At 40.8% G+C, this 144,179-nt stretch overlaps 1 protein-coding gene across 1 annotated transcript; it reads right to left on the reverse strand.

Annotated features, from left to right (window-relative positions):
• Window positions 1-32,849: 32,849 nt before the first annotated feature.
• On the reverse strand, window positions 32,850-117,197 carry IBTK (inhibitor of Bruton tyrosine kinase). Its single transcript, XM_084622578.1, has 28 exons — window positions 116,695-117,197; window positions 114,532-114,628; window positions 111,290-111,414; window positions 110,618-110,728; window positions 108,489-108,659; window positions 106,659-106,776; window positions 103,184-103,364; window positions 99,601-99,724; window positions 94,048-94,225; window positions 92,036-92,210; window positions 90,198-90,803; window positions 88,829-88,915; window positions 84,476-84,558; window positions 84,345-84,382; window positions 82,521-82,617; window positions 81,757-81,858; window positions 80,633-80,750; window positions 78,959-79,019; window positions 77,210-77,337; window positions 68,811-68,923; window positions 67,926-68,074; window positions 66,940-67,103; window positions 62,457-62,549; window positions 57,765-57,923; window positions 51,725-51,877; window positions 35,743-35,799; window positions 35,493-35,625; window positions 32,850-34,254 (listed from the first exon to the last, which is right to left on the reverse strand). The coding sequence occupies exons 1-28, from the start codon at window positions 117,016-117,018 to the stop codon at window positions 34,129-34,131; spliced, it is 4,071 nt and encodes a 1,356-aa protein (XP_084478704.1). The 5' UTR covers window positions 117,019-117,197; the 3' UTR covers window positions 32,850-34,128.
• Window positions 117,198-144,179: the final 26,982 nt, after the last annotated feature.

The following is a 144,179-nucleotide window of genomic DNA, read 5'->3' on the forward strand; positions in this document are numbered from 1 at the left end:
TCATTGCATTGGAAAGTGTAATTAGGTCTGTCATTAGAAACACAAAAGGATTTTATGTTGCCTTTACCATCTGTTTAATCTATTTGAAGCCCCTTACACAAAGAAGTCATAAACTTTTACACCATTAAAATGCATGTTACTATTTCTGAAAAGAACTTCTAAAGGAAATTCAAAAGAAATGTGTCTGGTTCCTCAAATGGTATGGTTTTACTGGGTTTGGCTTGGCAGGTGCTAATAGACAAATGTACAAATGCTGTTACTGCAAGAGAATTTTGAGAGATTTAAAGTGACTCAGTTCCCCAAGACAACAAAACACAGTTTACCAATTGTAATGGATAATGAGTAGTTCGCTTTGCCTGCCCAGCTGTGTTATATGTCCTTGCCAAAGCGGTGGGCTAGAAGTCTCAAGTGATCAGTTTGTTCCAACTCAACACTCTATAAAGTTCTAGGAATCCTCTCTGGAAGCCCCTCTTCACAAGCAGACATTTCAACAGAAAATGAAAGATCATTAGGAATTTCCTTCGCCAACACAATTACAAAGTCTCTTTATTCTGTCGTTATCTTGGCCTGCTTTCCTATTGGTTGTGTGGAAGGAGGGTGAGAAAACACAAAGGATTACAGATAAGCTTCAGTTTTCCCTTTGATTAAACAATACTTGACATTCTTTTTTTATCTGAAGCCAAACAAATTGGAGCTGGGATCTACTGAACCCATGTTGGCAGAGCTCGCTCATTTACTCCCATTATCTCTTTCAAAAATAAGACACTGGTGGCATAAATTAATGGCATCATTGACATTCTCAGAAGTGAACTGGAAACTAACTGCAGCTTCCCCCTTATTAAGTGGACAATATTCAGTTCTGCCCTCTTTAATCTTGCTAAGGATTAATAATTTCTCTGTATTTTTCCCTGCTGCAATTTTCTTAGTATATTTTAAACCTACATAGGTCATTATTATTAATGCTTTATTGGGATGCTAAGACTGTCCTCTGCCCCTTCCCCACAAACAAGATACAGGTAAACACCATCCTGTGTTGAGACCAGCTCAGTAACAGGAAAGATGCCTTCTCTGAATGCTCCATTAGTCTAGCCCGACGTATAGATCAAGCAGCTACCTCTAACTACATGATAATTGTGGTTGTGACAGGATCTATTCTACCAGATGACTGGGCATCAGCAGTGCTCAGAGAAGGAAGAAATAAGTGAGGGGATCTGCTGTAATACTGCAGTGTAGACATGGGCTGGGGACCCTTAGCACGTAAGCACTGTAGAGCAAGTCCAGTAAGATCTTCTTGTTAACTATTCACTTCTCTCAGGTTTTATTTCATTTTAACATACTGGCTTTGTCCACATGACAAAATTGCACTGATTTGAATATCTGTTTTATGTGCTTATATGGCCCCTGTTACCCTGTTTTCTTTATGATGTATAAAAATAGCCCTGAAAAGTTTGTTTACTTGCTTCTTTTAAAGCAGGGTGAGGGTGGGGGGAATGGTTGCTTGTTTTTTACCTTAGGGCTCATCTACACTGATATAGTTAAAGTGGTACAACCCTCAGCTGTGGATGCAATTATACTGGTATGCTTATTCCCATAAGTGACCTAAGCACCTTTATACTGGTATATCTGTGTCCATGCTAAGGGACTGCATTACTTTAATAGTTTTTAAACCCATATTGTTATAGAGGTACAAACACTGTGTAGACCAGCTTTCAGTAATATCCTGAATGTCAGTTTTGTGGTATCTTCTCCTTGGTATCTTAGAGAGATCTTTTGTGTATTTTCACATCTTACTTGAAAGAGCCAGGCTGATGAATCTTCAACAAAGTCATCCTCTCTTCAAAGAATTAATTAGTCCTTGGCATTAAATAGGTGCTGTTAACAAAATCAACATGGGGAATAGATGGCCAGCCCTCTGTGGAGAAAGAGGTGGTTAGGGACTATTTAGAAAAGCTGGACGTGCACAAGACCATGGGGCCGGACGAGTTGCATCCGAGAGTGCTAAAGGAATTGGCGGCTGTCATTGCAGAGCCATTGGCCATTATCTTTGAAAACTCGTGGCGAACGGGGGAAGTCCCGGATGACTGGAAAAAGGCTAATGTAGTGCCAATCTTTAAAAAAGGGAAGAAGGAGGATCCTGGGAACTACAGGCCAGTCAGCCTCACCTCATTCCCCGGAAAAATCATGGAGCAGGTCCTCAAAGAATCAATCCTGAAGCACTTACATGAGAGGAAAGTGATCAGGAACAGTCAGCATGGATTCACCAAGGGAAGGTCATGCCTGACTAATCTAATCGCCTTCTATGATGAGATTACTGGTTCTGTGGATGAAGGGAAAGCAGTGGATGTATTGTTTCTTGACTTTAGCAAAGCTTTTGACACGGTCTCCCACAGTATTCTTGTCAGCAAGTTAAAGAAGTATGGGCTGGATGAATGCACTATAAGGTGGGTAGAAAGTTGGCTAGATTGTCGGGCTCAATGGGTAGTGATCAATGGCTCCATGTCTAGTTGGCAGCTGGTGTCAAGTGGAGTGCCCCAGGGGTCGGTCCTGGGGCCGGTTTTGTTCAATAACTTCATAAATGATCTGGAGGATGGTGTGGATTGCACTCTCAGCAAATTTGCGGATGATACTAAACTGGGAGGAGTGGTAGATACGCTGGAGGGCAGGGATAGGATACAGAGGGACCTAGACAAATTGGAGGATTGGGCCAAAAGAAATCTGATGAGGTTCAGTAAGGATAAGTGCAGGGTCCTGCACTTAGGACGGAAGAACCCAATGCACAGCTACAGACTAGGGACCGAATGGCTAGGCAGCAGTTCTGCGGAAAAGGACCTGGGGTGACAGTGGACGAGAAGCTGGATATGAGTCAGCAGTGTGCCCTTGTTGCCAAGAAGGCCAATGGCATTTTGGGATGTATAAGTAGGGGCATAGCGAGCAGATCGAGGGACGTGATCGTTCCCCTCTATTCGACATTGGTGAGGCCTCATCTGGAGTACTGTGTCCAGTTTTGGGCCCCACACTACAAGAAGGATGTGGATAAATTGGAGAGAGTCCAGCGAAGGGCAACAAAAATGATTAGGGATCTGGAACACATGACTTATGAGGAGAGGCTGAGGGAACTGGGATTGTTTAGTCTGCAGAAGAGAAGAATGAGGGGGGATTTGATAGCTGCTTTCAACTACTTGAAGGGGGGTTCCAGAGAGGATGGTTCTAGACTATTCTCAGTGGTAGAAGAGGACAGGACAAGGAGTAATGGTCTCAAGTTGCAGTGTGGGAGGTATAGGTTGGATATTAGGAAAAACTTTTTCACTAGGAGGGTGGTGAAACACTGGAATGTGTTACCTAGGGAGGTGGTAGAATCTCCTTCCTTAGAATTTTTTAAGGTCAGGCTTGACAAAGCCCTGGCTGGGATGATTTAGTTGGGGATTGGTCCTGCTTTGAGCAGGGGGTTGGACTAGATGACCTCCTGAGTTCCCTTCCAACCCTGATATTCTATGATTCTATGATTCTAAATCAAATAGCAACCAAAAAGTTTTAAACAATCCTATTGCATACCCTCACCACTTTCAATTGCTCAGGCCTGCTCTACACTGCAGAGTTAGGTCGACACAAGGCAGCTTACATTGACATAAGAACATAAGAACGGCCATACTGGGTCAGACCAAAGGTCCATCAAGCCCAGTATCCTGTCCTCTGACAGTGGCCAATGGCAGGTGCCCCAAAGGGAATGAACAGACAGGTTATCATAAAGTGATCCATTCCCTGTCACCCAACCCCAGCTTCTGGCAAACAGAGGCTAGGAATACCATTCCTGCCCATCCTGGCTAATAGCCATTGATGGACCTATTTTCCATGAATCAACCGAGCTCCCTTTTGAAACCCCATTATAGTACTGGCCTTCACAACACCCTCTGGCAAGGTTCCAAAGGTTGACAGTGCTTCGTGTGAAAAAATACTTTCTTGTGTTCGTTTTAAACCTGCTACCTATTAATTTCATTTAGTGGTCCCTTGTTTTTGTGTTATGAGCAGGAGTAAATAACACTTCCTTATTTACTTTCTCTATACCACTCATGATTTTATAGACCTCTATCATATCCCCCCTTATTCGCCTCTTTCCAAGCTGAAAAGTCCCAGTCTTATTAATTTCTCCTCATACGGAAGCTGTTCCATAGGCCTAATAATTTTTGTTGCCCTTTTCTGAACCTTTTCCAATTCGAATATATCTTTTTTGAGATGGGGCGACCACATCTGCACGCAGCATTCACCCGCTACACTGACTTAATAACTTCACCTCCACAAGAAATATAGAATTTAGGTCGACGTAGTTAGATTGACACAGTGTCAGTGTAGGCACTGTGTTACTTACATTGACTTTAATGGTCTCCAGGAGGTGTCCCACAAAGCCGCACCTTGACCCTTCACAAGTTATTTTCCCTTTATATTAAGTTTTATTCAGTTATAAATGTGTCTGTTTGCTCCCCCCAAAACATTCCTCCATGCTCGGCCCCCCCAGGGCAGCACGCCCCGCTTTTTCAGCAAAACTGATTATTTATCCTGTTTGCTCTTGTCAAAGACCATGTGGCAATAAGAAGGATCTGGTGAGGGTCTGGCCTGCACCGCCCTTTATGCCCTTGATTCAGAGCACAAGGAGAACTGCGCATGTGTGGACCAACACACACAGCTCACTAAAAATCTCCAGACTCAGGTGCATGGTGTGTATGCGTACCCATGTGTGGAATACATACAGGGACCATCACTTGAAGAACTTCTTGATTCCTAGCCTATGCACTATTTGACTGGCATCTTTTAAAAACATTTCTTGCTGCCCACACATTGATGCAGCACCAGTAACAAGAATTTCTACCTTCTCCTAAAAGCCAACTTCTCTGATATGATAAACTTTTGAGCACCTAAAAACCCCTGGTTGTCTGAAATATACATCTTTATAGACTTTATATCTGTATGAACCATAGGTCACTTATGATTTACTGTCTCCTGAGCTCTTGTTATCCCATTTTTCTATTTATTAGGATCTGTCTACAATTCAACTATTGACATAGGCCCCAATCCAGCAAAATCTATGGCAAAAAGTCACTATGTAGGCACAGCTGTAGACCCATGTTCAGTGAACTACAGTATTGGAGCCCCAGTGAATGATCAGTGAGAGAATTGGTTCTGAATGTGATTGCACACAACATGGCTAATATTCAGCTAATAATCATGACAGCTAACAGTGTTCTACTCTGCCAGGAGCCAAGGTATGATCGTCTTCATGAAATACGATTGTCGTCCTGTTTATTTGCAAAGTAGACAAGATACTCCCTCCCCCACAACTCTGCCTGCATAAGCAAGCTTGGCTGGTCCTCCTTCCTCTCTACTCTGTGAATTAAACAAAGACTAGTTACTTACCCTACAGTAACTGAAAAGGGATGGGCAAGGAGATGGGCAAGGAGTGGGAAGGGACTGGACCATGTGTCATCTAATCCCTCACTAGGGTCTATAATTTCTCTGCACAAAACTTGACATGGAGATAAGATGACTCTTGGACCACATAACACTAGGCCTGGCACAGATGTTTGAAGTAACCCAAGAGCCATGTGTAGTGCAGAGAAATTATAGAAGCAGATAACACAATGAAGATTATCCTAAAATGCTCTTATTTGGATGGGCATTTACCTGAGATAATATTTGTTTATTTGTGTTCTGATTCGTGATGCTAAAGCAAGGCTGGGATCCCAAATGAGGAAGTTTTGAGCTCACATAATGAGCACACTTATTACACTAATCAGACTTTTTTTCTCATGCAGGTGCATAATAAAATCCACACATCATTAAGCTCTCTTTATGAGTTTTCTCTTTAAGAAGCCAAAACCCTCTGCTAGCACAATATAGAGTGTTTGATAGTTTGGTACTGTGTGCTGTAACTGCAATGAGATTAATATAACCTCAAATAGAAAACTGTACCGGGCACACAGAGAATTGCTCTTTAGTTTGCCTGAACATCAGCCTGTAATTCTACATTGTGTCAAAAATAGTACTGACAAAACATTCAAAATAAACGTCAGTGATTAAGACCAACTAAAATGCCACTTATGAATGTTACCTTCATTAGTGGATATGACTCATTGTTTTGCTGTTTTCAGAAGTGTAAAGCTGCATTAAAGCCCACAGAGATGACTGGTAGCATAACATCTTGCTAGTGTAACTAGCAGAGCTAGATTAGCAACTCAAGCACTGAAAATCAGAGAAACAATGAGGAGTCCTTGTGGCATCTTAGAGACTAACAAACGTATTTGGGCATAAGCTTTAGTGGGCTATGACCCACTGCACCTGATGAAGTGGGTTATAGTCCACAAAAGCTTATGCCCAAATAAATTTGTTAGTCTCTAAGGTGCCACGAGGACTCCTCGTTGTTTTTGCTGATACAGACTAACACGGCTACCCCTCTGAAACCTGAAAATCAGAGGTAAGTCTGAGTCAAAACCTTGGTTCTGATCACCTCAGTCCCTGGGGAGATTGGATCCAGATCTGAACTTCAGTAGGTCTGTTCTGTGGGATGTGTCCTGAGATCTTTACTCTGTTAAATTCCCATTGGCTTCCGTTGGATTTGGTCCGCTGAACTTTGCTGCTCCTTTCCAAGGCTAGTAAAGATGATGCATTCATCCCGTAGGACACGACAGTCACACTAAATACAAACCCAGCCATTCTTAAAAACCTTCCCTTTTTATTCCATGTATGTGAGGCAACGTTCAGGTCAGCTTTGGAGAAGAAGCTGTCTGCCATCATTTCTCAGCTGCAGAAGAACCGATGCAAAGATAAACAAAAAATGTTATTGAAATTGTCAATAAAAACTAAAATGGGAAAGCTCATCACCCAGAAATGCTGACTCTCCCCCTGCATGACTGTATGGTAAGCCAAGCAGTTTCAAGTTCTAACCAATCAGCCAGACAGAAAATAGGTGAGACAAAAGGTGGTTTCTCAATGCAACGTAAACCTGAGCTGCCAGCATATTCTACACCCAGACTTGGAAGTCCTGTTGGACAGATTTCCACCAATCACATATTATGTCAAATAGAATCTTTTTACAACCATTTGAGTGGCTTGCAGAAGACAAAGCACATTGTTCCACACCTACTACCATTCAATCCCTACAAATGCAATAAAAATTGCTAGAATCCCAGGCACTCCAATTGCCTGCTCCAGCCTCACTAAAGATGCTTTCATTTTGCCAAATAAGCTCGAGAGTTGTAAATGTGCTTGCACAGAGAGGGGGGGAGGCAGTAGGGGGCGGGCAGCAGAGAGAAACGAGAAGAGGCATTTGAAACTGATAGCATGTTCACTGAAAAGCAAGTTTTTCAAAGTTGTGCCCTGGTTTTTATATCTCCATATAAGAATTTAAAGCATTTTATGAAACAGGGAGGGATGGCAGTTTGGTATGAAAGCTGAGATAAGAAATGAGGATTAGGATAAAGACATAGAACAGGAAAGAAAGAGAGGTAAAGGAGACAAGAGGATAGGGCAGAGCAGGAGCCCAGCTTGCAAGAGATCATAAAGTGTTTATATTTCTGGGGTTATACTCATGTTCAGGGGAAAATGAAAAGACAGACTCAGGATATTTATTTGTTGTCTCTGTCTCATTCACAACAGCCAAATCTCCACTAGCTTGTTTTCTAACTCCAATGGACCTTCACCAAGGGTAACAGCATTTGGAGCGCTAGCGTATACAAGGCACCATGCCTGATTGTGTCTTAACCACTCTGTTGTCTAGATCAGCCATGAGCAAGGTTAGAAAACATTGATATCTAAATTGCCGGTGAACATCAACACTATGTCTGCACTAGTATTCCCACCAATGCACTGACGTTAACAAAGGTAGGAAATAATAGGGACAAACAGCCAGCATAAAACACAGTGAGCCAAATCCTGAAGCCCTTATTCAGGGCCAGACTGAGGCTGAACCACCCTCTATGTCAGTTGTTGCCAAACTGTGGACCACTGATGCTCCACAGAGTTCTTGCTCGTAGACTGAAGGTAGCCAGCTGATCAGAGGGTGCTGGTTCTCCTCCTTCTTTCCAGCTGCTAAATTGTGTGAAAAGTTGCCACAGGAACGTTGTGTGATCATGAATGGTAGAGATAGCCTGCACCACTGTGAATCAGAGGGCCAGAGGTCAAGAAGGATCCTTAGTTAAGGTTCTGATCCACCCTATGAAGCTCTTTGAGAATTTCTGCTTTATTTTATCCCTCCAAGTCAGCATGCAGGCCAACTGAGAAGGAATTGTGGACAAAGTTGCACTCCCACTGCCTATACGGCACCCTTTCTTTAGAGAAATCGAGGACTTCAGTTTCCAGGGCTGTGGTACACGTCTCACAAAAGAAGAAAAGAGCACCACGGAGGGCTCCAGGACAAGTTGCCTTGAGTCCTTTTGAATGGGAAGGGTGGTGGCTTTGATTAAACTAAAGGCGGTGAAGGTGACTAAAGTAAAAAAATGGCAGAGTAGTCATAAGTACTTCTCAGGGAGATGGGTGATGTCCTACCCTTCAGAGAGAGAGAGCATTTTGTATGAAAGGTTCTATCTCTAAATCTAATCTGCTTTATTTTGCACGTGTTATTTAGCCAACATTGTAAATCCAGTCAAAACTTGTATTCTCCTATGCTATTTCAGCATTTTCTCTTAACCTCTTTCTTTTTTGATCTTGAAATTCACCTGTATCAGCTTCATGTAATATTGTTAAATGTTCTTTTCTTACTGTGCAGTAATTATTCCCTCCCCCTTCTAGCTTTCCTCTTTGAAATTAAGTACTAACTGGTCAAATAATTTTGGATTAAAACATATATTGTACAGTCTAACAGCTGATCCCATGCCACTAACTGCAAGTGCTGCTGGTTGGTTCTGTATTGAAATAGTGTTTTAGCATTGTTCTCACTTTTCTCATCACATGGAAATGTAATCCTTTACTTAGGATTCATTCGTAATGTCTGTAATAACATCCAGAAGAAGATCATGCAACTATAGGTCTGTTTGTACTAACCGTAAATGCTAACAGTTAAAGTTAGAAAAAGCTTCGGGTAACCATCACCACAAGCACTATGGTTAAACTAAAAATATCACAATACAATTGGATGGGTGTTGATCACTGTGGTTTAGACAAGGTTTTTTCCTTTCTTGCTGGGTTTAAGGCAAAGGTCACTACAAAGTCAACTATTATTATGCCAAGTGAAGTCTAAACTCTACAAGGCCTCATGCTTTCTTACAAAAAACAAGTTCTAATTACCTTCGTTCTAATTACCTGGGGAAAGTTTATTCAATCCCAAGTCAAATAATTGACTAATGGGTTTTATTATTAACTATTACGACAACATATTATAAGGTTATTTATTATTATTTATTATTATTATTATTAAAACATTAGGGCATTACAGGGCATATTTCATGCTGTAGTCTTAATATGTCTCCGGAATATTATTCAGCACAAGTCCAAGTGTCTTAGTTAAGAAGGTATCTGTTAACTGAGCAATAACAGATGTGATGTGGGAGAATTGGCTGGCTGTTTCCGAGCATCTGGAGGAGTTGGGAGGGCGGGAGAGCTCATTTAGCTATTATAATCCACGTGAAACAGAGAACAGATATATAAAGTAATTGTTTTATCCTGTGTTTCTTCTTCCTGCGTATGCTGCATCTGGGTGGCACTGCTGTGTATTTTCATTCATAAGGACCAACTTTTTGTTTGAATCTAAAATTGTGAAACTTGAATGCCTGAAGATGGGCACCGAAAATCCATATTTATGCTGCAGATGTGCCAACCACCTGCTTCTGCTAAACTTGAGGCACCAAAGTTTCAGAATCTTGGTCATTGCTTTTAAGAGCTCAATATGTTTTTTAAATGTATATATTTTACATATACATGCACACGCATACACACGGAGTATAGAATCTGTGTCTTAGTGTCACTCAAACAATTCAAGGCTCTTGAAGCTTTAAAGAGCATTTAGAGTGGAGATGCATATGAGAAACAACTTGTTGATAAAATAAGATCAAAATCATTTCTGGTCATACTTTAAGCCAAGGTAACTTTAGAGCAGTGAAAATTGATAGTCTGCTCAAAACTTACTAGTCAACCATGCTGCACTAGATTTATGTTTTGGTGTCTATTAGTTCTTTAATTATTTTCACTTCAAGAATTGATGTGTGGAGATTTGATAGCTCTCTTGGGTTTTATAAATCACTCTAAAAGAATTTCTCCTCACAAATTTGTCAGTGTTCTTAATAAGTCACAAGCCTGAGTGCTTAGCTACATGATTCATGAATATTAACTGTTATTAAGAACTTACCACAACAAATATTAAAAGTTCAGTGTAGTAATCACAGCCTTTTATGCAGAAGCTTTGTTCATAATAACTGCCTTTGAAAAGGTCCCTGCTTCAGGTTAATGTCAGTGTTGACAGCGGGTGTTTCATTGCAGGCTGCTGATAATAACTTTTGACTAACCTCTAAGTAGCAGGGTATCTGTTTGAGGCATATCACAGTTAAGGTTACAAGAACTGCCAAATCCACCATCTTTTACTGAAACACATTTAACTCCAGGGAGGAAGTTGTTAGCATTTTCAAAAGAACCTAAGTGATCTAGGATCACAAATATCATCTGGGTGCAAGCAAACAATGTGTATTTTGATATGGCCGAATGTAAGGTCACATATCTAGGAACAAATACTGTAGACCATATGTACAGGATGGGAAGCAGGATGATCAACTGAACATGAGCTCCCAGTGACATGCTATGGCCAAAAGGGCTAATGGAATATTTGGATGCATAAACGGGAGAGTATAGAATAGCAGTAGGGAGGTTATATTGCCTTTGTATTTGGCAGTGTTGCAGCTGCTGCTGGACTACTGTCTCCAGTTCTGGTGTCCACAATTCAAGAAGGATGTTGATGAATTGCAGAGGGTTCAAAGAAGAGCCACGAGAATGATTAAAGGATTAGACAACATGCCTTATAGTGATAGACTCAAAGAGCTCAATCTGTTTAGCTTATTAATGAGAAGAATAAAGGGCAATTAGATCACAGCCCACAAGAATCTACATGGGGAACAGTAATGTCACATTGGAGGCCTCTTCAATCTAGCAGACAAAGGTGTAACTACATCCAATAGCTAGAAGTTGAAGCTAGACAAATTCAGACTAGAAATAAGGAGCAAATTTTTAACAATGAGGGTAATTAGCCATTGAAACAATTTACCAAGGCTTGTGGTGGACTCTCCATCACTGGAAAATTTTTTTTAAAAGTTGAGATTTTTTTCTAAAGGATATGCTCTAGTGAAAGCACATCTATTGTAGGAGGTCAAACTAAATGATCATCCTGGACTTAAAATCTAAGAATCTATTCCAAATTTTGGGTAGAAGGGTGATCGTGTGAGGAAAAAGTCATGCGGCCTTCCTGGTTCAGAAACTTCATGATACTTATCTGAAGCAATGCTGAGCCGCTTGGGGTTAGGAGTAATCCACTATTCACTGCTCTGTTATTCTTCTTCAAGAATGTTTTTGATGGAGCGTTTTGCTGAGTTGTTCATTCAGCATATCAGAGGGAAGGAAAAGTCTAAAGATGCACCTTGCACTGAAAGTACCATTTATGTTTTCACAATAAGGAGCTCTGCAGAATTCTTGCTTACCACAAGTGATGGGGGGAAAATAAATGTCTGAGATGCTTGCTGTCCATCTTAACTGTAATTATGTCTCAGCAGCAGAAAGGGGGGGGGGGCACAAGCAGGGACGGGAAAGGCAGATCACAGAGTAAGAGTTGACCCCAGCCTTTACGCAAAGCATGAAGAGAGCTCAAACAGGAGCTTTTCTGAAGTGGAAACAAGTTTGGTTGATGCTTGTTTACTCTTTGTGTTTTGGGACCACTGTGCTTCTTGCTTCCTTCTGGGGCCAAGAGTGCTCAAATACCCACAAAAAAGGCTGCCTTTCTCACCCAGTCAGAGAGCAGAAGGATCACAGTAATCTTGTGCGGAAGTCTCTTCTACAGCACAGTCTCACAGGCCCAAAAGGAAAAGACAGTTCAAATAAGAACTGAAAAATTTAGCGGAGTCCCCTCTGCTCCAGTCATTTCTAATGCCACTACTGTTCCTGCACTATAGCAAGAGACTATTCTGGGGTGGGAGGAAATCCGGGCTACCGTTGCTGCTTCTTTTCTCCACGTATTACTTCCAGGTAGCCCTTGAGAAAACCTAGATTCCCTGTGCAACTAGTGTTGTTGTATCTCCTGCAGGGGGAATCAGTGAGGTAGTGGGAAATAACAGGAGCTGCAAATGCCAGGGACCAGGGCTTAGATTCTATGCTGATACTCTACTTCTGGAAGGAGATGAAATATTGTTTTATGTTCCATATCCGGTAGTTCTCGTATATTGATGTATCTTTGCTCTTACTTAGCACTTCTTGGTTTCTCCTAATTAAATAGCTATAAAGTTAAATTAAGATTATTTCCTAAACAGACAACCACCCCTGAAAAATTAAAAGCACCAGCACAAACTGCTGGAAACTTATTTGTGGTCTAGAACAAAAGTGGTTTAGGAAAGGGAGCTATCAGTGGGGTATTTTCCTTGGGCAGCTTTGTACACACCAACGTGCAGGGCAACATAATTAGCAAAGATCGTTGTGAATGAAAATTGTTTCCAGAGGACTGTCTAAATTTGAAACAGTAGGTATATACTGAGCTTGAAGCCTTTGCTCCAGTTTCTAAATTAGTCTCTAAAGAATAAGAGATGGGTTAAGCAAGAGATGTTTTTATCTAGGTCTAATAAAACTAGGGCCCGGCATTCTGGTTTCAGGCGGAACCATTGCTACAATTCAGGTCTGGATTCAATGGCCCTGAAATGAGACATGAAATCAGAAACAAAGAATGTAGCTAAATTAAAAAAAAAATCCCCATAAAGAGGAAACAATAATCATGGCGGCATAGCAGATTCCTGTCCCTGAGCAGATGGCTATGAAAGGGAATGTGTTTAGCTAATGGACATTCTTTAGCTCATAATCGGAAAACTATGACATTGCAACAGGACTGGATAAAAAGGAAAATAAATAAGGGAAGCTCCACTGTTAACTGTAGTGGGCAAAAGTTGCTACACGCTTCTATAACATCTGGATATGCTACCAGCAATGCTCCCTCTAATTTTTTTACGTCCACGTGCGGAATGAATTTTATTATGTGCACCAACATGGAGGTGATGTGTGGCGGGGATGAGGCCAACTAGTTCAGCATGTGGGAGGGGGCTCAGGGCTGGGGCGTAGGGTTGGAGTGTGGGGTGGTGAGGGCTCCAGCTGGGGGTGTGGGCTCTGGGGTGGGGCCAGGGATGAGGGGTTTGGAGTGCAGGCTGCTCCGGGGCTGTGACGGGAAGAGAGGACTCCCCTGAGCCCTCTCTCCGCTCTGCAGTCTGGGGTTGGGGGAGAGGCACCTCTCCCCGACCGCAGCAGCTCCGGGGCTCAGGCTGGGGGAGAAGAGCCTCTCCTCGCCTGCGTGGCCCTTGATAGCCTGCCGCACAGCTTAGAGGGAATTTAGGTAACCAGCAGACTCAAAGATCCATGTAAAATCCTGACAGCACTCCAAAAGCATTTTCAACCCACAAAATATGTTCTATACAAAAGATACGTTTTGAGCAAGTGTAATCAAGAAAATGCTGCTAATGTACAAAATGCCTGACGCATGACTATCAAATTTTAAAAGATTAACTAATTTGTGATAGATTAGTAATAGAGACAAAAGATGCAGGAATTCAAAGGAAAATGCTCAGAGAACCCACACTCTACCAAGACCTATAGAGGTGCAAATCTGGTGAGCAAGCTCACATCCAAATGCAGAGCGTAAGAGGGGCAGTCAGAGATAATTCATTAAGTTGCACAGGCAAAGCATGGAAATACAAGCAAAAAAACCCACACCAATATTTATGCAAAAGCAAAGGCATGAACACAAAGCAGAGGAAAATCTAAAAGGAAGACCTCTGGAGTGGAAAATATTCTGTATATAGGGCCATATGCAATGATTATGGCAAGAAAAGTTATTATGCCGAACTTTCTACACAAGAAAAGCAAGAGAAAAATAGCACCATATTGAGGAAGCAAGCAACAACTCAGCGGATGAGATTTTTCACAGATATGACAATGCGCGGACAAACAACAAAAATAAATTGTTTGCAAAGCTCAGATTAGCACCTGGTGCAAAGAGAAGGCCACAGCACGCAAGCACAAAGAAGAAATTGAATGCCTAATAGAGAGGCCGTATCAGTGAACATGGTGGGCTCCAACGATTCCTTCAGCATTATGCAAGAGAAGAAAATAAAATGGCAACCCAACAAAGCCAAATTAAAATTATATGATGGCTGGATCATGTCACCACTGGGACTCTGTAAAATGATAAGCAAAATACCCCTCAAAAGTATACAGGTTGAAATTTCAGGTAGTGCAAACAACAGTGAAGTCACTGCTTGCTGCTTAACAAGTGAATGGATGAGAACCTACTGATACTAAACCTGGGGAAAAAGATTCATACAAGGAATGCACAAGCAAAACAAAAAGACGTCCCAAGAACAGATAACGTATTATGGCATCCCTGCTGCTAAAAGGTTACCAAGATGTTTTTGAAGGGCTGGGATGTTTCCCAGGCATGTTACAACTGGAAATAGATAAAATGATGCAGCCAAACCAGCAGCTGCCTTGCAGAGTACCCATTGCATAAGAAGAAAAAATAATGGGAACAATAAAGCATATGGTCAAATAAGGCATCAGTGTGAAAGTCACAGAAGCCCATGAGTTGGATAAGTAGCAGGGCAGCTATTGAGAAGCCAGGCAAGCTGCACATTTGCATAGAGCCACGTAATTTAAACAACACACTACCAAGTGCCCAAAACTGAAGAAAAATTACCTGACTTAGCAAAAGCAAAAATATTCTGAGTCAGTACTTAATGCCAAAGATGGATATTGACAAGTGCTACTGGCTAAGGAAAGCAGCCATCTCACCACATTTTGGACATCAGCAGGTAGACACAGATGGTTGGGAATGCCGTTCAGGATCAAACCCACAGAACAGTATCAATGCTGCCAGCAAAAGGGATTCCTGAGGAGCGGCATCACAACTGATAATATTCTGGTATACAGATACGGAGAAAGCATAGTAAAAAGCTGTGGTACATCACAACCACAATCTCATCTGTTTTCCAGAAAGAGCTAGGGAAGAAAATTTAAAGTTAAATAAAAACAAGATGAAATTGTGATTGACTGCAGTCCCATACATGGGACAGTTGCTGGCCTCTCAAAGGCTGTGCCCTGAACCTGAAAAAGTAAAAGCAACACAGCAGATGTCCACACCTAAAGATATTAAATCAGTTCAGATACTTTTGGGGTCTGCCAAAATTTCTTCCAAGCCTCTCAGCTGCATGTGAACCCCGGAGATGAGTACTGGACAAAGATGCAGCATGGACAGAATATCCACGTGAACACTGATGTTCAGCTGATTGCTGTCACTAGTGACCATGATTGTCTCGGTCAGTGGCACAACTACGTGCCACTCAAGTATGACAAGGATGGGTTCTGGTCTGACACTGTTATCTTACCAGCAGATTCCAAAATAGAGCGGAAGTTCATGTTGGTGGAGAATGGGAAGGTCACACATTGGGAAGAATGTAACAACAGAACCTTAATGACAGAACAGGGAGATGGACTGGCCCATCAGTGGTGGGGATATCATTGAACAGGATCTCAGTGGAAGCTACTGACCTAGCAAAGAAAATGCTAAGACTAAGCACGGGGGCCTCTAAACGAGGTTTTTACAGCCCGGCTTGACAAAGCCCTGGCTAGGATGATTTAGTTGGGGTTGGTCCTGCTTTGAGCAGGGGGTTGGACTAGATGACCTCCTGAGGTCCCTTCCATAATCTTCTATGAGCCTATGACAGGATTATCTCAACACAATGCAGCCATCACATGGAACAAGGAGCAGGTGACCAACTATCCCTTTCTGAATTAGTACAATGAGAATGAAGAGGCAGGCCAAGCAGTGAGATGAGGATTTGGGCACTATACCTACAAAAAGGGCAGCTGATTGAGACTGTGACATGAAGGCTATCATCAATGGAAAAGAGAGACGCTTAAATTGAAAAAAGAATGTCTTGTACTAGTGTTTGCAGGTGAAAAGTTTCACCAGTATGTTCAAAGACGAGCAACCATTGGAGTAGAAAGTGAGCCTAAACTACTAGAGAGCATTTTTTAAAGCCCTTGCTTGCAGCCCCAAAACACTTCCAATGCATGCTACTGACACTGCAATGCTACAACTTAGATATCTGCTACATGAAACAGACTGAGATGTGCACAGCTGACTTCTTATCCAGAGCAGCCTTGCAGCATGAAAATCTGGCAGTTGAACAAGAATGAGTTCCTTAACCTAAGAGAAAGCAACAACCAAGCCAGTACTGGGCCAGTTTCAAAGCAGGGGCTAGAAAGAATCCAAGAACAAACTATACAAGACAAAGATTTACAAGTGCCCCGGTCGGTCTGTCAGAATGTCCAGATGCCAGGGGTGAGGCCGCACCTGCCTCTCAAGAACCCTGAAACTACTGATGTGAGCTGAGTGTACAAGACAGCATCATGCACAAGGGCAATCAAATAATAATACCCAGATCACTGAGAAGAGAAACTCTCTCAAGAATACGTCAGAACCACTGTGAAACCAGAATGACAGAGATGCCGAAACCTAGCCAAAAATGACCAAAGATATCAGAGACCTGGTGAGCAGTTGCGATACATGTGGAGAAATGCAAGCCAAGCAGCAAAGAGAGACAGTGAAAATACCCAGCATTCCCAATAAAGTAGGGATGAACTTTTTACTGCAAACCACACAAACTCTCTCACTTACTGTAGACTACTATTCAGATTTGTGGGAACTAAACTAACTGTCAGATGCTACCGCAGAACCCCATCATGGACAAAGCAGTAAAGTATTTCAGCAGATGTGTTATCCCAGACTGTGTGATTTCAGACAACGGACCTAAGTTCACTTGCAATAAGTTGTGCAATTTATCTGGAAATGGGAATTCAGTCATATCACCTCATCACCATATCACAGCCAGTCAAATGGGAAAGCCAAATTGGCAGTTAAAATTGCTAAGACCCTATTAAATAAAGTTACCAAAAGCAAATAAGATATATGTCAAGCCATTCTTGAATGGAGAAAAACTCCCACAAAAGACCTGGTACAACGCTTGACGTCAAGACGCACACGAACCTTGGCGCCTGTAGCCCCAGCATTTCTACAGCCGGCAGTGGTTGAAACAGCAACAGACAAAAGGAAGGAGACACACATCACTTAATATGATTAATAAAGCTGTGGATTCATTTGTAATCTCTTCTTTGTGTTTCAAATACTTTCAGAAGACCAGACTTACCAGGGCAAGTGGCAGTCCCTGTAACTTTCCGTTGGCCAGCATGGCTAAAAGGAATTTGACATCCAAAGAATGAAACTAATCATTGTTCCTGGCTGGCAGCTGCAGCACTAGAATCTGAAAAGGGTTTTAATAAATGTGCTAGAAATATTTAGACTGGTGTGAAGCCCAACAGCTAATTCCTTAGTCCTTTGGGGATCAAAGTATTATTTGCAAACTCAAAATAAATATTTATTAAAAAATCACTTCACAGTTCTGTATTTGTGAAGTTATTTTATTAAATACCTTTCAGCATCAGACCCTCCTTCTCCCAGTATAGAAAGTAATTACCTGCCACCATGTAGAAGATAATCAGCTTTGCTTACATGATAAGTCTGTCAGTGATAAAAGTGTATGCGGTGTTATTTGTCTGCCATGCCATGCCCCACCCCTGTGCTTGCTGCTTTGAATGATTGTTAACGTCTGCAACAGAAACCACAGAAAACACTTCTTGCATCTTCCCAAAATGTCAGAAGCGACAACTATGAAATACAGTGACACTGAAAAAGCTTTCATCCTTTTTGGCTTTATTTTCTAACTGAAGGGAGCTAAAGATACAGCAGCTGGTATGAAGGGAAATACTCCTATTGGGGTACATCTACACTGGAATAAAAGACCCGCAGCATGGCCAGGGCTGGCCTGGATCATAGAATCTCAGGGTTGGAAGGGACCTCAGGAGGTCCTCTAGTCCAACCCCCTGCTCAAAGAAGGACCAACACCCGGCTGACTCAGGCTGTGGAGCTAAAAATTGCAGTGTAGACATTCAGGCTCAGGCTGGAGCTGGAACTCTGGGACCCTCCCCCCTCATGGGGTCACAGAGCCTGGGCTCCAGCCTGAGCCCAAATAGCTGCACCACAATGTTACAGCCCCGCAGCCCAAGCCCCACAGGCCCAAGTCAGCTGACTGGGGTCAGCTGCAGGTGTTTAATTGAGGTGTTGATGTACCCTTGAAGTCCAATAGGAGTTTTGCCTTTGGCTTCTTTAGGAGCAAGCCCTGTATTGGCAAAGGTAGCCTAGAATGAAACTTTAGTGTGTAATTCCTATGGTCAGAAGCAACTGCGGGAGGATTAAGGTGGAGTAGGAGAAGTCTGCTCCCTCTATTGGTGAAAAAGGACACGAGGGAAAGGTACCGCCACAGAGTGCTTCATTTGCATAGACTACCTAGGGTTGCCAATTTTGGTTGGACATATTCCTGGAAGTTTCATCACATGACATAATCTTTAATTAAAGATTAATCTTTCATTCCTGGAGACTCCAGGGCAATCCTGGAGGGCTGGCAACCCGTGTGACACCTGAGAAGTCCCCATAACTATAAATGAAGAATGGGTGAGGTGGTGCGGCCAAGAGATTGTAGGACACTCTCACAGCTGGGTGGATGGGAAGGGAGTTAGACAGACAACTGTCAAAGTTACTAAAAGGGGGAGGAGGGTATTTTACTTTCTCTTTGCATAGAGTCTCTTTTGCTCCCCCACCCCAAATTTATGACTGTTCCTTTTCCCCTAATATTCTTTACTTTGTACAGTTTTGGAATGATTGCAAGTGGGGAATTTCTGTCTGTTAAGGGCACTTAGGGAGGTTGTCTTTCATTTCCCCAGGTTTCTAAGTGAGGGCTTGAGTCTGTTGAATTATTTGGCATGAATGACCCTAGATCTTGTGAACCTGGCCCCTGTTGCTGCCACCACCTCTGGACAAAAGGGTTACAGGTGAAAGCCTTACAACTCCCACACCTGGATCCCAAGCAGAAAACAGGAGCAGGATGTTTGAATTCCTGCTTAGAGGAGAGCAGCACTCTCTCATCAGCCAGTATTGCCTGGGATAATGGAACAGAGGCCTAGATCAGTGCACGTGAGGAGATAGGGGGTGGACTAGATAGCTTTCCAATAGCATTCTACCTTCCTCTAGAAGAGGTGATATAGAAGTATGTGTTAGGGTTGCTAAATTTCTGATTGCAGAAAACTGAATTCCTGTGCCCTGTCCCCTACCCTGCCCCTGTCCCAACCCTTCTCTGAGGCCCCACGCCCCGCTCACTCCATCCCCCCTCCGTCACTCACTCTCCCCCATGCTCACTCACTTGTTCATTTTTACCAGGCTGCGGCAGGGGTTTGGGGTATGGGAGGGGGTGAGGGCTCCGACTAGGGGTGCGGGCTCTGGTGTAGGGCTAGGGATGAGGGGTTCCTGGCCAATGGGAGCTGCTGAGCTGGGGCTGGGGAAGGTGCATGGAGCCTCCCTGCCTGCAGCTTCCAGGAGCGGAGCGGAGCCAGGGCAGTGAGGGAGCCTTCTGTAGGCCAATTGCACCACTGACCAGACTTAATAGCCTGGTCAGCACCGCCAGGGTCTCTTTTCAACCAGGCATTCTGGTCAAAAACCAGATGCCTGGCAACCTTAGTATGCATTATGTCACAAACAGCTAAAGCCTTTTGATCTCACCAGTGCATTTCCTGATCAGCTTCTTTCATAGAATCATAGGATTGGAAGGGACCTCAAGAGGTCATCTAATCCAGTCCCCTGCACTCATGGTTGGACTAAGTATTATCTAGACCATTCCTGACAGTTGTTTGTCTAACCTGCTCTTACAAATCTCCAGATTCCACAACCTCCCTTTCTCCTGCCCCAGTAAGAATTTAGTTGCACTTTGGTAACCAACCTATTGTTTTAAGATATAAACATCCTAGTTTTCAGAAACAGCCAAAATATTCAGAGCTTGACTAAACTAATTTGAAACATCCAGTAGACCAGACATTTTGTCAAGACAGCAGTGCTGCAGCCAAAAAAGCACAGTTGAGAGCTGGTCCATAACAATGCCACTAGTCTCCGTGCACTGTTTGCTACTTTGATTTTGCAAGGGCTTTTCAGAATGTGCAAATCTCACCTACTACATCTAATCACAGGACACTTTTTCAGTTACATTTTCTTAAAGAACAGTGAATGAAATTTTTGGAATATTTTCATATATACGCCACTTACATAGTGAATGAAAGAAAGCCTGACTCAGCAAGTATGAAATCCAACTTCAGAGCTATGTGAATTCAGACCTTATTTGCTTCAGTTTATAAAAGTGCTCACCTGAAAATCCCTCAGTCCTGAAGAGTATTAAAAGAAAAACACACAAAACTTACTGACCAATAACAGTGCTGGAGGACTCTCCTGCAACACTGAGCTACAGCCTCTGCATACAAGTAGTAAGAAAGACAGGTCTTTAGGGCTGTGTCTACATCAGAGATCCTTACCCCCCCCACCAGTGGCAGAAGTGGAGAGGCTTAGTGTAGACAACGCCCCTGCAGCCACCAGCCTGTCTAACATGTCTTCTAGCACTGTTCAGAGCAGGTCTTAATTACACAGCATTAAACATGCCACTAGGTTCCAAAATTTTATCTACACTAACCCTCTTATTATTGTTACCACCAGTGGAGCTGCAATGGTGGGAAATTTTTGCAAAAAGCCAAGTAGTGGTGGTAGTGCGGGAAGGAGGGATGTAAAGCTTAGAGGTAAGTCACTCTGGGGAAAGCAGCAGGTTGGCAGCCGCAGAATTTACTGCTGAGCAGGAATTTTAGATGCCAAGAACAAAATACAGCTTGTAGTTGACTAATGTAGCACCTCTTTCAGAAGTCTTTCTGAGTTCAAACGGTCATCCAGACTGTTACTCTCTAGGACTACTGTTTCTCCCAAACTGTCTGCATGCACCTTTGACCCTTCCCAACAGGGCACTGTGCCGGCCAACATGCCAAATGACTAGATTGGGGCCGAATCATTTGTTTTAGAGGTGATCTGCATACAACATTTTTTAAACACACAAATTGTGCTTGTGTCCTCTTTTAGTCATCATGTTTGAAGTATGTCTGAAAGGTACGTTTATTTATTAATGCTTGTTTTTTTTTAATCTTGGAAAATAGTAGGCATCTCAAGTTAGGCCTTCCTTTCTTTTACTGGAGGATTTCCTGGAGGTCACAGTGCTATTTGTTGTTTGCTCTCACCACTTAATTAAAGGAGCAAGGATGCTGAATCTTTAAACAAAAGTTTTTTTTCTTCCAATTGTTTATTAGCCATTGGTAGTAACAACGCCTTCACCCCCAAAAAACCTAACCCTAAACACAAAACAAAAACCCAGCTCTAATCAGTGATTAAAAACCCCTTCCCTTCTCAGTTACTCCGCTTTCAATCTCTTCTTTCTTGTAGTCCTATTTTCACTGGTAGTTCTATCAGAACAGGAGACCTGAATTTCTAATGCAGAAAAGGAAATGGATTAAATAAACCCATTCAGACCTTCTTTAATTAATCATAAACGCAAAAAGGGGCACAAACTCCATTTTCCTTTCTTTGCAGTTCACTTTTAAGGGTCTCACTCAAAGTCACCACACCATCACATTTTCCAAGCAGGTAGTATATATCACTTAAGGACTGCCTTGTCTTGTAATTAACATGACTGCAGTTAGGCAAAGTTCTCCAGGAGATGGCTTATTTAAGAGATAACATTGCAATTTAATATATATAAGTCAATTTTTTGAGGATTTGTAGATTCCAAGGCCAGAAGGGACTATTGTGATCATCTAGTCTGACCTCCTGTATAAAATAGAGGCCACAGAACTTCCCCAGCATAATTCCTAGACCATATGTTTTAGAAAAACATCAAATCTTGATTTAAAAATGGTCAGAGACAGAGAATCCATCTTGACCTGTGGCAAATTGTCCCAATGGTTAATTTCTCGCACTGTCAAAAATGTACACCTTATTTTCAGTCTAAGTTTGTCTAGCTACAACTTCCAGCCATTAGATTGTGTTATACTTTTTTTCTGCTAGATTGAAGTGCCCATAATTAAATATTTGTTCCCCAAGTAGGTAGTTATAGACTGTAATCAAATCACTCCTTAACTTTATTTTTATGAAGCTTTGTTAACACCATGTAAACTGACTCAGGGTTGCACATAGTTAGAGCTCCAAGCACTTTTAGTACAACCCTCAAAGTTTATGGGACTACCACTTGCTGGTGCATAGAGAATACAGGATAGGATGAAGACAAGATTAATTGCTTCATGCCTCCTCCCAAGCATACGAACAAAGATCTCATCGAAAGCTTGGCAACTGATTGAATAGCATTCTGGTAGCAAACTTAGGGCTTGTCTACACTGGCAAGTTTCTGTGCAGCAAAGCAGCTTTTTGCGCTCAAACTGCAGACGTGTATACACTGCCAAGCCACTTTGTGCACAGAAACTCCTCAGTTGCAGCGCTGCAAAAAACCCACCTCAACGAGAGTCATCAGGCTATTTGCGCAGAGGCTCCAGTGCTCTATTGCCCGTGTAGACACTTGATTGCTTTCTTCACTGTAATTAGCCTCCAGAGCTGCCCCATAATGCCTCAAGTGACCATACTGCTCATTGTTTTGAACTCGGCTGCCCTGGAGTCATGCGCCCCTCCCCTTTCAAAGCCTGGATTCCGACAGCTGATCTGCTCCGGGACACAAAGCAAATCATTAATGTGGAATGCTCCTGCTGTTGAACACAGAGGCAGGGGCTGTGTGTGTGTTTCCCCCTCCCCCTGCCTCAGGATTGGTTGCTTCCTGCTGCTTTCGGAACTTACAAGAGAGCCTGCTGACACCCACTCTCTCCCCCGCTCCATACACACACTCTCTCCCTCCCTCCCAACCCCACTGCACTTCAGTTGAAAAGCAGCTGGCAATGTAGTAGGATGTCCATGGAACAATGGGATTGGGAAACCTGCATCATGGGACGCTGTGCCTACCCCACTGCAAACCCTTCCCAAAGCACCCTGCTGCCAGTTGCACAGTGGGAGAGCTACCACAGTGCATTGCTGTCTGTCCCGTTGCAAGAGCTGCTAATATGGATGCACTCCAGCGTCACAAGGAGTGCAGTGTGGGCATGCAACAGCGGTTTAATTCCAGTGTTTTAATAAAAGTGGTATAACTTGTGGTGCAGAAACTTGCCATACACTAACTTACTTGAGTTCATAGAATATTAGGGTTGGAAGGGACCTCAGGAAGTCATCTAGTCCAACCCCCTGCTCAAAGCAAGACCAATCCCCATCTGAATCATCCCAGCCAGGGCTTTGTCAAGCCTGACCTTGAAAACCTCTAAGGAAGGAGATTCCACCACCTCCCTGCGTAACCCATTCCAGTGTTTCACCACCCTCCTAGTGAAAAAGTTTTTCCTAATATCCAACCTAAACCTCCCCCACTGCAACTTGAGACCATTACTCCTTGTTCTGTCATCTGCTACCACTGAGAACAGTCTAGAGCCATCCTCTTTGGAACCCCCTTTCAGGTAGTTGAAAGCAGCTATCAAATCCCCCCTCAGTCTTCTCTTCCACAGACTAAACAGTCCCAGTTCTCTCAGCCTCTCCTCATAAGTCACGTGTTCCAGTCCCCTAATGATTTTTGTTGCCCTCCACTAGATGTTTTCCAATTTTTCCACATCCTTCTTGTAGTGTGTGGCCCCAAACTGGACGCAGTACTCCAGCTGAGGCCTCACCAATGTCGAATAGAGGGGAACGATCACGTCCCTCGATCTGCTGGCAATGCCCCTACTTATACATCCCAAAATGCCGTTAGCCTTCTTGGCAACAAGGGCACACTGTTGACTCATATCCAGCTTCTCGTCCACTGTAACCCCTAGGTCCTTTTCTGCAGAAAATGTTACAGTAATAGAATCACTGAAATTAAAAAATTCTTATCAGTCCAAAGATTAGGTTTTGGGGCAGCTTATCTTGCAAACAGCTGCAGTGCTACATGTGGTTAGAGCAGAAAGCTCAGAGAGGAGACTTTGGGCTCTTTTTCTGGAACTGCCAGGAATTTACTGTCTGATCTTGGGTAAATCAGCTACCATCTCTGAACCTCTGTTTCCCCATCTGTGAAGCTACGCTAATTGTGCATTACCACTGTGCCTCACTCTAATTTATTAATGTTTGCAAAAGATGATGAAAGGCATTTTTAATTGAAAAGCATTATTGAAAATATATGTATGAAAAAACACATCATTTTATTTGCTTTCTTATTTTCCGGCAAACAGAAACGTACCATGTAAACAGAGAAAGCTAAAGAGAAACAAATATAAATATTTTGCAAACAGTATTGCACCCTTTTTAAACTATATGAACACACACACACACACAAAAACCGGTTAGTAAAGTTACAAATAAAACTCAGGGTTACCAATGATGCGATCAGCACCCTTTGTTGTGTTTATAGTCTTATAGCTCAATTTCACCTCCTCTGCATACGTACAAGTGGGCGAGTATGTATCTGGAAAACATCTTAAAATACAGACAACAGGAAAAGGATCAGTAATTTTTTTCTTTGCAATAAAGGCTTATACAAAATACAGTGTAGGATCAAAGCTCTGTGTGTGAAAAAAACACTTCTCTAGTTCAATCTTTTTTGTAAGTGCCATTTTCTCCACTTATTGTTTCAACCACTATCATCAGGTGAGGCAAGCATAGTTCTCTGAGGAAGAGTTGGGTTGTGATCAAGGACATTTAGCAGATGTGGCACGGTGCTCTCCAGATCAAAGCTACTAGTATGAAATTAGACAAAAAATAGCCCTAAAAATGAGTCATAATGCAAGATAGTGCAGCTGATGATTCGTCACGACTGCAGGAAAACAAAGAGGAGCAAATAACTTGGGTTTTTACTGGAAAGTAGGTGATCCTAACACAAGTAAACAGTGACCTATAAATCAGATGTAGCTCCGATGAGACAGGAAAACTAATGTTTAAGGCTAAAGGCATATGACGCTATATCAGGGGTTTTCTCAACAGTGAGTTTCCTATGGAAAACGCAGTAGTTTTCTTTCAGCCCTACCACTGACTGAAGGATGCACTGGACACTTTCCTCTAGAAGTAGGATGGAAAAGAGATTTTTAACTAAAGGAAGGCAGGCCCATTTGAACCATACAATTTACACTTAACTGAGTCTATGGATTAGGTCTTCAGCTGTTATAAAACAGGTATAGCTCCAATTCATTTACAATTGAAGTCAATTGATTTACACCAGTTGAGGAGTCAGCCTCAAATGTTTTACCTTTATGCTTCAATTTTCCCCCTCCCTCATCTTTGACATTCTCAAAGAAATGAAAAAAGATGGGAAGAAACCATAGGACTGAACACCAAAAATTAAACTTTTAGGATCATTTCCCTTACTTTCTCATTTCTTTGAGAACTTTTCAAGGCAGATAGAAACTATTGTTTTCTGCTGAGTAAGAGGAGAGACTGTTGCTACTTGTTTCAGAGTAACAGCCGTGTTACTCTGTATCCGCAAAAAGAAAAGGAGTACTTGTGGCACCTTAGAGACTAACCAATTTATTAGAGCATAAGCTTTCGTGAGCTACAGCTCACTTCCTCAGATGCATATCATGGAAACTGCAGCAGGCTTTATATATACACAGAGAATATGAAACAATACCTACTCCCACCCCACTGTCCTGCTGGTAATAGCTTATCTAAAGTGATCATCAGGTGGGTCATTTCCAGCACAAATCCAGGTTTTCTCACCCTCCACCCCCCCACACAAATTCACTCTCCTGCTGGTGATAGCCCATCCAAAGTGACAACTCTTTACACATTATGTCATTATGCAAGGTAGCCTGTTTCCTCTTGTTTTTTCCTACCCCCCCCCCAGATGTTCTGGTTTAACTTGGATTTAAACTTGAAGAGTGGTCAGTTTGGATGAGCTATTACCAGCAGGAGAGTGAGTTTGTGTGTGTATGGGGGTGGGGGGGATGTGAGAAAACCTGGATTTGTGCAGGAAATAGCCCAACTTGATTGTCATGCACATTGTGTAAAGAGTTGTCACTTTGGATGGGCTATCACCAGCAGGAGAGTGAATTTGTGTGTGGGGGTGGAGGGTGAGAAAACCTGGATTTGTGCTGGAAATAGCCCAACTTGATTGTCATGCACATTGTGTAAAGAGTTGTCACTTTGGATGGGCTATCACCAGCAGGAGAGTGAATTTGTGTGGGGGGGTGGAGGGTGAGAAAACCTGGATTTGTGCTGGAAATGGCCCACCTGATGATCACTTTAGATAAGCTATTACCAGCAGGACAGTGGGGTGGGAGTAGGTATTGTTTCATATTCTCTGTGTATATATAAAGCCTGCTGCAGTTTCCATGATACGCATCTGAGGAAGTGAGCTGTAGCTCACGAAAGCTTATGCTCTAATAAATTGGTTAGTCTCTAAGGTGCCACAAGTACTCCTTTTCTTGTTGCTACTTGGTTTACTCCCAGATGTGTATTCTCCATTTCAGAGCAGTTGCAATGGAGCTCTTCCAGTCAGTTCTTAAATAAACTGAGTATTCCAACAGAGAGTCACTAAACAATTTCAAACCATCAAAGATAAGGTCCTCTGCTGTGCTTTGGACCTTCTGTGAAAATTCCAAGCACTGGAGCAAGGAGGATCTACACATGACTATGGCAGTTGAGATGGAGCTACTTGCCATACCAGCTGTGCTGAGAGAAGCCTCCAAGATGGTTCTCATCAAAATCTGCCCCTCTGCAAAAATATCCTGAAGTTGCTCCCTGTGGTAAATGCTCAATGAAAGACCTAAACTTGGTATAATTGATGTGGTTATATTTTGCCAGAATTGTCTGATAATTAGCAATCTGGAATTACAGGGTTGCAGACGAAAAATTTTTACAACCAAAAAAGTCTAAGCACTTCTGGTCCTTACTGTGTGGGGTTACCTTTGAATGGTGTTACCTATTATGCTAATTCACTGCCTCCACAATCACAGAATGAGGGGGAGGATGAGAAAATAAAACTTCTAATGCTCTAGCCAGAGCATAATATTTTTTAATCTGCCCTCTTAGCTGTCAGGGTAAGGGAGCAGCAGGAGTCTGCCCAATCATTTTGGCAGGTTTTAATAGCACCTTATTTGTAGAAAAGGCTGACAATGGTGCATGTACACCAAGCAATTTATGCTGGGTATCTTGGACTTCTTCTAATGGAATTTGTAGAGTGACTGCCACTCTTTTCATCAAGTTCTGAAATATGGGAATGGAGGAGGCTGCCAGGACTGCTCATACCAGGGAGGACACTTGGCAGATCATGGTGGTAAAAAGCCTGGAAGTATCCTTTGATTATGCAGTTTCTTGGTAATCAAAGGTGGTCAGCCAGCCAGCAGAGCCCTGTACTGAGATCTGAGAGTCTGAAAAATTCTCTTCCTTTGTCTGCTCCTTTATCGGAATATGAGGAAGAGGAATTATCCATCTGTCAGTGCATATTGATACACCAGGGAGGCAGGCAGTAGTAGTGAAAAGTGAGGTCCAGGGATAAGTTAGGCTGCAGTACTGGGAGTCTTGAGCTCAACCCAGGAGACTCTAGTTCCTCAGAAACAAACAGATCTCTGGAGCATATGAAATCCTGTGGTATCAGCTGCATTTGTGCAGATATTTGATGAGTCCTGGATATTAAAGCTTATAGTACCGAAGAACATATGGGATTTTCTGACTCTTGCTGTACCAACACTTTCAGTTCTGAAGAGGCAACAGCAGAAGAGGGCAGTATCAACTTTTTCAGTGCTGAGTGTTTAGAGTCAGAAGCACTTGATGAAATTATGCAGGAAGTAAAACTGGATGATCATCACGATCTCTACTGGCCTTAGAATCTATTAATACTACTTTGCTGAAACTATTGGCAAAAAACTTTTAAAAATGGAATCTACTGTAGTCATTGGAGTCAGAAATAAAATCATTTGATATCTGTCGCAATATCAGCAGCAACATCCAAATGCAATGTGAAGACATTGCACCATCTTTATTTTGTGGCTGCCCGAGTCACTCAAGAACAATGGAATGGCTTAAGTGGTCAAGCATGGTTTTAATTATTGGATTGCTTAACATACAAGACTCATTGCTATATAGGGAAATTTTAATACATCTATAAACTAAGGTTTTTAATTGCAAAAAGATGCTGTGTGAAAGATGCAGATTCAAACAGTGATTGTGGTAACAAACTTATCTAGGTAAGCAAAATTCCTTCCATCAGTTTTCCTACAGCAATTCAATGAACAACATAAAAAATATTTAGGAAAAAGTAAACTATTCATTAAGAACTGAAAGAAAAAAAAAATACAGTAGCCCACTTTTGTCTCTAGAGAGCTATTTCCCAACCTCACCACTGCCTCCATGTTAAAGACTAAGGAACTACTAACAACTATGCTTCATGCATCCGATGAAGTGAGCTTAGCTCACGAAAGCTTATGCTCAAATAAATTGGTTAGTCTCTAAGGTGCCACAAGTCCTCCTTTTCTTTTTGTGAATACACACTAACACGGCTGCTACTCTGAAACCTGTAACTATGCTTGTGTTATTCACTATTCACTGTTACTGAGGCCTCCACTTCCAGAAAAGAAAAAGACTGACAATAGATTTTCTTAATCTGTTAGCACATCTCAGGAGACAAAATAAGATTTATTGGTGAAATCCAGGCCATACTGAAGTCGGTTGGAGTTTTACCATTGACTTCAGAGGAGCCAGGACTTCACCCCTTGTGTTTTGAACTTACCGTAAGGCCTAGTCATCACATGGTTTTTGTAATGGTGCAACTATTTTGGTTTGGGGTCTGATTCTTCACTGAAATAGTTATATTGGTACAAACCCTAATGTGGATGTAGTGATGCCAGAGTACATGTTTACCCCCATAAATCTTATTGCCCTTCCCCTATGGGAATAAACTGTACCAGTATAAGCACTTTATCCCAGTATAAGTACATCTACAGTAAAGGGGTTTTACTGCGTTAACTACAGATGTATAGTTAAAGTAGTACAACAGTGGTTACTGCCATCAAGAGGTTCCTACAACAAGTTAAATGAGCATATGTGGTCAGTAGTCTCCCTCCTGTGAAATTAAAGCAACAGTATGTATTATAAGATTTTCTCCTGCATGCTCCACATGGAGTCTGCTCATAAACAATGAAGGTTACTTGTAGATTACAGCAATTACAGCTATACTAAATGATTGAAATCACTCATTTGGTCTCCTCTCTAACTAATCTATCCTGTGTTGCAAAGTAACAGATTAGCCATATTTCTGAAATGCCTTAGAGCAGGTGACTTATAGCACAATGCTGTATGGTATCAAGTGCCGGAAACTTCAATAGCCTGGAGTTACTGCAGCAGTATAAAAAGAGACAAATTAAAGTTGTTTAAACATAATATTGTCTCCATTAGAAGTGAAAGTATTGTTTTCAGATCAGCCCCTCTCCCCCTCCCTTTTTTTGGAGGGGGGGCAAGTGGCTTTGAAGTTTGAGATAATGAATGAGAAGACAAATCAATAAAGTACTTCGGCTAATCCTTCTCAAAACACTCATCCCACCCAGCAACTGGATATTTGCATATATTGAATCAAAAACCTTTTATTAACTTCCCAATTCTTATGCCAACAAGCCATAATGTGAGGAGTTTTGAAATTACACACCAAGATGCCATATGTTCATTTCACTGTAAACAGTGAGGCGCTGCCTTTTGTAGATACCAATTTACATTAAGTCCTGGAAATTTAACCCAGGAACTAGACAAATTTTTGATAAATAACTATTTTACCAAAACATAATAGGTAATAAAGATAATTACAAAGTTCCTGGCTGTACTAAGGCAGGTTATTATAAAAAGTTACTAGAACTGATCATAATTAGATTTTGCATTTCATTTCTTCATAAAGGTAGGATTTTTATGCTTATCTTTACAGGAAACACACCACAAATTCAAACAAGGCATAGTTGTTTATGAACAGATGCAGTGGCTCCCTTAACAGTTCACAGTGCAGGCATTTTTTACAGAGTGTTGAGCCACTGAAAAGGACAGAATTGCCGCAGCTTTGCTTGGAACAGTTTAATCTAAATCAGCGGTTCTCAAACTATGGATCCCAAAGTGGGTTGTGACTCCATTTTAATGGGGTCACCAGGGCTGGAGTTAGACTTGCTGGGGTCTGGGGCTGAAGCTCGACCCCACTGCCCGGAGCTCAAGCCCAAACCCAAGGGCTTCAGCCCTGGGTGGCAGGGCTAAGGGTACAGGCCCCCTGTCTGGGGATGAAGTCCTTGGGCTTTGCCCCCTCCCCGCTTGCCCAGAGCGGTGGGGCTTGGACAGGCTCAGGCTTCAATCCCTCCTGGAGTAATTTTTGTTGTCAGAAGGTGGTCATGGTGCAGTGAAGTTTGAAAACCCCTGATGTAAATCTATTCCTTCCTGCTATAGCTAGATAAGAATTGGAATTAAGTGCTAGTATACTGTATAGACAATACATATAGAGGATTTGTCTTTGTATAACAGGGTTTTGAGAATTAATTTTCAAGTTATTAAAATTAGCTACATGGGAATCTTGACACAGAGTGCTAAAATGGAAACTCTTGCCTTGAAGTTTTTGATGGTTTTGAATAGGTGCCATGTATTCACAGAATGCTCTGATTGGGTTTTTGTTGTTGTTGCTTAATTGTGTTTTAAATCATTTGCAGAAGGGAGCATGGTCATAACTAGGAGTCAATAAGTCTGGGTTCTACATTCAGCTCTACAACCGGCTTGATTTTTGATCTTCTGCATGTCACAACTTCTCTTGCGATATGAGGCATCTGAAAGTTAGGAAATGCCAGAGTTACAGTTGTTTGTGCAACCATAATTTAGCACCCTTGTGCCTGTGCATTATGATCTTTAATTACGTCATCACATGCTTTTTTTCCGGAAGAACCTGGCCTCATTAAGTTCAGAGGTCGGATGCACAAAGGGGCCAAATTCAGGTTACACAGTCTCTACGTAAAAGAATAAATGGACACAAATCAGATGTCAAGAATTGTAACATTCATAAACCAGTCGGAGAACACTTCAATCTCTCTGGTCACGCGATTACAGACATGAAAGTTGTGATATTACAACAAAAAAAAATTCGAATCCAGACTCCAGCGAGAAACTGTTGAATTGGAATTCATTTGTAAATTGGATACAATTAACTTAGGCTTGAATAGAGACTGGGAGTGGCTAAGTCATTATGCAAGGTAACCTATTTCCCCTTGTTTTTTCCTACCCTCCTCCCCCCCCCCCCGATGTTCTTGTTAAACCCTGGATTTGTGCTGGAAATGGCCCACCTTGATTATCATACACATTGTAAGGAGAGTGATCACTTTAGATAAGCTATTACCAGCAGGAGAGTGGGGGGGGGGGGGGGAAGGTATTTTTTCATGCTTTGTGTGTATAAAAAGATCTACACTTTCCACAGTATGCATCCGATGAAGTGAGCTGTAGCTCACGAAAGCTTATGCTCAAATAAATTGGTTAGTCTCTAAGGTGCCACAAGTACTCCTTTTCTTTTTGCGAATACAGACTAACACGGCTGGTACTCTGAAACAGGCAATTGTAAATCTGACATTTCCTAACTTTCAAGTGCTTAACTTTGCAACCTAAATAATGTCCTTTTCATGAAGGTTTTTGTATGTAATATGTTAATTATATTCTCAAATTGTGTTCTCCCAGCTTAGAGTAACTCCAATTTTAATAGCAACTGGTAATTACTATCAGTTTTGGTAACTATCAGTTAACAAGTTCATAACATTCAGATAGTTTTCCCATGGGGTAGTTTAATTGTTTCCTAATTATTGCTGGAAGAATGAAAATATGTACATGTATTTAGTTAACATACATTTTAACATGGCTTGGGATTTGTCATTCTAAATAAGTTTTATAGGTGTATGCTACTAATTTGTTTGTCATTAATATAACTATTTCTTAATACTTCTTTGGGCAGTAATATATTATTCATTACAACCAAAGAAAGTATTGTTAAAGAGAAGGTGCTAATTTTAAAGATTATTGAGGTAAAATTCTCTCAAGAGAAAACTCATGCATGTATTTCCTAAGAGATGCTTTTAAAAAAAGGATTGAATTGATAACCTCAAATTTATTTCACTGAGTTGATGCTGATGTATAGTTTAGTTCAAGAAATTAAAACATTCATATACAAAATTGTTTGATAAAATAGGACTGGCCTTTTAAAATACCTTTCTTAAATATTTAAATGCAAGCTTTTGGTGACATGAACCTCAATCAGGAAAACAGAATAAAGTCCTATATTAGTACATGAAAATTAATATATTGCAGACTAATGGCATTATACTTGTATCAGGACAATTTGGCATTTTAGCTTTTGTCTATCCTATCAGTCACAACTCTTTAATCATATCTATAAATAAAGGATTTCACACGTTTTTGAAGAATTTCTGTCTTCAGATTACGCTTTTTAAATTTCACTTCCACAGCAATCCCCTCCCCCTTGTAGGGGTTTACTTGACATTTTATCTTGTATTAAGCACACTGTTCATGCGCCACATAAAATGAAAATACTTTTAGAATACTCTAATTGCCACAAAAGTCAATTTTTATACAATGGCACACAAAAATTTAAGTACACAAATTTGTGTGAATCAAGATTTTAATGTTTATTGAATTTGTTTACATGGGGTTTCTTTTTTAAATGTAGCTCACCTGAAGCCATTAGATGCAGCTACATTCTTTTCCAAGACTCAATTTATCACATAGTGATTGCTTTGTATATCCATCTGGGTATACCTTCTCTAAGCTTGATCCTCTCCAGTTTGCCCAGGATCTGTAAACGCTGAGATTACTGAAACTGGTAAATCCACATTTAACTACCCAAACACAACACAACCCAACAAGACAGCATATTGTACATAAGGCTATTAAACAATTTTTATAAATCTGTTCAGAGAAACCAGGCACAAAGAACTTTTTGAATACACAATACTGAAAAGCCAGCCATGAAATCTTTGCAGGTTAGGCATTCTCAAAATCCACAGTTAAGCATTCGTCCTTGTAGCTCTAATATTTAACATACAGGTTTTGCATTTCCTCAGCACTTTAATACAGTGGTTCTAAAATTGTACCAATTTACCAGAATACACCATGGATGATCCAACTAGTGATACCACATCCCACTGAACTGTGCTTGTTTTAAGCCATAACAGAGCTTGGGCGGCTCAAAATGCCAATCTAACAACAGTGTAAAAACACACACAACTGAACTGGAAGCAGGTAGTAGCAGAGCACATCAAGTCCAGCACAGAGGCTCACCATGAAGACTAACAGTCAAAAGTACTAGCCACCATAGCCGAGAGAACCAGTACTCTCACACACACACACACATCAGAGGTTATGAAAAACTGCATTTTCAAATGGTATTTTTAGACTAAATTTAAGCAAAGATACATTTGGGATATTTCTAATCTGTCATGTCAATCCTGATTAAAACACCCACATTTAAAAGATGCATAATTTTGCACCATCAGTTTTACAATAATCACAAAATTAGGGCCTACTTTTTCCCCACCACCTGTGAATTTAACAAAAACCCTTACTGTCCTAACATGGACTAAACCTCAATATAAGCAAATGTATTTTCAATCTACAATTTTATATAGAATGTTATTAACACAGGGTATGGTAAAAAGTTTGTTGTCAAAACATACATACATCATATGGTGTGAATAATGGACACTAACAAATTATAGTCTGCATTCTCTCCCCACTATAATCAGATGCATGCAGATTATGTGCAGCATTTTAAACACTGATACTACATTTACAAGACTGCTCCCGCACTCCAATTCTACCTGTAATAAAAGTCAAAAACTCTGAAGTAGACACATCTTCATGAAATTCATGATGGATTAGCTTCAGTGCTTGTTCCACAAAGGTGTTGCAATAGGTCCCTGTGGAGCCCTTTCAACGACAACAAACTCATCAGGGTTGTCAAAAGCTTCGTAGTGGATTAGCAAATCCTGAATAGCACGCTCCTCAATCTGAAGGACGAAAGAAAGAGAGGAGGGGAAGGGGAAGTCAGCATTTTATAATCAGGTCTAGAAGAAATCATCTCATGGGGGATGGAAACTGTTCAATGTATAACAGCGTTACCTTTTAAAACAAATTACCATTGCCAATAAGGTTTAATGGCCCTGAATAATGATACATCCTGCACGTCAGTAATCAATGAATATTCTTCATTTCATTCAAATACAGATATGTTTTGCGTGCTAGGTCTTTTAAAAAAAAAAACCTGTTAGCCGGGCAGGTCCTGGGGCCATACATCCTAACAGATTCTAAAACACTCATGGACTGGCTGAGTGGGAGAAGGCAACACACTCCAAACCATGAGAGCAGGCAAAGAAAATTGGGGAATATAGAACGTAGCCCTAGCAGTTAAAGTCCCCAAATACTGTCAGGCTAGCCCAGGGGTGGGCAAACTATGGCCCGCGGGCCGGATCTGGCCCACCAGCTCCCGTTGGGAAGCAGGGTCTGGGGCTTGCCCTGCTCCGGCGCTCCAGCTGGGGAGCAGGGTCAGGGGCCGCTCCACGCGGCTCCCAGAAGCAACGGTTATGTCCTCCCTCCGGCTCTTACGCATAGGGGCAACCAAGGAGCTCTGCTCCGCACGCTGCTCCCACTCCAAGCACCGCCCCTGCAGCTCCCATTGGCCGGAAACCACACCTGCGGATGGGGCAGCATGCAGCAGAGCCACCTGGCTGCACCTCTGTGTAGGAGCCGGAGGTGGGACTAGCCGCTGGTTCCAGGAGCCTCTTGAGGTAAGTGCCACCCGGAGCCTGAACCCCTGAGCTGCCACCCCCACCCACCGCACCCAACACCCTGCCCCAGCCCTGATCTCCCTCCTGCCCTCCGAACCCCTCGGTACCAGCCCAGAGCACCCTCCTATACTCCAAATCCCTCATCCCCAGACCCATCCCAGACGGAGACCTCTCCTGCACTCTGAACTCCTTATTTCTGGCCCCACCCCGGAGCTCGCACCCCCAGCCAGAGTTCACACTCAACCCCAATTTCGTAAGCATTCATGGCCCGCCATACAATTCCTATACCCAGATGTGGCCCTCAGGCCAAAAAGTTTGCCCACCCCTGGGATAGCCCTACCCTCCCAAAATGAGCCTGAAGTTATGTTTTAACAGCTGGTAGACACGATGCAGCATATGAATAGCTCATTCTAAAATGTCATCTCTAAAAGAGGTAGTGAAAAAAATACATCTTCCTTTACCTGGATCAAAGCCAAAGGTTTCTCTCTGCTCCTGATAAGAGCTGCTTCTTGCTGGAGCTCTTCCTCTATAATAGCTGCAAACGTGATAGGTGCTATTGCAGTAGAGCTAGTCAAGGATGTCACTAACCATGGACTGCAAGGTAATACATTACACAGTGAAGTATATCACTGACATTCTGAAACAAAAGCAGTATAAAGAACTAACAGAAAACATGCTCCAAAATCTTTATATGTCAGAAATCAAACTTACTTATGACTCTCCAGTTGTGGTAAATCAGAAACACGATCATCTTCTCTGATTGTGCATCTGGGAAGAAAAAATATGAAAGTTGCTCATTCAATACTCTCTTGGAATATAACAGGACTGTTGGCAACCTTCAGACTTATTCTACTGTGCTAAACATGCTACTTTGGGGAGAGGAAAAACTTGGAGAGGGGAATCTCAAGCCACTAAAAAAAAAAAAAAAAAATCAGTGAAATGAGCGTCCTTTGCAAATTGCAGTGTGACAGCCCACAGTGAACACAGTTACTAAAACATATTCCTATATTGTTCCTATTCAAATAACTACTTTGGTAAGAAGCATACAGGTGCCCCAGCAGAAAATGAATTCAGACAAAAGTTCTTTGCACATTCACTGTATTGTAATATAGTAGCAATTCCAATATTAAATCCAAGACTTCTAGGCAGAAGATTTTTGAGTGTGATGTAGTGGTAGAGTACAGGCTCTCAAGTTGGCTTCTTGATTACTAGAACCGTAATGGACTTACAGCACAGGCAACCTTAATTACGGCATTTCCTAATTTCTGAGTGCCTGACTTTGCCACTATTCACAATAAATCTAGGAATGATATGATCTCCAATCCTATAATCATTGTTGTCATGGAGTCCCCAGGGCGATGCTCTGGAACTGCTCCCTACAAAGCCAGTCAGGACTCTGGTGAAGTCTCCTCTCTGTGAGCAGCCTGTCTTCAGAGCAAGAAGCTCACACGACTTCCACCAGAGCAGCTCCAGAGCATCGCCCGGGGACTCTGTGACAGCAACCTAAATAATAAGTTCATGTAATGTTTTGTATTTAAAGATTTGAGCAATGTAATTGCAATATAAGCACAGGATATAAGCCTATTCACAATAAATCTAGGAATGATATGCTCTCCAATCCTAAAATCGTTGTCTTGAAAGAGGTGGCTGTAGTGTTAAGTCAATAGCACTAGTGTATTATTTCTCTGAGAGTATGGTATTGATTATTCACTGCCAGAGATGGTGAACCTTCAGCACACATACCCAAGTACCTTCCCGCACAAATATATGATCTGGATTCTGATGAATATATATAAAAAGGTCGTAAAAATAGGATTCATGGAATGAAACTAAACAGGAAAAATAAAACCACATGCTTAATATCAAGAAAAAAAAATCTGACAGTAAAATGTGTTACCCTGTATAATCTATCAAGAGAACTCACCATTTGGCACATTTCAGTCTAAACCAGACAGAAACACTAAAATGCGCTGACCAGAATAATCCTGCACTAATAGGGGAATGGAAGAGTCCTAAAATGAGTAATTAAGCCCTCTCTAAATTATATGAACCTCTGACAACATGCAGTTTAAAAGCATGGGAGAAGTATTATAGCAAGATTTTTAAAAAAATAAAGTTCAACATTTATTTTTCAGTTATTCTACAGCACCTTACATGCTTTAATGTGTTGGTATAGTCAACTCTCAACTGATTTCATTTCTACATAACATGCTATAGTTAAATAGCCACAAATTGTCTGAGAGTAAATTCATAGAAAAATTCCTAATAGGAGAACTCCAGTGACTGGTGAGTTCTCAAGTTCTCTGTCTGGGATTTCTTCCACAGAACACAATTTCATGGACAACAAGCAGCACAACTCCTATTGCTGGGAGAAGGGGATTTTTTTTTTGGGGCGGGGGGGGAAGAAGTATAAATAAGCAGACATCTATCATCAAAGGCTACATCCAAATTAACTATGCCCTTCTTTTTGACATAAGATGTGGTTTCAAAATTGCCCACTAGGATCTGAATCATTTCCCCCAAAGAACAGAAATACATTACAAGATCAACAAATTACCTAGTGATCCAAAAAGCTGTAGATAGATCTTTCCCACTCAGACACCAGAATTTATTGATCATGAAATCTCAACTGCAACATTCATCTGAACTTAGGTGAATCACTGAATATGGTGAAGCAGCAACAAAAATGCCTTCTTAAACCAAAGTTAGGCTCATGAGCTGAAGGAGGGCACACTTTGTAGAATCAGTTAAAACCCTACAGTCTCATAATGGATGCCACATTAAAGCTTGTGTGACACTATTGGGGATAATTCCTTCAACTCAACATTCATAAAAACCTTGCTATTTCTGATTCAGTGGCTCAGTTGTAGCATTCCACATTCCTGTGTGTCAGACTTGTTTGCTCTCACTGTGGGTCTCTCTCACTCTGATCAGTCAGGAGTTGGAAATAGGAATAGAAGTTACATGCTCCAGCAGCAGGATGGAAAAGAAGAGCCTTGTGTTGCTCAACAATGCCTTCATTCTACTAAGGTAGAACACTGATGGCCTCCACAGCAAATCCTGTCCAATCTTCTGAGCTGAAACAACGGTGTCTGCGATTCAGGTACTTGAGAACTGTAAAATCATTAACGTTTTTGAGAACCACAAAGGGCATGTGGTAGCTTTCTTTAAGTAAATATTCCTGACTGACAATGCAGAAGTAGGCTTTTTTCCAGCATCATCTTTGCCACGCTAGGGGGATGTTCAAGTATTCCCAATTCTCAGAGGCTCGTTTTTAAAAACTATCTTTTATACACCTATGTAAACAGAAACCCCCTAGACTTCTCAGAAAGACAAAACCTTCTGTCATATATGTAGGAGGTTTACACTTTGGATGAAAGTCAGATGCACACTCCCTCCTACCCTTGCCCAAAGTATTCACATCACCAATATAAAGTAGTAAAAAAAAAATCAACTTGATCATAGTAAGTAACAAAGTTCTTTCCAGAGCAATTTTATCATAAGTAGCAGTTGTAATGTCACAATACACTCTAGTGATCAATTAAAAGATAAGCAGAGGATAATTATACAGGTATTTAGTGCACAACAATCATCTATTCCAGTGCTATTGTGACCCTTACATGTACTAATGAGGTTGTCAGAGATTTTACATTTTAAGCATTTTGGATCTAGGTTGTCTTAAGGTAAGAAATCTGAAATTAGGTAAGTACATATAATAGATTAGAAGCAGTGGTTCTCAACCCACGGCCCATGGGACATCCTTAGGGCTATACAGGTAGAACTGGATGCAGCCCACATAACACAGTGCAACCCACAATGGTAAACAGGTTGAGAACCACCGGGTTAGAGGATAGTGAAAAAGGATTGTATGGAAGTGTCAAATCTACATGTTTTAGAAGAATTTTTGTGTGGGAAGGTCTCTAGATGAGTTCCAGGCCAACTGTTGTCTAAAATGTGTTTTAAGATTTTTAAAAGGTGCTGATTTATAGTCATCAAGATGGATCGTCTCAGTGCGACTGAGCTTGAAAGCTCACTCTCCAAATCTATTCAATACCTCCTTTTTTTAAAAAGTCATCTCTGCTGAAACAGGTAACAAAAGTGCTAGTTGTGATTCTGGTGATGTCACTACCTGTCCACTAAGACTGGATAAGACTATGACCAACTCATTTAATACAGACAACTCAAGAGGCATCGGACCATAATGACTTTTGAACAAAACTAACCTAGACAGGATATAGGACTAGGAACTGTAACTGAAAGGATACCTTCCTCTGAAGCAATTAGTTCCCATTCATGGATCATTTTACCTTTGTAAATATTTAATATATGGTTTTAAATAGTTACTTTCAACAATATTAAATTTTGAGATTGTTACAAATGCATTTTTGAAGGGTCTACAAATTAATTTGTATTATAAGTGAGTTTGCAGACCCCAACCAGGATCAAAGCACCACTGTGTTAGGAACTGTACAGACATTAAGAGACAAATCCTATCCCGAAGAGCTTACAATTTGACCAGGCCAAGGGTGTGAAAGGAGGCAAACAAAGAGTGTGACTTGACTAAAGACACAAAGCAGCTCTGTGGCAGTGCCAAGACTAGAACTTCCAGCTCAATGTCCTACACGTTGAACTACACTGTCTCCCATGTAAAAGCCTTCATTTTACAAAATACATATTAAAACTTGCTTGTCAGGTTTCATCATAAATGTAATCTTACTTTTTATAGAGCTTTTATTTTAAAAAGAATACATAATTGAAAAACTAGCTATGTTTAGTTCAGATTAGTAAAATTCCTTCCTTGCAAAACAAACTGAATAACTTTTAATTGCACCCTTCCTCCTTGTGACTAAAAACATTTGAACAGTTAAAATAGGGAAAGTTCAACCAATGCATCAATATTTGAACTAAACACTCTTGGCAGCTTAAATTTAAAGAAAATTCCATAAAAGCTTTTGTTTAGAGACAATTCTGATGGCACATTTAAACACTCAAGTCAGTAAATGCCAGTATTAAAGTTGTTGAGTTTGCACCTACTCTTTGTGCATGATCATATGCAACAGATCCTTTTCTACAAGCTAAGATTCACATGCAGCACATTTCAGTGCTATATACTATGAAGCAAGCCAGCCAGAATAAAAAGTAATTTACAAGCAGTACAGTGAATCAGGCTTGGCTCTAATGGGGCCAAACTTTCAAAATGAACCTTAGACAGCTATAGTAAAAACATGACATGATATTTTATTACTTATGTAATAGTATACGATCATATACTCTTGTTCCCCTTTTTAAAGATAGGTACTAAGTTTGCCCTTCTCCTGAAAACAGGGAACAAAGAGGATATGACACAAAGGGGACTCGGCGAATTATAGACCAATCAAGCCTTACTTTGATACCTGGAGATATACTGGAACAAATTATTAAACAATCAATTTGAAGCACCTAGAGGATAACAGGGTTATAAGGAATACCCAACATGGATTAGTCAAGAACAAAGCACACAAAACCAAACTTATTCTCTTTTGTGACAGGGTTCTTGGCCTACCAGATTACAGGCGGGAGGGAAGCTGTGGACATATTTTGATTTTTTTCCAAGACAGTCTCATAAGTAAACTAGGGAAATGTGGTCTAGATGAAATTTACAACAAGGTGGATGCAAAACTGGTTGAAACACTGAACTCAAAGAGTAGTTATCAATACTTCACTGTCAAAATGGGAGATATATCTAGTAGGGTCGCACAGGGGTCTGTCAATATTTTCATTAATGACTTGGAATATGGAGTGGAGAGTACACTTATAAAATTTGTGGATGATACCAAGATGGGAGGGTTTGCAAGTACTTTGTAGAACAGAATTAGAATTCAAAATGACCTTGACAAATTCAAGAACTGGTCTGAAATTACTCCTGAGGGAATTCTGTGGCACTGTGTCTCTACAGAATTCATATCCCCCCCAGATTTCTTTGCTTCCCCGCAGAAAAATGACTTTCTGATGAGGAAGCAAAGAGAAGCCACAAGAGCAGTCACGTGCCCCTCCTCAGCAGTGTGGGTGTGTCATTTCAGGCCCTCGGAGCAGCCAGCGGAGAGGTAAATCACTGGGGGGATGGTGGTAGCGGAGCTGAGGACAGCCCGCCAGTGGCTCCTACTGTGCACCAGGCTCAGCTGTTAGTCCCAACTGGTCTGGGGGCGGGAGAGGACAGGACTTCCTCTTCCCCTGCAAGGAGTGCCCAGGCTGGATAAGATTTACCCCCAGAAATCTTCCCCGGCTGCACCTAGCATGGAGGGGCAGGGCCCTGGGCTGTTTCTGGGGTAGGCCTGGCCTTTGCGCTGTGTCAGGTGTAACCTCACCACTGAGTCTGTGTCCCTGGGTGGGCGGGGGTCTGCAGGGTGATCTCCCACCTCCACGAAGCCACTGGCCTGTACTCCCCACTGTCATGCTGAAGCCTCCACATTTATCTATTGAAAAATAAAATACGCAGAACTTCTCAGGATTTTAAAATAGTGTGCGCAAAATTTTTATTTTTTGGTGAAGAATTTTTCATTTTTGGGTGCAGAATTCCCTCAGGAATATGTAATCAACATGATACAATGCAACAAAGACAAATGCAAAGCACTACACTTAGGAAGGAAAAAAATCAAATGTACAACCATAAAATGGGGATTAACTGGCTTGGCACTGGTACTGCTTAAAAGGATCTGGATGATATAGTGGATCACAAACTGAACATAAAAGTCAACAATGTGATGCAGTTGAGAAAAAGGCTAATATTGTGGGGCATATTAACAAAAATGTCATATGTAAGACATGGGAGATAACTATCCCATTCTACTCAGCACTGGTGAGGCCTCACCTTGAGTACTGTCTCCAGTTCCAGATGCCTAGTCTAAGAAAGATATGGATAAACTGGAGAGTCCAGAGAAGAGCAACAAAAATTACAAAAGATTTAAAAAAACCTGACTATGAGGAAAGTTGGGGTTTTTTTTTGGGGGGGGGAGCAGGGGACAGGGGGTGTTGGTTTTTTTTGTTTGTTTTTGTTTTGTTTTTTTATAAACTCTGCTTGCTTAGTCTTGAGAAAAGAAGACTGGAGCAGTGGAACCTAACAACAGTCTTCAAATATGTAAATAGTTGTTATAAAGAGGACGGTGATCAATTGTCCTCCACATCCACTGCAAGTAGGACAAGTAGTAAAGTGGCCTAATCTGCAGCAAAGGAGATTTAAGTTAGATATTATGAAAAAAAAACCTTTCCATAAGTGTAGTTAAGCACAGAACAAGTTACCAAGGGAGGTTGCTGAATCTCCATCACTGGAGGTTTTTAAGAACGGGTTAGACAAACACCTGTCAGGGATTGTCTAGGTATACTTAGACCTGCCCCAGTGCAGGGGGAATGGAGTAGATGACCTCTCAAGGTCCCATCCAACCATACATTTCTATGATTCTACATATATAGACATGAAAAGGGGCAGTGTTAAGCAAGCCCCTGCCTTGCTCAGTGTGCATTTCATACCATTGACAACAGAGTCATACAGGTTTTGTGGAATGCTTAACACTTTTAGCACACAAAAATAATAGTGCTCTGGTTAAAATATATTATGCACCAGACTTTTAAAGTTAAAGGTAAACAAATTTGAATGCATCTAATTTCTGTGACCAAACACTACCGGCCTACATCCATATACACCAAAGTCATGCAAATCCCTTTCCGAGTATATATTACAGATACACAAATACGCTTCTATGTCTTACTGAAAATTCTGACCTTCTATGTAGTGCAAATACTACAAGGATATTGACTGATATAAGACACAGAAGTCTTAGTATATCAAGTGGTGCTTCAACACAGTTCTATTGACCCTGTATATACAATGCCAGATTCATTAAATAGAGTCTCTGTTTAGAAAGAACAGAATCAACTCAGATCACTTCAATTTCAGTTAACAAGCTATGCAGTTTTGCAGTCATTAAAAAAAACCCACTACTTAAATCTGTATTTTTTCTAAGCTTTGCAATATCTCACCTTTGCAGTGTTTCACCGATTGCTTTTATATTTGTTTTTAAAGCTAATCTCTTAAAATTTGATCATTTTCCTAACCACAAATTGGGTGCATTCACTTCTGAATGATGAAAGTTAAAATTTAGTTTAAAAAAGAAAAGTTATGTCAAATAGATGTTGTTAGGGGGCTTACTCCTTTACCCACTTTCTTCCCTGGTCCTTCTCGCATGAACAGAGAGCAACAATACCTGAAGTCCAAAGGTGCAAACAATTTGACGTTTATTGGGGTGAACTTCCAGCAAGCATGAGTCCAGTTTCCTTCCTTAGTGTCCCCCCTCCCAACTGACACCACAGAGCCTTACATGTGTCCCTGTTCCCATTCCTGCCCTTAGCTAAACATGATTCCAATTTCCCCACCCCCATTCCCTGTTCCTCTTTTCCCCCCCCACACCCTTCCTGATTGACTGCAGACTATATAGTAAAACTTGAGTTCTGCTTAGCTGTACCTTAACTAATCATTTTACTGAAATTTAACTAACCAATCCTAACACATTGTAACATGATTATTTAACCAATTATATCCCACCTTAATTAGTTTACACCCAACAAAATTAATTATACAGCAGACAGAAACAATCACAGAACAAGACAGAGATTATACAGACAAACAATAAGGAAATGGGGACTACAGTGATAGAACAACAAAGAAATGAGGATTTCACATCCCAGCTATTGATAAGTGAGTTTTTGCCAGACAGGATGCTATCAAACTAAAAGTTTCCTTTTACATCTTCTCAGCACTCCCCTTTCTCTGGAGGCGATAGGCATTATCAGGACAGGACTGTATTCCTAATGGCCCAATAGCGCCTTATTTCAATGTGACTAGGTTTGGAATGTGAGGGTGTGACCGGTCGCTTCCCAGCTTATGGCTGCCTCCGCTGCTTAGCCAAAGGCCTTAGCCGAAGAACGGCCTCAGACTGTCACAGTAAGAGGACTTTACACTGGCAGACAGCGATTTTGATTCTTTTATACCTCTGTAACTAGCTAAGTGATAAGAATACACCTAAATTCTTAGAGTATAGGCCTTTACAGACAGGCCTGAATATCCTAACAGATGACAATAGATTAAAAGCAATTAAAGATGGCAAAACAGCTATAACATTTAAAAAAAATGGTAAGGGTCACTAAAGTAGGTCTTATTTTGATAAAACATTTTATACTTAAGTCACACTACTTTCATAGCACTATAATTGCTAAACACATCTTTATGTTAGGAAGAAATGGAAACAGACTAAGAGAAGAAAAGTCACAGTGCCATGAAAATTACATCTGGCATGATCAGCTTTAATCATTACTGCTTACCCTCCTTGAATGGCTGATGTAGGAATTTAATCCTGAATTATGAGTTACTAACTTTAGGCCCAGACAAAGAATTTTGCCGTTGCCTTCAATGGAGATTTATGGGGCTATTTAATCTTTGTATAATACTCTAAAGAAACCAAACATAGGGGATTAATGGGATACAGATTCTTTCACTTGTCATTCACCAGTTCACACTAGGGATTTGAGCTAGATGACTATATACAGATACTGTACTTCAGAGGCAGTGAACAAGAGAGAGTTTGGTCACCTCAGTCCAGTTGCTAACTCACGAACCTCATAATTAAGGCTACGATTTTGTCACAGGTATATATAGTAAAAGTCCTGGACAGGTCACAGGCCATAAACAAAAATTAATGATGGGTGACCTGTACTATAAATACCCCTGACTAAATCTCAGTACTGCTCTGGGGGAAGGGGGGGGCATGGAAAGAGGCACCAGCTGCTGGGGCCACTGCTTAGGGGGTCCCCGGGGCCAAACCCACCAGCTGCTGCTAGGGCGGTCCCCAGAGCCACTTCAGCAGCGGCCGGTGCGGCTGGCCCCAGGACTGCTCCAACAACAACCGGTGTGGTTATCCCTGAGGCTGCCTGAGCAGCTGGCCCTGGGGTCAGCCACACTTGCCAATGCAGAAGTCATAGAGGTTGTAGAAAATCACGGAATCCATGACTTCCGCCAACTCCATGACAGACACAGAGCCCTAATCATAAATCACAAAACTACCACTATACTTCCAGCAAGTCGCCAAGAAAACTGATTCCAACCCATAAGAGAAATCAAGCAAGAAAATCCACAAGACAGTTTGAAAATGGGAATAGTGATTAATAAAAACTGGAGCTATCAAAACCAGCACCTCCCCACCCCTTTCTCCATATATATTGTAATTCATCTCTGGTTTGAATACAAGTATTAGCAGATGGTCCTGCCCACATGATAGTAAGTATTTGAACCTCTTTAATTTTAATATAAATACTACATATGCTGTTCATATGCTTGCATGGCAGGTAAGAAAATCTGATCCATATAAATAAGAATATTTGGTTTCTATTCATAACTAAACTGCTAGCAGCTTTTTCTAAAAAAACCTGATGTAGTGATTTTAAAAAGGAAAGATCAGTGTATTATTCTAGGATAACTACCTAATCACTAAGAAAGCAAAAATCTTACGTTATACATTTAAGATTAGAAATTGACAAAATTTCGTACCTGATAATTTTCTATCAGCAGCTTCTCTCTCAATTAATTACTCATGGGCTAACTATGGAATGCACCACTTGTAGAATTCAGAGTTGGCCCAGAGTTGCAGCTGGACGCTCCAGGACTAAGCTCCGCCTTTCAGCTCAGGCCACCAGAAGAGTTCGTCCACAGTTGTAGAAATGCTCTTGCAACCAATTAGTAGCATTAAGGTAGGGTGACCAGATGTCCCGTTTTTAAAGGGACAGTCCCATTTTTGGGGACTTTTTCTTATATAGGCATCTATTACCCCCCCCGTCCCGTTTTTTCACAGTTGCTATCTGGTAACCCTACATTAGGGTAACATGACATAATTATCACACTAAATTAACTTTAAGATAATATATGTCTAGGACTTCTTTTAATGAAAATTTTCAAATTTATATTCTGGTCATTTATATGATTACCATGTTGGGTTGAATTCAGAGAGAAGCTGCTAAGAGAAAGAAAATTATCAGGTAAGAAATTACACATTCTGTTGCACAGCTTCTCTCCTAATTTATAGGAAGTACAGAGCAGTGAATTCTAGAAGTAGGGAAGGAAAGGAAAGGAAAAGCAGAGTTTAATTATTCTAGTAGAATAATGCAAGAACGGGAGTTCCCCCCATATAAAGCAAGAGCTTTATAAAATATGGAGTTGTGAGAGAAGTAATCCAGTAGAACCCTCTACTAAAGGATGCTTTTTTAGAGGAAAGGAAACTTACTTGAAGATCTTCTTCAGATGAGGCTCAAAAACTTTTCCCTCAATGTCTCTAGAGACTTCTGTGAATAGTTTCCCAGATGCCTAGTATGCCAACTGGTAAGATTTTTACACCTTGCCTGCAGCAACTTTGAGCTGCAAGGCCTTGGTATTTTGGACAGAATGGGATGAACAGAGTACAACTGGCATACATCTCAAGCATAGAGAGTATGTATCTTTATCACTCTAAGCATGCTTATTTATACCACAACCTTCCAAGGATTAGAACAAAACCACAGGATAATTATTTCCCAGCAATTGTGGAAAGAGGAACTTACTTAGGACAGAAATGTTCTGGAGCTGTAAGAATAACCTTTTCCCCATGACAAAGGCAGTGTGGTTCTTGTCTGGATAGGAGAACTAATTCTAAAGCTTGCCTTTCCGAGGTAATGGCAGCTGGAAAGGTCTGCCACAGGCTTGTCTAATTTGTCACTGTAATTAAATTTGGCACCTGATACTTAAGTGGAGGATCCAAAGTGCCTATTTTCAAAATGCCACTATGGCTGATACTCACCTTTCTAAGGTGTTTTCTTGTAGGACAACAACCAAGCCTCCCAAAGAAACTTTAGTGCAGCTGAGATCACTAGAACTTTGTGATTATTATTATAATTTTATTACAATAGTATCTAGAGGTCATGATCCCATTGTGCTGGGCTTTTGGTTTCCCCTCACACCAGAAATGTAAATTTGATCAGATCAATGAATCCCAAGTGTTGTGTGGATACCAAACTGTATCAGAGTTTAATAGAGAATCCATGCTGAATTACACTTCTCTTCTGATGCCCAAGTTGTTAACTGTTCCTGGTCTGAATGAAAGAGTCTCTGCTTCAAGAGGTCTGTTGTTTACAATGTGGCATCATTGGCTACCTAGCAAGTCCAAAGTGCCTTCCGGGCCAGTGGAGGACAAGGAGGACACCACACTTTCCTTTTTCTTCTTTCCTGTATTCTTTATGTGAACTGTCTTGAAAGGTAGATTCTTCTCTAACCAGGACATTATTTCCATTGCCGGCAGAGAAACTTTGACCTCTAGTTACTCCCTGGTTGGAAGAGATATCAACACTCATGTCTCAATCACAGGCCAACCCCTAACGGGAGGGAAGGGGAGGCTTTTGCTTCAATTACTGTAATTGCCTAAGGTTTCTTGCACCTTCTACTGAAGCAGCTGGTTCTGGTCATTGTCATAGACAGGATACTGGACTTGAAAGGTCCAATGCTCTACGGCCATGTTTGTGGGTTTTACTTTTTTTTTTTAATTAATTTATTTTAAATAAAATAAACTAAATAAAAGACACACACCCTGATAGAAGTGTCAATATTAACTAAAAGCTATATAGGATATGAGATTCTTGGAAATTTATCTTCCAAGTATGTTTGCTTCCACAGTGAGTATTCAAGGGTCTAGAGCAGTGATATTCAGACCTCAGTGGTTCAGGAGCCAAATTAGTGATCAAAGTTACCCAAAAGACCCACAGTAGTGTGAATTCATTGTTTCATTTACTATAGTACTATATATTCATATTTAAACAGTATGACAGGTTAATTACTTAGTGCAAGTTAATAGCTTAATTGGTTAATAACATAGTAAAAGCATCCTGATTGGTTAATAATTAAAGCACACAGTGTTTTAATATCATGTGCTGCAAAGAGCCACAGGAGACATATTAAGAGACACTTGCAGCTCGCGAGCCTCAGTCTGAGTATCACTGGTCTAGAGTGAAAGTTGGGTGTGACATGTGCCTTGCTACGATTACCACCAGCCATTTACGACTCTGGATACAGAGGGTAGATCAAAAGGAAGAATCTTGTACAAGCACTGTGGCTCATACACAAAAACTATTTTTGTCTTCATCATCATGAGGATTTTGTTGATTTGGAGGAAAATTTATCTAAGTTTCCTTGCATGCATCTACTCCAGATTTTTCCCTCTGCCAGGGTAATGGCCCCTTCTTGGATACACTTTGCATTGGTAGTAACTAATTGACTTCTATGCTGGCTTTGATAGTGAGGTTGATGCCTTTCTGCAATGTCAGTTACTAATTTCTCTAATGTGTCCTCCAATAGCTACTCACAAGTTTGCATGCACAAGGTATCAGTTTTGAATGAGTGAAGCTATTCCTGGGTATAATATGGCTTCTGTGTAGCCACCAAGTTATCACAAATCACATCAAGGGCTTGACCAAAACAAAATCCAAGACATTTCAGTCCAATCAAAAACCATACCTCTAGACAACGAGCCACAGTTTTTGCCACACTGTAGGCTTTCCTTACTAAATACGTGAAAAACCTATGGTCTGAAAGGGTATAGTGAGGCTTCGAAATTGCAGTGCAGTGTCTAAGGGGAGTTTTGGAAGGCAGTCCCCTTCTGAAGGTGTGACTTGTCTTTCCCTGGTGGAGCTACTGCTACACCAACGTTAGGCTCCCAAAATGTATGAAAAGCCTTTATTTTTATACAAACACATTAGTTGAACATTTGGTTTAATCAGATGTCCTCATTTGGATCTTATGATGCACTCATAGGAAGCAATAATGGGAAAATATACGTAAGAATACTTGAAAGGAAAGATATTTTATTAATATTAATCAGTTCCTGGCAAGCTACCAATTTTTTTCTTTTTTAAAGCATGTGTGGTACTTCTTCCCCTGGCTGTCTAGGTGATACACTACTCCTCCCAGCACAGGTACCACACAACAGAGGAGCGGTACTGGTACACAGACTCAATTGTGGAAGCAGCTTGCTAGATGTGCCTGGGAACCTGCAAACCTGCCTGCAGTACCATAGTAAGTACCATAGGAGCAGCCTAGTACCACTCGGGGATTTAATTAATAAATCAGGATCATTGTGAAGGGAAGGGAAGGGATTTCTTATTTACCCATACTCTTGTCAGTCAATGTTTCTCTATGGCTCTCAATTAATTCTTCAATTTCTTCCTCAACGATGTCGACGAAGCCATCACCACCCACTTGTCTGGCCACCTGAACAATGCCTTTCACTTCTTTGTCAATCATCAGGAAACCCTTAAAATCGTTCACACATCCTTTCCATTAGGTTTCACCAACGTGCGTTGACTGTTTCAGGCTTGATTGCATTACTTATATTAAATGGGCAATGGATGCAATCAGCAATGTTGAAGGAATTCCAACACTCCGTCACATTAAGTTTGGGATCAGCATCCATAGCGCTACATATCCGTGAGAATGTAAGAATTGTGTACGTGGCATTGAAACAGCAAATCACGCCTTGGTCGAGAGGTTGGAGGTGGTATTGTGGGGGAGAAAGACGATTTCAACGTCATTATGCGCAAACCGGAGTGCCTCAGGGTGGCCAGGAGCATAGTCTATGATCAGCAACACTTTAAAGTCAAGTCCTTTCTCTTCGAGGTACCGCTTGACCTCCGGAATGAAACACTTGTGGAACCAATCCAGAAATAATGCTATCGTCACCCAAGCCTTTTTATTTGATTGCCTTGAACACAGGCAAGAGATTTTTGTTCTTGCCTTTTAGGGCACAGGGATTTGCAGCCCTGTAGAGCAAGCCCGGCTTTATTAAATGCCTAGCTGCACTGCCACAAAACAACACAGTCACATGGTCTTTAGCTGCTTTAAAGCCATGGGCTTGTCTTTCTGATTTCGAAATGTAAGTGTGGTTGGGCCTTTTTCTCCAGAAGAGCCCAGTCTTGTCAGCATTAAAAACTTGTTCCAGAAGATAACCTTTTTCGTCTATGATTTTCTTTTATTGTTCAGGGTAGGCTTTTGCTGCCCCTTCATTGGCAGATGCAGCTTCACCAGTAGTCTGGACATTTTTGAGGTTGAAATGGTTCCTAAAACTGTTAAGCCAACCTTGGCTGGTTTTGAATTCCTTCTCATCGGAAGGCTGTCCCTCTTCAGTGGTAGGTTTGAACAGCGCGTAGAGGCTAAGAGCCTTTTCTCGCAACGTGCTGCCATCGATAGGCACATGTTTACGGTTCATGTCTTCCAGCCATAAGTTTAATGCCTTTTCAGTCTTCACTAAAGTCTTATAACGCACCTTGCTCGTCACCTTAGAAGTTACTGGAGCACTTGATGCCATAGCTTGACGAATTTCTCTCTCTCAAATCTTGATGGCACAGATGCTAAATTCGTTGCGGCCATATTTACACGCCATGTTGGAGACCAACGTACCATCTCTCAATAAGTCCAACACAGCCACTTTTTCCTCCAGCGTTCAAACAGATCGCTGTTTCTTTGGTTGAGCACCAGATGAAGTAGTTGGCTTGCGTTTAGGGGCCACATTGTATGAAAAATACGTATCTTTAAACACTAGAATCACACTCAGCGCACTATGAGAGGCATGCGGGAACCGAGACCAATTGAGGGAACAGCAGATTCATGTCTCCCATCTTACGCTCATTGAGTGGAATGGTGGGCGGAATTGCCTGCACTATTTACAGGTATCTTTTTTTTTTTGTCGAACGCGTACAGTTGAATTCACGTAAATTAAATGCGTGTATCATGCGACTCACCTGTACTACCGCAAGGACGACACATTTCCTTTTGCCTTTTAGGGACTCTCAGGCGTTTGCAGGACTTCTCCCTGAGTATCATGAGAATTCCTTGACTCCCAGTGGGAAGAAGGGAAGCTATGTTAGAGCCCTTCTCTCCCCTGTGAGCTGAGGGCCCTTTAGTTTCTGGGGACAGGGAGAAGAGGACAGCTTTCAATCCTTTCAGGGGTTTTTCTCCCTCCAGCTCAGGTCTGTTGTGGGACTTACCCCTTGAGCAGGCTTGATTCTCTCACTGAAAGTTCATTAGCGCTGGATTGGTCTTTTCTGCATTAGAGTCGTCGTATCCTGGGGCAGAATGGGGACCTAACATGCCGGTCTGACTCTGAGCCCCATACCCTGGCAGTGCAAGGGTCGGGTGACTGACAACATGCGAGGCATAATTCACACTCTGCAGAGCTTTGAAGTGCTGCTTCACAAAGGCTTCATAAGTTGGGCGTCTGCAGCACAGTTCATGTAAGGCCTGAGTGGGTGCACAGGAGTTTGGCAGGAAGGAGCCGCAGTGGCAGATCCATGTGGTTGAAGCCACCATGCTGCTATTTACCAGGGAATGGGAGGAGGAGGAGGAGGATTAGAAAGTTGCAGCTGCACGAAAATTAATAAAAACAAAGGTTTTAAAAAGAAAATGGTCAGGAGACACTGAACTGCCAATTTGTTCCACAGCAGGAAGCAGAAAATCTGGTGGCCTGAGCTGAAGAGTGGAGCCTAGTCCTGGAGCCTTCAGCACCACCACTGGACTGCCTCCATATTCCACAGGTGAAGGCATTAGCCCATGAGTAATCACTGGGGAGAGAAGTTTTGCAACAGAAATATCACTTACCTTATGGCCTTTTGAGCTTGTGGATCCTCAATTTCTTTAAAAGAAACTTTTTTGACAATGATGCCCGGAGAATGACCTGCACTGACAGATTTTTCTTCTTCCAGTACAAGATCACGGAATGACTTTGGCAAAGCTGAATGTAATGAAGATGCCCTTTAAAAACAACAACAACAAAAAGCTCAACATTTTAGACTTACATTTCTCAAGACTATATTTGTGAGTTGTATTAAATATGGGCTAGAGATCTACGTGTTTTCATGTCACCAAATATACTTTTGCTCATCAACATATCTGTCAGGAATTTTGCTGTGAATATGGCTCAAGGAATTCACTTAGGGGTATACCTACACATTACAATATTTAATAATTTTTAATTGCTAAAATCTAGGGTTAAATACAACTAACAAACATTTGTGTTCTGTCAATAATAGAAATAATTAACGTGTTCACTAACATGATTGTTAACCGTTGTTAAAACGAGACTAAAACGTCAAGTGTAGCTATATGCTTGTAGTGTCAATTTTACTAGATCACAGACGGCAGACTCCTTTGAAGATAGAAGGCTTCGTTTTGTAAAACCCCAATATCAAATATGGGCAAACCCTGGTCCACAAGTTTCAGTAGAATCCTTACTCTATTACATTACATTATATATGCTATGCTGGGTACTCCCCTAAAATAAATATTTTGTTAAGGAAAAGTATAGATGTGTAGTATGGGAAAGTAACTGAGATGAGGAAAGTAAATTCCTACCATGAATACCCAGATCCATGCATTTTCCCCCTGCTCACCCCAATGTGTCCATTGCCCCTTTATTACTGATCTCCAGAACTAATGCAGTATAAAGAATCAACCTTCTAGATAAGTTTAGGCAGAGGTAGTTTATTTTTTGTTGAAGTCCAAATTTCTTGGTCTAAGATATAGTCAAGGTCCAGACTCCAGAGAAAAATAAATATTAATAATAAGAAGTAAATAAAAAGATTTCAGGGTGTGTTCAAAAGTGTCTGGCGGTCCAGATTTGGCCCGTGGTCCACTTACTGACTATCCCCGAGTTAAGGGAAGGGAGGAGAATGACTAACATTCTACTCAAAAGCTATTTCTATTTACAGGAGAAAAGAGAGTTATCACAACTTTATGATTCCCTCCTGTCAGGATCTCAGGCATCAATCCTGCATGCACTTAAACACATGCTTAACTCTACTATCATGAGTAGTCCCATTCATTTTAAATGGGACTACTCATGGTAGTCGTGTTAAGCATGTGAATTTCATTTAAAAAAAAAAAAGCCAGATTTTTTTTTACTTTTTAAAAAGATTATTTCTTTAATGCAGAATACTATCTACACCAAGGCAATGTTGGGTGAAATATAAACCTGTATCATGACCAAAGCAAGAAAAATTAAACATCTAGAAAATCAAACAGCAAGCACTGTTCAGGGAAATCTCAAACACATCAGGAACTGAACAGTTTAATACTACTTCATCAACCTGATGTACGCTTAACCTCAGGATTCAGCCAAAATTCAGCCAAATTCAGTTTTTCTCTACAAGTGATTTAAGCTATTACTCACAAATGCTCTAATGCACTCTTCTTCCTTTGCATGATTCAAGCAGTGCAAAGGGAGCAAAGCAAGTCACCAGCTTGGAATTCCCCTGACGTAGCATGTGAAGAGTCAGCGTGCACCTACTCCACTCCCACTACAGTCTTGGCATATGAGAGTTAGAAAGATATGACTAGAACATGCTGGCTATCCCCAGACAGTCCCTTGTGGTCCATTATTAGCTGGCAGATGTTACAGGAGCCTCTTCTGGGACCAGTGCAAAACCCGCTAGAGAATTAGAAAACCTAACTAACTTGCTCCATGTCGCCTCCTTGCCACAGCTACATCCAATGGCAACTGGGCACAGCAGCGAACCGGCATTACTATTTTTTGTCATTTTCGGTAAAAACAAAATGAAGCTTATGAAAGCGTTACAGCCTAGCCAACAAACAACTAATGGCTTAAATGCAGTATCTTCACTAAACTCATCTTGCTTTGTGCACTGCACTTTCCACCTAATTTGTAACACACTAATTTAATTTGACCAGACTGTCTTTAAGACAAAAGATGTTTTAATTGTATTGAAGAAACTTAAAAAAATCTTATTCCTGGAATTTTGGCTGTACACAAACAAGTGTGAAGTTTCTTTATAGAAGAGCTATTGACATTCTGGTGTGTTATTGAAGGCACTTTTGACAGATGGAGCACCAGTATGGACTTCAAAAGTATTAAAATATATTATGATACACAAAACATACTTTTTGCAACTAAAATATCGAGTTTTAATTGTTGTAAGCCTCCATTCCAGATAGATTCTGGGTATCTGATCCATATACACATATGTATCTGAACTATATATATATATATATATATATATAACATCCAAATAATATATACACTACACACACACGTAACATACGTATCTGAACCATACATTATATATAAAATCCAAATAAGGCTAATATTTTGTTTAATTTCTTGTGGGACATGGGAGTGTTTCAAAATAAAAGTACTCCTGACAAAGTTTATTATTCTCTACCAGTCTTCAAAGCACTTGATTTTAGCTTCAATCCCCCAACCTGTGAAATTGGAAGTTTCTTTTGGCATAAAAGAAAAGAACGGTAAAAGTTATATGGTGTCTTTTAATCAACCAAAGAAAGTGCCAGAAGGTCCCACACCCTTCTGGCAAATGTTCTTGCCAGTAAAGCTGCTGAATTTCCAAGACAAGTTTCTCCTTTCATTGGAACACAAAAGCTCTATAAGCTCTCAATATACTGCATGCATGGAAAGCAGAGTTTGTCATCAGATGTACTCTACATTTTGGATAAAAAGATCCACATTCCACATGGGTAAGTGATGCACCCAAGCTTACTGTTCTATACTTTTACAGAAAAAAAGATGACGTGGATGATAATTGTTAATACAACTTTTTTTTTTTTTTTTTTTTTTAATAAAGAACTAGCACAAGCAACCAATAGTAATATACAGTTTGCCTGTTGAAGTTTAAACTTTATCTAATTCCCCTTTCCAACAGCTAGGCTATTTGAAACATTTATAGATTTCTCACTGATTCTCTGCTTTCACTCTTGGTTTAATCAAGATTTTCCATCTAAGTAGGCACAGACAGAGGAATATTGTAGATGAACATTTATAGGCATATGTGGCCACATGAAAATTAAACCAGAAAGTTATCCTTCAGTGGAAGATGCACTGGCCTTTTCACTTAAGATACCTGGGCCTGCATCACACACTATATAAAATATTTCAAAAGACTGATTTAGTAAAAATGTGCCCAACAATCTCTGGGTGCTTATACATTTAATATAAAAAGACACCAATTAACCAAAAGAATTGACTAAAAGTCAGCTCCCGCTAGCCAATAAATTAAACCTCAGCCACTAAAACCAATTTCTGGGAAAAGTTGGATGAACAGATGCCTTCAAACACCCTACAAAGCTTAATTCATCCTTTGTTGGACCACTGAGGAAAGTAAGTTTTGAAAAAAAAAACCTCTCAGCTTGACATAATGTACATGATGTACCATCTTAAAGCAGAGCTAAAGCTCACTAACGTATGTACGAAAGATAAACTGCATCTGCCCCAAAATTACAGCACTTACTCTGAATCCAGAATTATTTGATAAAATGCAAACAAACAGTAATTTTTTGTGATAAGACAGATTTTCAAATTAATATTAAGAAATGTAACGTGTCAAGTATTTTCTTTGTCCAGAATGATTATTAATAATGGAACACCACAAATTCTTCAGACTTTCCATTCAATTGACATTAGTTAAAATACTGTGCATAGGTTATACAGTAACTCCTCGCTTAACGTTGTAGTTATGTTCCTGAAAAATGCAACTTAAGTGAAAAGATGTTAAACAAATCCAATTTTCCCATAAGAATTAATGTAAATGGGGGGGGGGGAGGGTGTTAGGTTCCAGGGAAATTTTTTTCACCAGACAAAAGACTATTTTATATATATATATATATATATATATATATATATATATATATATATATATACATACACACACACACACACACACACACACACATACACATACACAATAAGTTTTAAACAAACAATTTAATACTGGTACACAGTGATGATGATTGTGAAGCCTGGTTGAGGTGGTAAAGTCAGAGGGTGGGATATTTCCCAAGGAATGCCTTACGGCTAAGTGATGAACTAGTAATTGACTGAACCCTCAAGGGTTAACTCGTTAGTGTAGCCTCACACTCTACAAGGAAGCATGAATGGAGGGAGGGGAGACAGCATGGCAGACAGAGACACACACCATGTGTGTGAGAGAGAGATCCGCATTGCTCCTTTAAGTACGCTGACCCCACTCTAAGTAGATCAGCAAGCTGAGATGGCAGCTGCCAAGAAGCTCCCCCCGTCCTGAGCCGTCGTGTGTGTCCCCTGCTCTACGGAAGATGGGGTAAGCGGGTGCAAGAGCAGGAGAGAGGGGGACACCCTGACATTACCCCCCTCTTGCCCTCTCCCCCCACCCTGCACAGCAAGCAGTAGGCTCGGGGAACAGCTCCAAGGCAGAGGGCAGGAGCAGCACATGGCAGTGGCGGGAGGGACAGCTGAACTGCAGGCAATCGATAGCCTGCTGGGCAGCTGCCGCACAGGGAACTTAGGTGAGTGGGGAGCTAATGGGGGGCTGCCGGTCCACCCTGGTTCCAAGCCTTCATCAGCTAGCTGCAACGGGCTGCTCTTCCTGCAAGCAGTGGACAAAGCAGGCGGCTGCCAAATGACGATGTTATAAGGGAGTATTGTGCAACTTTAAACGAGCATGTTCCCTAATTGTTTCCTTATTAAGTTGCTGATCAATGTTAACCAGGATGACTTGAAGTGAGGAGTTACTGTACTATAATTACAACCTTTTTTCAAGTAACTAATGACTATGATATTAAATTGCTATACTGCTATAGTGCTCCTTGGAAAAGAGATGACTAAGGGGGGATATGATAGAGGTCTATAAAATCATAACTGGTGTAGATAAAATAAGTAAGGAAGTGTTATTTACTCCTTCTCATAACACAAGAACTAGGGGGTCACCAAATGAAATGAATAGGCAACAGTCAACCAGAGGAGCTCCTTGCCAGAGGATGTTGTGAAGGCCAAGACTATAACAGGGTTCAAAAACAAAAACTAGATAAGTTCATGGATGGATCACTTCTTAGAATCATAGAATCACAGAATATTAGGGTTGGAAGAAACCTCAGGAGGTCATCTAGTCCAATCCCCTGCTCAAAGCAGGACCAACACCAACTAAATCATCCCAGCCAGGGCTTTGTCAAGCCGGACCTTAAAAACCTTTAAGGATGGAGATTCCACCACCTCCCTAGGTAAAACCCATCCCACTTGATGATTAGCTGTTCTGTTCATTCCCTCTGGGGCACTGGGCATTGGCCACTGTCAGAAGACAAAACACTGAGCTGGAGGACTGAGGTGTACAAGCATTACCAGACACCAGGAGGAAGGTCCTCTGGTGAGGATAAAGAAGGTGTTGGGAGGAGGCCATGGGGAAGTAGCCCAGGGAGTTGAAGCTGTTGCACAGCTGTTCCAGGAGGCACTCTAGACAGCTGCATTCCGCAGGGCCCTGGGCTGGAACCCGGAGTAGAGGGTGGACCCGGGTTCCCCCCAAATCCTCCCAACTCCTGGTCAGACACAGGAGGAGTCGACCTGGACTGTGGGTTCAGAAAAACGGCGAAGCTGAGGGCTGCCATGAAGCTCCCAGGCGAGCAAATCCACCAGTAAGCGCAAGCCCCACCAAGGCAGAGCAGGAACTTTGTCACAGAACATTGAGCCACAATCACCAACCACAATTCCTGTTTAAAATTTTTAAGCTAAATGTACAAAAGTAGAAACACCACTGTTTTCTTGTAACTAAATAGAAGTTGTGTCATCTAAAAAAAAAAAATACTGCCCCAAAGGAACCATCAACACAAAGATAAATAAACTGAGTTAACTAAGATGACATACCATGCGCTCCCTGGTTTTGTAACTTTCGTAGGTGTGGGTGGTGTGGCTGTAATGGAAGTAGTTTCCAGGCTGTTTGTAACTGAGCCGTTATCCTTAGCCGCCATGGCAATCATTTTTCTTTGCTTCTGAGAAAGCCTGATTCCATGAGAAGCAGGTTTACTATGAATTAAAATGACAATTGGAAAAGAGAAAACAACCGATCATTTAAAATACTAACCTCAAAAGACAGGTTATCTACCAGCACCCCTTATTCGAGTGTATCATCTACATATTCACACTTGAAGCACTAGTGCCTCTAGCATCGAGTTGCAGAATCTTCTGAAGAGCAGTGCCCTTTGAGGATACTCTCCCTTCCCTCCCTGCCCCTTTTAAGGATCCCTAGAGCATAAAAAGTAAGGACTGGCCCAGACATCCTTCAGTTCCTTCCCTAGTTCAGGAAATTCTTTCCCAAGACTCCAAAGAAGAGGGGAAGGGAAGCAGCAAGTGTCAATATGCAGTGGCAATACTAAGAGCAACAGCTGCTGGTAGTAATTTCTCTCCCTCCCTCGAGCAGCCTCTATAGTCCCACTTGAGGAAGACTCGAAAGCAGTACAATTCTATGGAAGGTGGGCTGAGAGTGTAGGTGAACGCTGTTTGCAGAACTAACAAAATGAACATCAAAAAGAACAGGACTACTTGTGGCACCTTAGAGACTAAGAAATGTATTTGACCATAAGCTTTCGTGGGCTACAGCCCACTTCATTGGATGCATAGAATGGAACATATAGTAAGAAAATTACATACACACACACACACACAGAACATAAAAAGGTGGAGTAAGAGGCTAATTAATTAAGATGACCTATTATCAGCAGGAGAAAAAAAAACTTTTGTAGTGATAATCAAGATGGTCCATTTAGACAGTTGACAAGAAGGTGTGAGGATACCTGACATGGGGAAATAGATTCAATATGTGTAATGACCCAGTCACTCCCAGTCTCTATTCAAACCCAAGTTAATGGTATCTACTTTGCATATTAATTCAAGCTCAGCAGTTTCTCATTGGAGTCTGTTTTTGAAGCTTTTCTGTTGCAAAATTGCCACCTTTAAGTCTGTTACTTAGTGGCCAGAGAGGTTGAAGTGTTCTCCTACCGGTTTTTGAATGCTATGATTCCTGATGTCAGATTTGTGTCCATTTATTCTTTTGCATAGAGAGTGTCCGGTTTGGCCAATGTACATGCTCTAAATAACAGGTCAAGAGTGTTAGTGACTGAAATTTCCTCTCCTGAATTGAGATTGAGACAGAGACAGATTGCTTAAAGCACATATAGGTGCCCAAGTAGCATCTTTGGAAAAAGATGATGAAAACAATCAGAATCCATCTGATGCTTTACCACTCATTTAGTTAAGTACACCTTGATTTCTCAGGTGACCAAATACCTACCAAATCATAAAAGGCATGAGAAAGATACTTGTCAGACTACAGTCAGACTAGGGGCCTGAAAGATTAAACCAGGGATGACATTTTTTAAACTGGAAATTGTGGTGAAGATATGCATAGGACCACTTTTTCCAACTGAGCTTATGCAGACTCAGCCTTCTGGACTGCATCTCACCAACAGCCTGTCCATATTTAAAGCTATGAGGAATGCCCTTTTACATGGCATAGATGACATACACATGTGAATCAGAGCAAAGATCCTAAGAGTTTTGTGAACGAAAGATTTCAATCTCATGGCAAAGGAGAGTCATGCACCAGAGGGAATAACCCAAGGACAGCTCAAATAAATCCATCCACTGCAGAATTGCTGAAAAGGGAAGTCAAATTTGCTGTGTCTCAGATATCACAACTTCCAGGTAGCATTACTAGTACATGGAGTAAGTCTTTCATAAAACTAGAGGACTGTACCATTCCCCCATGCATGTGACAGTAGTTGCTGACATTACAACCAATTCAGTCCGGTAGAACTCAAAACAGTTCTTCAAATGTTTGAAGTGTAATATATCAAAAGTAAGAGAAGAGCATCTCAGATTCATTCTCTTCAGCTACTGCAATGGGGAAACTTCGATATTTACTGCAGCAAGTTTTTGTCTGCTTGGTTTTTCAACAGGATCTACTAGACTTCAGAATAAACCTCCCCATAAAGCAACTCAGTAATTCAGAAGTCAGGCTGTCAACCTGAGAAGATTCAGGCTCAAATGGATACTTTCACCCCAGCTCTAAGACAAAGAACAAGGAGAATGGAAAACAGGATTTGTGGTACTAAAAAACTAAGATGTCCAAAGATGAAAGAGCCAAGACCAATTAAGGCAACTGACAGCTTTTTGGATCCATTGTGACTGACCCCCAGACAGACCTCCTCAACCAATGGAATCAGAGGGAAGGCAGAAGAATTCCAGATTCCAGTAAGAAAGAGGAGTATGGTCAATGACAGTGGGTTTTGTTTGACCCTGAGGCAGAATTGGAGACAATAGGTGTTCACTGAATTAAGAAAACTCGCTGGGATATATCCTCAGTTGATAATCTGAAACTTTCACGTTAAGTATTTTTCCATTGGCCATTGTGACTACCTGAGTGCACATTCAGGTAAGTTTACAAAAAAAAAAAAAAAATGAGAACCCTTTTGAGGTATCTAGTACAGATGACCAAGTTCAAGAAAGGATGAAGGCCCACAGAGGTCTTTCTAGCACTATAGCAGAATAGGTTTGAGGCTGAAGGGCCAAAGATGCAGCACCAGGAAGCCCAATATGACTGGAACGGAGACTTCCATTGCAAAGTGTCAGGAGTTGCGTCCACTCCCCACAATCTCCAAACACACACAAGCTGCTCTGGAAATTGAGAGGCTCCTGTCAATGTGCAGTTGATCATGCATAAATAGGAGAAGCATGCAGATCCAATGATCCAGCATTGACAGGTGATAGCGAAACAGACTGCCAAATATCTAGTACCGTTGACAACAAGCTACATTAACTCAGATGGATCAGGAGATCCTATTTTCACTAGAGCTGGGTAGAGAGCCACTTCAACTAACCGTTCACGAAAGTAACTGGTGAAACTAAGGACATTAGTGCTCTTGGTATTAGGCAAAACTTAAAAACTAGTAGTTCACTAGTACTCAAAGGTGCGGGATTATCAGCACTGGACTTTTGACATGGATGGATCTGAGGACCTAACACTGCCAATGCTGGCACCAGAATACTTCTAGCATGTGGTTTAGAGTAAACTGCAAAATCTTCAGCACCAAATTAGGCTGAACCAGACTAATTTAGAGACTTCTGTTTCTCATTGAGTACGCTAGAAAATCACTGAGCTGAGTCATCTAGGGACTTGGACATTGCTTCAAGGCAGATAAAGAGCCACTTAAGTGAGCAGTTCTCTTAAGTCAATGTTGGACTTAATGCCAAACTTAGTTAACTGGGCCTATGGATCCTCCCCTCATCAGCAGAGATGTCGGAGGCAGCTCTCTCACTTTGTGTGGGTCCAGATACCAGGCACCTTTTTTTTTTTTTTTTAAAAGAAAAAGAGGACAGCTGACTCATAATTTAACCAAAAAATAACCCTGAAATGGCAACTCTGCCATTTCAGGGTTATTTTATGTATCTATATCTCTCCAGTGAGGACATGGCAATCCTAAACTCTTCAGCCGTTAAGAAACTGAAGGGTAATTGGGACTCTCTCCCTTTTTGTACTTTCAGAGTCCTCCACGATGGGAAAGTGGGATGCATCCCAAGGGACATTGCTCTTCACAAGATTCTACATCTTGGCACCAAAAGTGCCAATAGCATAGCACAAAGTGGAATATGTAGAGGCCACTTGAAACACTAGAAGTCTATATGTTGGGTGGTTTTCGTGTTTTTAGGGTGGAAGGGAAGTCAGTTGCTTGCTTGGGCATACAAGGAATGAGAACTTCCTCCAGACATTACACTGTCACATTGATCCTCATAGCGAGATGGTGGAGGCTGCCCAGGATGTTCCCCTTTCTCTGATGAAGGCAGAATCATTGAGCACTGCCACATGTGGCCGATGACTCTTCAAAAAAAAAACAACACTAAATTTTTGGTTTTGTAGGTGCAGTTTTGCTGAGTGTTTCTGGTCTGATGTCTTGCTTTACCATGAGTTTTGTTTCCAAAATGGTCTTCTTATTTCATTCTATCTTGTGTTAGCTCCCTAAAATCCACAGATGGGTGTCATTCAGGCTAGTATGTGGGAAAAAAAATCCTGCAAAATGTCCAGTCTGCACTGAAATCTTCTCCCCCATCCACACCAGTGGTACTCTTTGGGAAAATACCATGCAACTGGGGAGGCTGGAGGAGGTGGTATGAAACAAATGATACCTGGAGAGCAACCAGATGGAAATTTAGATTATTTTTGAGTGGGGATGGACAGAGAGCAGAAAGGTTGGCCAGCTAGGCCACTGATCCCACATATGATCTGTTATTTTATTAATCTTTCCATTTATGTCTCCAGAGTCCAACAAAAGGTTCTGCACTAACTAGATAAATCAGTCCATTGCAGACAGAGATATTCATTTTAAATGCATGCACAGAAATCCATAACAAAATGAACAAACAAAGCTGTGCAAACACAAAAAAGGACAAGAAGATTTTTTTCTTCTTCTTTTAAATCTCAAACCATCTGAACCGCTAAGTAAATCCATAATGGCCTATTCTTCAACATCTCTCCTTTTTTATAGATATTGGTTTTTTACCAACCCTGCATTTGTCTTTGGCATAGTTCCACACTTCTGCATATTTTCTTCAAGTTCCATGATGGTTCTTAGATCCACAGCAGGAGGGCTGGCAGGGCTGAATGAAAAATAAAAAGTTACCTTTCAAGGCATTCATTTTTACTTACATTCCACAGTTTCCAAACTTCACTGAAATCTTCTACGTCATACTTAAATTATACATCCGGGTACCATCGTATGTCTATTTCCTCAATTATGGCGAACCTCAAATAGAATGTTTCTGACAAAAAAAAAACCTTTCTATATGTGTATATACAGAATACACAAAAATACTTCCAAGATTCATTACAATGTGAAACAAGAGGCAAAGTGTGATTTACTTTTTAAAAGCCATTGTAAAGAAGATATTTAAAATTAGGAAACTTGTTCAGTAGTTGGCTAGTAACTTAAATATTATGGAGACACTGGTCACAACTCCACAGTTAAGGCAGAATTCCACTTTGCACTTAAAGAAGCGATTAAACCTTATTGTTTTGTATGGAAAATATTTGTTATCCCTCCCCCTTCCCAAATTACAGCACTTACTCTGAGTACAGTGTGAATTTTCTAAGAATTTACAAGTAAATCCTTAAATTTATAAGAGAAAATTAATATCATGTTTCTCCAAATGATCTTATTAAAACAACGCAGACACTTCAAACTTTCCTTATAGTTAAAACTGAAACCTTGTTATATGCTACATTTGAACAAATTCAACTTTCATACCATAGCTAATTTAACTGCTACAATTATATAGGCTACAACTCTTAAGTAACTCTTAAGTGGGGCCACTGTGATGGGCTAATTCAGCCACCAGCATCCCTTTACAGCTGATTTGTATGTAACAATGCTAGCTGTTTTAATGAAATTGGTGGTATGAAAGAAATTGGACACCTGGGTGAAGAGTTTTCGTTGGTAGGATTACTTGGCCCAATTGTCACAGCTCCTTAAAAGTTCCAAAGCCACAGGATAACCTAGGGCATTACTGCTTGAAAGGCTCCCCACGGCACTGCTGTCTTGGTTCCACTGTGCTTTGACATCACTGTCGGGGGAAATGAGGCAGGCGCATGCAGGAGGCATTTAAAATCACAGAGAAACACCGGGACCCTTGGACAGAGTTCTCCTTGTCCTCCCTTCAGACAGCATAGTCTAATACAAGACTCCAAACCAACTGCAAGTCAGTGTGACCCTTAATTTGCTGCTTTGTGCTCCTCTGGCAATGCAAGGCAGCTTAAACCAGATTAATAGCTTGTGTAGGCTGCTTCGGTGTCTCAGTGACTCTGCCCTTAAAAGGTAAAAAATTAAAAAAGTGATTTAAGCTTGATATTTTTAAGTGACTTGAAGATATGTAGTATCACTTGGTAGAATTCTTTCAGTTTCTCATTTAGAGAATATGTACAAAATTTAATAATTTTTAAAACCCAAGGTAATTCCCAGAGAAAAACTATGTTGAGATACAGCTACAGTTGGGAGTATATATCAACTAACTTAAGAACAAAAAAATATTACAGGGATACAGTCTATGCCACTGAATGAGGAAGTAGGCTGTCTTCAGCATTATGCTTCCATCAGACAATGCTGCCACACAGAGACATGAGGCAGTGCATCTCATTGCAATCCTGCAGCAAGGGACCATGCTTGCCTGGGAATTGTGGATCTGAAATCTGATCTTGTATTTGTATATGGTTAGGAATGAAGCTTTCAGTATTTTGATAGTGATAGGCCAACGCCCTCTTTTATTTAATGTAAAATCCTTTTATGTCCCACATATACATTGCTAATGTAAGCAGTTCTAGTGAGCATGTTGTTGGGAAACAATGATTATTAAGGCCTAAAATTAAGACACCCCTCAAAACACAACATAAGGAAAATTACTAATGAAGCTTTATCTAATGATTCACAAACATAAGGTTGGACTTTGAGTGAAAGTTTCTGAAAACCCATGTTTAAAGAAGATAAAATACTGACACTGAGGTCATGGCACTTTTAAAACCACAACCCTACACTTCTATGTGTGTATGATAATACACATACTGAATTATGATACTGAAGTATAAAAATGAAGAACTGCTACACGGTAAGATTAAGAGCTTTGTTAGTTATACCTTAATAATTTATAATTATGGATAATGAATGAGGCACACGCACACTCAAAGACTGAGCGTGTGTTCACTAGCAGACTCTGAAGTACCTGCAGGGTATTTATTTTTTTCCTGTGACCTTGAATTTTAGGAAAATCTATACCTTTGACAAAGGGCACAGTTCATGTATAGCAGGTATTCACAGATTCTAAGACCAGAAGGGACAATTGTGATCATCTTCTAGTCTGCCCTGCATAACCCAGGCCATAGTCATTCCCGGAATTAAATTCCCATTTGGGCTAACCTTTTATCTTTTAGATAAAACATCCAATCCTGATTTAGAAGTTGCTAGTGACTGAGAGTCCACAACAGCTCTTGGTAAATTTGTTCAAATAGCTAATTACCCTCACGGTTAAAAACATATGCCTTATTTCCAGTCTGAATTTATCTAGCTTCAACTTCTAGCCACTGGATCTTGTTATATACCTTTGTCTGCTAAGCTGAAGAGCCCATCATCAAATATTTCTTGCCATGTACTTTCAGACCGATCAAGTTATCCTTTAACCTTATCTTTGTTAAGCTAAGCAGACTGAGCTCCTTGTATCACTATAATTAATCATTCCCGTGGCTCTTCTCTGAACCCTCTCCAACTTAACATCCTTCTTGAAGTGTGGATCCCAGAACTGGATGTGGTATTCCTGCAGCAGTCCCACCAGTGCCAAATATAGATGTAAAATAACCTCCCTACTCCTACATAAAACATTCTCCGTTTATGCATTCAAGAAATGCATTAGGCCTATTGGCCACAGCGTAGCCCTGGAAGCTCACGTTCAGCTGAATGTACAGGAATAAGGTATTGACGAAGATGGTACTATACAAAACAGTACTATCCATCAGCAGATGGAATATTTTTACTACAACATAGTACTTAAGATTTTAAGTCAGACTATACCAAATGTCATTGGTATTGAGATAGGATCTTCAGTTATTGAGACCGGCCTGTGCAGAGGACTGCAAGTCAAGTCACTGAAGATTTCCAGTGCTTGTCAGGCTTACCGGGAGCAGATTTGGACAAGTCAGAAGAATGGCCTCTTCTTGGCCAGTATTAGGGACAATGACTGTTGCCAAGCATCAGCTGAAGTTCTCTACACCTTCTTACCCTGGGCAGCAGAAGTCACTGACTGACCTGAAGGAGGACTGCAGTGAAGGTCCAGAACGCTTCACTGAAACACAAGATCTCCTGGTGCCAGAAGAACCCTTAGCTCCTGAGATAGCATCTCTTGTAGCTGGAGCACTAATTTGAAATTGACTTCAGAACAACTGCTTTCGAGGCAGGACCTCAGTCAGAATCACTCCTCAGAGTTCTCCATAAAAAATAATTCCAGTCAGGCATCACAGGCATTTTGCACAAGAAAAATATCTACAGATTGAACATTTATGACCTTCCCTTAGACAAAAAAGGCATTTAGTATGTCCATCATTTAAAGGCATAGCTGCCTCACAGGCAGGGTAGATTTTAAAACCTGGAGACTTAACTTAAGCCAACAGACCACCACATTGGTGCCAAGGTGAGACTTCAAAACAAAAAGTCCCATCTTTGGGAATGAAAAAACCACTAAATCTATTCTAAGAAAGCTACAGGGAAGCAGTCAGATACCACACACCAGCTCACTGCCATGTGTGGTAAGGAAACAAGTGGTGTCTGAAGCTGCTTTTCCCCTTCTGCCCTCCTCAGAAGTGGAAGATGGGGGGCACAGGCAGAAACCCAACAGATGCTGCTGAACAAAAGAATCCAAGCTCATGTACACAGGGCGCACACACGTACAGTGAGATCCATGTAGATAAAATACTAGAAGAACTACATTAGGAATCTATTTTTATTAATGTAGGAGGCTGAAGTTAACAAATTTGACCTTAAACTGCCTATAAACGCAATAATGTTCAAAATTGTTTGTCAAACATCCCCTCAAAAAAAGGGTACACTACAGTGACAACCCCAATTGCTGCACTAACACTACTGTAAAATGAATGGTTACCTCACAATACTGTAGTACTATTTTTTAATTGAAGGATGGAGGAGTAAAGGATCCAATTAACAGAAAGAGCTACTTTAAAATTTTAAAACCCTTTGAGACAGTGTCCCTTTTAAGATGTATCTAATGGTTCTTTATTATTCAAGAGAAAGCAAGCATATCAATTTGCAAAAAGAAAGCCAACATCCTTAGCCAACATGTCAAGTGTTGCTGGTATCATACGATCAATTTAAACACAGTTAACTTTTCACTTTGAAAAGAAGCAAGAATATTAAACTACTAATGTTCACTATCTTTTACCAAATGGAAAGCACAGTACTTGTCAGCTAATTATTTACAATAAATTTTATTGTACCTGAAAGAAGTAGCAACCCAACTTGGAGAGCTTGCAGAGTTGTTTTTAACACTGGGAATAGACTGTGGAACAGACTGTTTCAGAGCTGATGATCCCTCACATAATTTCATCTCTTTATTAGAATGTGGGGCTTTTATACTCTGAACATACATTTTGTCTTTCATCTGAAACATAAAAGAATTCTATTGAAACAGGGTTTTTTCCCCATTTAGAAAAGGGTGATGTTAGAAGTGACATAAGTTGCGAATATTAAAGTATACATGAAGAGGCTCTACATGTAATATCAGAAGCATCAGATGTATTTTAATTAATCCCAGCTCAATCTGCATTATTTATATTATTTTTAATTGACAGCATCCATCAAAAAACAAGAATGACCTTAGAACTATGTTCAAATACATTACTAGATAAACTAGTATACTACTACTCCTAGAGATTTGTTACAGGTCTAAAATAACAATTTTGATACTGGACACTAACATGCACACAGATATGAATTAGTCTCAATTCTTGTGAACTTAATTTCTCTTTATAAATCCTCTCTTTAATTACACTCTTAAAATTATCCTCGCCAGTAATCTTTTTACCAAATACATCAGGCTAAGAAAATTAGCTTTATTTTGCTAAATCTGAGGTTCCTTTATTCTTTCAGATAAATATGAGGTAGGGATTTTAAACAATATAAGTCTAAGACATCAGAGAGTTGAAAATTTCAAAAAACAAAAGGGGTATAAAACGAAACATGGTGTTTAAAAACTCCTGATACCATTCATAAACAAAATATCAGCACTATCTATTAAAACCACAGAGGATTTTTGTTGTTTATTTTAATATTTCAGGATGAGAATGTGACTAAACTGTCTTTCTAAAGGCACCAAAAAAATCAAGGTTTGAATTTTTTTAAATTACACAAAGAAAGGCAATAAAACATTAAGATAAGAAAATTAAAAAAAAAAAGAAAAAAAGATTTTTAGGAACCAAAATACCTCAGTTTTATCTGCTTGAAATCCTGTTGTGAAGTCAGGGGATTGTAAGTCTCTGGGACTACTCACTCCTGCATAACTACCTTCAGAATCAGATGTCAGCAATTCTGGAAGCGACTCCACAGAGTTAGCCTTATCCAATTTTATTAAGCCTAAAATGTATTGGATAAGAATATAACATAGAACTATAACATGAAAAGCAGGATTGTTATACAATGCTTATATAAGAAAATATACAGACCTGGAAGGTGGCATCATATTTTGAACATTAGACAATTATAAAACTATAAATATAAAACTAAAAAGGGTAGTTCATTACATAATCCTATACAGTTGCAGGTAACCATCAATTTTCAAGCATCATGGAGCAGAATAAAATAGCTCCCCCTTCTCTTCCTTTCTCTAATCTGATTCACACAAACTATTTGCTTGAAAAAGGAATGCATGCATTTACTTTTTCTATTTCTCACCAACTGGACAATGAACAACAGGCTAATCAGATTCCAGTCATTTTCTTTCAGGGTTTCAAGTAGTGATTCAATGTTTGGGCTGCCAACATTACAGGGGAACATTTAAGTTACAAAACAACAACAACAAAAAAACCATGGAAAAAATGTCCTTTAGTCTTAGTTTTATAAAAGGCTTGTTTTCCTAAAAATTAAGTTTGGGGCCAAAGATAAATATCCCTTTAAAAAGGGAAGAAAAAACAGTATCACTTAATTCTATAATTCAATAAATAAACCATTATAATCCATACTGAACATTTACAAAAAAAGTTGTGTGTTAAGTAAGAAATTCTTCTAAAGATGAACAGATAGCAGAGTATAGTATTTCATATTAAAGTTGATGCTAGACTTTGTGATGCCCGAAAGTTCATTTGCCACTAACCTGTGGAGGGTGGACTCTGAATAATATCCGAAAGATTATATCCTCCAGAGCTGTCTGATCGTCTTCGTGGCTTCTTTTTAGCCTTCATTTTTGCCTTTTTGAGAAGAGCTTCCCTATGCAGAAAATTTTTATATTTGAGAAGTCTTTAGAAATAACAAAGTTAATATTGTTAAATCACTCAGACAATATGAAAACTTATTTATAGACTGGGTTGTTAGCAGCAGTTATGATTATGTAGATTGCATCAAGAGTGTATGCATGAGCATGACAAGTCAAACTAAACTACAGTACTGGCGAGGTAGATATATCAAGATTAATATTAAGCTTTTCTTCTCATATAGTCTTGACACTTGCATGTTCATTAAACCAGATATGGACTTTTGAACTAGCGTGTGGTGGATTTAGCACTCCTTACATGTAAGATCTAAGTAAATGGAGATGGTAAAAGAGTAATTGTAAGAAAAGGTACTTGACTGGAGCCAAAAGATGTCCATAGGTGAGTCACAGCAATGGAGACTGAACCTCAGATTCAGAGTTGACTGATTTAAATCAAAGTGATATAAATCACCAAGGAGAAAACCTCAATTTAAAGAGGTGATATTAGTCAACTTTTCCATTTGTTCTTCAGTTATTTTCTAAAGAAAGGTGCTTTCTCATTGGTTGATAACGCCTTTAAAACATGTTTATTTACAACTAAATAGAGCCTTTACACTAGATTTGGTACATCTTTTTGCTACCTAGATGGTATAATGTAAGTATATACATTTATTTAAGTAATTATATAGCTTAATATTTTCAGATTCTTATTAACTGTACATTTTAGTAGGTTAGAAAATGGTGATGTCACTTGTTTACTACATAATTAACTTTTTGCTCATGATTTGTGTCCAGCAGCATTCTAATGGTAACTGGAATTTTAATAAAAATAAATTTTGTTTGTTTAACAAAACCATCATAAATGTTGTGGATACATAAACTTCTCCCAGCAAAACATGTTTCACATTTACAACTAAATAATTTACTAAACAGATATTAACTGAAGTCAGTTAGTTAAACTGATTATTTCAGATCAGCCTGGGGAAAATTTCAAATTTATTTAAGTGAAAGTGAATAGAGCTTAGGTTTCTACTCATCTATGTCTCATTTTCAAGAGACTGTCTACTACGTTACTTAGGCTGACCCCACTGTACCATAATTATAAAGCCTGACCTCGCAAGTTAGACATTTTCCCCCGATTCTCTCTTTATACAGAAAAGCAGCCTTTAAACTCAAAGTTTTTGATGGAGACTCATGGATTCAGCATATTTATTTATTTAAAATGTTTTGAGAGACTATAATAAATTTGGAACTTAACATTTTGTATTTAATTCACATTTCATTTTGAACACTTTTTTTTAAAAGAAACAATTTTAAAAAGTTTTTAAAAAATCTGGTTTTAAAAAATCCATTTTTAATTTTAATTATTTTTTTTAAAGAAATCACTGATTTTTATCTACCCTGCTGAGCTTTCTAGATCGAAAACTATGTGTCTCAACTGCCTAAGCTAAAACATCTAAGTCTGTGAGCTTAAAGCCATTAGCAGATTCAAACCTCTATTTGTGGCCAAACCACCACTAGTGAGAGACAGAGAGCCCCACTGAGTAAGCATATGCAACCTATGCAGATATTCAGGGTAGCATTGAACAAGATCCGTGTGATCTACTGAAATGGTACAATAATGAGCACACTGAACCAAATGGTAACCTTTGGTGTCTTAATAAAACTACTCTTAATTCTGTTAAAACAGTAGCATGACTGGAAAACAGCTAAGTACGCTGTTGCTGACAAAGGAGGTGCTGTCGTAATCATGAAGAGGTCGGAATATGAACAAGAGGCTGCTCGGCAGCTCTCTACCACCACCATCTACAAGCCATTACCCTCTGATCCCACTGAGGGTTACCAAAAGAAGCTATACCATTTGCTCAAGAAACTCCCTGAAAAAAGCACAAGAACAAATCCGCACAGACACACCTCTGGAACCCCGACCTGGGATATTCAATCTGCTACCCAAGATCCATAAACCTAGAAATCCTGGATGCCCCATCATCTCAGGCATTGGCACCCTAACAGCAGGATTGTCTGGCTATGTAGACTCCCTCCTCAGGTCCTACGCTACCAGCACTCCCAGCTATCTTTGAGACACCACTGACTTCCTGAGGAAACTACAATCCATTGGTGATCTTCCTGATAACACCATCCTGGCCACTATGGATGCAGAAGCCCTCTACACCAACATTCCACACAAAGATGGACTACAAGCCCTCAGGAACAGTATCCCTGATAATGTCACGGCAAACCTGGTGGCTGAACTTTGTCCTCACCCATAACTACTTCACATTTGGGGACAATGTATACCTTCAAATCAGCGGCACTGCTATGGGTACCCGCATGGCCCCACAGTATGCCAACATTTTTATGGTTGACTTAGAACAAAGCTTCCTCAGCTCTCATCCCCTAATGCCCCTACTCTACTTGCGCTACATGGATGACCTCTTCATCATCTGGACCCATGGAAAAGAAGCCCTTGAGGAATTCCACCATGATTTCAACAATTTCCATCCCACCATCAACCTCAGCCTGGATCAGTCCACACAAGAGATCCACTTCCTGGACACATAAACATCACCCTACACCGGAAACCTACTGACTGCTATGCCTACCTACATGCCTCCAGTTTTGACCCAGACCACACCACACCACACGATCCATTGTCTACAGCCAAGCTCTATGATACAACCTCATTTGCTCCAACCCCTCAGACAGAGACAAACACCTATAAGATCTCTATCAAGCGTTCTTACAACTACAATACCCACCTGCTGAAGTGAAGAAACAGATTGACAGAGCCAGAAGAGTACCCAGAAGTTACCTATTACAGGACTAGCCCAACAAAGAAAATAACAGAACGCCACTAGCCATCACCTTCAGCCCCCAACTAAAACCTCTCCAATGCATCATCAAGGATCTACAACCTATCCTGAAGAATGAGCAATTACTCTCACAGATCTTGGGAGACAGGCCAGTCCTTGCTTACAGACAGCCCCCCAATCTGAAGCAGATACTCACCAGCAATCACACACCACACAACAGAACCATTAACCCAGGAACCTATCCTTGCAACAAAGCCCGTTGCCAACTGTGTCCACATAGCTATTCAGGGGACACAATCATAGGGTCTAATCACATCAGCCACACTATCAGAGGCTCGTTCACCTGCACATCTACCAATGTGATATATGCCATCATGTGCCAGCAATGCTCCTCTGCCATGTACATTGGCCAAACTGGACAGTCTCTACGTAAAAGAATAAATGGACACAAATCAGACGTCAAGAATTATAACATTCAAAAACCAGTCGGAGAACAATTCAGTCTCTTTGGTCACTCAATTACAGACCTAAAAGTTGCAATTCTTCAACAAAAAAACTTCAAAAACAGACTCCAACGAGAGACTGCTGAATTGGAATTAATTTGCAAACTGGATACAATTAACTTAGCCTTGAATAAAGACTGGGAGTGGATGGGTCATTACACAAGTAAAACTATTTCCCCCTGTTTATTCCCCTCCCCCCAACTGTTCTTCAGACGTTCTTGTCAACTGCTGGAAATGGCCCACCTTGATTATCACTACTAAAGGTTCCCTCCTCTCCCCCCCCCCCCCCCCGCTCTCCTGCTGGTAATAGCTCACCTTACCTGATCACTCTCCTTACAGTGTGTATGGTAACACCCATTGTTTCATGTTCTCTATGTATATAAATCTCCCCACTGTATTTTCCACTGAATGCATCCGATGAAGTGAGCTGTAGCTCACAAAAGCTTATGCTCAAATAAATTGGTTAGTCTCTAAGGTGCCACAAGTCCTCCTTTTCTTTTTGCGTATACAGACTAACACGGCTGCTACTCTGAAACCAGTACAAACATGGTCTCCAAAATAACAATGTTATTACACTGGTAGTATAGCTTGTAAACAGTCATGTAGACAGGATGCTTATCCTTAGTCAAAACAACTGGAAAAAGTGGGGGGAAAAAATCCAAACAGCTTTTATTTATTGTACCAAAATTAAAGAGTTATGTGACCCATAACTGACTACAGTATTCCTATTTCATAGAATTTCTATTGTTCTTTCAAACATAACAATTGTAATAATGTACTTTAAAAGGTCCAAGAATGAAATAAAGTAAAGGACACAATGAAACAGTTGTCGTGGACTCCTGATAAGGCTTAGGTACTTTGCGAGACTTTAAGACAAAAAGTCAAGCCTCCCAAAAAGGGCCAAAACTTTTTGCACTGTTGCAACAATTAGCAAATGCAATATACCTTTGTTGTTACACTGGATTATACAGTTTTAATCTTAGCCAATCCTTCTTCTTCCTATATTGCCTATTTTATCCAGGCTCCTACACGACAGTGACGTATAACAGATTTTTAAAGTATATTATATATTCATAATTTTAATCTTCTTCACTGCTCCTGAAACACGCACTGGGTGGTAGGACTTAGGGTTTAATTAAACCATTTCTGGAGCCTCAAGTGGAAGATAATCAGGAATGTGACTACTGATTAACTGTGTAGTATGAATTTTAAAAGCACTAACTACCCAATTCTGATGTGTCAAAACTTGGAAGATTTGTTATGTTCCTCTTCCATCTAAATGTGGTATGCTGCAGCATTATTTGCATCCGTGGTGCTTACTTCTTCTACAAGTATTTTCCAAAGAGAAAAACTTTAGAATATTCAAACAGGTGTTTAATAAATTATTTGAACACAGGTTTGCCAACGTTCTAGATCAGCAGCTTTTTTAAAAAAGCTATATACATAATGCAGCCAGTTAAAAAAACGTTGTTTCTCACAGCACGGTTCATGGGACCCTATGGAGTACTGCAGGATTCAGTGGGTCTGCCAAAGACCCGATGCTTTGTCCTCATCAAGCATTATTTGACACCATTGTATATGCTAATATTACCAGTGCTTCTGTGGAATACTGCAAGCAGCAAGAGGGAATCTAGAAAAAATTATCTAAGACTGGTGGAAGATATGCAAGTGATGTTATGCATACACACTCTTCAGTCAAAGATCACATACAAAGAAGAGTACAATGACATAGGAGGGACAAAGGAGGAAAAATGGTTTTGTGATTAAAAGAAATAGGACTAGGAGACAAGAACTGTTCTATTCCTAGTTTCCTTTGCATACAAGAAACTATAGCTGACTTAGAAAGCAAAATTTTCCAACAGAAATGCATAAAAAAAATTTGATTTTTGAAAATTTTTTAATCAGCTCCACAAATCACTTAATTGTGACCGAGTTTCCAGAAATTGAAAATGGGGAGTATGCATATTTATCTCAAAGTTGTGGCATTGAAATCCATTTCTGTAAGTGGTTTGAAACCCTCTGACAGAAGGTGACTTAGAGATGCTTAGTATTATTTTTGAACAATTCTTGAATTCTCAGTTCTTACAGTTATCATAAAAGGTCTACTACTCTTCTCCACATACTCTGCTGGAAAATACATAAAAGGTGTTATGCAGTAGGAGGTAGTGTTGCCTAGTGGATAATGCACAAGACTTTCAGGAGACATTAATTCTGTACCAAGCTCTATTAATAACCTATTAGGTGACCTTGAACAAGTCACTTCACCTCTGTTCCTCAGTTTCCTCATTTTTTGTAAAATGTAGTAATGATGCCAACCGCCTCTGTAAAGCACTTTGAAATCAACTGCTGAAAAGTGTTATTTTTTTATTATTCACAAATTCTGTTCATTCAGCCTCAAGTCACTTCTTCCCATGATTCCCATTTGCTACTTGCAAAAATACTGGAGTTAACTGAAGCACACGAAAGCTACATAAGCTACAATAGGATAATAAGAGCCCAATGCCTTTGTAGTGGCTGCACAGAACTCCATACATGTAGGTTGGGGTGGGCAAACTTTTTGGCTTGAGGGCCACATCTGGGTATGGAAATTGTATGACAGGCATGAATGCCCATGAAATTGAGGGTTGGGGTGCGGAGAGAGGCTCCAGCTGGGGGTGCGGACTCTGGGGTGGGGATGAGGGGTTGGGGGTGCAGGTGCTCCGGGCTGAGACCAAGGGGTTCAGAGGGCAGGATGGGGATCAGGGCTGCAGGCTCTGGGGGGGCGTTTACTTCAAGCAGCTCCCAGAAGTGGTGGCATGTCCCCCCTCTGGCTCCTACATGGAGGTGCAGCCAGGCGGCTCTGCACATTGCCCCGTCCGCAGGTGCCACCCCTGCAGCTCCCATTGGCCATGGTTCCCAGCCAACGGGAGCTGTGGGGGGGCGACGCTTGTGGAAGCCCCTGGCTGCCCCTATGCATAGGAGCTGGGGGGGGGGGGGGGAGGAGAGAGAGACATGCTGCCGCTTCCAGGTGCGGTGTGAAGCAGGTACCCTGTTCCCCGGCAGGAGCTTAAGGACCAGATTAAGATGTCTGGAGGGCCGGATGCAGCCCCTGAGCCTTAGTTTGCCCACCCCTGATCTAGCTGCACTCTATGCATGCACCTGACTTCACCTCCTACAGTTCTACTAACAGTGCCACCAGTCAGAATGAGTGGTAGGAGAAAAGAAACTAGCAGGGGTCTACCACATTTCACTGCACAGAGAGCTCTGAAAAAGCGAAGGTCAGTCTGATCAGACATCAGAGGGAAAAAGCTTATTAACCTTTTAGAGGGGAAAAAAGCCACAATTTTTTTTTTTTTAAAGCGTGTAGTATGAGGCTCATTTGCAAACAAAATTTCTCTTACATTGAACTTTAATACAGTACAGCAGATGTAAACTTCTCCAGCCCTCAACTATCATTAATTTTGGTTTCTTAAACATTGTTTCTAAATGCAGGTTTTCCATAGAATATTAAATAGATGTCCTCGCCTCTCTCTTTGGTGATCTTATTTGTTCCCATGGCTTCTACTACCACCTGAACACGGATTACTGCCAAATGCATCCCCTTCTACCCATGATCTCTCATGCTCCATCTAGTCATAGATCTGTGCCTGCCTCTGACACCTCTTCCTGGACCCAGCAAGTCTAAAACTGGGTTTATCATGTCTCCTTCAAAGCCTTCTGCTCTTGAACCCTTTTTGTTAATTGCACCACCATACATCTTGCTACACAACCCCACAATATGGAATCATTTTAAAATCTTCTCCAATTTCAAGATCCAGCAGATCTTGCCACTTCTTCCTCTAGTCCAGAAGTGGGCAAACTATGGCCCGCGGGCCACATCCGGCCCACAGGACTGTCCTGCCCTGCCCCTGAGCTCCGAGCCGGGGAGGCTAGCCCACAGCCCCTCCCCTGCTGTTCCCCCTCTCCTGTAGTGATGCCGCTGTGTGGGCAGCGCTCTGGGTGGCGGGGCTGCACGCTCATGCAGGGCAGTGCGTCTGGCTCCGGTTGGGCAGCGCGGCTCCAGATATGCTGCTCTGAGCAGCATGGTAAGGGGGCCAGAGGGTTGGATATGGGACAGGGAGTCCCAGGGGGCAGTCAGGGGACAGGGAGCGGTTGGATGGGGAAGAGGTTCAGGGGGGTGAGGTCCCGGGCGGGGGGGCGGTCAGGGAAGGGGGTACCGGGAGGGGGCGGTCAGGGGACAAGGAGCGGGGGGGGGGGAGGGAGGCAATTGTGGGCTGGGGGGGGGGAGAAGTGCAGGGGTCAGATGGGGGCAGGGGCCAGGCTGTTTGGGGAGGCACAGCCCTCCCTAACCGGCCCTCCATACAGTTTCGCACCCCAGTATGGCCCTTGGGCCAAAAAAAGTTTGCCTACCCCTGCTCTAGTCTCTAAAAAATTTGTTAATTCCCCTCCTACTCCCTATTTCTCATGCTTTGGTTACTTTAACACTCTCCTCTCCAGCTACCTACACTCCCATCTTTCTGTTCCAACTACAATCCACTCAAACACTGTCACCCCACTCCCAATCAAAGAAGTTCTCTTTTTGATATCATCTCCTCTTCCTCCTCAAATCACTTCAGTGGATTATCCCCACTCCATTTAAAGTTTACGCTTATCTTTAGTTTCAAGGAGCCCCATAACTCAGCTCATTATAACTCCATAACTCAGCAACATAACTAGCCTCATCTCCACTCAGCCTAAACATCATTCTGAACTGCTTCTTTTGCCATTTTTGCTCACCTCATTTTAACTTTGAAAAAGATTTTGGAACCTGCATTTCTTCTATTTTTGTATTTTAACTCTATTAGTTTGGTGCCACCAATGCTCTTGACTTTTAGCTGTGAAAAGAGATAAATCGGTATCCTATAAGAAAGATACTGCTATGTGTAGTTCACTTGGTTGGAGTGATGAATGCCAAGAACTACAGAGGCCAACTATTTCAGCAATCAAAGGAAGAAAACATAAGACTTACTGAGATGTTAGTTCTGTATTCATTTCTTCTTTCAAAAAGACAAAGTTTTCTCTGTCATCAGGCTCCAAAGAGCTAATGTCAGGTCCATCTTGATATGGAGTAATCACTCTCCTGACCATAGCTGGAATCTGAAATATCAAGAGTTAATGTTACACTGATCCTCTTAAGCTGTATAGTAGAAAGCAAACTATTTCTTGCAGAAGTACCAGATCAGTGGTTCTCAAATTTTTTTTTTCACGGATCACCTGAAAATTGCTGAGGGTCTCAGCGGACCACTTAACGATCTTTCCAAATGTTGTTTGTACCATTAGCTAACTATTGTAACGTGCTTTGGATAAAAGTACCTCATTAAAAAAACCTTAATAATAATTAACTTTTTTTGTTCTAGAAATAAAAGCACACAACTCATTTTCATATCTTCCCTTTCTAATGTGATGGATGTGCCCTCTCTCCCCTGCTGCAACAGCCCCTGAGCTGGGGCTGGGAAAGAGGGGGGTCTCTCCCTCTCTCCCCCATCATGGCAGCCCCCAAGCTATGACTGAGAAGGAGGAAGGTCTCTCCCCCGCCACAGCACCCACAGAGCTGAGGCTGTGGAGGAGGGCCATCTCTCCCTGGCAGCAGCAGCCCTGGAGATAGGGAAAGTCACCCCTTTCTCTGGCCACCACAGCCCTGTAAGTCCCGAATTCCCCCCACTCCCTCTTCTCACCCCATTTCCCCCTCCCACCTACCCCCTATTCCCCGCAAGGCCACTAGCTCACCATACATGTGCATCTTCTCCAGGATCCAGGCACCTAATTAGCAGAGCCATGCCTGTGTGACTCCGCTAATTAGGTGGGTGGCCCTTCATTCTCTCATGTGTGGCCACCCAGGTGTACACTTTAGAGAGATCTATCTGCGGACCACCTGAATGGAGCTCACGGACCACTGGTGACCCACGGACTGCAATTTGAGAACCTCTGTACCAGATTATAATCACTTGAATACATAATTTTAGAATCCAGGTATTATCACCATTATGCATTACAGCCTACAAGACAAAGGAAATTTATAATTAAAAAAAAAGCATACACACAAACACTGCCACATCTACACGTTCTTTAATTCTTTTAAAGAAAACGTAGAGGTTCAGAACTTAATTTAAAAACTGACTAGGATACTTCATAGAAGAATGGCACAGATTTATGCCCAATCACAGTCTCTTACCATTTAAGAATTAAAGAAGAAAAATAGTTTATACTGTATGCTGACTCTCCCTTGCTTAGTGGCAAAGTTTCACTCATTTCTTTTGTTTCACTTAATATTAATTCTTCCTACACTGCCCTACTGATATTAGAACAGGAAAGCAGAATTAGATACTCTTGGAAGCTACCAATTCCACTAAAAATGAGTGTTACCTCTTCCCCCACACCACAAATTCTTCCTCTGCATAGAATTACCCGACACTCGTTTGTTTACTAAAGCCAATTTAGAACATATGTTTTGTGGTGCCATTAATACCATTAAATGCATATGACTGATAGTCTTAATGGAACACAGAATTATGCATGTTGCAGTGGTAATAAATGTGTAACTATCAGAAAATTTCCAAAGTAAAGAAAAATTTAAAAAAAATATAGATTAAATTTATTTCTGGATTAATGTTTTGAAAGGACCACTGCCCACCTGATGAGCATCTGACACACATTTATCAGCTTAACTCAATGTTCATTTTTAAAGTAGTCAATTTTCACTGACCTAGGTATAGCTTACCATTTTTCTGTAAGACACAGAAAGGTCCCTCAAAACTTCATCACTTAAGACATCTAGAGTCCTAAAACAAGATAGATAGTTATAGCCTCGGTCTCATTTACCATACTTTAAGTCATTTGATTCAAACTGCAAGATATTTGTTCAATAGGATTAAAATAATTACAGTTTAGGGGTACACATATGTACAGGTGATAGCATTAGATATTATGGTGATGGGCACTAACATCCTACTTTAGCTAGATCATCAAATCTTAAATTACTTTCTCATCTACCTTTTGCCTACTTGTTTGGCTCCTTTACAATACAGTCTAACAATCCAAGGCATTGCATAGCTTCTAACAAGCAAGTTTTTGTTTAGTTTTTTAATCAATTTGCTACATAAAGAGTTTGTCTGGGATATGGTGCAGATTAACCCTTTAAGTAAAATTACTGTTGCAGGTAATAAAAATTGAGGTCTTTGCTTTAATCCCATTTACTTGCCTGTAACATATTATATACCTACCATGTGTGAACACAGCAATTATTTTAAAGAGAAATTGTTTACACTGAAACTGCAACAGCAATCATGTATGTAAAAAATACCAACATGATGCTCATGGCTAGAGCTGAGCAAACTGGATTTTTAGTTCGACCAGCAAATTGGAAAAAAAAAAAAAAAAAAAAAATCACAGAAAACAGTCTGTTCCAAAAATGTTTGGCCTGTGTCAGCAAATTGGAAAAAAGTTTGTTTTGGTCCAGCTTCAAGAAACTACGCATGTTCCTCCCCCTCTCCCTTACAATACGTAGCCCAAAGCTCAGGGCACTCGCCTGGGATGTGGGCAACTCAGGTTTGAATCCCTACTCTGAAACAGGAATTTAAACACACATCTCTCCTTGCCAGGTGCTAGGCTATTCTCGGGTAGGTTGCTCTCAATCTCTGCTTTTAAAGGTGTTCCACTTCGTATAAAAACTCAAATATTAATTGGGCCAAATAGAGGGACAGAGTGAGAATGATTCGATAGCCTGGTGATTAAGGCACTCTCCTGGGAGGTAGTAGATGTGGATTCAAATCTTCTCTGCTTGATTCAGAGGAGGGATTCAAGTCCCTGCTCCAGAGTAGGGATTCAAACCTGTGTTTCCCACATCCCAGGCAAGTGCCCCTAGCTCCTCGGCTAAAGTTATAGAGGGCGATGGAAGGACAAACAGTTTTCTGATGCTGATCCTGAAAAAAAAACCTCAGGTGAAAACAATGATAAATTTGGGGTTGTTCATGAATAAATAAAAACTGAAATTTTTGTCTGAAAAAATTTCACCTAGCCCTATTTATAACCATTTTGAAATGTCTTCCAGAGCTACCTTGCAGGTCTCCATTCTTAGGACTGATTCAAAGCCCACATCAGTGGAAAGATTCCTACTGACTTAACTCAGTGGGCTTTGGAACAGGCTCTTTTTGCCTCAGGATTACGGAAGTAACACTTTATTATGTGTTGTAGTACAGGTGAAACAGATACATAACTTGCAAGATAGGGCACAGAGTTTCAGCACAAATGTATACCACTGCAGCGGAGGATTTTTGGTTACATTCTCAACTATCACTGGTAACATTTCCTGATGATTCTTCCAACAGTTCCACCCTTTTGCAGTATTTCACTTTTATGGTTCAAAGCATACTGTAACACCTACATCCACTCTTACCTCGCTTCAAGCAAGGCTGCCATATTTAGTCCTATGAACTGCAAGCAGGACAGTTTTAACTGTTCAGCACTGTATGTTGCTGAAAACTCCAGCAGCTCAGTAGCATTCTTTAAAGTGACTGGAAAGAAGAAACATCACAGACTTAGCTAGAGAACATACTGCAATTTTGTTCTGTAATCACTTATTACATCAAGATATACAGTATGAATTGGAGGGGAAGGGGAGGAGAGATCAGGTTATGAAAAATGAATAAAAATAAACCCTTTTCCTGTTTCATTAGACAGGAGCACTAATGCTTAAGTGGCCCTGACTCCACCCAAGGCAACACTATTATTATTAAATACTTATGTAGCGTGAATTTGACTGATTCTTTACAGAAATACAAAAGATAGTCACAGCTATGAAAAGCCTACAATCTAAGCACAGATCAGCTTTGAAAATGGAGCAAACAAAGAGAGTGAGAAACAGAGGTTAAAACAACAGTAACATGAATAAATTTATATTGTGAACAAAGCTTAAGCTCCAATATTTTTCTATAGCTGAAAAAGATGTAGTGAGAGAAGGCAGGAATGGAAGTCACCAAGGAAAGCCAAGTAGATTCTGAGAAGAGAGATGAAGGAGAGTGAGGATGATTGGTGTGCTAGAAGAGGGAGGCATTTCCACCCAAAAAGACATTGTCAAGAGAAGTATGAAAGCACAAAAAGAGCAACAAAAAAAGTTAGGGAAGGACATGAGATGGGAATTAGGTAGAAACATGAAAAAAATTGTGTAGTGCCTTAAAAAAGTGAGGACAAGGAGTTTGAATTTGATGAGGTAAGAGACCCAGAACTGGTAAAGATACTTGAAGTGAAGTGACATGATTGAAGTTGCAGGCCAAGAAGATTATTTTATTTCTAGAATGTTGGGCAGTCTGAAGGGGGGTGACCACAGATGTCTAGGCAAGAGAGAACTATGACATGAACTGGAGATTCGCGCCTTCATTCCCATAGCCACAGCCAGAGTTAAGCAGCGTCACACTGCAACTCACAAAAAAGCTTAAACACTTACCTTCTAAACAACTGGATTTATTTTAACAAAATGAAAAAATGTAGCCATTTCATTAAGAAACATAGTAAAACACTCACGTTTTTCAGTAATGGCTACTTCACACATTTCTTTCAGTCGAGATACAAGAAGTTGGTCTGCTACCACCAGAACATTACAAATAAATTCCACATTTTGAGAGTCTGGAAATGAAGAAAAGTTGCATGAGAAAGATGACTGGTTACGTGAAAAATGCTTCAGAAAAGTTTCAACAAAGGCCAGTTTGCTCCACTGTGCTTTGTAGGTGTCATGGCATAGGTAGCTTATGAAGTGGGATTTAAAATAGGACAAGATGGTAGTGGCTTTGCAAATCTTGTAGAGAAGGAGTTTTTCTTATATATAAAAGGGGCAACATAGAGAAAACATAGAAGTGCTTGTGGAAAAAGCAGCTGATCATGGTGTCTTCAGCAAAACGAAGGTCGGGGCGGGAGACAACACTTGCAGTAAAACTACAACTGACTCCAAAGTATAAAATGATATCATATTGGTAGGGGTTTACCAAATAACATATATGATTCAAAAGGCAATACAATATCTTTTTAGTAAAAAAGGTAATCTAATTGTGGTACTTACGGTACCACTTCCCCATAACACACAAATGTCTCTAATTTGAAAGAGTTCACACTGTAGTGCATAATATCCAAACTTTCTGCTCCCTTCAGGTGTCTTTTCCTTGTTTATTAAAATGAAAATAGCAGAATTATTTGAAAGAGATCAAGCTGAAATTTATTCCTTTTAAAAACTCGCTGTCAGCTGTTCATGCCCCCAACTCTACAATTTCCAGAAACAAATATATTGTCAGCACCTTTTATTGCAGGAGCTTCATCTGTATAGATGTAATCCAGGATAACCTGCAGTATGTCAGAATGGATTGGCATTTCCAGAGCTGCACAACAGGATGACTAAAGGAAAAAGGGATAAGAAGAGTACAATTTCAAAAACTGATCATTTAAAAATCAAAGGTGATTACAAGGAATTACACGGGAAACTCCAGTTCCTCCAAAACAAGTAGGTCTCTCAAGAATCTGAACTCCTGCAATACTGGATGGGTTTGAAGGATGGGACCCTATTCAGTTGTCAATACCGATGCTATATGCTGCTTTGGCAAGTCTATTATGATCAGAGTAGTCGATGCTTATGAGGATGACTTGGGGGGCGCTGAGACCATATGGGACATGACATCTTCCGGGTACCAAGGCCATCTTAGTGGTCAACTTAGATGTAGACAGTACAGGAATTGTGTGTATAGTTCTCTTAGTGGTTGAATGCTCCCATGATGCAGTGCCCTGCTTGTGCAGCACCAAAGGTCTCAATACAAGGCATGCTTGTTGTCCTTTTTCTCTGCTGAGCCCAGAGCCCCAGGCACAGGATTGGTACCAAGAATGTTTGCAGCCTTAGCCATACCCAGGGTGGGACACAAGGACTCCTCAGCAGTCTTCACAGGGACTGAGGTCTTTTTGAGATGGACTCTTTCTGGGGACAATGACTCCATTTTCTATGGGTTTTCTTCATGAATTTACCTCAGGTAAACAAAGGTGAATGTGCTGAAATTGACAGGGCACTGTGTTCATTCAGTGACTGATGTTTGGGTTGGGGAGCAGGAGGTACGAGAAGGGTGTCTCCTAGCCTGGACATGAGGCTAGTTGAAAGGAACACTCCATCATTAAGAACCTCAGTTTCAGCTCCAGATTTTTTCTTGCTCAGTACTTAAAAAAGTACAGCAGATGGAACACTTTTGCAGGATATGAGACTCTCCCAAGTAGTGGATAAAATGGGAATGCCGGTCACTGACCAGGAAGGACTCCCAGCAAGAGACGCACTGCTTGAAGCGAGCCTGGCATACCCTGGGGCAATGGCATCTAGCAGGGGAAGGCACCCCTTGCCCAAAGAGGAAAGAGATAGAGAGAAAATCCCCCTGAATCCCAAAATACAAAAGTTAAAATAAAATAACTAAAGAAAAATAATAAAATAAAGAAGGGAAACTAGGCTAAGAGACTTTGAAAGTAAGGCACATTAACCCTACGTCTCAGGCCAAGACAGGTGAGAAGGAACTGAGGGCGGTTCGCTTGCATAGTCATAAGTAATCTCAGAGCAGGGCATGAGGAAATGCAGCCCAAACAGGCACTACTATCAAAAATCTCTGATTAAAGACACATGGTGCGTGAGCGCACCTGAAGTGGAGCACTCATAGGGACACTACTTGAAGACTAATATTATCTACATGTCATTTATTAAGACCTACTGCAGAAAGGAAGCTTAATACACCTCCAAGGATATTAGCAATTCAAACTCACTGGGGGGAGGGGGAGTTATAATACTACAGATTATTTGCAGTAGAAATTTCTAAGATAGCAATATACTTACTAACTCAAAGTCTGCTTTTACATAAAATTACCATGTCTCATAACATTTATGCTTAATTTTTTTTATTTAATACAGTTTCTGAACGGTTCAAAATTAGTTTCTCTGCTAAAATTTCCCATTTTCCTACAAGTTTTACACAAACTGTATTTTAATTTACATTCCAGTTAATGGCAAAATCTCATTTGAGAAACAGGAAAATCTTCATTCACTTACATTAATGTGAAACAACTAACACGGCACACATATTTTTAACTGGCAAGCTTACCTCAATCCAAGAACTGCTTAACATCCTATGAAAGTAGTCTGTAAAGAAAAAAAAAAACAAGCTCATTTTGAGACATAATATGAGAAGCAAGTTATTGTGAACAAAAGAATCTACAGATATTACATACATACCAAGTCTTGCACAGAGTACACATTTGTGACAAGGGAATTCCTTTCCATCTATAGATTTCATGGTCACATCACAGAGGTCCGAACTACAAGACATTTAGAACAGTTATAATCTGAAATTATTAGCAAATATAAACTATAAACAGTTCATTTCTCTTTTGTGCTTGAAACCAGCTTTGACAGGATTAGGCTTCTTGTCCTCTCAAAGAGGGGAAGGAACGTACAAATATTTAACTAGAAACACAATACATTTACCTTTATGATGGTAAACATACCAAACAAGACTTCTCAGCAGTCTTAAAAGGATTTAAAAAAAAAAAAAAAAAAACCCACCATAAGCCAAGCTAGTCAAAAAGCAAGCTAACTAGTGAAGAGGATTTCCTCCAAAACCAATTCTATCTTCCAGTTATTGCTTCTCAAGACTGTGCTCTGAAGGCAGGAGCAGCCAAGCTTCCTGCAGATGCAGAAGGTGGGTCTGATCTCCCCTGTGGTGCCAGGAGTGGCCCAGCAAGGGGCTCCTAGCTGCCAGTCCTGACCAGGTTGGGGAGGGAGAGGACTTCCTCTTCCCCTACATGGGCCCTCTCAAGGGGAGTCCAGACCCAACTCCAGGGACCTCTCCCTGCTGCAGGAAGGTTTGAGCTGGGCAGGAGCTCTGGAACTTCCTACAGACACCTAGCTGCTAGTCCCGGTCAGGCTAGGGAGGGACAGGACTGCCGCCTCTTCTGCTCTTGAGTACATCTCCTGGCTGCAGAAAGCTCTGCACACTCTCCCCCCGCACACACACACTCACTTCCTGCCCCCATTGCTCTGCAGCTGCAGGTGGAGGAGTCACTGTACAGGGTGAGCCCTGCTGCCCCCCTTCCAGATGCAATTATTAGCTTGTTTCAATAAAATAAAGGTCATGTGAATTTGACAGAATTTATTGATGGACATTTTACAGCAGCAAAACAACACTCAGAGCTCAACTCTCTGCTTGGTAGATATGGGCATCTGATATGGTTTTGTAGGGTAGTGATCTCCATTGGTAGCCTCATACTGGAGAGCCACTGCCTTAAGTTAACAAAAGCAAGCGAAAAAAAAAGTTCTGGTTCCTAATGTTATTAACTGAACGTCAACATGGAGCATCCAGCAACTGTGTCTTCCCTCATTCCCTGTCTGAAAACACCTGTTCGTGTTCAGACACAGCTCTCTCTGCATCCGTGGAGTTTGTTGGAATTGTCAGCCAGTTCCGAGCTAGCCTTGCAAGATGGGGGATTCTGCTTTCCACTGAGTTTCAAAACTGTAGCACAGGCAAACTACAGTCCGCGTCTTTTGTGATATTTTTGTAAGAAGGAATCTCCAGCCCACAATTCTTGTCAAAGCCAGTAACTGCATTAGGCCAGGTAAATCCACCATCAACAGGTGCATTTGTGCAGGGTCAAAAATACACACAACTTTTAGGAACCCTGCTGAATGTTGTTGAAACTTTTGAGCAGTTTTTGCTGCATTGCTTGACTCTTTCCCATAGCAATAGAATTGTTTGAGCTTCTTTGCCATGCAAGAAAACACCTGCTGAGCACTGGCATTTAACTCAGCATTGTCAGAGTGATTTTCATTTGATTGTGCTTCAGCCCAGAACAGGACATCCATTACTTTGTTGTATGCTTGGAGGATTGTGACATGTCAAGATTCCAACCAAGTGATTAAGTCTATCAGTCCTGTGGCATTCTTGGCAATGAACTGAACTTCCTCATTCAGCTGAGCATTGTTTAGAACCTGCATTTTTGGTGTCAGTGTGAGCTCTTCTGAGATGAACTCCAAATAGTACATCAGGTGAGCTGCATGGTATTGTACAGCCTCAAATCAGAAATTTCAACAAGTAATTATTGGCTCTGGGGGAAGTTCCATTTTTTCCCCCTGATTTCAGTCATTGGTGCAACGTGCTGCCTTGTATCACAGTTTGTGGCTAGGGCAGCATTTAAAGATATTTTAATGTAGCTGACCAGTTATCAACTTTCCCTAACTCACATCTCCACAGCTCCCTGACAAGACAAATTATATGTGCATTACATGTACTATGGACAACATTTGGCATTAGACTTTGGTGAACAGATTTGAAAGATTTCATCATGTAAGTTGCATTTTCGCTTATGAAAGCAGATACTTTGACAAAGTTCACACCATATTTTGAAATGGTTTTAATTATCGCTTGAAAAACTCTACCATAGTTAACAGCATCGAAGTAAACGCAGCTGGCAAGCACTGTTAGCTTTTCTGTCTGTACATCTTTGGCCTTGTCAGAAATAAAATCAAACAGAACATGCAGTACGTAGTTGTTTTGCTCAACTGTGGACTCATCCAAAATAACTGCAAAAGACTCACATGCGTTAATTTGATACTTCGCTTCCTCAAAATGTGTAGCAAAAACCTTAGGAAGGTAGTCCTGTTGTAACTTATTCGCAGTTGGTAAGCAACTGGCATTTTGGGCGATCACGTTTTTCCAGTGGGATATTAGCATTTGCAAACACATCCACAAGTTTCATTCTAGCTAAATGACAGATCTCAGAGCTCTCTGTCATTTTCTTTTTTCTTTAAAAAGAAAAGATGAAATTGTTTTTTTAACTTTTCGTTTACCAGCAATGCACTATGCGCAGCCCTCTTTCTGCCTTGATGAGTTTCCAAGTCTAAGTGTTGCCTTACGTGTATGATCCAACAAAACATTGCAGTCTGTACAAAGTAGTTTGTCACCATCAGCATGTAGAATTTGGAAGCCAAAATTCTTTCACTTGATCCACTGTATTAATGATTTTAGAGGTTTTTGATTTACTTTGGACACTCATTTTACACTTGTAATTTCACTTGTCTTCCGGTAGGATGCCAATTGAGATTACTATGCTACAAAACTGCCCCAATGTTCGTATCTATCGATCAGTGAGTTGAGCCGAGTGTGATTCACTGCTGTAAAGTGTCAATCAAAAAATTCTCAGTTCTTCATCTTTCTTTTTATTTTTATTGAAACAAGCTAACAATTGCATCTGGAAGGATGGGGAGGGCAGTTCTCTGTACAATTACCCCTCTCCCCACAGCTGCAAAACGATAGGGAAAGGAAGCAAGTGGAGGGTGAGGGGGGCAGAGCTACTTGCACCTGGGAGAGGTACCCAACAGCAGGCCTGCAGGGCAAGAGAAAGTCCTGTCCCTCCCAGCCGGTTGGGACTAGCAACCCCTTGCTGGGGCCCCCACAGCACAGGGGAGATTGGACCCACCTCCACTGCCGGAAGCCTCCTCCGGCTGCAGGAAACTCTGGAGCTTCTGCCCAGTCCCAGAGCTTCCTGCAGCAGGGGAAGGTACACAGAGGTGAGTCTGATGTCCTCCCCAAAAGCATCTGTGCAGGGGAAGGACAAGTCCTGGCCCCCGCAGCCCAGCCAGGATTCTCAGCTAGGAGCCCCTGGTTGGGGCATTGCCAGCAGCATGGGGGAAATCAAAGCCATCTCACCAAGCCTCCTCTGTCTGCAGGAACCTCCAAGGCTGCTGCCCAGCCCCAGAGCTTCCTGCAGCGGGGAAGGCACTCAGAGGTGGGTCTTATCCTTCCCCCACCCCCAAAGAGCAGCCGCGCAGGGGAAGGACAAGTCTTGTCCCTCCCTAACCTGGCTGGGACTTGCATTTAGGAGCCCCTGGGCTGGGGCACCTCAACAGCATGGGGAAGATCAGATTTCATGGGGAAGGGCTTATTTCATGGTCTATGAGATGTTTTTCACTGCCGTTAAATTTGCCCTAAATATAGCCTATTCCAATGTAAGTTAAAGAATTAAGCTTTAGTACCACTGTAAGCATTGAAACAGGACCAAGTAATTCAGATATAAATAGCAGTAGGGTAAAAATTCAGGTAATTTCCCCTTATGGGAAAATATTTCAGAGATTCTTCTCATTAAGCAACCCTGTAAATTTCTAATTGAAGAAGTCAAAATCTATATGGCTTTAGTAGGAACAACAACATGTAGCCCTGCAACAGACAGAGCATGTCAGACTGGAAAAGTCAAGTTTTCTTCTGATGTTACTATTCTATAATATAAATGAAGCCATGGAAAATGTGAATGCACAACAGACAAACACAATCATTGAGATCTGGTTCTGAGTACTAATCCAGTATCTCAAATTACAAAAGTGTGGTAAATACAAAGAATCGCTCTCCAATGACCATTAACTGTGAAATACACACATACACCCCTGACAAGTAATAACACTTTACAAAAAATTTCAGGTTACAAAATTTTGGCTGCATCTGCTTAGTGTCTACTTAATTCAAAATGAAGTGAAAGGTACTAAAAAATAAGGTCAGATACACGCAGAGACTTGACGTCGCTAGATTTTAAAACTTACCATTTTTGGGGGTTTAACTTTGGTTTGGTTCCATTTTTCCTGTTGACAACATTAATTTTTCCATTTTCTAGTTTAACTCCATCCAATCTGCAGGCACAAATATTACAAACATCAATTATTATACATTACTGATCGTTATAATGATAAAGAAAAATAGGTTTGAAATTTAGTACCACTTAACATTGTGACCACAAATGAAAGGACAACAAATGCACTTCACAGAAACCTAGGAAGTCTATTAAGAAACAGACTGATCCTTCAGCATAGATATGAAACGGATATAAAAACAGATTGCTAGGCTTCTCTCTACCACTTTATTACTCCTATTTATGTATCCTGGTCCAACTGACAGGTGGGCTATACAGGTAGGCTTAGCCATCCGCATGGTGTTTGCTGCTTCTGGGCCATACTTTGAGGCGGTATGGATTATCTTGAGTGTCGAGAGATGTATAGTGTTAGAGATATGCTATGAGGGTTAATTTGTAAATTGGGTGAACACATATGGTGGCTTTATTAGAAGGCTGAGGGACATTTTTGCTTTTAAAATTACTGGGCTCTGTCCTGGCTGTTCTTTTATGTGCACCCAGCTGTGGTAACTGCTTCCTTTTTATGACCACCACACAATGGCTGAGAAAGCTGAACAACAAAGCAGTATGTTAAAATGCAGAGTGGGGGAAATTGGTTTACAAGGGTTTACTGTCCTCAGTCCTTTTGATGATGGTACAGAGAGACACAAGACAGAAAAATAGTATCATGCAGAAATTTGTACAACAGCAGAGATGTTTAATCTCAACTCCACTGGTTTCGTCTTGTAATATTATCAGAAACACAAGGCATCAGTTAACAGGGTTCCAGTTCTTTGTTTCATACTGTTTAATGCAAAGTCTGCAGCATCATCCATACAAAGATCAACATCAACCACAGATAAGAGCCATGACTTTATATGTATCACACAAAGGACGAAACATACGGTCAGTCTGAGGCAAGGAGTAATCTGGAAAGCTACATTATTTGCATCTAAACTCAAACACAGGAGGTCCCCACATCTCAAAACAGAGTAGAATCTTGTAGAAGATTCCCAGGATAGGATTAAGATGAGACTAGTGCTGAAACACAGCACTTCCTGCACCAGAGAAGGCCTAGTGGCTCAGTTGGTAACACATTGCTTTAGCTGAAGAGCTCTCTCATAATTCTCTTTTTTCATAGAACCCTCAGTTGCTGGGGGTCAAACTGGGAGTCATGTCTGCCCAAACTACATTGGTAGTTAAAACCTTTCCATTTTTAGACAAGCTTATATATGGTCAGAAAGGGACAAAAAGCAAGCACCAACTAAAGTGGATGCTGCCAAAGAAAAAAAATTGTAACACACCTTATGCTTAAATTACTGAGACCAAATTTCTTTGCAGCACCTTGCAACATTTTTATGGGGTTGACTTCTTCACCAACAACTTTGCCTTTTTTAGAAGACTTGGGTTTGTTCTTCTCTCTTTGATTTACTACATGCACTTGATTACTTCTGTAAACTTCAAATGCAGGCTTTCCATTAACATCTCCACTGAAACTCATTTTATTAAGGTTAGAAATTAAGGTATCTTGATATTCTTCTGTTTTTTCCTTATACAACATTCTTGGTTTGTAACCGTGAGTCAAAAGATCACAAGTGTCCATGTATATGAACTGCAGAAGGTATGTAAACAAATCTTGATGAACCTTCTCTATCATAAAGAGATCACATCCTACAGCATCTTCATCTTTACGATAGACATCTGGAGAATCTAGTCGATTGTCATCTGAAATGAACAGCTTCCTGAAGAAGTCAGAACGCATGGCCAAGATGTACTTGTGCGCAGGGATCATCCTAGTGCCGATCTGAAAAGTCACATCATGGATGTTGTCCATTTCATCTGTTTCCCCTAACAATTTGCCAAAATCCTCAACAAAACTTGATGATGACACACTTGGAATTTCATATAGGCTATAAAGACAAACAGTTATTTTTTATTTGGTTGAATTTTAAATTCTATCATGAGGGTTTTATTTTAAAATGAAGAACCTCAATTTTTTACTATTCTACATTACTATTCAAAGTTTCATACTGTATTCTTTAATATAAAGAAAATTCCTAAACTGATTAAAAGTGCAATATAAAAGCTAGATATTACACAATACTCCATATATAAATATATATTAAAATAATCCTGCGACATTTTTCTAAAGCACCAAATAAAGATAACATTTTTCTCTTCATACAAAAATGTATGGCTTAATATTTATAAAGTTATCAGCAGTATTAGTACTTTGCATGCTACCTATGTCATTTTATTGCAAGGAAGTGCTTGAAGTAATTCAGAAATGTAAGAATCTTTGACACGCTGCATACTGAAGTCCAAAACAAAAATTCACGTTAAACAATATGCTAGATATTCTAAAATCTAAAAAGAGAGTGCAAGGAGCAGTACATCTTTCAATGTTTCATTTACTCCAACTTTATTTCAAAGATTTAAGTTTTTGTTTAATTTAAAAAACAGATCTACTTCTGTCTTTCAGTTTCTTATATTACAGGGCATCTCTGAGAAACAAGGAACCTGCATGTTAAGAAGGATTTCTATGACACTTTATGGAATGGAGAGTTAAAAGTACATTAGAAGGTAAGTTTTAAAGGGGACTTGATTATAAGTGTTTGGCTTGAACATTTTGCCTTTGGATAAACTAAGGGCTGGTCTACACCCAAAACTTAGCTAGGTCTATCTATATCGCTTAGGGGTGTGGAAAAAAAAAATCACACCTCTAAAACACAGTTAAACTGACCTAAGCACCGTGTACACTGTGGCTAGCCCAATGAAAGAATTATTTTGTCAACCTCGTTACTGCCATCTCAAGACTAGTGGATTCACTACAGCAACGAAAGAACCTTTCTGTCGCTGTAGTATGTGTCTACACTGCAAAGTTTCTAGTGTAGACATTCCCTAATTAATGGCTTTTTCCTTAAACAACCTCTACATAGTTGTCTACAAGTAAGTGCTAAGCCAAAATGACCATATTTACTATGATCTCTGGAGTAACCAAAAATGGTCCTCTGTAAAGCAGAAATTTTAATTGAAAATGAAGACAAAACAAGACTTAATGGAACAGAAAAATGCTTTACACCCACAACCCCCTCAGTACTTTCAGTAATTGAAGTTACAGCCATAGATATCTGAAATATACCTTGTTTTAGGATCTGACTGTAAAACAGCAAAGTTACATCCATTAGGATCTGTGGTAACACTAACAGCTCTGTGGACAAAAGCAAGCTTCTCAAGTCGAATTCTTTCAAATACACTGTTTGTATCATAGTGACAAGACACATCATATGAGGAATTCTGAAGACTTGATACAACCTCTGTTAAAAAAGAGATGTTGGAAAAACATGGAAGGGTCAAACTAATTAAGATTTAACTGATAAAACAAAGGACAAAATTAATTACTGGTGTGAGTCTACTGAGTTGAGGTCAACAGAGTTACAGAGATCAGACTGAAGACTTTGGCCCAAATAGCGTTGACTGCAATCAGGAATGGCATGCCTAAAGAGATAAGCCTACCTAGATTCTGATCCCTGGACTTGGGAGATCTCCCACCCAATGAGTACTCATCCAACCCAACCCTCCTCATTTTGTGAAATATCACACCCAAGATGGCATTGCTATGGATTAAATGAAGCATACTCTGCTTTTTCTATTGTACTTCAGTTACAACACTAGTAAGATATAGTACACAAAATGTCCCTTTAGTATTTTCATGGTATATCTTCAGTTTGGAAAACTTAAAAGAAATTATTTTATTAATTATAAATTTGTGGCAAGTGAATTCTGAATAATGAACATTGGGAAATATTACTAAAATATTTCATTCCATTTCTGCTTAAAAAGATATTAAAATTATGTGCTTCTTAAACTGTAGTCTTAGGCAGAATGCAAGAACGCTATTAATACGCAACAAACAAAATGAAAATCTTTCTGCCTATCCAAAATCTTTCTACCTTTATAGGGTCACCAGTCCAGCACAAGGCCAGGGAGAGTGAACCCAAACTACAAAGGCCTTTGGTTCAACGTCTTTCAAGAATAAAGATATTTTAGTGCATTATGGAACTGTTAAGACCAGACCAGCAGTAAGTAAGACCAGTGCACCATACGTTGCTATGTGGAAGGTCCAAATTAAACAGATTCCCTTGTTCTGACACTTTACAGAGCTAGAAGAACAGAGATGAGGAGGAAGAATTACCATGACATGTGACCTTCTTGGAAAGTAGAAAAGCAAAAAAGGAAACCTGATGGGTTAACTCAGTGTTTTGAGGAGGGAAGGAAACACCTTGCAATGAAGGAATGCAAGATTGGAGGCTTAAAACTGAAATAGTAAATTGGAAATGAAGGTCATGGAAATGTGATATGGCATTCATCTGTAGGCCATAAAAATCCAAACCCATCCAGCTTGGTGGTAACAAAGCAGGTACCATCTGTGGACTTTCAGTTGGTCCATGTGAATAGAGCTGATTTTTTCAATCAATTCCTATGGAACAGGTGTTTGCAATTACAAAAAACAACTTCCTACTGCTGGGACCCTTAGTCAGCAGATTCAGCTAAGAATACAAGGATTGAATTCTTCTGGAAACTGAACTACATGCTGATCTATATAAGCAGTGTCCATGAAACAAGATAAAGTTACCCTAGCAGGGCAATGTGAAGAAGCACATACTCTTTTCACTTGTATCAATTCTTTACTGACAGGAGGACCCAATGCTGTACATCCAGTACATTTCAGGATCACTAACATTCACATAAGCATTGGACACTTATGACCCTTTTCACCATGAGTTATTCAGGATACAGATTGTGCACCAGAAGCTCACTGTAAACTGAGAAAGACAAGTTAAACTGAACATGGTGGGGCAAACAAAAAACAATAGCAAAAACACTAAACTAGCTGAACAGTGCCAACTCTCTCCTATTTCTTTTATCTATCTGTCAGTCATGGAGGAAGTAGAGATAGCCCATCACATACTACCAATAAATCAGGCAGATTGTATAAGGGAAAATTCCCTCTCCCAATACAAAACCTGAAAAAAATTACAAATGTTGGGTGCGAGAGGAGAGAGGGGGAATGTAAAGATATTTATTGAATTAGAAATCGGTTATAAAACGTAGTCATGTACTTTCAAAAACACCTTAAAAGCATGAACTAACCTTTCTTTTCGGAAGTTTTTTTCCCTCCTTCTACCCACTTTCCTGTAAAGGCGTCACCATCCTGCGTGACAAACATTATTTCATTCCTATTTAAAGCAACGTCAGACATGAAGACTTGGCGGCCATAGACCCATCGACACTGCTTCATAGGACTGTTGGATGACTTCCAGCAAAACACCTAAAATATTAATGGTGAGGTGGAGGGGTTAAAGAGAATTTAGAAACCTACAGAAAAAAGCAAGTCAGTGATGTGCACTACAGCTTTATTAAACCGGAAGCACATGTTACCTCAAAATTATTGAGGAACAGAGGGAAGATTATGAATTGTTAACAATGCAAGTTTATTTGCAATGAATGATTTATTTCACTGTGAGCAGTAAAGGAAGATGCTCAGATATCAAAAGTTACATGCCTATTAAAAAAAAAAGGCTTAAACACTTTCTACTAGATAACTTTCCTTGTTTTGATGTTCATACCTACAATGTTTAGTTGCAAGTACCATTCTAAAAACGTAGGAGTCTACTGTTGCTATCTGCATTTTTAGAATAAAGCAGCAGAAAACTGAAGTAATTACTATGAAGTAGCTAGATTATGAAGCAATTAGGATTCCAGTTGTACTTTCCCTCTTTCTTCTTGCACTTCAATAGAACCCAAATGAAATATCTTGTTCAAGGAGAACCAGAAGCATACCAGTCTTTAATGAGGGCAATGCCTACCAAATGACAAGTAGATTCCACCTCTTAGTTATTTAAGTACATTTGTCTTCTAGTTCCTTTGCTTCTAACACCAGGCAACATTCAAAATATATCTATTTTTTTTACAAGAACAAAGATAGTCTAACACATTTCAAGAACACAATATGCCTGTCTTTAACTATCAGACTAACACCACCAAAAAAACCTCAATGCTTTTTTAAACTTTAAGAAGATAAAAACATAAGAATGATATGACTCAGAACAGTCAACGGCCTTCTAGGCCAATATTCTGTCTTCCAACAGTAGCCAGTGCCAGATGCTCCAGAGGGAATGAACAGAACAGGGCAATTATTGAGCGATCCATCCCGTCATCTAATTCCTGCTTCTGGCAGTCAGAGGCTTACAGACACCCAGAGCATGGGATAACGTCCCTGACTATCTTGGCTAATAGCACTGATGGACTACCCTCTATGAACTTATCTAATTCTTTTTTGAACTCCATTAGAGTTTTCACCTTCACAATAGCCCCTAGTAACGAGTTCCACAGATTGACTGTGCGTTAAGTGAAGAAGTACTTCCTTACATTTTTGTTAAACTTTCTACCTATTAATTTCACTAGGTGACCTCTGGTTCCTGTGTTATGTGAAGGGATAAACAACACTTCCTTGTCACCTCCTCCACACCATTCATGATTTTATAGATCTCTATCATATCTACCCTTGGTCGTCTCTTTTCAAAACTGACCTGTCCCAGTCTTTTTAATCTCTCCTCATCTGGAAGCTGTTCCACACGCCTAATCATTTTTGTTGTCCTTTTTCCCCCCCCCACTCTAATATATCTTTTTTTGAGATAGGGCAAGTAGAACAGCAAGCTGCATTAAAGGTGTGGGTGTCCCATGGATTTATACAGTGGCATTTTGCTATTTTCTGTCTTATCTATCCCCTTCCTAATTGTTCCTAACATTCTGCTAGCTTTCCTGACTGCCAGTGCACATCAAGCGGATGTTTTCAGAGAACTATCCACAGTGACTCCAAGATCTCTTTCTTCAGTGGGAATAGCTACCCAACGTTTTTTATGTAAAGTTGGGATTATGTTTTCCAATGTACAATAATTTGCATTTATCAACATGAAATTCATCTGCTATTTTGTTGCCCAGTCACCCACGTTTGTGAGATCCCTTTGTAACTGTTCACAGTCAGCCAATTTGGTCTATTTTGAGCAATTTTGTATCATCTGCAAATTTTGCCACTTCACTGTTCACCCCCTTTTCGAGATCATTTATGAATATGTTGAACAGCACAGGTATCAGTACAGACCCTTGGGGAACCCCACTATTTCTCTCTCTCCTTTGTGAAAAATGACCCTTTTAACCAGTTACTGATCCACGAGAGGCCCTTCCCTCTTATTCTATGACTGCTTACTTTGCTTAAGAGCCTTTGGCATGGGACCTTGCCAAAAGCTTTCTGAAAGTCCAAGTACACTATATCAACTGGATCACTCTTGTCCACATGCTTGTAGACTGCCTCAAAGAATTCTAATAGACTGCTGATGCATGATTCTGTTTACAAAAAGCCATGTTGACTCTTCCTAACCATATTGAGTTCATCTATGTGTCTGATAATTCTGTTCTTTACTATAGTTGTAACCAATCTGCCTGGTACTGAAGTGAGTAATTGCCAGGAGCCTTTTATAAAAGTCAGCATTCACATCCATTCATCTGGTACAGAGGCCAATTTAAGTGACAGGTTTCATACTGCAGTTAATAGTTCTGCTATTTCATATTTGAGTTCCTTCAGAACTCTTGGGTGAATTCCATCTGGTCCCTATTACTTATTACTGTTATATTTATCAATTTGTTCCAAAACCTCCTCTATTGACACCTCAATCTGAGACAGTTCCTCAGATCTGTCAATTCAAAAAAAAAAAATGGCTCAGGTGTGGGAATTTCCCTCACATTCAGTGCAGTGAAGGTTAATGCAAAGAATTCATTTCACTTCTCCACAACCTTCTCTTCCTTGAGTGCCTCTTCAGCACTTTGAACATTCAGTGGCCCCACAAACGCTTTGTTTTACACAGGCCAAGATTACAAAGCAGAATCAGAGATTTGGTTATGATCAAAGATCACCCATGGAACATATTTAAGGCAGGACAGATTTACAGAACTGCAGGTGGGGGAAAGGGGTGGGTGTGACAGTCTGTACCCCTATGTTCACCTCTTTTACAAGACTATGATAAATTCTGTACAAAGTATGGCTTGTGAGGTATAATTCAAAAACTCATTTTGCTGATCATTATTGTCCTGGTAAAATGTGTGTGGCCCCATTGTACGTAAAGTTATAAGATTCCTCTGAACGTTAGTATTAAGACATATTACAAGTCCGGGGAGCAGTCACAAATCCCAGAGACAAAAGACTCAACAAAACCTCAGCCAGGTGTCAACAAAATCAAATGAACCATCTCATGGTTAAGTGGCCATTGTTTGGCAGAAAAGAGGGTGTGTGGGTGGAAAAAAAATTTGCATCTTGACAAAAAAAGCAGCTTGGGGTTCCCGTCTACAAAGACTTTCTATCACCTGAACCTCAGGTGGAAATGTTTCTCAAAAGAAGAGAAAGAACTATAAGAAGGGAGATTAGATGCCCTAAATTCTCTCTCCTTTTCTTGCTACCTATGGCATCGACAACACCTGAAGAAAAATTAAGCGACATTAGATTGGGGGAGGGATCCTGACTGCAAGAAATTCACATCAGTAAGCCTGCTGAAACATGTATTGAAAGAGATCTATGTTCTGAATTCACTTAACTTGTTAAGTTAGGCATTAGTTGCATTTTACTTTTATTTTCTTGTAACCAATAATGACTTTTATGCCTCATTACTAATAATCACTTAAAAATCTATCTTTCTGAAGTTAATAAATTTGTTTTATTGTTTTATCTGAACCAGTATGATTGGATTGAAGTGTTTGGGAAACTCCATTTGAGATAACAAGATTTGTGCATATCATTTTTTATTCATAAAATGACAGACTTCATATGAACTTGTATTGTCCAGCAGAGCTGGGCAGTACAAGATGAACATTTCTGGGGAAAGTCTGGGAATTTGCTGGTGTTCCTCTACAGTGTAATTCAAGAGTGACTGGTAACAGTACTAATATACTATAACTGGGAGTAATTTACATGCTGGAGGCTGTGTGCAAGCAGACCAGAAGTGGTCGCTCTCACAGCAAAGCAGTGTAAAATGCACCCCAGCCTCGGAGAACTGAGGGGATACAGCTGTTCATCGGTCCAGATTGTACCCTGGGTAACGTCATAGAGGGAAGAAACTGCGCAGCAAGTTTCCTTTTCCTTCAGTACTGCATGAGGAGAGGGGAGATAAGGCTAGACCACCAACTGTTGATTCAGTACTGAAAAGCAAAAGGGGGTCCCCTCTCTTCCAAGCAGTCATTTGCGATGTTTATGCCTAAGACACCCTTGATACTCACAAAACTACCAGTTTCCATTTTACTTGTGTAAAATTGGCATAACAATCTGGTGTAAATTGACATAAACACCACTGAAGTAAACAGAGCTATGCTGATTCATATTGGCCCAGCGACTCTATGAATTAGAAGCTATTGCAGCCACACTGGTGATCCCACAGGCACAGTAACTTTACGAGTCACATGGTTTACAGCATACATGTGCGCACACATAAACCTCTTGACAAAATATTACCATCTAATTTGAAAGACTAGATGCACCTATCAAAAATCTGCTTTATCCTATAAAAAGAGCTCAGTCATGTTGCAAAAGTGAAGACAGAAAAATGCAGAGAGGAACACCAGTTCAGTTCTGTCCTCTTTATTCTTTATGTGCTGGCACAATTTTAGATTTCTCTTCCACTGCAGCATTTTCGTTAAACAAAAATTTTACAAACACCACTAGATGGTGCTGCAAGTTTAGAATTTGCAGTGAACTAATTCTAGGATGCTTTGAGTTTTCAGGGTTTCTAAGAAGAGTTGCTGTAATATGGAAAGCTTTAGTAAATTCTTCTGCATTGTCATACTAACCAGAAGGTACAATTGTCCGCAATTAAACATATATACTAAGCCATTCATTGGGTATGGCACATAAACTTTTAAGTGTGGTCAGACATACTGTACATTGTATCTCTAAGGTAATGGTTTGAGAGTGGGCTGTAGTCACACTCGGAAACAGAAGAGACACAAACAGAGGTTCTAGCCTGTTGTACACTGTTGCAGTGGTTCATGTGAGAGTATCAACCGTATCTTAGAGGAACACTGGCAGCTGTGTACAAGAGGGATGGACATTTTCAGATAAGGATATTGGCCTCTCTTAACATGGCAATTTAGACCAACATCTGACCAATATTAAGTGTAACATCATGCACTTGTGGCAAACAATGAACACAGAACAAAAAAAAACTAAGGACCTAAAAACCAGTGGCCCACACTTAAGTAACCATTAATTCTCTCAGTACCATACCCAGGTCATCAGGTTCTTTTTCCAATGTCTTGCTCACATTGCTGTCAGCAGAATGAAAGTGATGTGGAACAAGCAAACAGTTCTGTGATGAAATTGAAGGGATGGCAGGAGTGGAGAAGACAGCTTGCAAAGAAACTACAAACCAGGGCAGAGGAGTTCTTAGATAACTGTTCTTTGGGTTAACTTTGATGAATTTTTCAGCCAGATGACACCCACTCAGAATTCAGATGCCATCCTTCTCCCATACCAAAAAGAGAATTCTACTCAGAGAAGTTAAAATACACTTGGGAGCCCCCGTGGTTCTGTTCTCAATTTACCTAGCCCTTTCAATATACTTCTTGTTTCAAAAGAATTAATACATTAGGCAGACAACTTACTCGTCCAGCTTCATCCAGGGCAAGAATGCAAGTCTTTTGACCCCCATTTTCTTTGAGATGTTGAGGATCCATCTTGTATTCCAAATATCCCCCATTAACAAGAACCTTTTTTAGGTTCAGCTGTCTGAATGAACACAAAAGCAAAGATAACATTAATATTTCTTTTACATATAATTGAGATTTTACATTTAGAGAATCACTTTAAAAAGCAGCTAATGTAACATACATAGTTTATTGTTATTGTGATTAATTTTCCCTCGTGGTATATTTACCAGTCCTTAGAAACAAAATATTCTCATGGCTTGAGACATACAGTAGTTGTCTCATGTCCATCCATTCTTCAAAATAGGTTATCTTCATCTCCACAGAGAGAATACCCTCCTATGGTAAAGAACTGATGGACAAGTCAAAAAAGATGAAAATGAACCTCAAGCTCAAGACCCCAGGATAGAATTACAGCTGCCTTGTACAGCTATGGCATATTACACTTTAAATAAAAATAATAATAATAATAATAAAAAAAGTTACTTCTGTTGAAAAAAAAACAACCCACCACATAGCACAACATGAGAACAACAAAATTAGTTACCAATTCATCTTTCCTTTTTGGTGTGTTTTCTCAGCACAAACTGATGCATATGACCAACCTCACCCAGACAGAAGGAAGTAAAAAAGACTCCCCCTACCCTTCTCCAGTAGGCAAACTGGCACGCAAAGGTTCTACATGATGACTAAACTGGGCTAGCAGCAGCAGTTTGGATGTGCGTGAGGGAGCTCAGGGCTAGGGCAGGGGGTTGTAGTGCAGGAGTGAGGGGGCGACACTTACCTCAGGGAGAGGGGAAGCCTCCCCGGCTCCGACCGGCATGTCTCTGCAGCTCCTAGGTGGAAGGGCCAGGGGGCTCCGTGCGCTACCTGCACCCACACATGCCGTCCCCCACAGCTCCCATTGGCTGTGGTTCCTGGCCAATGGGAGCTGCGGAGCTGGTGCATGTGGTGGGAGCAGCAGAGGAGCCCCCCGACTGCTGCTCTCCCCCTAGGAGATGCAGGGACATGCCGTTGGAGCCAGGTAGGGAGACTGCCAGACCCGCCAACCCTCCCACAGCACCAGCGGGAGTCCCGGGCCGCACACTGCTGCCCCACCCCAGCATGGGTCCCAGGCCATGCAGCACTGCCCACACAAACCCCGCAGCAGGGGTCCTGGGCTGTATGCCACTGCTCCCCCCACCCTCACCAGCACGCCAGAGCAACCCTGGCCCAAGTTTTAGTTAGTAAAAGTCCTGAACAGGTCACGGGCCATGAATTTTTGTTTACTACTCGTGACTTGTCCACGACTTTTACTAAAAATACCCGTGACTAAAACGTAGCCTTACTTATAGTTTTCACACAGACTCCTGAAAACACTAGAATGCAACACATAAAACTTTATACATTGAAAGATCCATTTTCCTCGAGCTTCAAAAGTTCATACCCATGGCCCATTAATAAAATTTATTTAAAAATCCATACTTCATCCTTACAGAATTCATCAAGTTTCTGGGTGGATAAAATTGATTTAAAAAAAATTAGATTCTTTTAAATTGAAATACTTTTCTTTTAAAAAATAAGTGTTTTAATTTTCATAATTTAAAATTTTATTTTATTAAAATCATTTAAGTAAATAAAAAAATATTGTGCATGAATAAGTCCTCCTCAAGATGTTGCTTTACTTGTATACAAAAAAATCAGGGGAAAACATCTTTAACTTTTGAGGTTAACTTTATGTATGTGTCACAATATCATGTACTGCATTAAGTATCTATATATTATTTTCAGTTTTTACAACATAATGAATGCTAGTATGTATTTCTTCAAATGTCTTTCATTTTGTTGGGCAGAAAAGCTTATTCCTTAGTTACTTTTGGTTTCAGTTCAGCTAGCAGGTGCAGAGATCACATTTTCTTCATTTTCAATAGTTTAAAGTTGAGAAACCAATTGAGAGTTTAAAAAGCAGGAAAGTTTGTTTTGTTCTTCCACTATATTAATAAAAGCCACATGGTGGAGGATCAGATTCACTAATTCTAAGAACTTGAACAATTCCATCCAGATTTTCCAAGGTTTTGAGGCACCTTAAAATACAGGATTTTCAAATGCACCTAAACCAGTTAAGCTCCTAACTTTCTTTGTTTCTAGTCACCATGGGTCAGGTTTTGAAGGTTCTTAGGTGCTGATGAAAATCCCAATGGTATCTAACAGGTAACTCCCATTGATTTAGGTGCATTTTAAGGCAAAGAAACTTCACAAATCTGGCCCATGGTGACCAGAAAAAATCCATCAACTACAGTAACTACAGTTAATACCTCCTTTGTTAATTTTACACTTTATGACATTTCTTTACTAGATCTTTTTTTAACTTGGATTTGTGCCAAGCTAAATTTAGACGGACATTGGAATTCAAATTATATACACACAAACAATATTTTAAGAGTTTTATTTGACCTTTAATGTGCCAAGTACATAGGAAAGTAAGTTTATAAAAATCTGTTGTTTATTAAATCAGTTTTAAATGCAATCTGAATAAATCTATGTTAAAGCTATAGAATTGCTTAAATAAATATGTATAGATATAGTGAAAACTTCCTGGTTAGCACAAGTACCCAATTTATAATTTAAAGGCTACATTTGGTTGAAAATCTACATTTTTAATGGTTATACCAACCAAATGAGAATTAACCTTTCTATAGGAAAATAACTAAAAATCACTTATTTTAAATTGATTTAAAGTAAATAAACCCTGACAAATTTTTAAACTACTTTCTTCTCCCCGTTCTAAATTAGAAGGGATTTTAAAAGGGTTTACATATAAGTATGGAAGTTTCTCCATCATCATCAAATTGAGAAATAAGACTGAGGATTCAAAAATGACAGCTGCTGGAAGAGAAAATTAAGAGTAACCATTTGGCTAGAACAAAAGGAAGCTTCTCTTAATGTTTTCCCCCGCATCCGATTTTCCTGCATCTGCAACCCTCACAGATTTGTTTCATTTAAATATTCAGTAATTAAAAGTATCCGCAAGAAGAAAAGGAGTACTTGTGGCACCTTAGAGACTAACAAATTTATTTGAGCATAAGCTTTCGTGAGCTACAGCTCACTTCATTGGACAATGAAGTGAGCTGTAGCTCACGAAAGCTTATGTTCAAATAAACGTACTCCACAAGTACTCCTTTTCTTTTTGCGGATACAGACTAACACGGCTGCTACTCTAAAAGTATCCAATTATACATACTCTAATTTCTAGAAGCCTTTTTAACAGTTGTATTTTAACTCAGCTATTAGCATATGGCTATTTTACACACTCCCAAATACAAAATAAATCTATTTAGTAAAGAAACAAGCCCAGCCTTCAATGCCTCCACTAAACAAACAATTAGATCAAGCCAAACTCAAGAAGTCCAGGAAGAAGCAACTGTAAAAGTGACCTGGTATATATTACTTCTTGAACACGAATATCCCCCCTCCAAATCTCTTCCAAAATAGTTTGAAAAAAGAAAAAGAACAGTGAAACTAACTTAGTATTGTACTTCCCTGTAAAGGAAAAAATACATACTTGGAAGCCATCTTCTTGCACTGATAGTCTGTGAGCAAGTAAATATCCCCTCTTTCAGTAACACATACTGTAGCGCCATCACTTGCAGCGACTAAGGACAAAATGATGTCCTTATGATGCAAAGCAGAGACTTGGCGAGGAGCAGTTACACACTTCTCTCCATTAGGATCCAGCATATATCCTACAACAAAATACAAACCCCCCATTTATGTTAGTTATTTGAGATTCCATAATTTGTCATTTGATTTTGAGAACTCTTCCCCATTCTCTCCTATAAATATTGCTGAAAAGCCAATTAAAATTTAATTTTTCTACGTTACTCATCTTCACAATTATTAGGCAGAAACGAATCAAAAGGTACTTGTCATTTTTTGTCACATTATCACAAAAATGAAGCTTTGAAAAAAGGTAATGGATTTCTGGTCTACACAATCACAGACCATAGAAAGATAATTAAATATGGTTAGCCATTACAATCACACAACAACAGCTGCATTTATCTTGCTTACCACACTAAACTGGAAGTTCATTAGCAGGACAGATTACACTGTATAAACTCAATTTTACTTTGACTGTGGCAAGGCTGTGATATTAGTTGCCACATCACATGAACACAGCCTCCATATATCCATAACTAGTTATTGGCAGGTGCCAAACCAGCTCCTCCTGCATCAACTGACTGTTCAGAAACTGAACAAGCCTGTTTGTAAAGGCTCTTGTACCTAGTTGTAGGGTGGGTTTGATTTTTTGTTTTGTTTTTGGGGGGTGGGGGGGAGAGATAAAAGGGAAGGATTCAGACACTCAATCCCATTCCTGTTTCCTATTTTTTAAGAAGAAAACTATTTTTATAAAAGTTACTAAAAGTCAGCTATTAATTACACATGGTATCTCTAAACATATTCTTGATGCCAGTCACCTCAGAGATTATAAATACATTTATTTTAATTTTCTGTTTGACTTTTTCCAGAATATACACAGAACTCTAAGTGCTTATTTTCAAACAATATTTTGTAGCAATTAAAAAAAAAAAAAGGTCTTCCACGTTATTGCTAATTTGACTGTCCTTATATTATATTATACCCACCACAATATTCCTTGTGCTATCATATTCACTAATACTTTATCCCACTTCCTCCACAGCTGTTTAGCCCACCTCTTCCCCAAATACTCAAGAAAAGAAATGGATTTTGTGATCAAGCCCAGCAGGTAGACAAATCCAGGCTTTGGCAAACCATACTGTGTGGAGAACATTTCAGAACCCAAAACCCCTTCTGAAGAACTCTTAAGAGGCTCCAAATTCAATTGATCAAGACTTTGGTAGTACACCTCTACCCCAATATAACGCAACCCGATATAACACAAATTCAGATATAACGCAGTAAAGCAGCGCTCTGGGCAGCGGGGCTGCACGCTCTAGCAGATCAGCGTGTCAGCATGCCTGGCTCCGACACGCTGCTCTGAGCGGCGTGTTAAGGGTGCCAGGCCAGGGCCGAAGGGTTGGATAAGGGGCAAAGGGTCTCGGGGGGGGGCGGTCAGGAGACAGGGAGCAGGGGGGTTGGACGTTTCGGAGGTTCTGGGGGCAGGACAGTCAGGGGACGGGGCGTTGGAGTCCCGGGGGGCTTGTCAGGGGGCGGGGGTGTGGATAGGGGTGAGGGAAGTCAGCAGGGGAGGTTGGATGGGTCGGGGGTTCTGAGGGGTCAGAGGGCGGGAAGTGACTATTAATACCAGAAATGCTCGAGGCCAAAGCAAGTTCGATATAACGCAGTAAGATTCTTTGGCTCCCAAGGACCGCGTTATATCAGGGTAGAGGTGTACTGTATAGAGACAGAGACAGATACAATCCCTTAAGTAAACGTTGTTAATAATTATTAAAATAGATTTAAATTTATTTAAAATGCTAAAAATTGTCTAAAATGGTAAAAACCTGTGCAAGTCAGACATTAATATAAATACTGACAAAGTAAAATATACACCCAAAATAACTGTTTCAGTCTTATTGTTTTTACAGTACTGGCGGGGGTTAGAAGACAGAGTTATTGAAAGAGTGAGAATTTACACAAAGCTGCATTTCAATAACATTGTTGTAATTTAACCACCATACATTCTCCCCCATCCCTGTACTGAAAATGTGGCTTATGACATCAGGCTCTGCTGTCGCAGGAGGAGTGACAGAGAGGATTGAGCCACATTGGTCTAGCAGAAGCAAGAATCCTACTGTATATCCCACTTATTGGAGTAGCAGAAATTGTATTAGGGGGTACTAAGAGGGCCATGAAATAGCATGGAAACACTATGAACTTAAATTTAAGAACAGAACATGAGATATTTTTAAAACATTTCCTATTAATGACAATTTTCTTATCAATAAAGGTTGTTTTTTATTCCCCAACAGTAATATACAACATTTAACCACGGTTGCCTTGCTCCAACATAGGAGAGATAAAAGCACAGTTTCCAGAGAAGTGCCTAAGCTTCATGGAGTCAGCATACTAGTGCACGTAAACAGAAAGCACCAGGATTAGCTAACAAAACTTTTCAATCTGCACAGATGTAAACCCAGAGAAAGAGAAACTCAGTCTAAACACCAATATCAGTCTGAGGTTCTAAAGTGTTAAAATGGCAAAAATATTTCATTTCACACAGACCCTTAACTATAAATGAAGTTCACTGCTATGTGGTATGTTTAATAAGCTATCGTCTTAACTCGTCAAATGAAGATTTATTCTGGAAGCAAGAATAAAAGACAATTCTAGTAATGGCTTAGCAAAAATAGCAAACAAAAAACCCCACAATGCATATTCAGATACGTATCTTGCTTTTAAAAAGTTAGTAAGGATGAAAAATTGAGGTAATTCCCAATAGTATATTTACAGATAGGGGAAAGCTGGATAGAGAACATAAAAAAGTGCCAACAGCGTGCCCAGTGCTGTGCACAACACAAGCACTCCCCTTGGGAAATTACAAATTTAAACGATGTTGTCTGCAGTGTTGTTATAGCTGTGCTGGTCTCAGGATATTAGAGAGAGACCAGGTAAATTAAGTAAAATCTTTTATTGGAACAACTTCTGTTGGTGAGAGGCAAGAGCAGCTCTTTGTAGCTCAGAAGCTTGCGTCTTTCACCAACAGAAGTTGGTCCAATAAAAGATATTACCTCACCCACCTTGTCTCTCTAAATTTAAACAATGACATTCTGTATCCTGAAAGTCTGCACTGATGGGCCACACAAGAGTCACAGAAGAGAAAGTTGGCCAAATAAATTTGAACAGTAAAGCTACATTTGACTTACCCCACTCATCCTCAAGCATAAAAATAATCATTGACCGCAGTAAAAAAAAAAAAGAGTGTGTTCTGGAGCCAGTGGAAGACAAGTATAAACCAACATTAATTAAGCTTCTTTTCTCATACAGATGACGGCTTTTACTTTGAGTAACATTTTTAAAGACCGATTTTTATTTGTATAACAAAACATTCTTACCTAGCTGGCCACCATTCAGTCCCATGGTATATATAGCTTCTCTAGTCCATAGCACTGTATGGAATCTGCCTGCAGCCACTCCAATCACCATTCTACCTTTCAGATTTTTTGCCTGAACCTACATATAAAAGCAAAGATTTTCATATAAGTATCAAATCCCAAGCAAATAAAATGTGATGTGCATAAATCAACTTCTTATTTGGCAATAATGAAGTCCATACTAATTAAACTCTTAAAGGTTGTATCAGTTTCACTGAAGATTTAGTATAACTAGCTTTTGAAATGAACCCTGCTTTTTTTAAGTGAAACACTGTTCCACCAAAGACAAAGAGGAACAAGAAAAATCCAGAAAGGGTTAGCCTATTTCTCCCCTCCTCCGCCCCACCACCACGCTAGATTAGAGCCATGCCACCTTGGGCTATCAACAGATCTCAGAATTAAGCAGGGTTAAGTTCAGTTCTTAGGTGAGACAGCCAAAGAAAAATACAAGTTCTGTAAAAAGTGGCTATTGGAAAGCTTCACTCTGTTTAAGTACCAGTGTCCTAGCATGCTGTAAGAGAGCATTTTGATGCTAGATTTCATCCAACAGATGGCAAGTGAAATTAAGAAAATGACCACTCATGGTCATTGGAGAAGTAATCCCATTCCCTGGCGAAACTTTGACTGCCTCCCAACATCTTTCAACAGGTTCAATTAGACCTGTTACTCTTCACTTCCTCTTGCTAGCTGCCGTGTAATGCTGTGCTACTGAATGCTGTTAGTTGTATTTCACTCCAGATGGCACTTCCCTTCAGTAGTAGGTAAAGCAATTCTTGCATGTATAGTTGCTTTGAGATAGTAAATAACTTATTCTGAGGTATCACCTTGGGCAAGTTCTCCTCCCTGAAACCTGTGCTTCTTGTCTACAACTATCAGGAAATGTCATTGCAGAAAATTTTCTTTTCCTCTTCTCACTCTACTATCCCTATTACTATTTTTCCCAAACCACTATCAACCTCTGACATTAAAAGGGCTTTCAGGGAAAGGGTGCACTAGGGAGTGCGGGGAAGCCAATGACTTAATGTGCATGTCTAACCTTACAAAGACACAAACCAGCGGCCTAAAACAATCCATGAAAAAGGATACCACTTAGTAAATATGTATTTTTATTTTCACTCATTTGAAATAGAAACCTTTAACTAAAGGAAGTACTTCAGAGTAATATACTTCAGCACTTTTCTTGCAACTGTGCCTAGTCATCAAGTACAGGATTTAGTACTTCTATAACAGGGGTCGGCAACCTTTGGCACGTGGCCCATCAAGGCAATCTGCTGGTGGACCACAAGACATTTTGTTTACATTGACCGTCTGCAGCCACGGCCCCCCGCAGTTCCCAGTGGCCACGGTTTGCCATTCCCCGCCAATGGGAACCGTGGGAAGCAGCGGGCAGCACATCCACAGCACATGTGTGTGGCACATCCACACCACTTCCTGCAGCGGCAAACCGCGGCCACTGGGAGCTGCGGGGGGCCATGGCTGCAGACGGTCAATGTAAACGCAATGTCTCGCGGCCCACCAGCAGATTACCCTGATGGGCCGAGTGCCGAAGGTTGCTGACCCCGTTCTATAAGCTTAGAATCCAAGCAGAGCACAGACAGGCAAACCATCTGATTACATTACACAAATATTTAACATTGAGATTGTGTGCTAATGACTTGGAGAAGATGGCTTTATTTGACCCCATGTTCCACTTGAATTATCCCTACAAAGTTTACATATAGACATCAATATGATCTTAACATTTCACTCTCAGTGAGGAAAAGGTCCAAGTAGTAGCTAAGCAGTTATTACCTGTCTGGGAACACTGCAATTAGTAGGAGGAGGAAGAATACCCAATTGATGGTAAGTATTTAGGCCAAAGGTGTAAACATATCCATCTTCTGTTAAAACAACAGTATGATCCTTAGCTGCTGCTACCTGGGAACACTGATGGCCAATTAGACCTTCCACAAGTCTTGGAACCTAGTACAGATCGACCAAGTGTTGAAAACATTAAAAACACTCATTTCTGTACTGAGAGAATTTTTTTAAAAACCATACACACACCCCATCACCAAATCACACCAAAAACCCCACACCAAAAATAGAAATGCAAAAGAAAACTCATTTAAACAGTACAGAATTGTGTAATTATTGTTTGATATATTAACACATTGCATATCACATGGAAAGAAGATTAATATGACAAAATACTTTTAGCATGTACCTTTAGAACAGATCACCTGAAATCTACTCAGAAACTAAATCTAAAACATCTGAGCAGTTTTCAATAGTCACAATTAATGGTGTGTTTGTGTTTGTTTTCTGAAGTTACTCTGATAGAAAAAGGCTTCCTTCTTTCTCCTAAATACGTATTTTCCTCCAAAATTACAGTGATGCAGTATGGGTTTGATGTCCAGTCTCTCAATTCCACTGAAAAGAGGAGAATCACAGCTTTCCAAAAGCCACTTGCTTCTAGCCCTGATTAAAAATGCTGTTTCAGCTAATTTTCAAGTGGGGGGAGAGGGGACCACACAAACACACACTAAGGGATTTTGTTTAAAATCAATTAAATATATAAGGTTTCTCTATAATAGTATCAATCTCCATAATATCAAGGCCTTCATGGCTTTCCGTCAGGACATCTGTAAATTGGATTCATAGTACTAAAGAAGCTTGGCGTTATAAATGGAGTGATCAAAAAAACTCAGCTATTTCTTTTTTAAATGTGACATTTACAGAATATAGGTGAAGTGGTCAAATGATGGTATTGGTACTTGTTTGGGACCTAAATCAGTCATTTATGGCTTTGCCATTCATTTGGCATTCATTCACATAATTCATATGGTTATTCCAAATTCTAGCCAATAATGTCTTTACAGCACACAACTTTATAATATTGTGGGGGAAACTGCTGTTAACCTTGCTGTTGAAACTGACCCCATCCCATTCTACAGCAAAATCTATGCACTATATGCAACATACGCAAAAACTGTAACGCAAGAGGCCTACAGGCCTGTATCCTGTAAGACTTGGCTTAAGCTAAAGCATTTACGTATACTAGGCTGCGGCACTTGACCGAGATAATGGACTAGGCCAATCTCTAACTAGAAAAGAGCCAAAAGGGCCCTACCAGAAGAGTCCCTAGCTGTCCATTATATGAACCCTCCACACTGCAAAAGTTCCTAGTCAAAATGCTGCCACAGCAAACTGCAGATCTTGATAAGATCTTGATAATAACATGGTGCGTCAGCACTGTGCTAGTTATGAAACTGCCCTTCCATTAATTTGTTATAAGGCTTTATTAATAACGCTTGAGTGGTAAGGAAATGTATCATTTGGCTTGAATTTGGACCTATATAAAAGTCTGGTATTATAGGGGCAGGGTAGAGAGAGACCAGGGTGGCACTTGCATGTGACCATCTTGGTCTCCTTCTCCCTGCATGCTTGTATTCAATAAAGGACCTCAAACTGTTTGAATCAAACAGATGGTGTGACTCGTTTTCCACAACAATGTACACACGTATACATATACTTGCAATTTCTCTCATAAATTGCTCCACTCTCAGGTTTCTCATAAAATTTTAAAAATGATGTCATTTCATGTAAAATAAGTACATAATGTTGGTGGTCCATACATAGCCCTGAAGTCTTCATGAAGACTATTACACACAGCACCAAACTGAATTTTAACGTTTTTATTCATCGATTAGCATAATGCAACTACGTACTAGTCAAATGAAAAAATAGGTACTAATCAGTTTCAATACAAATCCATTTAAAATATAAATTCTTCCTTTGTAAATAATTTCTGAACAAAGACTGTCATTGTTTAAAATAACCTACAACTGAACAAAATAAGACATTTAATGAATTCTGAGACTGCATATCTAAAACAAGATTTTTTTGTGCTAGACTATACACAATATTTTTAAAGATACCAGGCATGTTTGTTCATCACCATGACCCAAGCGTCCTCCTTGACCATGTCCACAAGTGTAAATCTGTCCTTTCTGGGAAAGGAACACCGAATGAAATTTACAAAGCACCACCTGAAAATAATATATACAGTTACAGTTTGAGGGGTAGCATTTTAGCATTCTTTTTGTAAATTACTTTGTAAATATGCTGCCTTCACTGAGGAAATACAGTCTGTCCACACAAGACACAACAGAATGTATATCAAACTAGTACACTGTTCATCTTCAATTCATTGTCTATATGGCACTGGAAACTACAACAGCACCATCCTCCTACATGGAATTATTTATCATCATCTGTTGTTGCAAAACATAGTTTCCATTTACAAAGCTAGGAATGTACTATGGCTTTCAAATCAGAAGTCAATCCAACATTTTACATCATCGTAAAATACATCCAAAAGGGTATCTATACATCCAAAAAGAGTTGGGAGTCATTGATCTGTGGACTGAAGGGAAAATAGTCCAGGAGCACTTAATCCCCAGAGCAGTTTCAATGACTAAAATAGTACTGTTATATGAGAAAGGGCAGCAAGATCAGCTCCAATATTGAGATTATTTCTCTGTGGAAAAAAAAAAAAAATCTTACTCATGATGGTATATGGGTTATTAATCTTTGTTTTTTCAGAATACCTGTTTGATGTAGACTCCATTTCTAGGAAACAGATCCACCAATTCAGGATGATGTTTGCTCTGTTGACCACCATGACCCAAGGTAAAATTTATGTTGTTTCCCCAAGTGTAGACATCTGTGGGATCTAAAATTCAAAGGACAAATTCCATCTGCAATATCTGCTACATCTGTGTGTGAGCTGCATTAATTTAACTCCACCTCTGACATAAGTGTGAACTAGAACAGTATACGTTACTCCAATTAAAAATAAAATTTGAAGAAACAAGGTAAATTCTATTTTAAAGGTATATTTTAAGATTCTTTTGAGAATTTAGAATGATTATTAAGCATGAAATATTTCATCATATTGCATGTCCTGTACATTAGGTCCCTGTTCACATATATTTCTCACAATATTTGTCCAACTTCACAGAGCACACATTCATCAGTAAGAACTATTTACATGTCAAGTCTGCAATACAAAACTGCATGAACTACCTTAATTGGTATGCAAAGTTTTGTCTTCCACATATATAAAAAAAAAATAAATCATGCTTGGACTCAAACGGCTAAATAGATTTTCTTCAACTCTTCCCATTTAATTTATATTCTAGACCAACCACAAGAACTTTCAACACAAGAGAGACTTTTTGGCTAAATGACAGGTTTCAGAGTAACAGCCGTGTTAGTCTGTATTCGCAAAAAGAAAAGGAGTACTTGTGGCACCTTAGAGACTAACCAATTTATTTGAGCATGAGCTTTCGTGAGCTACAGCTCACGGATGAAGTGAGCTGTAGCTCACGAAAGCTCATGCTCAAATAAATTGGTTAGTCTCTAAGGTGCCACAAGTACTCCTTTTCTTTTTGGCTAAAGTTATATAGATTAGAGCTGTGGAAATAGAGTACCCTCTCAGCTGTAATTACCATGATACTAGAAAGTGAACTTTAACCTATTTCCCTCTGACAAACAGATAAGAAAGTCAAATCAGTTCTGATGCAACACTAAGTTTATATTTTATCTAAAGATTCAAAGCATGACTGTAAAGTAATCAATACATTTTAAAATCAATATCAAAACAATGATGAAATAGTGTTTAATAAATAGAACATAAGGTAATGTCAGCCCAGAATTAGGATGTATATATTTCTTCTACCAAAATACTAAACTATATTTGTGCAACGAAATATTACAGCAATCAAAAATTTAATTGACTAGCAAAGGAAACTGACTAAACTATTTTCATTGCACAAAAGCTGATTGAAATGGGGGGGAAAGCACAAGTGGAGCAGAAACAGGAAAAAGCAGGTTAGATTTTTAAAATTCAATTATAATAATTTAAAGGGATATTAGGAACACAGATGGGGAAGTATATTCAAAGAAGATTTTAAAACTTAATAATGTCTTTTAAGAAAGTTCCTATGTACTCAAATTAGCAGATCACATTACTTAGATATAACAATAGCTTGCCAGTGACTAGAATTAGTTTACTTTTTAAAAATCATATAAAAGTTGCACTAAAGTGTTTTGAAGATTTATAATTTTGTATCCCAATTTTTTTAAACTGGCTGCGATGAGATATAGGGAATTCATTTAATCTATTAATGCTGGTGTTAAAACCATGAGGGATGTAATTCAATGTCAACAGATTTATTTAAGTCACTGAATCCCATCAATTTACTCTAGGCAGGCTCTTGAAAAATAGCTGAACCAAGATGAGGACATCAGACAGAATCCCTCCTAACTAACCTAATGTTAAGACCAGGGTGGATAAAAATCAATGATTTTTTTTAATTAAAATCAGATTTTTTTGATGAAAAATACCTATTATAGCTCAAAGATCTCTCATCATGGAATAGGGATTATAAATTCTAATTCTATAGCATGAGACAATATATTCATGTAATGTTTAAGAAAAGTTTTGTAAATGAGTTCCAATAGTTCATGTATTAGGGATCTAATCTTATGGAGTTCCATAGGCTTCTGTATAGATTATTTAGGTTAATCTTTTTATCTACCCATGGGACTCAGTGCTAAGTCTAAAAGGTACCATCAGAGATGCTTAGTTTTGCAGTTCTCAAACTGCGGATGTGTCTCCCCACAGGTAACATGCTTGTTAACAGCAAAAATGTTTTTAAATAAATAAATAATATATAGAGGTGAGAAATAACAGACCTCAACTATTTTGTCCCTCTGCAAATTTGTGTACACAGAGTCGATCCCTTACGTCTCTCTAAAAGTGCAAAGTCTCAAAAAGTTCAATGAATAGAAGATTGTTGAGGGCGGAATAGATCTGGACAAGGAGAAGAAGTCTGGAGATAAACGTGAGAAGCAAGGGACATACACTTGTTTTGGTAAAATATTATAGGTTTGCTCTTGAAGAAAAAAAAATCAAGAATACTTAACGTTGTTGTTTTAGTTAAATAAAACAATTTAAATGTCTGTCTGGTGATGTTCTCCTAATACAACAAGGCAAGAAAATCCTCCAAATATTCATGATTAACCTGTTGAATTGGAGATATTTATGAGGTCACTGGGAGGTGAACTATCTGCTTCGATTACCTTTGGTAAATGAAATAACCAAACAATCATTCATTTTCTGATATAGCTGTAAAACTAATCTGAAAAATTTTCAAAATAAATCACTGTTTAAAAATGTATAGCGTGCACCTTCTAAAAATGAAACCTACATCTCTCTCTGAGTTGTGAAGCATATGTACTAAGGTTATACAAACCAACAAGAAAGCACTTTTATGTAGAAAACCAGGATTAAATTGAGTCTTCCTGACTAGTGATTTAAATCATTATTTAAATCAAATTGATTTAAATCAAATCCACCCTGGAACTTAATACCATAGGTACTTTGAATTTCTCACCTGTAACTACAGTAGCACGTGCATCTTCATTCATTGCTGACAGTTAGTAGAGCACCAATACTGAACTCAAAACAAGTTCTCAAGACATGTTCCAGAACATTATTTAGCCCTATTTACCCTAGGACTTAAACTTCTGCCATCATTAAGTGCTGTTGCATTCTCTTCTGACAAAAAGGTATAGAATGTGTATGTGTAGACAAGGTTTTCTTTCTATGCTCTTACCAACTTACCATGTTGCCTTCACATCTTTTGTATAACATCTGTAAGTACTACACCATTAGTACAGTCATAATTAGAAACAGATAGTACTGTCTACGCATGCACACACATTTATATGTTGATAGCAGTACATATCTTACAGGAATCTCTGTATTAATTTGATGCCCTACCCGTTTTCTTGAATACTACATAGGCTGGTCTGTCCTTCATCACAAGGTCCAAGGCAGATAAGCCTTCTTTATCTTGCATGTATAAACTAACCCCATGCTGAAAGAGGAAAAAACACCTTGTATGAATATTACTATCACTCCTCATTTCACAGCTAATAAAGAAATGAATATGATAAATATTCTTAGGTGATCTCAGAGGAATTTTACATTGGAGAAGCTAATAAATTCTTTGCATTCCAAGACATTCTAAAGATGGATTTAAACTCAGTAAATAATAATCAGAGACAAGTGACATGGACTTACTATACCAAAAGAAGTCTACAAAGAGGCTTAACTGGACAAGCTTCAACAATAACTACTGTTCTGTGTACAGTGAAAAAAACCACAGGAACTGGCACTGACTGCCACAGTTGAAAATAGGCAAACAGGTCTCCCTATTGTGCTTTTAAATCTACTGATGAAAAAGCGCTACACAAGAGCGAGGTATTATTACTACTGTTGGGCACCTTCACCAATGGTAGCAAGGGGGTGCGACAGAAGCGTAGCTGCTCTGTAATAATATACAAATACTGTATGTTTACTTGTTAACTGGAATATTTTGTCTATGAATGTTGGTTTACTAATAGGAAGATGTGTCAGGAAAAAACAAACAGGAAAGAAAACAATGGCTAAAGATACACCACCCCACTTAACCCAGAAGCTAACACACACACTGTTGGTTGTTATTTTTTATTTAAAGGATAGCAGACTAAGTCATTTTCACTAATAGGATGGGGGCTGTGTAATTTTTTTTTTTTTTTTTTTTTGGTGATTGCTGTGCACATTCAAAACACATAGCAATCTGGACTCCGAACTAAAAGAATCCTTCAGACATCAGTCTGTACTTCAAACTGTCTTTTGGGATCTTTTGTTCATTCCTGCAGAGGCTGCAGCCTCTAACACTAGAAGACTAACAGATTCATCTTTGGATGAATTATTCAAATATTTGCCGGACTGATCTAACATGATTAGTTCCCCAAAAGAGTTCATTTTAGCCCTGGAAGCAGTTCCAAAGAAGATGTCAAAGGAAGAAGTCTATATATTTTTAGTGCAGCTATTGTTAGATAGTATCTCGGGGCAAAGAGAAGCAAGTCACCACACGCACAAAAAAACAACAAGAAACAGCAGCTTGGAGTGAATACATATGAGACACAACCTATACTGAAAAAGTTTTAAAATTCTCCAGTAATGAATCTCATACACTCTAAAAAGTTAAGAGGTCATTAGAAAGTGTTGAGAAACATACTACTTGGAAACGTTCCAAGGAAAGAATGCTTAGGATGAAAGTAAAGTGGCACATGAAACAAGCATTTTAGAAACGCCAATGCTTCTAAAATTAAAACTGTTGGAGCCACAACCATTTTTATTTATCTGCCAGTTGAAAACAGATAAGGCTAGCAATGATCAGACAGTGTAATACTTTAAGTAAGAAGGGCAGAACGCCCTGGCCGCTATCTGGTCAGTGACTGGCTAAAGAGACAAGTGGGACAGAGCTAAAGCCCAACATTACAATCAGCTTCTAATTAATTTCACTTTCATGTACTACTAATAAAATGCTACAAATTTTTGAGCTGTAGATACCTGATTTGTTAAGTACTGTTTCCATTTAACAATTTTTAGTGTCATGGAAACATTTCCGTTACTATATTTGGTAAACGCTTATTTTTACAGAAATTCAAAAATCTGGTGCCAAAGCTAAACCCAGACTGTTTTGTTAAGATCTCTACCCTGCAAGAGTTTCCAAGTAAATGGAAACACATGCAGCCCATTGACTTCAACAGGATTCCTCACAGGCTCAGGGGTCAGGTCCTGTGGAGTCACTTACAAAATCAACACTTGAGATCCTGTCTATATTCCAAGCTACACAGGTTTAACTTCAGATTGGCCCAATTGTTATTAGAAATAAGGAATCAAGTTAAACTAAAATCAATGCAATTCAGGTTTACATTGAATTAAGCTGTGTCCACAAAGCGTTTTGTACTAGTTTAGCTCAATCAGTTTAAAAGTCACACCTTGAGTGAAATTTTGATATAGGAAAAGGCATTTCAATACAAGTTCATGTATCACACATCACAAACACATTAAAAAAAAATTAGTGTGCAATACATGAAGTCAGATACTGACCTTCAGCAATGACCAAACACAGTCAATGTGTCCATAAAAGATGCCTCTGTGCAAAGCTGTCCATCCAGACTCCTTGTCTTTTGCTAATAAATCCACTCCTTTGGTGTCTGCCAGCCAATCTAGCACGCCTTTCTTACCACAGGATGAAGCAAGATGGAGGACATTCCTGCCAAAGGTATCCTTTAGAGTTGCTGCATTGTAGCAGTAAGAAGAAAGAAAGGCCTTGATCTGGCCTTCACTTCCTCTGGTAACTACAGAAATAATATCCAAAGCATGCTGCAGGGAATGACACTTCAGAGTGCAGTCAGGCAGGATAGAATTCATTCTCACCTTTCTGAAATGGCTCCCTCATTAAGAGGAGCAGCCAGTAAGAATGCTAAGGCACTCCCTTTTTACAACACAATACAGTGCTGGAGAAAATTCATGATTCCTAGTACTTAAATTCAGTTTCAAACAGCAGCCATGAGAATCTTCATGCACTTATGTTTGGCACTTAATCAAAAAATATAAATATTTATAAATATAAATTTATATTTTAAAGTCTTATTTCTCCATATTATACAACAAAAATCTTGTTATTGTCCATAGAAAATTCCAAGAATCAAAAGAGTGGGGAGGGGGGCTCCCCCTCCACACTGTCTAATTCTTCTAAATCTCCATAATTGCAAGGGAGACCTGCAAGAAAAGGGATAAAAGGGGAAAGAGACAAATAAGGATTATGCAACATTCAATAGACTTTTACACCAAGACCGTACTTGTTTGTGGGTTTGGGGTTGTTGTTTTTTTGTTTTGTTTTTTTAATAGATATGAGAAACATTGAATTTTGGTAGGCCCAATTTTTGGTATCTATTGCATTGATGTCTCCATATATCATAAAAGCCCCACCTGATTCCTGTAAAAATATGAAACTTCTCAGTCATGCCCCACAGTTACTCCAGTTGACTGAATCACCCAACAGCCCCCTTGATTATCCAAATGATTTAAATAATGTATGGATTAAAAGGACAGTAAGAACTTTAAAGGTAAAACTGTGCCATAATCTACATCCACCCACCCACCCACACAAAATACACGTCATTCTTTAAACGTGTTTGGGGGGAGGGAGGAAATTGTTGTGTTTTTTTTAGCAAAATTTTATTTTAGAAAAACTCAAAAATTTATTCTCTCAGAGGAAAAAATAAATCTGGGTAAGGAAAACATTTCAATTTCAAGATTCTAATGATTCATTTTCAAGTCTGACCAATGAGACTAAGAAGGATTCTTAATTATAGGAAATATCCTAGGCTGCCAGACACTATAGTATTGTGTTTTATTCATTTAAAAAACAAACAAATCACACATTAAATGAAGTACAAACAACCAGCATTCAAAGCCAAAAAAATCCCAACCATTCAGCTAAGTACATAATCAATTAGAATCATCAGTGACCTACATACACCTCTCAGGAAAATTGAAACTGCTGTTCAATCTGAATTTGAACTCCTATTCAAGCTAAACAAAAAATAAAAAAAAACCACAACACACAAACTTTAAAACATCAACCTTCTCCAGCACAAACGTCACATTCTGAGCCAGATACTACTCTCATCTACATGTGTGCAACTCCCTCACTTTAACAGGGTGACAAAGTGAATGGTGTTTGGCCCTCTATATGTAGGATTTAGAACTTTTTAGCTTACGAATGAAACCTGGGTTTGAAATTCGCCTAGAAACGTGAGTGGTAAATCCCAAAAGGACCAATACAATGTTTTCACAAGAACTTGATTAATAATACATCAATGAGTCCTGTTAATATTAACTCAATATGAAACAAATTTAACATAGCTATGTTCAAAAACCAGTCGGAGAACACTTCAATTGCTTTGGTCACTCAATTACAAACCTAAAAGTGGCAATTCTTCAACAAAAAAACTTCAAAAACAGACTCCAATGAGAGACTGCTGAATTGGAATTAAATTTGCAAACTGGATACAATTAACTTAGGCTTGAATAAAGACTGGGAATGGATGGGTCATTACACAAAGTAAGACTATTTTCCCATATTTATTTCCCCACTGCTGTTCCTCAGAAAGAAAAGGAGTACTTGTGGCACCTTAGAGACTAACAAAATTATTAGAGCATAAGCTTTCGTGAGCTACAGCTCACTTCATAGGATGCATACAGTGGAAAATATAGTGGGGAGATTTTATATACACAGAGAACATGAAACAATAGGTGTTACCATACAGACTAAGGAGAGTGATCAGGAAAGGTGAGCTATTACCAGCAGGAGAGCTGGAGGGGGGTGGCGGGGGGATGATCTTTTGTAGTGATAATCAAGGTGGGCCATTTCCAGCAGTTGACAAGAACAGTAGAAGGGGAAATAAACAAGGGGAAATAGTTTTACTTTGTGTAATGACCCATCCACTCCCAGTCTTTATTCAAGCCTAAGTTAATTGTATCCAGTTTGCAAATTAATTCCAACTCAGCAGTCTCTCATTGGAACCTGTTTTTGAAGTTCTTTTGTTGAATTGGTCACTCGATTACAGACCTAAAAGTGGCAAAGAGATTGAAGTGTTCTCTGACTGGTTTTTGAATGTTATAATTCTTGACATCTAATTTGTGGCCATTTATTCTTTTACGTAGAGACTGTCCAGTTTGGCCAATGTACACGGCAGAGGGGCATTACTGGCACATGATGGCATATATCACGTTGGTAGATGCGCAGGTGAACGAGCCTCTGATAGTGTGGCTGATGCAATTAGGCCCTATGATGGTGTCCCCTGAATAGATATGTGGACACAGTTGGCAACGGGTATTGTTGCAAGGATAGGTTCCTGGGTTAGTGGTTCTGTTGTGTGGTTGCTGGTGAGTATTTGCTTCAGGTTGGGGGGCTGTCTGTAAGCAAGGATCGGCCTGTCTCCCAAGATCTGTGAGAGTGATAGCTCATTCTTCAGGATAGGTTGTAGATCCTTGATGATGCATTGGAGAGGTTTTAGTTGGGGGCTGAAGGTGATGGCTAGTGGCGTTCTGTTATGTTCTTTGTTGGGCCTGTTCTGTAGTAGGTAACTTCTGGGTACTTTTCTGGCTCTGTCAATCTGTTTCTTCACTTCAGCAGGTGGGTACTGTAGTTGTAAGAATGCTTGATAGAGATCTTGTAAGTGTTTGTCTCTGTCTGAGGGGTTGGAGCAAATGCGGTTTTATCGTAGAGATTGGCTGTAGACAATGGATCGTGTGGTGTGGTCTGGGTGAAAGCTGGAGGCATGTAGGTAGGAATAACAGTCAGTAGGTTTCCGGTATAGGGTGGTGTTTATGTGACCATTGCTTATTAGTACTGTAGTGTCCAGGAAGTGGATCTCTTGTGTGGACTGATCCAGGCTGAGGTTGATGGTGGGATGGAAATTGTTGAAATCATGGTGGAATTCCTCAAGGGCTTCTTTTCCATGGGTCCAGATGATGTCATCAACGTAGCGCAAGTAGAGTTGGGGCATTAGGGGACGAGAGCTGAGGAAGCGTTGTTCTAAGTCAGCCATAAAAATGTTGGCATACTGTAGGGCCATGCACGTACCCATAGCAGTGCCGCTGATTTGAAGGTACACATTGTCCCCAAATGTGAAGTAGTTATGGGTGAGGACAAAGTCACAAAGTTCAGCCACCAGGTTTGCCGTGACATTATCGGGGATACTGTTCCTGACGGCTTGTAGTCCACCTCTGTGTGGAATGTTGGTGTAGAGGGCTTCTACATCCATAGTGGCTAGGATAGTGTTTTCAGGAAGATCACTGATGGATTGTAGTTTCCTCAGGAAAGCAGTGGTGTCTCAAAGATAGCTGGGAGTGCTGGTAGCGTAGGGCCTGAGGAGGGAGTCTACATAACCAGACAATCCTGCTGTCAGGGTGCCAATGCCTGAGATGATGGGACGTCCAGGATTTCCAGGTTTATGGATCTTGGGTAGCAGACAGAATACCCCAGGTCAGGATTCCTGGGGTATCTGTGCAGATTTGTTCTTGTGCTTTTTCAGAGAGTTTCTTGAACAAATGCTGTAGTTTATTTTGGTAACCCTCAGTGGGATCAGAGGGTAATGGCTTGTAGATAGTGGTGGTGGTGGTGAACTGCCTAGCAGCCTCTAGTTCATATTCCGACCTACTCATGACGACGACAGCACCTCCTTTGTCAGCGTTTTTGATTATGTCGTCAGTTGTTTCTGAGGCTGTGGATGGCATTGTGTTCTGCACGGCTGAGGTTATGGGGCAAGTGATGTTGCTTTTGCACAATTACAGCCCGTGCAGGTCAGCGGAAGCACTCTATGTAGAAGTCCAGTCTGTTGTTTCGACCTTCAGGAGGAGTCCACCCAGACTCCAATGAGAGACGGCTGAATTGGAATTAATTTGCAAACTGGATACAATTAACTTAGGCTTGAATAAAGACTGGGAATGGATGGGTCATTACACAAAATAAAACTATTTCCCCTTGTTTATTCCACCCTCTCCCCCCTTTACTGTTCTTGTCAACTGCTGGAAATGACCCACCTTGATTATCACTACAAAAGGTCCACACTCCCCCGGCTCTCCTGCTGGTAATAGCTCACCTTTCCTGATCACTCTTGTTACAGTCTGTATGATAACACCCATTGTTTCCATGTTCTCTGTGTATATAAAATCTATATAAAATCTCCCCACTATATTGTCTACTGTATGCATCTGATGAAGTGAGCTGTAGCTCACGAAAGCTTATGCTCTAATAAATTTGTTAGTCTGTAAGGTGCCACAAGTCCTCCTTTTCTTATTGTTAAAATATATAGACTTTATTTCCAGTCTGAGTTTCTCTAGCTTCAACTTCCAGCCACTGGATCATATTATACCTCTATCTGCTAGACTGAAGTGCCCATTATCAAATATTTGTTCCTCATATAAGTACTTATAGGGTGTGATCAAGTCACCCCTTGTCCTTCTCTTTGATGTGGGAGTGTTCCACAGTCACCCTTTCTTGAAGGATATGCAAAAGAGAACTGACCCAGTATTGGGTATTGATAAGGAAGTCGTCATTCAATAAGCACTAGCCTACCTCCTTATTCCAAGGAAGTGGAAGAGGTGTTTGAGAACCATGACAACTGCCGAAAGTGATAAACTAGAAATATGACACTACACCCTGCACAGATACAGAGATAAGTGCTCTCTTACAAATATTTACTTTCCTTTATAAAGCATTTTGAGATCTACAGATTAAATGTATTATAGAAAAGCTAAGTATTATAATTCATATAATCTGTCACACTTTAATACCGGACCTTGGTTCAAAAATTAAAAAGGGAAAAAATATACATATATAAATATTTAGCTTTGACACGTCTATGAGAACCCTGCATTTTCCCTCTCCTGCACTATGCTCCCAAGAATTATTCAAAGTTTATAACAGTGCTATGACTGTACACAGCAGTGCATTCCATATGATGGCATCAATTCAAAATTGACATTAATTACAATGTCATTGCCAGCTTTCATTTTAGAGCCCACACATGGAAAGTTCTGACCAAGCAAATCTCAAATAGCACCAATTACAAAGACACTTTCATTGGAGATACTCCAGAGATAAGAACATAGGGTAAGGAAAACAGGAAAAGATGCAGAATTTTTTTTAAAAAAAGGGGGGTGGGCAGAAAAATCAACAGAGAAACAGACACAGACTTACTGTGGACAGACAGATCAGGTATTAAAAAGGAAATGCAAAAACTACATGGCTAGGAAGCCATGTACAATATTACATAATAAGAAACCAAGAGACAAGCAGTGAGTTACAATAAACTAATTCCATTCTGATTGCACTTTTGCAGCAAATGTAGAATTTTGACATGATAGAATTATTGTCATGTAAGTCAGTTCAGCCCTCCTTTATTACAGTATTACAAACAGGGTTGCATGTACTATTAGCGCATTAATACACCTCTTCCGGCATTTTATGAGGCACAAGGTCGTATATATCTCCAAGGCAAATATTAATAGATCAATTAAAGCACACAGTCATATTATTATAGCGCTCAAAAACAGGTTAGCAATTCTATTTAAAATTTTTTTTTAAGAAACATAACAGGTCCCCAAGCCAAAAAGTTTATAAATTAAGGCCCCAATACAGCAACTGATCCTCATGTCTATGTGAAACGCTGTTGACTTCAATGGGGCTCTGCACAGATGCAGGAGTCTACCCACATAGATTCCCAATGAAAGGGATCAGAATCTAACAGAGAGGGTAGGGAAGTAGCACAAGCGTGTGGTGTTGTTTTGTAATTCTGTTTTTGTATGGTGCATAAGCCATGGTCTATTTCTCTTTCTGTCCAATGACCTCTGCCTATATTTCTCTTTTGGTAATTATTAACCCTTATTTTAATTTGTGTTATAACACTAGCCTTTTTTCTTTTTTAAACCTGTAATTATTGAGCTTTTTATTCTTTCAATAAGAACTAAAACTCCATGCCTTTTAAAAAAAATTTTTGTTGTTACAAAAGGCCTAGAATGTCAGTGTTAACTCTTTTTGAAGAGCAACTTCCAATTTTAACATACTCTTTCATTACAGAAAATGGTTTGCAGCAAAGAGAGGAGGAATTAAAAAGAACAGAGTAGCAAGAGTATCATGAAGATGTTTATGTTTGATCGTTCATTTTGCGGCAGGATTGTTTCTAAATCCTTACCCACAACAAAGACTCTTAGGACTTGTCATCACATACAGCACTACTGCCGTGCAGCTGTAGCACTTTAGTGAAAATGTTCCTACACTTCTCCCAACAGTGTAGTTAATCCACCTCCCCAGGAGGCAGTAGCTATGTCAGTGGGAGCAGCTCTCCTATCAACACAGCACTGCTTACGGGGAGGTGTGTGTGTGTATAGAATGTCAGTATAACTATGTTACTCAGGGGTGTAGACGGTTCACACCCTGAGTGACATCGTTATATTGCATGGGTTGGTAGCGTAGACCTGGCCTTAAATATGACCGGCTTTTTCCAGGAGCACAAATCCTCTCACTAGACTCCTCAGCAGCCCACGTGAAGAAGAGAGATCTTCCAACTATTGCCCCTCAAGAGTTGCCTATTGGCAACAAGCACATGGGACTATTTCAAAGCCTTGTGAATCAGGGAGCACATAAGCACCCTCATTCACCATCTTACATCAGACACCCTAATGGGTGCGCATTCTCCCAACCTCAGTTTCTTCTCCTGAACTGCAGAGTTCTGTATGTCATCAGAACTTTTTGGGCAGAGGAAAAGATGACTAAAATTGCTGGAGTTGCAGCCAACAATTGACTCAGTTCTTTATTAACACCCCACATAGAAAGTCCGGTCCATTTGTCTGTCACTTCTCAAAGTAGGTAACAGGGAGACTGCTCAAGAGAGCAAAGTTATGTATGTGTTTGCAAGATCAAGGCCATGGTTATTACTATTCAGAATTTTTTCCTTTTCTCTCTCTTTACTATCTTTACATATTAAAAAGGCAATTTTTCACCACAAAAAGCTCTAATAAAGGTCAAATATAATCTTTTCTGATCTAGAAGATTTTATCAATAAATTAAATCTTGTGTAACAATTTAATGTAAATTTAAAGCAGCCTTTAAGCAATTTAACCCCAAAAGGTATTCACAAAATTCATCTATATTAATATGCAGCGTAAAGAATCTGTGACAAGGAAAAGGGGTGGCTGCATGTGCAGGAGAGAGCGGGGTAGGGACTGATGGGATAAATTAAACAGAATATGATATTAAGAGAGAAAGATTTGAGGGGAGATTAGGAAAAGAAAGACAGAAAGTTAGGGAGAACATAGAGAACACAATGCAGAGTATGAAGGAGAGAGGTAAGTAGGTGAAGAGAAAAACGAATACCGGAAATCACTCAAGAAAAGTAAGGACCATGTGAAGCATAGCAAGAAAGCACATCAAAACCATGAGATCGGGGTTTTATTATAGTGTATTAATCAGAAAAGTGACTGACAATATTACATATATCACCAAACTTTTATGCTCTTGAATTGCAGGGAGATGGTTTGGGGAGTACTCTAGCACAATTATTTAAGCACTTCCTAGCTAGGGTGAAAACTAACACAGCAATGAGCACTATATGTTTAAAAAAACAAAAAAGAGAGATTAGCTAGACAACTTAGTTCTTGGGGTAGCAGTGTCAGGTAAATATTTCAAGTCCTGTTTTATATTAGGCACAAGTTACAGTATCATTTATGATCTGCAGGGTATCTAACAAGACACAGTACATAGATGAAACATTACAAACAATATTTCAATGAATGCACTAAAATTCTTGAACAGAAAATAAGGTTTGAAGCTCTGTTTGCAGTATCGTTGTAGCTCTGTTGTTCACAGAATATTACAGAGACAAGGTGGGTGAGGTAATAGCTTTTATTGGACCAACTTCTGTTGGTGAAATAGACAAGCACTGAAGTTTACAAAGCACTCTTCTTCAGGTCTGATATTTAAGATGACTTTCAGAACTAATCTAAGAGCTGTCATGATTAGAGAAAATATGAATAGCTTACATGTAGATAAACAGTATCTCTTCAAATTCTTCCTGTTCATGCAAAGTGTTGAAAAGTCATTTATAATTTAACATTAGAGAAGGAAGAAAAAGTTGAAGCAATTTGGATAGAGAGCACACCTGTTATAATTTGGAAGATGGCAGAAACATTTTTAGTATACTAAAGATTAAGATCATTGCACTTTGGGCTAGACACCAATGAAACATGTATTACATTCATTCACTCTGGCATCTAATTATTCTGTAGTTTAATTTTTCTCCCTATTTTGGCAAACACTGGGAGTGCTGTAGAGGCAGAACACCTAGCTCCAAGGAAAGGAACAGCAGCATGTTGCTCTTCTCCTTGATAGCCTCTGCAATGTTCCAAATCCCTACCAACCTAAGGAAAAAGGGATCAAGACCCAAACCTAAAACTCATTCTTCACGGCTCCAGACGCCCATAAATTTGCTTTTAAGAGTCTTAGACTTCTAAAATTCTATTATTATTATTATTTAATTTAGCTAGGTTTTAGTTCTCAAAACATTTTCTAGTATTTCACTATAATTGTAAACTCTTTCCAAAGTAATCATTATTCCAGTGAATAATTCAAGGTCAAATAAAGTGATTTCAGAATGTATACAACACATACCTTGATACTATCTGGTCCAAAGTAAAGGTCTTAATGTTTAGCCCATTTTTAATGTTAAAAAGTGTTTGCATAATCTTTAAAATTATCTTCCATACAATAGTAGTATGATCACCATCAAAACTGCTTCATTACACAGAAGCATTGTCCTTCCGGTCTCTTTAGGGTGGTATAAGTGGTTGTTCAAACAACATCAGGTAACAAACATTACACATGTAGCAATTGAAACTTCCTCAAAAAACTACACCAAATCTGGAAAAAAATTAGAGAGCCCATTTGTAAGTGACCAGAGTCACAAACAGGCATAAAATAAATAAATCAATCACAGTGCATATCCTGACATTACATTAGAACATTTTTTAATCATGATGTAGAGGTGTTCTAACTCAAAGCTATCACATACAAATAAATCATAACCCAAAACACCAGGATAACATGCTGCAATTATTTTTTGGCACCATGCAACTCATTTGACATAACTTCTCCTTTCTCTGCCTTTACTGCTGCAGAAGGGAGGGAGATGGAGGAAAGGAATCCCAGCAGCTCTAGCCCACTTGTTCAATGTTCATTAGTCACGATGTTAATCTCATCACTGTTAATGAATACCATAAAGAGAAAGGTCTGTACTTAATTCATAACAAAATAAAACATCAAAATGGAGCACAATTAATTAACCAGCTTTACTAAAGTATCTTGAAATGACTCCATTTTACACAAATTGAACCCATTTGTCAGAACTAATGAAATACAGATGTTGAAGCCTTTTAAATATAAAAAGGAATGTTGCATGTGGTACATTTGGAAATGGTCAAAATTATTCAGACTTAATATTGTGTATTCAAACACATACAGGCAGGCAGGCAGGCAGGCAGGCAGGCATGCACGCACACACACACACTACAGCTCCCCCCACTCATTTACTGGAATCATATGCTGGATCCTTGATTAAGCTCTATGTGTCAAACAATGTTCACACCTTATAATATATTCTGGTGAACCAACAATACCTTTTTCAACATTTCACTGAATTTAAAATTATTTGGTGGATTTACCACTTAAAGTGTGAATTTCATAAATAAATTCAGTACACGCTGCCAAATATCTATTAGGAAACTTTTATCTGAAATGCGTTATTATTTAAAAGGTGGGTGGTTTGTATCATAAATAATCTGGAAGATGGTGTGGATTGCACCCTCAGCAAGTTTGCAGATGACACTAAACTGGGAGGAGAAGCAGATACGCTGGAGGGTAGGGATAGGATACAGAGGGCCTAGACAAATTAGAGGATTGGGCCAAAAGAAATCTGATGAGGTTCAACAAGGACAAGTGCAGAGTCCTGCACTTAGGACGGAAGAATCCCATGCACCACTACAAACTAGGGACCGAATGGCTCGGCAGCAGTTCTGCTGAAAAGGACCTAGGGGTTACAGTGGACAAGAAGCTGGATATGAGTCAACAGTGTGCCCTTGTTGCCAAGAAGGCTAACGGCATTTTGGGATGTATAAGTAGGGGCATTGCCAGCAGATCGAGGGACGTGATCGTTCCCCTCTATTCGACATTGGTGAGGCCTCATCTGGAGTACTGTGTCCAGTTTTGGGCGCCACACTACAAGAAGGATGTGGAAAAATGGGAAAACATCCAGCAGAGGGCAACAAAAATGATTAGGGGTCTGGAACACATGACTTATAAGGAGAGGCTGACGGAACTGGGATTGTTTAGTCTGCGGAAGAGAAGAATGAGGGGGGATTTGATAGCTGCTTTCAACTTCCTGAAAGGGGGTTCCAAAGAGGATGGCTCTAGACCGTTCTCAGTGGGAGCAGATGACAGCCGAGGAGTAATGGTCTCAAGTTGCAGTGGGGGAGGTTTAGGTTGGATATTAGGAAAAACTTTTTCACTAGGAGGGTGGTGAAACACTGGAATGCATTACCTAGGGAGGTGGTGGAATCTCCTTCCTTAGAAGTTTTTAAGGTCAGGCTTGACAAAGCCCTGGCTGGGATGATTTAGTTGGGGATTGGTCATGCTTTGAGCAGGGGGTTGGACTAGATGGCCTCCAGAGGTCCCTTCCAACCCTGATATTCTATGATTCTATAAGACAGGCAGCAGCCAATCTCCTCAGTGGAAAGAGGAGTGAGACCAAACTAAAGAAAAGGTGGTGGAGCACCAAGAAAACCCAGAAAGGTCTCTGGTTTTTTGAACTCTATTAAAAAGTTTCATCACTTTGGTACTTCTCCAAGAATGTTTCTGTACACCGGGTTTAAAGCCTACATCACTGGAGGCCACTGCCAAAAGGTCTAGAATAAATAACCTGAGAGCCCACGAAAGGAAGAGGACTTTTGAGGCTGTCTGTCTGGATAAGGACAGCTGCCCAGATCCTTCCTGTGGTCCCTTTAAGGCGTTTCAAAGCGTCAGTGCCAGGCAGGGGTCTGTGTCTGGGACACGGTGCACACACCTCCCCACTCAGGCTCCTATGGCGAGGGGGCTGCCAGGGGAGGGCTCGGACTGAGCTACCGCCAGCCTCAGCGCCGCTCTCCTCCGCCAGCTGTGCGGCGGCCCCGCCCCTCCCTGAGCCTGTCTGTCCATCTTCCCCCCGCCAGCGACTCTGTCCCCGAGTCTCGCCCCCTCACACCCGCCTATGACTCTGCCTCCTGGGAGAGTTCACGCCCCTTTCCCCCTCGGGCCCCTTGTCCGCCTCCAGGCCAGCTCCCGCCTGTCTCTCCCGCTCTGTCTCTCGCCTTGGTCTCCGTCCCCCCGCCCCGGGAACCGGTCCCCGCCGCCCGCCCGACACGTCGGCAGGACTCTGCGCCTCCTCACCAGTCGCTAGATGAAAGGGCTCGGACAGGGTCGGCGGGACGCGCGCTGCGCGGCGCGGGGACTCATCCTCAGTGCCTCCCACTCAGGGCCAGGCTGCCAGAGGGCTCAGACCGCCCGAGCGGAGCAGAGCGGCGGCAGCCACGGCTACAGCCCAGGGCCGGGGGGCAGGAGAGGGAACGGCTGCTGAGTGCCCACACCGAAACAAGAGCTCACGGGATTGGCGGGAGCGCTGTGTATCCCGCACGCCTATTGGCTGACGGTAGCCACCGCTCCGGCCAGCGCCTTCGGGCAGGGAGCCAGGTGTGACTGGCACGCGGGGTCAGAGGGCGGGCCCCGCTGACGGGGCTAGGTGCGCGTGGCGGGGCGTGGCTGGGCGAGGCTGGGCTGGGCGCGCGTGTGTGGCGGCGGTGCAGAGCCCGGCATCGAGGGCAGCGCGCTTTCCCCTCCCTTGTCCCGCACAGGGACGGTTCATTGCGGCAGGGGTCATGAGCACGGGCAGGACATTTCTAGGGACGGGGAGATGCCACCCCGCTCCCGGGAGAGCCTGCTTTAATGTGAGGGGGGAGAAGCAGCCTCAAAGATCCAGAATCACGAGTCAGACCCTCCCCGCCCCCCCCCCCCCAAAAGAGAGAGATTTGTTGGGTTTTGTTTGTTTGAAGCTATTGGAGTTTTGTTCAGGCTCCCGCTGTTGACCTCCCAGCCCGCCCATGCCCAGGGAAGGTGTGGGGCAGTTAGTGTTGCCTGATCTCCCAAATTTAGTGCTAAGATTATCTTGACCCCTGATGTGGGCGCACTCACTACCACATCTGCCCATCCTGCGCAGCAGTTAATTCTGTCCCCACCTCCAAATCTATTCTGTACAGCAGTTTAGCCCCCGGCACCTCTTCTCCTCCAGAGGCTCTTCACCCCCCCTCCCCCCCCACACACACATCTTTTCTGGGCCTAGGGTGGGCTACAGTGGGGTCCACTCCCTCTCCCCGTTCCAGAATGGGGGCAGGGGTGTTGCCCCTTCCCAGCCTTGTTGCTGTGAGGTGAGGAAGACACATAGATACCATCCTGGGCATATTGCTTACTGAAGGGAGTGTGGCTGCCCTGAACTGCCTGGGTTCTTTAGCTCTCCCCTCTCCCACCCCCCAAATGGCTTTGGGTTGGTGAATGGAGGGGGAGAGAGAGCTGTGTCAGCAGTTGTTCAGCTCAGGAGGTAGGCAAGTGGGGCAGGCAGCCACTCAGGGTCAACGTTGCTAGAAAACTTGGAGCTTCTCATTGTAAGACTTGCTCCAGCCCCTGCTAAAATCCTGTTACTCAGGAAAAAATGATGAGTTGGCAACACAGCAAATCACAATGCACTGTGATGATGTTTAAAGGCAATGTCAGTGTCCGTACAATGCAGTCACCATGGTATACACTATGTTGGCACCATGCACCTGGGATATACAACACTGGTACCAGGTGCCATAGGATGGAGTTTCGTAGTCCATGAATGTTCTTGCCAGACATGCAGATGTTACATTCTCAGACGTGGGGCTAGTTTTAAACTGGAGCATTTTATCAAAACATTTGCCATAATCCAGCTTGTACAGCTTGTACTTGGGGGGGCTTCCAGGACCGCAGTTTCTGCAACAACCCGTGGTCACATGTCCCTCTGATTTGTTCAGCAGAAAATTCCATCCCTTAAAGAAATGGAAAATAGAGCCCTCGCATTCCATCCAGTTCTTATACCAAAAAATAGTCCAAATTTAGACTAGCATTCATATCATAATGTAGAAGTGCTCCACAATCCCCCACAATAAAACTGGAAGAAGCAGGAGATGGAAGGGGTGTTGTGGATAACTCGTAGTCATATATTGAACACAGTTATGGTTCTCTTATCTCTAATAAGAAAGTGCAAAGACCCTGGACACTTCAGGACCCAACATACCATGGTCTATCTAGATCTCAGCAGCTCATATAAAAACGTTGAATGTCACCTCTGCAGTACCTGGACTGTAATAAGGAAATATTGCGGATAGATGGGGACCCAGGGCTGCCAACTACCTCATCTAGGCACAGTTGAGTGACCTTGCTCCTGACTATTAAGTTTTGTGACCTGAAGACTCACCACCAAATACTGCGCTCAAACAACATGGGTGAAAGAATGTCAATGGGATTGCATGAGTATCAGGGACAATTGAAAATGGCTCATATTTTTTTCAGTCCAGTCTATGGATGCAGAGTATTTAGAAACAGGCCACATGAGCAGGTATGTGGCCCCAAACCTCATTTGATAGAATTTCATAGATACAGAATTGAAGGCTAGAAGGGACCATTAGTGAGGATGAGATTCTGTCGCGGAAGTCATGGATGTGACGTTGCACTCTATATGCTTATAAGTGTAAATATAAAATAACTGGAATATGCTTTGTGCTAGGTATGCCATGTAACATATTTTTGCAGAGGTTATGATCTACTGCATATATTCATCCTATTTCTGTGCATGTTTCATTTTTATGTCTGAAGTTACGAGCATTGGTTCTATGTTTGTATTTGAAGTGTTTGCTGTAGGAAACACATAAGGAAGGTTTGGCCAATATATTGTGAAGGGGCTATTCAAGTAATTGGAAGTACTTAACTAACAATGGACTTTGGGAGATGCCAATCCACATCTGAGCTTTCCTGGGAACGCTCAAACTAACATGTAAACAATGGCGTTGGCCTGCAAAAAGCTGAATCATTCATGGACATGTGACTTGCCCAGGTGGCTACAAGCTCCACCTTGATGCTGTGATTTTGCACAGAAGAACAAAGGGGTTTCCGTCCATGAGAGAGACTATAAAAGGCCCTGGAAGCCTCTCCATTTTATCTTCAGCTGGCTCAAGAGATGGCTTCTCTACCCAAAGAGATGCCTGAAAAAAGCTAGAACAAAGGACTGTAACTATAGGGGTGTGAGTGATTGCTGGACCCAGGCTATAGACTACAACGTTGGTCCAAAAAGTACTGTACCTGAGGTAATATCTAGGGAGAGAAGTTAGTATTTGTAACTAGATCCTTAGTGTAGTAAGTTAGCCTTGCTATTTTGGTTTATTTTACTTGGTAACTTACTTTGTTCTGTCTGTTATTACCTGAAACTACTTAAATCCTACTTTTTATACTTAATAAAATCACTTTTTTGCTTATTGATTAAATCAGAGTAAATAATTAATACCCGGGGGAGCAAAGAGCTGTGCATATCTCTATCAGTCTTGTAGAGGGAGGACAATTTATGAGTTTACACTGTATAAGCTCTATACAAAGTAAAGCGGATTCATTTGGGGTTTAGACTCCCAGAAAGACTGGGTGCTGGAAAAGTCCCTATTAACTGAGAAGCCCCTGGGCTAAGTGAATCTTAGTTTCTGTGAGCTGCAGGGGGGCCTGGCCCAACCTCTTGGTCTGTGCTGGTGCCAACTTGTGAGTCTAGCTCAGCAAGACGGGAGTGGAGGGAAGCCTTTTCTGGCAGGGGGGTTTGTTCTCAGTGGTATTCCAGCACATCTAGTGACAGTCTTGGGGGGGTTTCTGTGACCCAACCCATCACAATGGATTCTGTCACTTTGGCAGCTGCACTGGCTGGTGAGGCTAATCCTAGGGTCAGCTGCTGGGGAACCCTGTGTAGGGGCTAGCTGTCCAGCGCCAGGAGCTGCTAAGTTTTAGTCAGGGGTATTTATATAGTCAAAGTCATGAACAGATGACTGGCTGTGATTTCTTTGGTTTATTGCCTGTGACCTGTCCATGACTTTGACTAAAAATACCGGTGACTAAATCTTAGCCTTAACCATTAGATTGTCTAGTCTGACCTCCTCTATATCACAGGTCATTAAATTTCACCCACATTGATATGCCTTTTATAATTTTTAAAAGCACTAATCTTTTCCTTTTGCAGTCTCCTCTATATTTAGCTTTTTATTTTCAATGTTGTATGTGCATTGCTCCTTTTAAAATCTTTGTGAACACTAGGAAAACCTATAAGTATTTTTCTGCAGCTGAAGTGTAAACAAAGAGGCTGCATGTGTTTTTACAATTGTGTTGTCATCTAACCTTGCTAATTGGTGTTGAAGACGTTAGTTTGCCCACCCCTGGTTTACATGATTTTTTGGCCTGAGAGCCACATTGGGTTTCCAAAATTGTATGGAGGGCTGGTTAGGAGAGGCTGTGCCTCCCTAAAGAGCCAGGCATAGCCTGGCCCCCAACCCCTATCCGACCCAACCCCGACGGTCCCTGCCCCAGGACTCCTACCCCATCCAACCCCCCCCCGCCCCATTTCCTGTCCCCTGATGTGTACCCCCAGCTCAGGACTCCTGCCCCATCCACCACCTCCTGCTCCCTGACCGCCCCCGGACCTGCCTCCCCTGACTGCCCCCCACCGTCCCATCCAACCCCTCCTCTCCTTCCTGACTGCTTGGGACCCCTACCCCCATTCAACCCCCCTGTTTCCTGTCCTCTGACCACCCTGATACCTATCCACACCCCCCGGCCCCGACTATCCCCTCGAACTCCCCTGCCCTCTATCCAACCCTCCCTGCCCCCTTACCGGGTCAGGCTGGGGCTCTGCAGCTGCACTGCTCCAGGAGCTTGCAGCCCCCCCGCCCAGAGCATTGCACCGGCGGTGCAGTGAGCTGAGGCTGTGCGGGAGGAGGAACAGTGGGGGAGGGGATGGGGGTGAGGTTCCTGGGCCAGGAGCTCAGGGGCTGGGCTGGAGCGTCCCGCGGGCCGGATGTGGCCCATGGGCTGTAGTTTGCCCACCTCTGATCTAAACAATAGCTCACACATAAGCTCCAGGGGTGTTATATTCTTTGTATAGGTAACCTGACCCTTGCAACTCTACCAGTGGTGGAAGCTGTTGTGGCACACAAGGACTTTTACCACTGTGTTATCTGATCCTGCTAATGTGGCCTGTGTGGTCTGCTTTCTGTACTCCACTGCACAAAGGTCAAGTTTGCCAGAAGTCATTTACCCATATAAATCGTGCACACTTTTTAGTTCATTTTTTACTTTAGTATTTTTTATTTCTTTTTAGAACTATTTTTTAGTTCTTTTTAGTAGTTCATTTTTATACTGTTTTCCCAGGGATCAACTTCTTTTGCTTCAGTCAATAATATTTCTCAGAGGTGGCCTTCCTATGGGTGTGTTGGCAGCTGGCCTGTGAACACTGATGACCATCATAAGGAGATCAAAGCCCAGCTGAATTCAATCATAAGCAATTCTTTTTTGTATGATGAGGAATTCAAGTGACTAGCTGAGATAGTCATCACTTGGAGAGGCAAGTAGTGCTGTGAAAAGATCAAGGAATCTAAGCTAAGGTTGAGTACAGTAAGGCTTGGGATAATAGTAATACGTGGAAGGAAAAAACATGTCAGTTCTCTGAAGAGCTGGACTGAATCCTCAGTACCCTTTCACAGCCCAATATACAGCATGAGACACTGTAGTAAGGGATAACAAAAAGGAGAAAGAATATAAAGACCATGCACTGAGCAGACCAGATGAAAAACTAAACCAAGAAATCTCATCAAGTTCTGAGGTACAGGTTTTAGGAGCCTCAGGATCTAGACGTGGAAGCAAACAAGCTAGTGGCAGTTTGTTTACATGCAGAAGTTTAATCTCATTTACAATTGTTAGAATCTTTTAATGGAAAGGTACTACTGTGATTGTTAAGAGACTTACTTTAATTGTCTCTGGTTTGTAGGTCTCCCACAAAAGCCCAGTGTTTTATGCTTTCTTTGCGAAAGAGTTAACTAATGAATACTGTTCCCAGAACTGGGATGATATAGTTTGGTTTGGAGAGATTTTGATGTGATAAGGTGATACATCAGTACTTGTTACAAAACAGAAACAGCTGAAACAGGTTAATTTGAGCTGTTTGTGTAAATCACTGTTTTTCAAATGGAAAAGGACATAATTGGTATGGAAAAAAAGATTATTTTTAAGCCTTTGAGAAAGAATGATAAACAATGGAGAGGAAAAGTCAATAAGTCACCCTCCTGTCACTTTAATTGGACATTCCAAACAGCGCTCTATGTACAGATTTGTATTTGAGGTTAGTAATAAGTCTGCTAGCTCGGAGCAGATGACCTGCTTTTTTCAGTTTGATACGTATGTGTGGCACTTTCTTCTCAAAACTCTGCGTTTTATAAGGCACTTTTTAAATTATCTCATAGGAAAAAAATTCTCTCCCCTGATCTTGTCTTTCTGCACCAGTTCTGTAATTTAAACTCTTAAGGATTCTTTCTCCACTTTTGTGGGGAGGAGAGTATCTTCAGGCTGAGAAAACCAGTGTATTTTTCATCAATCTCGGGAGAAAGTTCAGTTCAGAGAGGTCTAATTAGCTTTCAAAGTTTGTTTTATTTGTTTGTGCATGCACAGATGGGGGTCACCCATGACAAGACTGTAGAGGATAAGTCATATGTCGTAGAGGATAAGTCATATGTCGTAGAGGATAAGTCTTCCATATGACCTGGGAGGATAAGTGGTCTATTAGTGAGTCTGGGAAGGCTGCCACAACTTAGAGTGGTCCTCGGCGCTGTCTAAATATGCTGGGGGCATCTCCAACTACTGGGAAAAAAGATAAGGCTCAGCAAGGCACAAGTATGAATTAAAGCTACCATAGCCTCCCCTCAAGCTGCGAGTTCTGTGGTACCCTGCCTTGCGTAGATCTACACTGCAATTAGACACCCATGACTGGCCCAGGTCAGCTGACTCGGGCTCAGGGGCTGTTTAATTGTGGTGCAGACTTTCAGGATTGCACTCCTGATAGGATCCCAGGGTTCAGGCTTAAGCCTGAGCCAAAATATCTACACCACAGTTAAACTGCCCCTTTGCTCAAGCCTTTATGATCCTTGGGTTTTTTGTTTTTTGTTTTTTTTACAATAGGAACATCAAGTAGGATCTTAGTTTTGTGTGTCATCACAAAAGACTTAAACTTGGTCTTTACCTACCCTTAGTTGACAGAGAAGGAGATGCTGTGTTAGACTCTTTAAATTTTTTTTCACCCTGATTGTTTTTATTAAAAATTGGAGTGAAAGCTGGGTATTTGATCAGATGACTAAAAACACTTATTGAATTAAAACAGATGTTTTATTTATATATTGCACACTGTCAAAGACATATCATCTATCCAGTAAACAAGTATATCAAGTATTAGAAGGGTAGCCGTGTTAGTCTGTATCCACAAAAACAATGAGGTGATTGTACTAGGTGACTTCTGGGTACCCGTCTCACTCTGTCAATCTGTTCCCTCACTTCCCCAGGTGGGTATTGTAGTTTTAAGAATGCTTGGTAGAGATCTTGTAGGTGTTTGGTCAGATAAGCACCACCCTATACTGGAAACCTGCTGACCGGTATACTTACCCACATGCCTCCAGCTTCCATCCAAACACATCATACGATCCATTGTCTATAGCCAAGCCCTAAGATAAACCGCATTTGCTCCAATTCCTCAGACAGAGACAAACACTTACAAGAGTTCTACTAAGCATTCTTAAAACTACACTACTCACCTGAGGAAACAGATTGACAGAGCGAGTCATGTACCCAGAAGTCACCTACTACAGGACAGGCTCAACAAGGAAAACAACAGAACACCACTGGCCATCACGTACAGCCACAAGCTAAAACCTCTCCAGCACATCAGTGATCTACAACCTATCCTGGAAAACAATCCCCCAACTCTCACAGGCCTTGGGAGGCAGGCCAATCCTAGCTTACAGACAGCTCCCCAACCTGACACAAATATTCATCAGCAACTACCCCCCATACCACAGAAACACTAACCCAGGAATCAATCCCTGTAACAAACCCCGTTGCCTTCTCTGTCCCAATATCCACTCTAGCAACACCACTATAGGACCCAAACACACCATCAGAGGCTCATTCACCTGCATATCTACTGATGTGATATATGCCATCCTGTGCCAGCAATGCCCCTCTGCCATGTAATTGGCCAAACTGGACAGTCTCTATGTAAAAAGATAAATGGACATAAATCAGACATCAGGAATGGTAACCTATAAAAGCCAGTAGGAGAACACTTCAGTCTCCCTGGACAGTCAATAACAGATTTAAAAGTAGCCATTCTTCAACAACAACAGAAATTCAAAAACAGACTTCAAAGAGAAACTGCTGAGCTACAATTCATTTGCAAACTTAACGCCATCAATTTGGGCTTGAATACAAAAGCAATTTTCCCTCTCTTGGTATTGATACCTCCTCATCAATTATTGGGAGTGGACAACATCCACCCTGACTACATTGGCGTTCAACATTGGTTCTCCACTTGTAAGCTAACTCCCTTCTCTTTGTGTGCCAATATATATGTTTATGCCTGTATCTATAATTTTCACTCCATGCATCTGAAGAAGTGGGTTTTTTTACCCACAAAAGCTAATGCCCAAATACATCTTAGTCTTTAAGGTGCCACCGGACTCATCATGCAAACTAAGACTACATGCCCCAAATAAATAAATGGAGCACCTGCCACGGAATTTTGTTGTGAACAGCTCTACAACAGGGATTCCCAGTTTTTGAGGATCTGCTCGAAGACTTTTACCTTTAGGGGCCCCTCCCTTGGAAGAATTTGGATCAGCTCAGCCAGTCCACTGTGCAGCTGAATTGAACCAGAATGAGAAGTGTTACTGAGCAAAACCACCTCCAACAAGAAGAACAAAAAGAAGATTTGCATCCACCTTAGGTATTAGATACATAGCCACTGCTTTTTTTGTTTCCTGACTGTAGGAGGATACGCTTTCTGGATGCTAAGAAGGCTAATCCAACAACCCATAGACTTAGGGAGTTTATGTAAAACTTTCTGCGGGGTGGGGGGGGATCTGTGGGGGACATGAATTCTGCACGTGTAGTGGTGCTGAATTCCCCCAGGAGTAATTATCACAATGGCTAAGAGAGAGTCCATTTTGAATCTGAGATTTCCTTAGGAGAGGTTAGGGCACTGGCCTGGCACTTTGGAGATCCAGGTTCAGTTTCCTGCTTCCACCATAAATTTATTGTGTGACCATGGGCAAATCATAGAATCATAGAATATCAGGTTGGAAGGGACCCCAGAAGGTCATCTAGTCCAACCCCCTGCTCGAAGCAGGACCAATTCCCAGTTAAATCATCCCTGCCAGGGCTTTGTCAAGCCTGACCTTAAAAACCTCTAAGGAAGGAGATTCTACCACCTCCCTAGGTAACGCATTCCAGTGATTCACCACCCTCTTAGTGAAAAAGCTTTTCCTAATATCCAATCTAAACCTCCCCCACTGCAACTTGAGACCATTACTCCTCGTTCTGTCATCTGCTACCATTGAGAACAGTCTAGAGCCATCCTCTTTGGAACCCCCTTTCAGGTAGTTGAAAGCAGCTATCAAATCCCCCCTCATTCTTCTCTTCTGCAGGCTAAACAATCCCAGCTCCCTCAGCCTCTCCTCATAACTCACGTGTTCCAGTCCCCTAATCATTTTTGTTGCCCTTCGCTGGACTCTCTCCAATTTATCCACATCCTTCTTGAAGTGTGGGGCCCAAAACTGGACACAGTACTCCAGATGAGGCCTCACCAATGTCGAATAGAGGGGAACGATCACGTCCCTCGATCTGCTCGCTATGCCCCTACTTATACATCCCAAAATGCCATTGGCCTTCTTGGCAACAAGGGCACACTGCTGACTCATATCCAGCTTCTCGTCCACTGTCACCCCTAGGTCCTTTTCCGCAGAACTGCTGCCTAGCCATTCGGTCCCTAGTCTGTAGCTGTGCATTGGGTTCTTCCGTCCTAAGTGCAGGACCCTGCACTTATCCTTATTGAACCTCATCAGATTTCTTTTGGTCCAATCCTCCAATTTGTCTAGGTCCTTCTGTATCCTATCCCTCCCCTCCAGCGTATCTACCACTCCTCCCAGTTTAGTATCATCCGCAAATCACATAATCTCTGTTCTGTGCCTCAGTTCCCCATCTGTAAAATGGGAATCAATGCTTCCCTTCCTCACAGGGGTGTTGTGAGAATAAATATATTAAAGATTTTGAAGCACTCAGATACTACAGCAATAGGGGCCATATAAGTACCTAAAATATACAGCTAAAACATGTCTTCTCCCATCAGAAGATCTCATGCCTCCTTCTTTGGGGTCAGAGTGAACCTGGAGTAAGCCAAAAAAAAAAAAGCTGTTCACCGTGATCCAGGATCACGATCCTCAATTCCTAGAGACAATTTGCAGAAAAGGGCCTTTTCTGATGTGCGAAGAGAAAAGAGCTGAAGAAAATGAGAATACCCTTGAAAGACCATGGGAAGGGATCCAGAAATCCAAGGCGATGGCTTCTCAATAGGGTAAAATAAATAAATAGTGAAATCCTCCTTCCCAAAGCAAGTCCATAATGGGGGGAAAGGTGTGTAGTCCCCTACTTCAGGGCTGAGAAGGAAGGCTTTTTCTTACTTCTAGGATACAAAAAAGAGTAAAAATGTTAATACTTCTGTCACATGACCAGGGTCAGAATCCACTGATTTCAATGGCTACTGTTACACCCCTTCCCTAAAACTGGAGTAACCCTGATACTGGGGAAGAAACCTCCTGACTGCAAAGGAGTAACTTTTCCCTCTTTTCTTGGAAGCCAACACAAGAAGACAGATTTGTTTCTAGGCAAGTCAGATAGGGTTGAATCCAGGGTTTTTCCCTAAGACCTATCCCATATGAAGAGAAAAGTGATTTCTGGGACAAGACACCTGCCCTTTCACGCTAAATTCATAATGCTCAACAAGTCATGAGAGAGGAGCTGAGGGTGGTAGCAGAAAGCCTGTGGGAGTCCTGGGAAATATCGCTCAGGCAATTGATCAAAAGAACTCTGGCTAGGATTATGTTTAAAAAAAAATTCTAGGAAGGAACAGAAAACCTCATATTTTAAGTTAGACAGACAGCAAATAGCTGACCAGTACATATAAGATGGCTAGACAGCTGCTGAGAACAGCATGGCACCCTCTTTTCCTGCTGAGGGGAACCTTTAAGCTGATTGTGAACTCTAGGGATGTCTGTCCTTTCTAGTGTGACAAAGCTCCAACCTTGTCTCAGTGGGTCCCGCGCTTCCAGATGGATTTACGCTAGCCTGAGAGGCTCACTGTGACCCTTCACAGAGTCCTTCTCTCTCTAGAGGCAAGGGTCACAGTCTACTGAGCCATTTTCATCATAAGCCAGAAGGGAGATGCGAAGAAGCAACCCTCCATCACACAGTCTCTGTTGTCTCACAGTTTCTGTGATTAATCGTGGGTGCGGGGGAGGGGGATCCCAGGCCCGCTCTCTACTCCGCGCCCCAGCCCAGGGACCCTAATAGTAGCAGTTATTGTGAGTGGACCTTTTGAAACAGGACAAGTACAATTCCCTGGCCACTTCCCCACAGCAGCCCCCACCACTTCCTCAGTATCTACTTCACCCTTACCTCAGGGTCTCCTTCCTTGTGCCTGATAGGGTTTGTACTGACTAGTTTCTCCAGCAGCGCAGCTTCCTCCTACAGCTCCTGACACACACACCTCACTGACTAACTGGGAAGCTTTTAAACTCGTTCCAGCCAGCCCTTGATTGGCTTCAGATGTCCCAATCAACTTAGCTATCTCCACTGCTTTCTAGAAAGATCTTAATTGGCCCCAGGTGCCTTGATTAACCTGGAGCAACTGCCATTTGGTTACCATGGTACCAGGGATTTGTTTAGCCTGGGGCTAATATACCTGTTCCTCACAACTTTCCTATAGCCATCTGGCCTTGCCCCATCACACTAGGGAAGGCATAACTGTGGACTCCCTCTAGGTGAGGAGAACTGCTTATTCCCCAAAGTCATTTGGGAATATATTCAATCCCCAAGCAAATTTATTTAAAAAAAAAACTCAAAACATGACTGGCATCAGGAGAAGTCTAGGAGGTCTCTGATCTGCCCCCACTACCCACCCTTCACCTATCCAACATATTTTTTGTGGAAATTTATATGTTTTGTCAAAACAGCATATTTTATTTAAATGAATTTTTGATTAAAATGTTCTGACCAGCTCTAATAGTGAGTTTGTCCCTCAGATTCTGAGCTGGGGTGGGGGGAAGATCCTATCCTTCTTCCTATTCTGATCCTTGGCCCACCAGAGCTGTCATGAAAATTCAAGACCATAAGAGTGGTGCCAGCAACTGAGAGATTCTTTTTCTAAGAAAAAGGATCTGTATTCAACCAAATAAGTGGCTGAAAATAGTGGATGAAACATGAGAGTAAACCACAAAGGATTTTACATAACATCAGAGGAGAGATTAAAACCTCCTGTTGAGATTTAGCAGCCAGTAATGACTCACTAATTCACTCAAGCACTGGATGATCTTATCTCCCCTTCACACAAGCCAGGTGGGCTGACTTAGTCTTTCACAGCCCCAGAGACCACCTAAAGTCATTGCCTTGCTCTGCTGCTGTTTCAGAGACAGCACTGACCTTTTAGGTGAGCTTTTCTACACCTTTTAGGGAAGATGAGTAGGCTGGTTTTGTCTGTCACTGTCCCAGAAATTGCTTCAGCCTGTGCCTCTTTCCACTGAGATAGTGGAGGTTTTTCTTAGAATCAAATAATCATAGAAGATTAGGGTTGGGACCTCAGGAGGTCATCTAGTCCAACCCCCTGCTCAAATTAGGATCAACCCCAACTAAATCATCCCAGCCAGGGCTTTGTCAAGCCAGGCCTTAAAAACCTCTAAGGATGGAGATTCCACCACCTCCCTAGGTAACCCATTCTAGTGCTTCACCACCCTCCTAATGAAATAGTGTTTCCTAATATCCAACCTAGACCTCCCCCACTGCAACTTGAGACCATTACTCCTTGTTCTGTCATCAGCTACCACTGAGAACAGCTGAGCTCCATCCTCTTTGGAAACCCCCTTCAGGTAGTTGAAGGCTGCTATCAAATCCCCCCTCACTCTTCTCTTCTGCAGACTAAATAAGCTCAGTTCCCTCAGCCTCTCCTCGTAAGTCATGTGCCCCAGCCCCCAATCATTTATGTTGCCCTCTGCTGTACTCTCTCCAATTTGTCCACATCCTTTCTGTAGTGGGGGGCCCAAAACTGGATGCAATAGTTCAAATGTGGCCTTACCAGAGCCCAATAGAGGGGAATAATCACTTCCCTCGATCGCTGGCAATGCTCCTACTAATACAGCCCAATATGCCGTTGGCCTTCTTGGCAACAAGGGCACACTGTTGACTCATATCCAGCTTCTCATCCACTGTAATCCCCAGGTCCTTTTCTGCAGAACTGCTGCTTAGCCAGTCGGTCCCCAGCCTGTAGCGGTGCATGGGATTCCTCCTTCCTAAGTGCAGGACTCTGCACTTGTCCTTGTTGAACCTCATCAGATTTCTTTTGGCCCAATCCTCCAATTTGTCTATGTCACTCTGGACCCTATCCCTACTTCTCCCCCCAGCTTAATGTCATCTGTGAACTTGCTGAGGGTGCAATTCATCCCATCATCCAGATCATTAATAAAGATGATGAACAAAACTGGCCCCAGGTCCACCTCATCTGGAAGATCAACATAGCTCACCAGAAGCAGCCTGCCTCTGATGCTCGAATAATCCAGGCCAAATTGTAAAGTTCAACTGGAACAACAAACTTTGCAGCATCCATAGTTAAGTCAACTGATGTTGGTGGCCAGGAACAACTCATTCCAGGACTGTCAGCCAATGCACTCTTAATGACCAGTGTGGCTAACTGACTTCACATCATGAGCTGGTGTATTTAACTGTTGATCTATCGGATGGCAGATCAGCTTGTGATGGAGAATGAATTTGCTCCTCCTTGCTCAGAGCTGTCCTTGCATCCAGGGGTGCTGGAACAATTTGTATAGTGGGGTGCTGAGACACACTGAACCAACCTGTAAACCCGGTATATTTTGAAAACTACTTTAAGTCATGGGGTGCAGCAGCACTCCCTCCCACCCCCCGTACCTCTAGTTCCAGCACCTGTGCCTGAATCTGATCCAGCCTCTGATTGATAAGGAAATCTATTAATAAGCATATGTGTTGACAGTTTGTCAACATACATCATCTCACTAACGTTCTTGCAGTGTGAGGTATGAAAGGAGAGCTTAGGGAAAGTCACGTTTCAGATGATATTTCAGTCTGTCAACTCTAATATAAAAACCATGCATGATTTCTAAAAATAGGGTTCTCCACAGGGACATTGATTGTTTTCGTAAGGCAAGAGTCTTGCTACTGTGTTTTAAATTTATATTTTACAATTGCATTCAAAATTTACTACGAACTTAAAGGTTAGAAAATGCTGTGATGTTTACAGTTCCAGTTGTCTCTACCATGACTGTGCCTAAATGATTATGAAAATGTCTGCCTATACAATGTCTCTCTTACCTGTAATTTGAAACATCAAGACTTCATGCATGTTTAGAAGCTCAATGAAAATCTGGGGAATTCCTCTTATCTGCAACATCTACAATGAGCACCTGGTGCATGATAGTAGAAAATTGTGTAGGCGTTGAGGTACAGATGCTCAGTACGAGTGGGCTCATCCTCATCTGCAGCCTGTGTCAAAAATCATGTGTAGTCTCTAACTGTGACTCAACCGCCACACAATCTTGACCTTGTATGTGAATGAGCATGCTCTGAGCCTCTCAACTCTGCAACTCTTTTTAACTTTCCTGCACCTGTGGTTTCTGCCTGGACTCATTGATCCTTCTTGTGTTTATGGGGCACAGTGATGTACAGCTCCCTTTTCTTGCATATGATGCAGATGACAGGGACTGATCCTGATGCACACACACGGAGGCCATATTTTGACTGAAGTGTCTTCCAGGAGCTAGGCAAAGGTGTGGAACTGGAGGCAGACTGTCCATCATCCTGTTTCCCCTGAAATATTGACTGCTGAGCACAGCGTTTTCTTGTACTGTCTCTATACTTTTTGTCTATAAACCACACAGAGCAGTTGGGGTGGAACCCTGGATCATTAGGGATGTCATCAAATTCTTTTGGCAGGTGCTGTTGAAATGATTCAGCAATGTTTCTATTATCAGCATGTAAATCCAACCATGCTTGAGCACATTCATGGTATTTAAACCACCTGACATGTAAATGTTTGAGTGGACTCCTTGATTGAGGCTAGAGGCATATAGCAATGTAAACCAGCTATAAAAGTAGATTTCTTGTGACTCTTAGATGATTGATTTCCTGATCTTAGTCACCATCACTGAGCATGGCCATATTGGTTCTGTATGAATACATGTGTTAACTGGTCAAATCCAAAGCCTCCAAGCTTTACTAATGTCTCTTTTTTTTGTGCTGCAAGTGGCTGGCTCAGTACTGGGTTAAGTTTCCCATATTTGCACACTGGAGGCTGAAAAGTGAAAAGGTCTAGGAGAAAACAACTAAGTTACTTCTTGAAAATCTATATGGTTGACAATGTTAATTGCTGTGCTTGAAATAGCCTATAAATATTAATTGTTATTGCTAAGAAAATGTAGTGGTGCTAGGTATAAGCACCTTTCATTGCGTTCCTACCCTCTCCTTGTTTTGTTTGAAATTAAATGTATCATTCTTTGAG

The sequence above is a fragment of the Lepidochelys olivacea genome, assembly GCF_965140295.1.
Source record: "Lepidochelys olivacea isolate rLepOli2 genome assembly, chromosome: 3".
In the NCBI taxonomy this organism is placed as follows: Eukaryota; Metazoa; Chordata; order Testudines; family Cheloniidae; genus Lepidochelys; species Lepidochelys olivacea.

Bases quoted from the DNA above. Each gene is read 5' to 3' on its own strand.
- IBTK (XM_084622578.1), bottom strand. From the start codon at position 117,018: ATGAATTCTATCCTGCCTGACTGCACTCTGAAGTGTCATTCCCTGCAG. The intron at 99,725-103,183 runs GTATGTATTTTT...GTGTTCATTCAG, and splicing joins TGCAAGAAGATGGCTTCCAA to ACAGCTGAACCTAAAAAAGG. The intron at 92,211-94,047 runs GTTAGTTCATGC...CTTTTTTAACAG, and splicing joins AAAAACTTCCGAAAAGAAAG to AGGTTGTATCAAGTCTTCAG.